The 121,896-nt window shown below is 41.7% G+C and overlaps 11 protein-coding genes across 11 annotated transcripts; 6 read left to right on the top strand and 5 right to left on the bottom strand.

Moving 5' to 3' along the window:
- Positions 1–904: 904 nt before the first annotated feature.
- elmod3 (ELMO/CED-12 domain containing 3) lies at positions 905–9,213 on the bottom strand. Its single transcript, XM_079160958.1, has 12 exons — positions 9,075–9,213; positions 8,242–8,313; positions 8,071–8,145; positions 7,914–7,983; positions 7,491–7,553; positions 7,279–7,367; positions 6,648–6,771; positions 6,389–6,511; positions 6,120–6,250; positions 5,716–5,792; positions 5,471–5,598; positions 905–4,835 (listed from the first exon to the last, which is right to left on the bottom strand). The coding sequence occupies exons 1-12, from the start codon at positions 9,108–9,110 to the stop codon at positions 4,594–4,596; spliced, it is 1,230 nt and encodes a 409-aa protein (XP_079017084.1). The 5' UTR covers positions 9,111–9,213; the 3' UTR covers positions 905–4,593.
- Positions 9,214–12,729: 3,516 nt separating this feature from the next.
- star (steroidogenic acute regulatory protein) lies at positions 12,730–14,540 on the bottom strand (the record flags this gene model as incomplete). Its single annotated transcript, XM_079161232.1, has 7 exons — positions 12,730–12,849; positions 12,987–13,080; positions 13,211–13,395; positions 13,537–13,695; positions 13,917–14,047; positions 14,157–14,264; positions 14,477–14,540. 7 exons carry the CDS (start codon positions 14,538–14,540, stop codon positions 12,730–12,732), a joined length of 861 nt encoding a protein of 286 aa, XP_079017358.1.
- Positions 14,541–19,888: 5,348 nt separating this feature from the next.
- grk5l (G protein-coupled receptor kinase 5 like) lies at positions 19,889–41,051 on the bottom strand. The gene is made up of 16 exons (XM_079160511.1): positions 40,662–41,051; positions 27,890–27,985; positions 27,672–27,784; positions 24,036–24,113; positions 23,582–23,679; positions 23,341–23,433; positions 22,333–22,396; positions 22,081–22,221; positions 21,781–21,971; positions 21,595–21,632; positions 21,375–21,464; positions 21,073–21,281; positions 20,848–20,985; positions 20,473–20,610; positions 20,193–20,324; positions 19,889–20,102 (listed from the first exon to the last, which is right to left on the bottom strand). The coding sequence occupies exons 1-16, from the start codon at positions 40,711–40,713 to the stop codon at positions 20,019–20,021; spliced, it is 1,755 nt and encodes a 584-aa protein (XP_079016637.1). The 5' UTR covers positions 40,714–41,051; the 3' UTR covers positions 19,889–20,018.
- Positions 41,052–42,769: 1,718 nt separating this feature from the next.
- lsm1 (LSM1, U6 small nuclear RNA associated) lies at positions 42,770–45,357 on the bottom strand. The gene is made up of 4 exons (XM_079161519.1): positions 45,225–45,357; positions 45,006–45,074; positions 44,676–44,791; positions 42,770–43,317 (listed from the first exon to the last, which is right to left on the bottom strand). Exons 1-4 carry the CDS (start codon positions 45,268–45,270, stop codon positions 43,147–43,149), a joined length of 402 nt encoding a protein of 133 aa, XP_079017645.1. The 5' UTR covers positions 45,271–45,357; the 3' UTR covers positions 42,770–43,146.
- A 567-nt stretch (positions 45,358–45,924) lies between these two features.
- bag4 (BCL2 associated athanogene 4) lies at positions 45,925–49,926 on the top strand. The gene is made up of 5 exons (XM_079160898.1): positions 45,925–46,155; positions 46,690–46,809; positions 47,005–47,229; positions 47,438–47,707; positions 48,152–49,926. The coding sequence occupies exons 1-5, from the start codon at positions 46,072–46,074 to the stop codon at positions 48,614–48,616; spliced, it is 1,164 nt and encodes a 387-aa protein (XP_079017024.1). The 5' UTR covers positions 45,925–46,071; the 3' UTR covers positions 48,617–49,926.
- Positions 49,927–50,562: 636 nt separating this feature from the next.
- Positions 50,563–52,234, top strand: LOC306697333 (dual specificity protein phosphatase 26-like; the record flags this gene model as incomplete). The annotated part of the gene is made up of 3 exons (XM_079161167.1): positions 50,563–50,914; positions 51,751–51,962; positions 52,041–52,234. The coding sequence occupies exons 1-3, from the start codon at positions 50,736–50,738 to the stop codon at positions 52,232–52,234; spliced, it is 585 nt and encodes a 194-aa protein (XP_079017293.1). The 5' UTR covers positions 50,563–50,735.
- Positions 52,235–52,811: 577 nt separating this feature from the next.
- LOC306696782 (hibernation-specific plasma protein HP-55-like) lies at positions 52,812–55,238 on the top strand (the record flags this gene model as incomplete). The annotated part of the gene is made up of 6 exons (XM_079160482.1): positions 52,812–52,830; positions 53,520–54,177; positions 54,282–54,352; positions 54,461–54,654; positions 54,802–54,949; positions 55,044–55,238. The coding sequence occupies exons 2-6, from the start codon at positions 53,526–53,528 to the stop codon at positions 55,236–55,238; spliced, it is 1,260 nt and encodes a 419-aa protein (XP_079016608.1). The 5' UTR covers positions 52,812–52,830; positions 53,520–53,525.
- Positions 55,239–55,872: 634 nt separating this feature from the next.
- Positions 55,873–59,667, top strand: carnmt1 (carnosine N-methyltransferase 1; the record flags this gene model as incomplete). Its single annotated transcript, XM_079160550.1, has 8 exons — positions 55,873–56,009; positions 56,480–56,675; positions 56,806–56,972; positions 57,185–57,325; positions 57,593–57,771; positions 58,065–58,178; positions 58,616–58,719; positions 58,819–59,667. The coding sequence occupies 8 exons, from the start codon at positions 55,873–55,875 to the stop codon at positions 59,038–59,040; spliced, it is 1,260 nt and encodes a 419-aa protein (XP_079016676.1). The 3' UTR covers positions 59,041–59,667.
- A 942-nt stretch (positions 59,668–60,609) lies between these two features.
- LOC306697382 (uncharacterized protein) lies at positions 60,610–61,888 on the top strand. Its single transcript, XM_079161245.1, has 2 exons — positions 60,610–61,101; positions 61,348–61,888. Exons 1-2 carry the CDS (start codon positions 60,712–60,714, stop codon positions 61,510–61,512), a joined length of 555 nt encoding a protein of 184 aa, XP_079017371.1. The 5' UTR covers positions 60,610–60,711; the 3' UTR covers positions 61,513–61,888.
- Positions 61,889–65,686: 3,798 nt separating this feature from the next.
- Positions 65,687–82,722, top strand: trpm6 (transient receptor potential cation channel, subfamily M, member 6). The gene is made up of 40 exons (XM_079160747.1): positions 65,687–65,735; positions 65,872–65,951; positions 66,181–66,219; positions 66,916–67,105; positions 67,359–67,572; positions 67,931–68,055; positions 68,161–68,332; positions 68,449–68,623; positions 68,756–68,879; positions 68,966–69,038; positions 69,354–69,454; positions 69,578–69,712; positions 70,383–70,436; positions 71,336–71,470; positions 71,616–71,741; positions 72,028–72,299; positions 72,484–72,712; positions 73,067–73,219; positions 73,352–73,507; positions 73,669–73,797; positions 74,007–74,258; positions 74,360–74,534; positions 75,014–75,128; positions 75,235–75,431; positions 75,527–75,659; positions 76,216–76,648; positions 76,823–77,402; positions 77,750–77,847; positions 77,986–78,085; positions 78,390–78,436; positions 78,558–78,622; positions 78,720–78,745; positions 78,845–78,895; positions 79,055–79,120; positions 79,218–79,516; positions 79,689–79,771; positions 79,853–80,058; positions 80,148–80,199; positions 80,301–80,407; positions 81,142–82,722. The coding sequence occupies exons 1-40, from the start codon at positions 65,718–65,720 to the stop codon at positions 81,234–81,236; spliced, it is 5,880 nt and encodes a 1,959-aa protein (XP_079016873.1). The 5' UTR covers positions 65,687–65,717; the 3' UTR covers positions 81,237–82,722.
- Positions 82,723–86,328: 3,606 nt separating this feature from the next.
- rorb (RAR-related orphan receptor B) lies at positions 86,329–90,290 on the bottom strand (the record flags this gene model as incomplete). Its single annotated transcript, XM_079161840.1, has 10 exons — positions 86,329–86,493; positions 86,687–86,799; positions 87,048–87,158; positions 87,381–87,488; positions 87,620–87,752; positions 88,004–88,125; positions 88,621–89,052; positions 89,283–89,424; positions 89,563–89,648; positions 90,272–90,290. 10 exons carry the CDS (start codon positions 90,288–90,290, stop codon positions 86,329–86,331), a joined length of 1,431 nt encoding a protein of 476 aa, XP_079017966.1.
- Between the last annotated feature and the right edge of the window lie 31,606 nt (positions 90,291–121,896).

Genomic DNA, 121,896 nt, shown 5'->3' with positions numbered 1-121,896 from the left:
GTGCTGTGATTCAGCAGGTCCACCACAGCCCAGTCATCTGGCACCGTGGGACTGGAGCCACAAGTCTGATTAAGCGCAGATGTAGAAGTGCGCAGCATCAATTCCTTTGGAAGCGTCCAACATTTTTTGACCCAGAACCAAAATCCCCTTTTTCTCAGATCATTGCAAATATTTCAACATTGTACTGCATTATGGCACAAGGAAGGCAAAGAACCAGAGGTTCACTTGAAACTAAACAACAAAAGGGAAAATAAATAAGGATTAGGTTTAAATTCCACAAGTTAGCTGACTCCGCTTTGAAAGCTAAAGCACTGACAAATATTTGGAGGTATGTTGTGATGTGTAAATCACACTTAAGCGTCTGCCACTGAACAGACTAGTGTTTATTTGTGTACATGAGGGTATTTTGTGGTACTACAATACAGAAAACACTGAATAATGTAGCACCTGTAGACTGTAAGATGTTCTCTTATAGCTTCAGTCCTTTAAGTTGCAGATCTATTAAAGTGTGCACTCTAGTGGCAGAATTACAGAAAAGATATAGATGCATGTTTTGTCTCAATTCAAAACTACATCATAATTATACAAAATGTTTCAATGTGCAAAATATGTTTTGCTCAAATAAAAGCTGCTCACTGCTGGAAAAAGAGTTAAGAGTTGAAACAGAAGTTGATTAATCGAAAGAAAATAAATCTGCAACAATTTTCTGAAACAATAAATCATATTTGTTTAATCTGGCCCGAAATGGAAATATTTGCCGGTTTCAGCTTTGCCAATGTGAAGATTTGCTTCCGTTTTGTTTCTCTCACAGACAAATACAGCGTAGAGTTGGAAGCCGGCAGTAAAAGTATTTATTAGAAGGCCACAAAGGGCTCAATGATGCCACAGAGAAAACACATTAGTTTTTAAACAGCATTTATTTAGCTTTCTCCATACAATACATTTAATGTACAACAGCACATACTGTATTCTGAAATAACTCTCAGTATAAAATAGGGCTTCTACAATCAAGGTACAGTCATAAAATGCTCTGAGGGACATGACGACGGCAACAGGAAAACACCTTCATATAAAGCACAGGATATTGAGAGAAGTGATTGTACTTGAAGCAGAACTTCACACCACACCTCTCAGAGCATCCGACATCCTGCAAGAACCCGTTTTTTTTTCTTCTTCTTCTTCTTCTCTTGGTTCTGGTATCACAACTGAAGAGATTCCAAACGATGATCAACGCATAAGAATATGATCTATTACAACTGCTGAAAATATGACTTTTGGTAATATGAGAGGATAAATTAGGTCTAGTTTGGATACTGAATATATACCAACTTCAAAGCATACGACGTATTGTGACTGCTTATCGAGTCTATATCTTCACAATCATATACTGAACTGTTTGTTTGTGACTGTAGCTGTAAAGACCGGATTGTTTCTGAGTGTTTTCCGGACATCAAACACTTAAAAACACAGCAAAAGTATACTGTACCATCACTGAAGCCACAAGAGAACCAGCTTATTTCAAACATGGTAAACATCAGCCAATTATAGATCGTCTTAAAAAGGATTTTATCATCTGCAGATGTGTTAGCAGAGCGTGTGTGGGCCTATATAGTCTATAAATGTGTCTTTAAATAGAATACACATAACATTGACCAGCTTTTGTGTTAGTTTGCTATTACGTAGTACTTCAGGTGTTGAATATACATTATATAACATGTCCAATTGGTATGAGAGAAGGCCTAGGTACAAGGAAACGATAAGAGAGAGTCTGACTGATATCAGGAGAGAGAAAGGAGAGATTTGTCTCAAGTCTTGAGGTAAGCAATGTGTTTCAGTATAATGCCCTACAGACAATCATACAGTTACAATCATTAATTCTCTATATACAAACTTCCTGATTTACATACACTGTACTGCTCCTCAGTTTAAAATTTAATAAAACTAAATGCGAGATCATATCCATGGTGCAATTTTTCTTAGAGGGAGGAGGGGAGTCGGACTTCACGAAGCCGGTTTCATGAGGTGGGCGATAATGAACATTATGGCTATTGAAGATGGCCTGTTTCCTCTTGCATACGTCACACATACTATCAAATATCTACAACAGTGCAAATTTTCCTGTTCGATCAAAACACTCGCAAACAATTGGCTAAACTACATCAGCTCATTTCTGAAGTTATATGGTTGAGGATGGAGATGACAAAGTACAACTATCCGAGTAGATGTTGACATGGAAAATGTACATGCGCGTGTATTTTTATGTATATATATCCATTAGGCCTGCATGTTTTAGGGGGTCACATCAACTCTTGTTTACTGCGTTACATGAATGGAGGAAGTCTACTGTGGCACGGTGGATCAAATGAAAGAAGGAAAGGAAAGAAAGGAAAGGAAACAAGGATAAACCAGCGCTCTACCCCACATGGCTCCACTGGATGTAGGCACCGTTTTAACTGTTACCTTCTTAGAAGACAAGGTTGAGCTCAATAACATGTCAAGCCTATCCCACATCTCTCCAAAACATACGCTGCGCCAAACTAAATGTGCGTCTACCGAAGGAGGCTTAATGCAAATACTAAATAAATGTGCTATAGTAGTAACAGTTTGCGCACCAATTGACACTACGGACCGTAACTGAGACATGACATCGACAAGCTTTACGAAGAGGAGGAGGCTATAAGATGCTACAGTACTAGTGCTACCTGAACATGCTACAGATTGAGACTACGACGATGGGAGACGGTTTCACATTAGCACAAAGCAGGAACCAGCTTTGCTGAGGAGCTCTATCCATCCCAGGCCACCGAGCCGCTGACTGCAGCTTGTGTCCAGAACCAACAATTTGTTTTTTGTTTTTGTTTTTTAAACCAAAGAATGTGTTCTTTGTTTGGGATAAATCTTGTCCTCACGAATGTTATGTACCATTTTTAAAATGACAAAAGTACCGTCTTTGCAGCTTGATGGATCAAGTACTTAGTAAAGCTGGCTTATTGTGTGCAGAGGAAAGCACCCCATCTGTAGTCAGTTCCTGTCATACAACAAACACACACACACACACACGCGCCCATACAAACACATTCGCTTGCACAAGCGCACAAACCCTGAAGTTAGGAACGATTTCTATCGTCACACAGCACTATCGTTTTGATTATCATTGAGTGAGAGCTGGGATTGCATACTATACTATACATCTCCTAGGAGAGGCACCCTTCATCAATATCAGCTCATTCATTTCATTTCACTCTCACACACACACACACACACACACACACACAAGCCTACACACACACACACTGGAATCAATTTTCAACTGGTCAAATAAAATTACAATCACATGCTTTATAACGGAATGTAGAGAAAGCTCATACCAGACCTTCCGATGCAGCCGGCACCGAGCCGAGCACACGGACTCTGTTATGAAATGTCTTCTTGGCTTTAACCGCGAAAAGTTAAGAATTCAGAGGATGTTCTTACATCCTGGTGGAATTTAACAGAGTTAAAAACCCTTCTCACGGTCACTCAGCCATCAGTTTAACAACAACGTTCTGAACTGCTTTCATGACAACTGTGAAGTTATGACAGCTGTCCCTGCAGAAAGGTCTAAAATAGTTTTTTTTTTTAATTATTATTTAAAATATATTCCCCCCATTAGTGGGAGCTCTGGACTAAGTCTATCGGACCCACGTGCAACAGCAACAACTGGCTATGCCTCCACACATCTGGACCTCTTTCACATGACCAACATTTCATTCACGCTCTAATAGAGAACGCAGAAGTCATCACACCTTCAAAGCAAGCCGCATTCAAAGTCTACAGTGTGAGATATATATCTACTGGCAATGTCGTCTCCCTGCTCAAAGAATTCGGTAACCTCCCCGGGTTTCCCCATCTGCCGCTCTCCACTCGCGCTGAGAGAAAACTTGCTCCTTGTTTGCTCTGTAGAAGGGCTTGAAAGTGGTTCAGTTCTCTCTTATCGCCATAAAGTTAACAGAGCGTTTAACAATATGCATTATGAGCCGTCAGGCTGCTCGTGTGATGGAGCCGTACGTTAGAGCGAGGGGGGACGTCACGCTCCCCCACTCGGCCATGTTAACAGACCCTGATTGAGAGATCCTCGGGACATACGTTTCTGCGTTTTGGACTTCTAGGAAGGTAGAGTTTAACCGAGAATTTGGCAGCTTTCTAATTTGGCTACTAAATCCACATAAAAGTGCAACAATCACTTTGTGTTTCTGACCTGCATCAGCTCTTTATATTTGACTGTTCTGTGTTCTCCGTTTACAAAAATAAATTAAAACATTAATAAAACAAAATCAAACCGAAATCTGAAAGACCCCCCCCCCCAGCTTTATCTGATCAAAGTGCAGCACCCCAGCGTCAATGGAAGGAGTGGAAGTGTTTGAATAGGTTCAGATAGCAGGTCCTAGATCAGTGACTGGGGGGGGTTTAGCTCTCTGAGAGTAAGCCACTCACACATACCGTGATAGATGTACTCACAAACAGGATTGTGCGCTCTCTCTCTCTCTTACACAGACACACAGACACACAGACACACACACACACACACTCTCTCACACACACACAGAGTCTAGCTTAGATGAGTCTGGCCTCTCCCTCCATGTCTGGCGGAAGTTCACACACTCCTGTGAAGTGCATCTCCTTTCCCTTGCTTCCATGTCCCGTCGCGGCTCTGGCCCCCAGGCTGGGAGAGGGCTGTTGGGCCTGAGGGTCTGGCGACGTCCCACGGGGGATTCCACCTGCCCGCCTCTCTTTCAGGAAGACCTCTAGTCGGCGCAGCATCTGCTTGGGGTTCTTTTTGGCAAACAACTCCACCTCTGAAGGGTTAGAAAAACACAGAAACTGTGGGACTCACACTGGTATGACAATCTGTGCCTCTGCAGTCGGATTTTGAGTTCACCGCAGAGACACGTGACTCGTGTTTTAAAGGACGAGTTCGACATTTCTGAGTATACATGAGAAGATTGATACCACTCACATAACTGCCCATTAAATACCAAGCCAAGCTGTTTTCCTGTTTCCTTTTTTGCACTAGCTGTGAGCTACGCATCATTACGAGCTGAATAGCTTCATGTTTAACTGACAGATATAAGAAAGCTATGGGGTTTCTCATTTTAACTTTCAGTCTGATTAAATGTGGTTGTTTGGTGAAAAGAGGAAGTAAGAATCAGGGCAAAAACATATAGTTAAAAGAATACTATTAACAATTTAGCGCTCTAATATTGCTGGACATTATTTGTCAAAACAATGCGACTAGAGGTTCAGGTGTGTTATGCTAGTTGTGTCTTATGTAGTCTCGATCTGATAGCCAAAGAAAATGAAGAGAAACTCCAATACATGCGACACTTTCACCGGAATAAAATGCATCTGCAACAGAACGACAGATCTTCTCATTACAAATGAACAGACATCCTTTAAAAAGTGCCTAGAAACCGTACTCCACTTTCTCTACCTTTTAGTACAAAGCCAGAGTCAACGATGGTCTTCTGTTGGGTCTTCCACAGTTGGTACAGGTGCAGATACGTGGCGACGTAGAACTCATTCAGCACACCAACCACTTGCTGACGCCGATTGCACTCCCTGGCGTGACCGAAGACAAAGTTGGTGAAGACGTGCGGTGTGACAAATAGGCAGCGAGCCACATACAAACTCGAGAGGATGCAGTGAAAACAAAAAAACTGAGGACCAGTGACCTACTTGGACATGGCTTCCTCTCGGAGTACTTGCAGAGCGATGCGGGTCATGTTGATTGACATCACACTGAATGGAAAGTTCTAAACCAGAGAAAAGACACAAGGAAACGTCTGTCCACACGTAGCGCTTAGAGGCTACAGGAGCAAGGCATGAAACCAGCTCGTTCTGTAGCTGACTTTATTGATCCCTGGGGGGGAATTCTCTTTTTCGCTGTAGTTCCCTTTGCAGGCAGGACAAAGGTCAGGGTCAGCTACAAAAGTAGCACGCCTGGAATGGGAGGTGTTTCAGTGTCTCTGAGGGATTAGTGAAATCTGATTCCAGAATAAAACACATGCATGCATGCACACATTAGCTGACTCTGCTGGCATGGGCAATTTAATTGCGAGCCGGTTGCGCCTCGGTGATACCTGTGTCGGGTGTTGTGATAGCTTGTAGATGTCTCGAGCCAACGGGAGAGTCTCTGGGTCCATCACAAAGTACAGCGTGTGCATCAGTCCTAGGAAACCAGTGCCACGTAGGTCGGTGGCTGGGTCTGTACCTGCAGCACGGAAAACAAAACAACACATTGAGTCACGATGTTTCCTTGTTATAAATAACATAACATAATAAATGTGAACATCCACAGACTTGGGCCGCTGTATCCACAGCGAAGGAGCGGACAGAGTACGCCGCTCACCCTGAAAACCGATGTTTTCCCAGTGCGCCCCAAAGCGAGGACAGTCCAGCCTGCTGCCAATCAGCCTCTTGTAAATGGTCTGGAGGACACGCATGTGGACCGCTTGGCTGTTGTCCACATGGCCTATAAAAAACACACACAAATATGCAGGAGTGAGAATGAGTGGTTTATTGGACACACTCGTAACTTTGACACATGGTGGGGATGTTTACACAAACAAGCCCAGAAAACACACACACACACACACACACACACTCACACTGTGCGATGGCAAAGACCAAATCCCTCTCCTCCAGGAGTTCCCTGTGCAGCCGCGGAGGTCCGAAGAGGAAATGTGTGATCGCTGCCAGACCTGTCCTGCGTACGGTTGGCTGGATGTTCTTCTACACATGAGGGTTAGAGCAGAAATACAAGAGCGCATAGTTAGCACTATCAGTACACTTCTTAAAGTAATCCACTTGATACTTATGTAAATATTAGCATCATAATGAAAGCTAGACAAGAGAATTGCAATTTAATTTTACTAAAATAATTTATAATTTTTTAATTATAGTTTTGGCTCGAGGTATGCATGTCACTGTCTTACCCACACACTGTACATTCTTCATTTCCCTTGCTGACAAGTGACGCATGTGAGACAGGTCAAAATTACATTGTTTCTAATTTGCTGTTGCTTTAACAAGCTTTAAGAAAATGATTCCCTTTCCATCCCTGGGAATCTTTTACTGTGATATCAAACTCAAAGTCTGCAAATAGCAAAACAATGTGGTGGAAATATACATTTTGTTGAATTCAGCCTTTATTTGTTCTAACAAAGTGCTGCTTCTGCTATTATTTGAGAGCGTTATTGAAATATCAGCTTCTATTTGGGGGCAAGTAGTGTCCCTTACCATCAAGTCCCCGAGGTCTGTGGTCTGGAAGTACTGCAGGGCTTCATTGAAGGAGATGAGCGGAGTTGGATTTGAGTCCTCAGTGATAGCTGGAGGATATCACACATAATGTTAATCTTTTGGAACAGCAACATAAAGACAAAACAAAATAAAATTCAACAAAGCAGTCAGTATCTTAACGCAAACAGGTGATACAGCAAGACGTATCTGACCTGGTTGGACGTTCTCCAGAGCCTCCCACTCTTCTCTGGCCTTTTCCAACTCCACATTGTCCTCTGCAGAGATAATAATAATAATAAAAAAAGATAAGACGTCAAACTAAGACACCCAACTGTGTCGCACACTCTCACACACCAGGAGCACAGATAGGTGATGAGTATCTCCTCAGCCAATGGTGCGATGGCCGACACCCGTCCAATTCATTCTCAGTCATAAATCCTTCCTCTCCAACAGACCTGCATCACTCAGAGTGTGCCACTGAGACCCTGTGCTTCCTCCAAAAGCAGGCAACCTGCACTCCCGAGGGAGGTTTTACCTGCAGCAGCTGCCTGGTATCTAGGATACACGGTCTCACATTCCGGTGGGAAGAGGATGCGAGACAAAGGGGAGGTTGTGTGACAGTATGTGTGCATTACCTGCAGGTTTAGGCTGGTCCCCTACGGCTGCCAGGGTCTGCAGGAGACCATTCTGCTTCAGTGCTGAAATCTGCACAATTACCAAATAATGGATTACCTTACATTCAAGGAGGCACATGCTGGGTGCAGTGCGATGCTGAGAATGACATTTAATTACCGGCAGGGATCTGAGTGATGCATTGCCGTTGGTGTGGTCTTTGACACTGTGACCAATTATCAGTCCGTTCATGACCTGTGAAGACAAAAGTTTGAATTGTCAGTTAATAAATAAAAGACTTGCAAAGAAAAACAAATGGATGGATCAACAAAAAAAGTTATTTTTGCTCACAGGCTTATGGTTGGAGTGTCCATTGGTGATATCCTCGAATGGTTTACATTCACGGGACAAACCATTCAGGCCCTAACAGGAGGCCAGAAACACAGAGCAGAAGCTTCAGACATGTATACAATGTACAAGTAGCACAGCTTTCACTGCTTTAAAGACAAGCAATTCATTATCATGGCATGCTTCTTTATTTTTGTTGTCGCTCTGACGTCCCTGTATTCTATGTTTAGTGAAAAACATTTAGTGCAACAAGCCAAATTAAATCTCAGAGCGATCTCAGACGTTGAACACTTGGAAACACCTCACTTATTCTGTCTTATTCGGATGTGTCTTGAGTTGGTAGATCCGGTAGTTTGAGGGTACACTTCCTCTGAGGAAAACTGTCCCTGGCCTGTTACGTTGCAACCAGCCAGGCCGGGGACATACTTATCCGACTGTTTACAAAAAAAGCAGTACACAAGGATAGAGACCAGGGAGCAATAAGTAATGTTACGGCTAGAAAACCAAGCTGGGGATAAGGGGAATGCCCTGTCTGCAAGCCAGACCACAGATTACACCTAAAGCAGAGGGACAACTTTCAACCGTAGGCCTTCATTTACACTGCTTAAACAAATGAGCTCTTAATTGTTTTTTAAACAGTGTGGTACAGGAGAGGAACATTTATCCCCGATGGTGACTAAATCAATATGGCAACAGGTAGCACCTTCTTCCATTCTGTCGACCAACACAGCAGGTGTTGCTTTATGTTTTAACGGTGTTAAGTTGCTGTAAACAAAAACACTGGAATGAGATTAATCGGTTGCAAATGTTGAGACCAAAAGGTGAAATAATATTACCTCAGTGTGGGATGTGACATCAATGTCTTCTTCCATTGCATATGAGTTATACGTGTTGGCTGGCGAGCGTGTTCCTGATCCTGGCCTCTAAAGGCTTCTGTAGTCATGGACTGAGATGGGCTGAGGAGCTGATGCAAGGACCACCATGGTTTCTGTAGTGCCTGCAAATATCTATGCTTTTCTCCTCATGTACAGAGAGAACTCAAATGTCCACAGTCACAAGTATGATTTACCAAAACTATCGCTTGCAGAAGAAATCCATACCGTGCACATCATATTGTTCTCCTTTTTCTGCGTTACAGCGATGATTGTGTGGTTGAGATGGCAGCTGGGTTTTATTAGCTACTATAAAGTCCAACCTTGAGTGTGTACACTGACAGGAATGCGCAGGTATCGGTCTGCAAGAGCTGACACGAGGAAATGGCTATCCATCAATGCACAGCGTTCCTGGAAACCTGCCTCGTTCCTCTTCTGCGCAGATGTGTTTGGCCAGCGGGTCCACTCCTCAGCCCCATCAGACGCGCACAGACGCTGGATAATGACATTGCTTTTCCGGGCTGGGCTCTCCCTGTCCGAGACACTTCATTTCTTTTTGCACTCAAGACAAATCTAGTACGCACCGAGAGGTTACGAGCACAGTTGCAGTTTAATTCACTTTGAAACAGAGCTGTGTTGCGTCTTCAGCCTCACGTGAAACAGCCGCACACGTCCAAAGTAGGAAGTGAAGGTGTCCAGTGAGGTGTGGGTCATGGGTAGGGTTCTGGTATGGTCAGAGTCCTGAGGAGGGGCGGTCATATGTACAGAATATCTGGAAAACTAGAACAAAGAGAACGATTAAACTACACAAACATTTACAATACTTAAATACAAATGTGAGGTAGTTGTTCTTCACTTCACATTTATTTTACAGGTATAACATATCAATACATGATATATTGCTAATTGCACATACATCATAATTAAATAATACAATAGCATACGACTCAGAAGGGTAGCAATTTTCTGCATTGAGTACTTTTATTTTTCATACTTTTTCACTCGAGTGTCATTTTTAATGCATGGCTTTTACTTGTAATGGAGTATCTTTACAGAATGGTATTACTATTTATATAAGTAATCTGAATACTTCCTCTAAAACACAGAAAGATAAATGTAAAAACTAAGGTGTCAAAATAAATCACTGCAGATTTAAATGCACTGTGTCATGGGCACACAAAAAGAAAATCACAAAACTGTCTCGAGTACGTTTTTGTGAGATGACAGTTTGCTTTGACAGCTAACGGTACAGTAGCAACGTAGCAACATTATCTGTAGCAACCATAAAGCTAGCAATATGTCAGCTAGCAACCCGCAGGCACACAGACGCAGCTACCAGCTTCTCCTCAAACCGACAATGCGCTACTTACTTGCACAGGTTGCATGCAAAGCCAGCCAGAAATTGCCGCAAACAGCGCAAACAGTTTGTGTCATGAATATGAAGTGCAACGAAGCGGTCGAGACCTGACAGCTATCGCAAGAAACAGCCAGCTGTCAGGCTAACTAACGGGCTAGCCGTAGCTCTAGTGAACTGTAACGGGGATGGACTCTGTGCACAAATCCGACAGCACCAAACGGATTAACCTGCTTTTGTTTCAAAGGTATATTTAAAAAAGCGATACAAAACATTGCGTGCTGTGACCTGTCCGACTATATTGTGCGATATGAAGCGTTTCAAAAGTACCTCAGTTTCTGACTGTTTCTCCCTCCAATCTCAGCTTCCCTTCCCCCGTCCAGTGGCCACGGTAATTTCAAGTGCATCTTGGGAATTGTGGTTCCCTGTCGGGCTATAGCTTCATTACGTCATTGCTCCCTCTCCCTCTCCCTCTCTCTCTCTCTCGCTTACCGATATGATGGGCTCAGAGACCTCCTTTTCTATCTATACCTCCCTTCAGCACAGATACTGTTCTTAAGTATGTTAATATCTTAATATCTAAAGGCCTATAAAACAAAGATTTTAAGCTGATGTTTGGAGTTGTTCTTCAGTCAAAGACACATAGATGAAAACTGGATGAAACAATAAGTATAGGTTTTATGAGGGCTGTCCTCAATAACAGGGATTCAATGTGACTTCTATATGTTTTGTATTCCTGTGCTTATTACACTGCACTGGATCATTTTCCCTCCCCTACCCCAGAATTTCTCTGCTACTCGCGTTACACAAATAATAGAACACGATCTCCAAGTGGCAACAACTCTGCTCACATCTGCTAATGATACATTTTTTAAGGATTTCAAGCAGATGTCAATTATTACCCTCTGGGACATTCTTCCTAGGAAAAGATGTTTGTTTTGCATTGCACAAGGCAGCCCTTGGAACTATGCTGCTGAAGTTTGTTTTATTTAGAGGAGAATGAAGGAAGGATCAACCGAAATGTGCATTTGTCGAGGGCCTAAATTCTCAAAATAATTATGAAATGGGCTAACACAGCTCACCCTCTATTTCACCTCAGAAGCTTCCTTCAGGCTTCAGTGTTGTCTTAGTATGTAGTTGAATAATTGTGCAGTAGGGATGGTGACTATCTTGCAGCCAACTTAATCATGTGAGACAGAAAGTGAGACCTCTACTCTCAAACTTAGTCCTGGCCCCCGTAGTCTGCACTACATCCCAAGAAAGTGAGTTGTTTTATCTTGATCGACACACAAAATAGGAAAAAATGTTACACAACCGGTACAAATGGGGGACAGATTTCCTGTTTGCGATGAAATTCACCGTTACTCAATTTTGTGGAATGCGCTGCCGGCTCACGCTGAACTGCACGCTACTGGGCTCCTCACACATCCGAATGGCCAAACACCTGCTCATTCTGGCAGACTGTCAGTCTGAAAAACCCATCAAGGAACAGGGAAACATTTTTTAATGAACTACGTTTCTCATGGCTTAAAAAAGAGCCTTTAAATCCATCCATCTCCTCCCTGTCAACGTGGAATGATTGTGCAATTGCTGTGTAAATTCCAAGAAGATTGTTTTTTTCTTCTTACGCTGGTAGAATCTCTGCTATTCAAAGTCTGTGTGGCCAGGTATATGTGTGGACTATGTTTTTATTCTTAAGCACGACCATTGAAATGTTTTATGAGCTTTTATTCAGGAAAGGGCAGAGTAATCATTCTCCAAATTGTTTTTCCAACAGCATAATAAAAGCATAAAAACATAAATAGCAATGACTTTGCAATCGTTTATTCACTTGGCAGTCATTGTAATGTAATGCATCTGCGCAGCATCAATAAATAAAACACTGAAATAAAAGTGCGGTTTCACAGCAGAGGGAGCAACAATAACTGGTGTTATCAGAAGGAAACAATGTGCAGTTTGGTACGCGTTTGACTCAATGTGTCTGCTAAGGCAGAGTGGAGGGATATGAAGGAATGTATCAGAAATCAAAATCTCATGACAGATTTTCTATTAAGAAAACACAAGAAAAACACACATTTGCCAATTGAAACCAACATCTGTGCTCAGATGTTTCTAAGATCTCAGACAAGCATCATCTTCATCTGATCTCCTTAATACACTCTGGATTTTCGTATTGTTTCAGCAGTTATAAGCTGACGTTTGATTTTTTTAATGAGCACAGTTTGCTCCTCTGCCACTGTTAAGCGCACTGTGCCAAAACTCAAGTCAGCAGGCATGAGCCATCTCCATAGAAACATTATTGGCCATCCTTTGCCGGAGGTGGTTGGCAAAGTCCACCTGAGTCTGAGAGAGCACTTTGTTTATGATCGTCTTTGGGATCCAGCCCTGCAGACAACAAAGAGAAAGACAATGTTAGATTGTATAACATGATGATTAGACACTTTACACCGTTTTACTTTTAGTTCTTGAATACATTTCAATACAGATCAGTGTGGTTACTGTGGGAAATAAAAGTCACGTACCTTTAGATCTATGCTTAGTAACCAGGTGAACTTGGTCTTATTTGGGTCTTCGGCACATGGCTTCATGACTATACAGGTAGGGCCGTTCTCCGCCCTGACAAATGAAAAGATCAATGAGATATTCTCATCCATCCATTGCACATAAAATAGTCTATTTACTCCTAAGATAAATGCTTGCACGTATCACAGCAAGTAAATGATTTGCCCCTCAGGTGAGAGCTCACCTCACCACACCCCTCTGCTCAGGCATTTTCGTGTGCTGAGTTGACATTCCTGCCAGGAAGCAGGTGGAGCCGCGGCGCTTGGCACAGCGGACGCTGACAAAGTCCCTCGGTCCCACCACGTTGCCGGGTGTCCCTGCAGAAACCTCATGGGTGACCATTGTGTCCTGGCCGATCTTTTGAAGGATCTGTGGGATGCCATTGTGAAAATCTATCCGTGTTCTTGGATTGATATGTCTCGTTGTGAATTGTGAAACTTAATTTTAGGTAGCAGAATCTAAAGGGGATCCCTGTTCATATTCCAACCCTTGGGGCGGCCTCTCTCTTACCTTGACCTGTTTGACGTTAGGGTTCCACTCCCCCATTTGCTCCATGTTTCCCACCAGCTCCTCGTAAAGATTGTCAGAGTGTTGCTCCAACATCACCTCCAGCTTGAACACCTTCCCAATGTCAGGCAACACCTTACTCAAGACTTTGTCTCCGTTTGCCTGAGGAGAGGTGTAAAGAAGTAACGGAAGGGCTCACATATTTTCAATCACATTTGAAAACATCTACAGTGGATAGTGCCACATTATCTATTCTCATCACCGGCACGTTCACTCTTAAGACCCACACCTTTAATCACAACATGACAACTGCTGTAATGTTTGAATTTATAAATACTTCGTGTAATATTCTTCTATTCTGTGTGCCTTGTCTCAGTACTCACGGCTACAGTTTCAATGGTCCAGCCGTCTTGTTCGCTGAGGATGCTGATTGCCTTCTGCAGTGCGTCCTCACCTTGCTTCAAGTAAGACATCTCCTCCTCGTTGTAGCCTTCCTCTTCTTCAATCCGAGAACCTTCGAGGTAAAATGTGTCAAACAACTTCCGCTATTATGTTATTGTATTTTTAAGTCTGATACTCAATGGCAGCATTATTTCTATCTGTCTCGACATTTAACAACTCACTAAGGAGGGAGCTTCGTCGGCGGACCTGGCTGATCCAGTTACTGGGGCCTGGTCCTGCCAGTCTGTTCAGCTCATGGTGAATGGCCTCAATGGCATTCTTCCTTAAACCTGTTGAGGCAGAGGGAAGAAATACACAGTTTGTATCATTTTAAATCAATTGATTGCAAATTCTGTATATGAAAAGGAAAACAATCACAAGAAAATAATTCTTCCTTCATGTTTGTCATTCAGCCACACTGACCCTCGGCTCTATGCATAACTTGTACATTTAAAAAAGCAAGATTGTTCAATGTCAGTTTAAACAGGACGGTCCCACTCACCTGTCATGTTCCTCGTATGCCGATATGAGATGCCAGCAAACAGTTTGAAGGTTGCAGGCAGCATTTTATTATAGGAGTTTGTTGCAGCTTTCAGAGAACTAGGAAAGTGTAAAAGCAAGTCGAGCACAAAGGTTCAATATTTGGCTGAGCTGTAAAACTTCTTGAAAGAAGTGAACCGACGGCTGAGAGTGCTGTAGAGAAGACTTGGATTTCTAACTGTGGAGGTTTGAAAGTGTCTGAATATATAAGAGCAGTACCCACAAGGTCGCCGGGCTATCACCACATAGATAAACACACACACATCCCCTCACTGGCCATGTCGCCAAGGTTGCGTGGTGGACATGACGAGCATGTCTCAGACTCTCACAAACACTGTGTCAGATAACGTCCGGTGCCCGGGCCCACTGCATTGCTCACACACACACACGCACACACACGCACGCACGCACGCACGCACGCACGCACGCACGCACACACACACATTCACAAACATTCTCATACCAGTGGGTGATACAGCCTCTCTTCAGTGATGAACGTACCTAAAAGAGAGGTCAGTGGGAGGGACCCTGAGTGACTCATCCATCCCTTGATGGTCCATTACAGCTTAAACACTCATTGGAATTTGAAGACAAAAAAGAAATTCGGTTTGGTTTGTTTCTTCTTCGTTATGATAGATATCTGAGCTAGAAGCATACGTATCTCTGGTATAATTTTCACTGAGTGGAAATGACCATTATCCTAATGTTCTGTCTTAAGGCTCTCTTCAACAGCTCAAAAAACGCACTCAACACTGTTTTATTACCTTCATACTTAAAGATATTTTCTTGATTTTATGAGAATTGCTTATAAACATGATTTTAAACTGATGACATGGTTAAGAAGCCCTATATACTAAACAGTATACATATCAGTAACTGGTGTTGACAGTACTGTCATTTTAGATTTCTGTTACTGGAGGTTTTATAACAGTTTGTTCATATAAAGTCGAACAGGAAGTCTAATTGACCCCAAACATAATAACTTTATAATAATAATAACTTTATTTATATAGCACCTTTAAAAACAGAAACTTTAAAGCTCTAAAATCTGACTGAAACTTCTCGAAGACGTTGACACATAAAAGCTAAAAGCTGGGTTGAAACCACTTTCTCTAAAACTTTTGATAAATACGGAAGTTTAGAAATGGTTTCTAAAATTGCTAAGAACAGAGGGATCAAGATTAGGTTTCTTCAAAAGAGGTCGGACCACAGCATGTTCAAGAGTCGATGGAACAGTTCCTGTTGCTGATGAGCTATTAATAATCAATAAAGTACTGGGACCAACTGTAATACCAACCTCTTTAAGAAATGTAGTTGGTATAAAATCAATACTGCATGTGGTTGATTTCATACGGGATATAAGACACATCACTATGTAACTAACTGACTGTACATCATTGTCAGGAATATATGCATATCCTGCATAGTACATATAATATATTAACATAAAATATTTTCATAATGCATCACCTCAAATGCTGGTGCAAGTCCACTATATATTATATATTAGTTCGTTGCACTTATTGTATTCTGCACTGTACGTTTTCTCTGGTTTATGCTCTTAGATACTTGTTTAACAAAGGAGATGTACTTATGACTTCTGGTGACTAGTAGTTCTCTTGAATACCTATGTTGAATACACTTATTGTAAATCGCTTTGGATAAAAGCGTCTGCTAAATGACTGTAATGTAATGTAATGTAATATATATATGAAAGGTAACAGATCATGTAGGCTACAATATGCTCAGTCAACCTTTAAAAGTGAAGGTTAGAGCAACCCTGTCAGTTTTTCCATGGCGGTTAGACTTGTCAAACACATCCCATTATATAATACCGACATCCAAACATCAGCCTCATTATTCTGCTTTCAGGCTTTGTGAGTGAGATTGAATCACTCTTTTGATGTTTTTTCCAAAAGGCTTGCTTAATCGTCCAATAGCGCAACCATGATCTATTAATAACATGTTTTATCAAGCTGCTCATATATTTTGACAACCTTGCTTACTCCGTCCAAGCACAATCCAAACTATCTAACATCAATATTGCCTCAGCGGGCTGCACGTCAAACATGCATTCAGAGTCAACAGTGCACATGACCACAGGAATGGAAACCTGTCAAGAGAGTAGCAGGCCATCTGATTAGTCAACAGAGAAAACAGGAACATATGACTAAATCCCAAAGAAAGACTGAAGTCACCTTAACCTGCAACCTCATGTCCCTCTGGCTAGATGGCATAATTATCCATCAGTTGCTCTGGCCTTCTGCAGGGTGAGTTCTCTCATTTAATATGGGAACACACAGGCCCCGTACTATCTGACCCATCACTCAGCCACCGTGGACAGACCACTCGCCCATGTCTCTTGTACAGTGGAGCTCTTTTTTTTTCTGAGACAAAGAATTAGGAGCTAAAGTGGGTCATATCCTTGTTTCTAATGACTCCCTGTTTGACAAGAGCAGCCTTATGCTTTAATGAGCCTCAGTCCTGCATGGGGCAAACTGCATTTTTTTAATGTGGATCTCACACTGGTGAGGGTTTAAGTATTTTAAAAGTGTCTCTGAGAAGTAAGTGCCTTTCTGTAATCACTTTAGCTTTTTTGATGTGCAGACAAAAACATGTAAATGAATGATGATGTGTGTTACAGTCTTTAAAACCCAAAGAGGCTTCTTGGATTTGATAATGACATTGGAACAATTTGTTTTACTCGCATGCATTGCATTTTTTTTTTTCCAGTAGTGAAAGTCAGGCTTTCATTTGCAGTATGATGGACTGGCATATAATGTTGATTTCTTTTTTTACATCCATATGGCATGACTTAATGCCAATTTAATCTTCTTGCACAATAGATAAATATAGTTCAGTTTATAAATGTACCAGGAGACAATAGGTCTTCATAGAGGAAAGGTCTGTCTTAAAACAAGACATGCCCCTAAGTACAATGAAACAGTTTTTCATTGCTGTGTTAGTCATAGCCTTTTATTAAGTATGAAATATCCTCTTTGCGCTTCCACAGAATTTTGGATATTATCCTCTCGATTTGTCAAACTCAAACTGCACAACCCTCATATCAGCTTTATATAGTTCTTTATTTCTTTTACTAGAAACTTGAAACAATTTACTATCCTTCAGGTAAAGTGAGGTATGGACTCTATCAGAAGTACTTTAAAACACTCACCTTATGATTCACCTGCACAATAACTTTATCATAGATCTGTGCTGTACGAGTGTGTGGCGATATATTGTATTCCTATAATGATGTTCTTAAAGTTTTGCAAATAATAATACCGTTAACTGTAGTATTGTGTCACCATGAAGATAAGAGCTTTGCTGTCTACTGTTCCATGTATGAAGAACTCTAAGAAAATGGTGAGTAAGAAAATAGTATCTTTATCATTTAGCTGTATTTTAAAATGAATATTCTGCGTCCACATAGACAAAGGAGACAGGGAAATAAAGAGGCCGTCAAACTGTGGAGTACTCAAACTATAGCACAGAGTTTATTGGGACTTGAAGGACACAGTGGGTTTGGCTTTCACATGCACTCAGCATCACATTAAGAATCCCTCATCGACCCTCTCCTCTCAATCCCTCCAAAAGTGTGTGTGTCTGTGTGTATTTGTGTTGACGCATTCCCCAGCAAAACAAACAGAGCATGACAGTCAGAGAATAAACAAAGTCCTGATGTCTGTGTGGGCATTGTCTGGGAGATCATGCTAACAAGGAGGCACTTCAGTCTAATTCAGATTCTCTTTTTTTCATATCAAGTATGCAGAAAAGAGAAGAAAAAAAAAACAGGCTGCTTGCTTGAGATCTGCAAGGGCGATTAAAATGACTGCTTGGACCAGCTCTCACTACCTCACAAAAGGAAAATATCACTTTCTTAAAACAAGCAGAAGAGAGTGAGCTCTTCCTCTCTTTCAATTGGTTGTGCTGCTGCGAGAAGGCCACTTCTTTTGTGTGGTGTCTGCGGGATCCTCTGGCGTCGTCCTCTGCTCTGACATGGATGAACTGGACCGATTAAAATAAAATTCTGATGAGATAAACCTTTTACTTAGTCGTTTATACCCTGATTGTTAGATTACGGTTGGGCACAAACAAGAGATAGGCCTTTTACATTTGTGAGTCTTTTTTTTTTTTAAGAGCATGTTAAGTGTAAAGGGGCCAAATATAAAAACCTGTACATGTGACAACAATGGCGATGCAGCTATATGTCTTAAATGGAAAAAAAAGGCATAGGGAGAGCAAGAACACTTTAGATTCAGACGCAGTAAACAAGCGGTGTGTTACAATATCAGTACAATAATGTGCCCCAATAATCAGAAGTAAAAACAAGTTCATTTGGAGAAGAAAGAGCATGGCAGTTTTAATTGTGCAACTTGTCAGGCTGAGTGCATGTGTTCCTCTCCACTCCATGGGGGACTGTGCAGAAAAATTGAGCAAAAAAAAAAGAAAGATTCAAGATTTCTGTTTCTGTACAGCATATATTCATTTGTTTCCACATAATGTCAAATATAAAGTGACACTGAACCGATGGAGACGTCTGCGTGTTGTACGGTGTACGATGGTAATGAGGTATGCAGAAGCGAAAAGGATCTGTCCATACTTACACTTGTCCATGCAATGAAAACACAACACGATTCTCACAATTCTGTCTTTGTATGTCTATCTGATTGTGTATGTATGTACTGTATGTATTAAGCGATATGATATGTCTGTAGGCTCATATTTAGAGAAAGTGTATAAAACGGATCGCGTGTTCTAATCCTCCCGTGGTTCTAAATGACGTCTGAAAACCTTGAAAAAACAATAAATCAAACAGGACAACAGTATCACAAAACTAAACTGTAATCTTTGGCCTGAGCGTACGCAAGGCAATGTACTTTATGTGTTGAGGTTGTTGAGGTGATGTGTTCTGAATGTTTAGGAGTGATATTTGAGGTACAGTATGGGAGGTGGAAATGCAGAGAAAGAAATAAGTTACAGTAAGAGTTGTATAGATGTGAAGCACAGAGGGGTGTAGATAGATGGAGAGATACAAGGTACAGGCCAGAAAGTAAAGGACTGGAAATGAGTGAAAAATAAATTCCTTTTCTAGAAAAACAAAAAAAATTCACCAAGACCCCATCGTCTATTCCCTGTGGTGGTCTTTATTATACAGTGGATCCCCTGAATATTAGCTTGTTTTCTATCCTTTTCTGTTTTCATCAACGTCAGTGGCTCTGTTCTATAGTCCAACAATCCTGAGGGTAAGTAATGTTTGTCCGAATATTTCCAAACGTCTTTGCAACATTGACCATCCCACTACAAATGCCTGGGGTCTCCGGGCCTGGTCACCCCCCCACCCCCACCCCCCCCTCCCCCCCCATGGCCTGACCATTTAGGCTTTTAGACAGGCTGTCTCCGGCTGCTGCTCAGGCCCCGGCTGTGGACCAATCAGCAGCGGGGAAGCCCCTCAGAGCTCCTTCCCTTTGTGTGTGTGGGGCTCCCACACTGTCACTGTGCCACTAGGGGGCAGAGTTGGACATGGAGTCCACAGAGTTTACGCTGGAAGACTGCACACGACTGTGGGAAATGGACACCTCCGGGTGCTGCTTGGAAAGAGAAAGACAGATTTGTGTCAGCTAGTTTGTAAGTATTTATCAATGTGTGTGTTTGTGTATGTGCGTGTGTTCACTTACATGCCTCCTGAAGATCCTGTCCAGCAGGCTGCGTCTGGGCGGCTCTGGTGGCTGATTCCAGTCCAGATCTGGAGGTCTCGTCCCTTGAGGCCCAAACACATTCAAATCTCTGAAACACTCAGTTTCAATCATCTGAATAAGAGGAGAGAAAGGGACAGGAAAGAGAATATGTGTTGAACTTTGTTAAGTGAGGTCTTCCAGCAGTTACACAAACTGCACCGAGCATTTAAGTCAATATATATAATATAATATTTAAGTCATATTAAGTACACACACTTACCTCATTCTGCCATGGGATGGACACACTGCCTGTAGTAAATTTGGAGTAGAAGTCATTGTCAGTTTGGTCCAAATTTACTCCCTTGACTGTGGAGAACTGCTCTATGTCCAAAACATCCTTACAGTACACTGCCCGAGGCTGGGAAAGGGCAATGACCATGAAAAAGATGAGGGTTGAGAGGAAAAACAGAAGACAAGTTTATCTAAAAAGATAATTTACAATCGTGGAATTTTACTTGCTTTTGTGGCCACTTTTGACCGTTTAAGGTCCTAACAAAATACAGAAAAAGTAAAGTTTCAGAATATGTTTTGTGGGCAAAATACAGTACATACTGCATGTAACCATGCAGTATGTACTGTATTATACATTACTCACATCAGGCACAAAGGGGGGCTCCACTATTCCTGCCTCCAGCCTCTTGAAGTTGATCTTTTTGAAGAACGAGTGGGCCTTCACGCCCGCTGCTCCGTCCGCCAGACACCCCAGCCTCTGCTTAGGGTCTTTGGTCAGCAGCTGAGTGAGTAGAAGCAAAGATGAATAATTAAATTAATCATCATTCATCCGTCTCTCCATACAAACATTTTTTCCATCAACGCTTACCATTCTACAGATGGCCTTTGTGTCCTCTGTAAACTTGTCGCTATACTCCTCCTCCTCTTCCTGCACCCTCCTCTCCACCTCCTCCCGTTTCACTCGCTCTTTGCGGGCGCGAAAGGGCGATCGCCCGGCGGTCATCTCGTAAACAAGACAGCCCAGCCCCCACCAATCAGGACTCATGCCGTACTTTTCATTGTTTATCACCTCCGGAGCTGCAGAGGAAGGGAAATAGATTGTTATGGTTTACAGTTGGTAATTACTCAGGTAAATGTACTCATGGAAATGTTGATTACAGTGTTTCTTACCCATGTAGCCCACAGTCCCCACCCTGCCTCTGATGAGTTCTCCGTCAGGCACTTTGATGGCCAGCCCCAGGTCAGAAATACGAATGTGTCCTGCAGCATAACAGTGGTGAGCATGATGCATTTCATTTATTCAAAGTTCAGTGGGTTATAAAGCCTGCATGTGGTTTGATATTGTCTAGCCTGCGCTATGCAGTAACTAGTAATCTAAACTGAAACTCACCATTGTCATCTAATAGGATATTCTCCGGTTTCAAATCCCTGCAAATAACACAGCATTTGTTAAAGAACAAAAGTATTGATTCACATGTTATAATCTATAGCATTTAAAAACTTGATGCAGGAAAAAGAATTGAGCTGAACTACATTTTAGAATGCATTTAAGACCGTGTAACATATAGAGTGCTACCTATAGACGATGTATTCCTTGTGCAAATGATTCAGTCCACAGCAGATTTGTGCGGCGTAAAACTGGACCCTGTCTTTCTCGAAGCCCGGCGTGCCCATGTTGTAGGTGTGAAACTTCAGGTCTCCACCGTTCATGATGGTCAGCACCAGACACAGAGCGTCTTTGGTCTCGTATGCATACGCTAAGCTCACCTAGAAGAAAAGTGTTTTCTTGTACGTGTTAAATGGTACGCAAAGTGCTTAGACAAAGCAACAGGCATGCAGATAACCTTCAAGCCCTTCTTTTACATTTTCTACTCACAACAAATCTACTGTTGACTTTCTCTAAAATCTGCTTCTCGTTGAGAGCCATGGACTCCCCTTTCCTCTTCTTTATCCTCTTCTTTTCCAGCTTCTTGCAGGCATACATCTTCCCTGTAGCTCTAACCTGGCAGGCACACACCTGAGGCGAAAAAACCAAAATCCTATCTCTCACATTGCTGTCATTCAAATCACAATACTTTAAGCATCATCATCCATATTCATTAGAATCATCATCATCATCGTTTCTTACCTCTCCGAATCCCCCCTTCCCCAGCACTCTGTACTGTCTGAATGTGTCTTTAGTGATTGGTTGCCTGACAGAACACAGACACAGCAAAATCCATTAATAGATGCTCATATAGTATCGATCAGGACAGAGATGTTATCAACAGAACTCAATACCATCCTGAGTCTGTTTCCTGTGCAGAGGGTGGGGCCTCTTGTACGCAATTTCACTTTCCAGACACGGATACAATCAAGGCTGCTCTAAAAGCCTGTTGTTTACTTCTAACTGCCTTTGATATGCACTCTGCATAAAATATTTTCCTGCCAAGAGTCTTCGTACTCCTCTCAAGAGTCTTTGAAGGGAAGCGTGACTTTATCCAAGTCAAGTTTCTTCACCTGCCATTTGCTTTGTTCTTCCAACTGATATGATGTTGTGGGAAATCACATCTGACAAAGTTATTTCATGTGTTTGAAACAAAGTTGCAATGCAACAAAGTAAACTTATTTAAAAAAAATAAAATTTATGTTTTTATACTTTTATACTTTCTTTACTCCACTAGATTTATTTGACAGCTAGAGTTACTATTTACTTTACTTATTAAGTATTATTAAGTAAGACACAAAACATATGATCATCTTAGAAGATATGATGCATTATAGATGTACAGTTTGAAATACGCTACAATGTATAGAGTAGGTAAATAGATCTAAGAAAGAACTGTGCCTAATATTCTGCCACCCTCATGTATGTAAATAGAGAGGACACCAAATTGGAAACGTCTCTCAACATAGTTCTGTTCTTCAGCAATAAACATTTTAATTCAATTTACATACATCCGACAATTCCAACAAAAACATAAAATATTTTGTAAAGCTAAAATATGTGGCAGCGCTGGTGTAAAGAACTGCATTCGATAGTAGGGGTGTACCCAATTAAGTGGCCACTGATTGTATATTCAGTTGTATAATAATAATAAAAAAGAACTAATTTACCTCTCCTAAGTAAACAACTTATATTGGATCATTTACGTACCTCTCCAGCATCTTCCACTGCAGGAATCGGTCAAAGTGCATGCTGTTCTGGTAGTCCAAGAACGGAGCTGCACTCAGGTAGTCATGGACGGTCCTGGTCCCACACAAAACAGATACAACTGAGAATACAATGCAAGCTATAAATCAGTCAGCAATATTTGTGCTGTTTGTTACAAACATTGCTGAACTGGTGAGAGTCCAACAAACAGGTGAGAGGGAATAACAACAGAGTGGCGACTCACTTGAGGCAGTTGTTGAAGATCTCCTTACATGGACTGAGCTCGAGGTTCTCTCTGCACTGTTCTGCAAAAACCTCTGCTATGTCTACCCGCTGAGGTGACTACATCAACACATGCACACACACACACACACAGTGACATAGATGCACACATACACAAATACATAACTTGTTATTACACACACACTACATCAGACTAAGGAGAAACACATGACTTTTGGTAGAGTATCAGCACATTATGCACATGCGCGCTGTGCAAACAGTTCATTGGTTTATTTTGTACATTTACTGTGTAAGTTGTCTACTACACCCTTGTGAGTGTCAGCTGTAACTCCACATTATTGTCTGTTTTTTTTTAACAGGATTTAAACAGCACTGTAAAATGCTACTGAATTCACTTTTACTACAAAATGTGAAAGAAAAAAAGATCGAAGAATGTATCAGATAAAGAAACGTACTTGTTTTGAGAGAAAAGTCTTGATGATCTGGTCCCCTCTGCATTTTCTTTTTTCGTCAGGTGTCACCTCATAGTCTTCCTAAATAATAAAATAAATCATATCATAAACATTCTACAGCATTATAAATACCAACAGATTACATGAAAGCACTGAATTTACTTCATCTTGTGATTGTCAAGACTCACATGTCTTACAGATGATGTAGTTGTGCATCCAAAATGGATTTGTTAACAATTACCTAACATTTCTAACTACATACTTGTTTCTAGTTAGAAACCAATTTAACTTGTGAGATTATACATTAATGACTTAAATAACGTTTGTAACTGAAACATTGATGATCTGATGACAAACTATCCCCATTCACCTTTATTTGTGATAAAGTGAAACATCAGCAAAAGGACTTTGTCACAACTTGGCAACCAAATTCTTTTTAATAATGGTTTATAACTAATCTATAAAGAATAGCAACATCATGTAAGCATTAGTTACAACTTTATAAAGGGTGACTTAACAGAAAGTGGTACCTATTTGTGCAATATACATAAAAGTGACAATGAAAAAGAAAGCCTTTGACGAAAGAAATTCAGCTCAATTGGTTGTGTAACTTGTCAGATAGAGTAGCTGCTGTTTAGTGGTGACGGGGACACACACCTCTCACTCCGTATCTCTGTGTGTCGCTGTCACTCTCACATAAACATATGCCGCTCTTGGCTTCGTGTTCAACATATGAAGCCGTTGACACAAACAGTTTTGGATGTTCCACGCTGGACATATTGGACTCTCTCGCAGAGGCGCTCTGACGCATTTCGTAGCCAGCACTTTTAACTTCTCAAAAAAAGGGGGGAAGCAACATGCCGCCTGTGCTGCACGCTGGCCTCGTTCTATCTGGGGCTTTTTTCCAACATGGTCCTGTGTCGCTTGGCAACCACACAGTAAACACGACGGGATTCCTTGAGGTCCTGGAGTGTCACAGTGTGTCACACCAGCATCACCAGCTTTCCACTACAAAACACACACACACACACACACACACACACACACACACACACACACACACACACACACACACACACACACACACACACTCGTATATATTCAGTACATATACAGATAAGCCTGGAGCTTTAGGAAAAACAGGCTTTAAAAAGCCACAGCGTCACTGACACTTCGGAACAAAGCCAAAAGAAGACCAGAAATAAATACATACTGCATATATACAAATGTAGGAAACGTATAGGAGTATGAGAGACATAGAGAGAGAGAGAGAGAGAGAGAGAGAGAGCGAGAGAGAGAGAGAGAGAGAGAGAGAGAGAGAGAGAGAGAGAGAGAGAGAGAGACGGGGGGGACTGTGATTGCTGCCAAATGTTGATTAACTGAGGCTTTGTTATCAGAGGCTCCAGAGAAATAACACACACACACACACACACACACACACACACACACACACACACACACACGTACACACACACATACAGAGTAAATGAGCTGTCTGACTCCCACCCTTTGCCAGCGGGGGGTCAGCCAAATGGAAAAGAAGACGCCCCTTTAGCCTTTTGGAAGCAGAGGGGATCCAACATACGCACACATAAAATGCACATCCACCTTCTCATGATGTAAGAGAAACCACTGGAACCCCCAAGCGCATTCCTTCCTCTGTTACACCCCCCCCCCCCCCCCCCCCCCGCCCGCCCGCCCATACACAATCCCACTTCCTCCTGAACACCCCTGTTCATGCTTTCTCATTGCTTACAAACTCCTGCTCTGTTTTTTATAATTCTTTGTGAGCATAGCTGGAATACACACAAAGAAGAAAAAAACAACACAAAAGGACACCGGACATCCCAGGTAATAACAATAACCACAGTCGTAATTAAATCAAAAACAGTCACAAATCATTTGTGAGTACAGGGTCCCTCTTCTACACTAGCAAGATTAACTTTTTTGCACTCACCATTCCAAACAAAACAGCCATTTCATTCTATGGCAAAAGATAAGGAGCTTGTAGTTTCAAAGATGGCCCAAAATCTGTCAAGTTTACTGCATGACCAGACAGAATGTGTTAAATTACTGATCATAGACGTGGACTACAAACAGGTGAAACATCAGTGAAAAGCTGATTGACTTTTCGCTGGAATAATGGAGACTGTGTAACAGTTATGTATACTCTTCAAACATTCGTCCAAGACCTTATTCTTTAGTTCTGCATGCAGCTCGTCCGCCTTAAGTCCTGATGTGTTCAGCAGAGCTCTGTTGTGTAGGATCTGATAGAAAAGGGAGACTGCCCTGCGAGTAACTGGATCTAATATATTTATTGCCTCCGGGGACTCGGAGTTAAGCATATGCTTCCTGACATAGTCTGGACTTTGTGAATATCTACAAAACTTGCAGGGATATTGTAAACAGCTCGTAACTTTGCAAATGAGGCAAAGTTCCCCTTAATATTTTATAGTCGCTTACTGCACACACACACACACACACACACACACACACACACACAGAAATGTTTCCGTACATCTGACTAATGAAAAACTAATATACTTTTTTATAGTTTCTGCAAATGCATGCACAGTTTCTAGGAAACGTCATAGCTGAAGAGGAATCACATGTTAATCACATCACTCACTTCCTTCAAATAGCACCTGCCTGGTTGTAATCACCCTCGGGCCTGATTTATAGCTAGTCTGTAGAGTGGTGAGTATAAAGCTCAACACTGAGTGTGGCCTCGTGGATTGCAGAATTAACGCCAGCATGTGTTTCGGATGAGTGCCTGTAAGTGGTTTCCCCCTCGCAGAGGGTGATGGTCATTTTTAGGGCTGCGTGGTTGAAGGGGGGGGCAGAGAAAGGGGGGGGGGGGTGGGGGGGGAAGGGGTGGTGTGGGAAACAATGCTGTCCTTTCTGTCCTGTCACATGCCCGCAAAGATATTCTGGGCATAGATAAAGGGTTAAATGTGTCATGTGGGAGCTATTCGTCTAGACGCAGAGAGAGAGAATGGTGTGGGGGGGGGGGGGGGGGACAACAAGCCGGAGGAGGGGTAATCCGGCTGGTTGAATAATCACTACTCAGTTTAATTGTCTCCTCTTGCTGCATGACCCAGCATTAAGATGCTTTCAGGCTAAACTGTAATGAAAGTGATTGCACTGAAAAAGTGGATGGGGCTGTTTTCCACACCTGCATCAATCCAGCTTTTCCCATTGCTCTAAATATTAGGTCACACCTCAGCACATTGGAGGAATTGACCATTCCTGTTTATCCCTTCCTTACACTTTTGCTCTTGTGTTTTTGGTTTGGGAAAGGATACCAAGTAACATATCTGTTATTAGAACCCTAACGCGTTCCTTAACTGGAGAAATCCAAAGTTTCAGAGGCCTGTTGTTCCTAGTTAAAGTTAGAGTTAGTGAACGGTCAATTAGTGGTTAAATGCTATGAATACACACACTTTGATGGTAATTATTAAAAGGAAAAAGAGAGTTGATTATTCACTTGCCCCATATTTTCCTGGGCATATTCCAGGATTCGTAATGGCCAACTTCTGGTGAAAAAGACCCACTCAAAGTGAGTGTGTGTGTGTGTGTGTGTGTGTGTGTGTGTGTGTGTGTGTGTGTGTGTGTGTGTGTGAGAGTGTGTGTGCGTACCAATGCGTCCAGTAGTTGGATGCATCGTTGCAGTTTAGGTCTGGTCTCACAGTAAAGACGAAACAGTAGCCGTCCGATAGGCTGTTTCTCACAGATGCTGACATAGTCCCTTTCTGCAGAAAAACAAAAAGTACACACACTTTGAAACTCCGCCTTTTGAAACACCAATAGGCACACACACACTCTCTTCCGATGAAGGTGAGCACACAAACACCTACCAATGTCGTTTCCCTGCTCAGTGCACTGGCTTATATGGGGGAAGCGAAGGATCTCCCTCCATTTTTTGCTTCTACCCTTCCGCTTTCCTCCTCCACCTGTGGCGAGAGAGAGAAAACCAGAGATGAAAAAATGATACTGAAAGAACTTAATAAAGTTTATTTTCATCAGCGAGGAGCAAATGAAGGCCTAACGGCTAAAGAGAGTAAGAGAAGGGTGGGAGGGGGCTCTCCCCTGAATGAAATCATAGTCTATGTGTATATATAATTCATAGATTACGTCTCACTTCCTCCGTAAATCACTCCTTACTCTCTGCTGACTTTCTTCCTGACTCAGTTTTTTTGTGGAACAGTGTGTGTGTGTGTGTTTATGTCCACACAGACAGAAAGCCTATTCTGACCAGCTCAGTTCCCATCAGAACCCGGTAATTTGCCAGACTGGATTCCACGGCTCTGAATAATCATGCATCAGCTTCCTGCAGCAACGTGTACAAAAATCCCTTACGTCCACCTCCTGAAGGGAAGCTTTCCGTGCAGTCATCCATTAATCCAATTCATCTTGCCTCTGACATTTGACTGCCTCAACATTTCCCATCCAAACCATGGTATAATCACCTCTGCCTTTTCCTCTTTGATACTGTTGAAACACAACTGTGAGAACTTATTTCACTGTTGTCCATCCATTCCAGCTGGCTGTGCCTTACGTCATGTTTGTCTCAGTTTTATTTTGTTCTTAATATGCAAAGACTGCTCTGATGAAGTGACAGTGATTTCCTTTAACCACTCTCTGCAGTGGAAATTGGCTGCGAGAGGCTGGCCTGATGTGAGAGGCAACATTGGGAGTATGAGAGCAGGAGAAGCAGTGACAAGCGGACATCTTTAGGTAATAACCCAGGAATGCGAGAGGCGCTATGTCATGCTGGAGCCTCTGAGGGAAAGCTTTCACAGGTTTTCTCATCAGTTCTTCTGCATTACTGCCTCATCTCTCCCTCCTCTGCTGTTTGAAATGTTTATGTTACTGTCAAATAAACTGCGTTGCCTTTCCAATACTATATGGTACACTCACTTGGACTAAAACTCAAGACATTTAAATTAAACTCAACAATGTAATAAATTAAAGACTCAAAATCTGCATCTTTTGCGATTATTTATTGTGGCCAACAGGTGGATAGTAACAATTTCAATTATAATGACTGTGCCACGACAGTCTCATGAACCTGAATTTCAGTTTACTTCTTCCTTCTATTTCCACTGAAGAAAAAGTTGAATTCCCACAAAATATCAGGAAAGAATCAACATTTTGGTCAACAGCAGCTTATGTTAGAGCAAACAAACACTTTTTAAATCATTCCTCACACTTTTGATCCACAAAATCCACAAAAAAAGGGGGTTTTGAAGCGTGTAGGAACCCTTATAATGACTTCAGGTAGGTTTTTAGATAAAGGACCCTGCGTCACCACAGCTGACACACAGAGTGCAGCCATATCACCACGGACAAACACAGAGCTTGAATTTATTAATAGCTCAAGTCAAAATATCCCCTAAGAGAATCATTAACTCCCAGCACCTGCTCCTCATCACCATTACTGTAGACCAAACAAGCTAAAAACAGGCACACTTCCTTATTTAAGCACCAGTTCTCTGAAAACTGTTAATATGTAAAGTAATGCACCACGGCTGAACCTCAGCCGCTGTGTTGCTGCGTGGTCCAATATGTTAATCTATTTTAATAAAAACAAAAACGGACTGCTGCCGAAAAGCATAACAGGAGAGTGAGCGGAGAGGGTCATTCCCGAGCCACCATGCTAAAAATGAATGCTACTGTAAGGCATTTGTGGATAAAACCGTCCACCAAATGGCAGAGATTTCCTCTTAAGGGTCAACGCTATGTCAAATAATTGTACCAAACATCTGCGCTCCACCCAGGCATTCAACTTCTACACAATGCTGAGACAACCACAAATAACGTAGTTCCTCCTTTTTCTTTCAGTGTCCGGCTCTCTTTCCTTCTCACTACTCTCCATATATATATTTTTCATTTTGTCCTCCTCCCCATCTTCCCCTTCCTCGAACCTCCAGTTCTTTTTTTCTGTTTCCTGTAATCCATCTTTTTGTTTTCCAGACTCTGTTGAGGATTTTCTGTCACCATAACTTCTACATCATCGCTGCCAGCCAATGGATGACCTCATATCAACCCCCTTTGTTTTAGAGTTCGATAAGGTCGCAAGTTTACAGCTTTATGGGCATATAAACAGCACATCGTTGTAGATCAGGTTGCCTTCCCCTTTGGCCTTTTGAACCCCGAAACAAAGGGATATTCTGATGGTCACACATATAGGGGTGATGAAATTATCCAGTAGTTTGCTGAAAAAAAGCAAAGATTAGAGCAAAAGTTGAAGTTGCAGGAACATAATTTTTTTTCTGCACTCATAGTGAAGATGTTTAATTAAGGAGCCAAATATAGCGTATTCAAATAAAGGCAAATAAAACCTTGAATGTCATTCTTCACCTTTTGTGAAAAAAAGTGAGTTCGGGTGTGGGAAAGTTTTAGTGGAGATAAAAACATCGAATCTGCTTGTCAATCTCGTGCCAGCTACCCTGTCAGCATGTTAATTTTGTCGAGCTGCAACAAACTCTTTTACTCCAGGAAGGAACATGAGTAACAGCAGAGGCTTGTTTGATGCAAAGACCTGAACGTCTGTACGCAAACACAACCAACCGCTCCCAGAAACATGCAAATATTACGCATAAATTATTCATCTCCACATAAGAGACTCATCCATCTGGATGTAACAAGCAATTTCCTGTCTGGCCTCAGTGGCTTTTGACATCTCTGATGTACAACCCTGATCGGTTCACACAAGTTCAAATTCTGTGTTGCGTTGTTGGTGGCCGTCAGCTGCTGTATATCTGCCTACTAAAAGGGAGATATTTTGGCAAGATGTAACAAACTAAGTCGGGGCGGGCGGGGTGGGGTCAAGTTTACAAAAAGAATTGTGAATATCAACGTAAAAGAAAGCACAGGGATTTTAAAACCAGGGTATGAAGCTGCAGGAAAAACAAAGCCTCACCTATAAGTGTTAGTTATCACTAACTGTGGGTTCATGTTTAACAAAACTGGGCTGTTAAAAGTATGAATCTGCTCCTAAATGTCGTCCATAAACCCTTTGTACTTGCTCCCTCATTTCTTGCTTTCTCTATTAGACAGTTCTCACCGTTTCATCGTGTGTCGCTTACACATGAGTAGAAGTATGCACTGCGCCCTGGGTACCCTGCACACAGGAACTTGCCGGTCTAATTTGTTCCATGAGGGCAGTGTGGTCGCCTTTTATTTATGTTTCTGCTTAACAGTTCTGACATCATGAAGGCATGTCAAGTGAAGCAAAAATAAGGTCAGAGAGGGAACGACATCCGTCTGGCTCGACACCAGGGGGTTACCGGCATCCCAAACATCTGTGTTTGTGTGTGCGCTCACATTGTTTCTACTGTGACCTCTCTCTAGTAATGTCCTCATGCTCCATTTAACACTATCGAGCAGTTCTGCAGGCCCCCATCCATCCACACATTAAAAAACTTCCCCGCTTAACTGTGAGGTTATATTGATAAAGTGTTGAAACGCAAAAGAAACTAGGACATCAACCAGTGTGTAGCTCTCTCTCTATCTTTCACACACACACACACACACACACGGTCTCTGTGTTCAAACACCTCCACTTACACTGTCACTCCAGACATGCAGTCAGATCTGTTGTGGACAACCAGTCGAAACCACATCCTGAAGCTCACGCTGTGCATCTGGCATGTATGTAACAACAACATCTGCAACAGAGTGAGCTGGCAGGAGCACAGTGAATATGTGCTGTTCTCTACACCTACACTCTTCAAAAAGGGAGATTTTGGTAGATTTCTGTGACTCCACACATGCATCTCCTGCCTGCGGCGACTTAATATGTAATTCGTGTTCACAAACAACTGATTATCTCTTTCTGATTATCATTTATTCTCACCTCACCTCCTTTGTCTGATCTGTTAAATGTCGGCCTCGCGGTTGAGTCACACCGTGGTGGTCAGCGAGGTACCAACACAGTGAAACCAACCAGTACCAGACGATAACACAAACGCCTTTGTTCTCTCAAAGTCTCCCTTTTCTTTCTCTCCCACAACGTTCAACTGTTCAATACACGGACATTATTTGCATTCGAGATGCAGGTAAGGGCGCGCGTGATAGTGTGCATGCAAAACATAAATGGTAAATACACAACAAGCAGATTGTCAAGCAACTCAAGAGAAGTTTGCATTGGCACTCGCTGTTCAACATTTTCTTCCTGCTTCTCAGAGCTCGGAAGAGCAATTCTTAACAACATACGCTTTTGATTTATCGCAAGAAACATCTAGATGACACTGTTTTAGATGTCCATCTCTTGCAAAAAAAGACAGAGATGGAGTTGCTTGAAAAAAACACCACACCCTTCCAGATTGTGCTTTTTGTTAGTTATGCAGTAAGTCCCGTGTTTGAATGTTATTATGTATACAATATGAGCAGGGATGTAGAGATAAATAAAGATGGAAGATAATCAACTAAACTCTAATATACATCTGTACAAGCTAACAACATCACGACAATAAATCAATTGTAAAAACCTGTACAAGTTCAGGTTTTTCATTGATTCAACCCTATCGTACATAATGAGGCCTTATCATTTAGTACCTTGATCTCTAAATGTGAAAAACCTGTTGTTAAACACTTTAGAGTTAGCTCTCAGGTGTAGTTTAACAGTTTAACAAGTGTGTGTTTGTGTGTGTGGTCTGTGTGCCACAGGAAGCTGAGGGAAACGCTGGCCAGACCTGAGCAGGAGGGGAGGACTATAGCAGGAAGAAGCTCTTTGTTGCCCTGCTCACCATGATGTCATGCCGGTCCCTCTCTGTTCAGCCGCCTTATTATCCCCCTGAACGAGCCTCTCTGTCCACATATTCCTCATTATCGCAATAATAACAGCATAATCCTGGCTGTGACATCTGCTAGCACTCTCAAAACAAACATCTGTGACGTACACCTTTTACCTGGCAACACTCGACTATTCTTTTGGCTGCAGCGGGGGGGGGGGGTCACATGTTAAACCACTTAATGAAGGGTCATAAACTCAAAATTAGTCACAGACAATAAAGACAGATTTTATCAGCAGTATCTGTGCAGGCGCACAGCTGTATCCCGATGCGCCATTTGTGCTGTGTTGGCAATAACATTTGAATCTAACTTGACCTAACAACGTAGCTGTATATAGCAGGAAAGCTACATGTTTTTAAGATTGATTTAGACATAAATTCAGTATGTGACATGATGTTCACAGCTACATTTACACAAAGCTTTAAGAAAAATACACAACTGTGACTATATCCCTGTCTTTATGTCCTTGTAAATATTACTGCTATAAATAGCAACCAGACCAAGGACAGGAGCAATGTGTTAATACAAAACCGAGGTGGTCAAACCGGTCCATGACCTCAGAGCTTGTGAGCTGTGACAGTTGTCGCTAGAGTAACTGTGTCTGATTGTGAGGCGTGTTCATATGTGAACAAGCATGTGCGGGAAGGTAACCAGTGTCAAAACCTGCATGCAAGGGCAGAAAAGGCAGCAGAAGGCAGGGTACATATCCTGTCTGGGATAGAGTCATGTGCCACAAGTTTCCTGTTCTATAAATATATTAAATATGGAATGTGAAGGGGGGGAAAAAACATTCAATAGACTGAAATTATATAACCCACCAGGCTGTCCGATCAAAGCACCACACACAGCCCAGGGCACGCTGGGTAATACATGCTGTTTGCTCATCCATAAAGATCCAGGAGGACAGAGCATAGTCCACATGAGGCTAGCCATAATGGGGTGCTCCTACGCTCTGACACAGTGTTTGTTCACCTCTATAAATGTTTTGATAGGGCGAAAACATTATGGCAAAGTTATCCGAAATCTCTATGAGGGATGATTTTATTTCCTCTCGCTCGGAGTGAACCTCTGCAGTCACATCACAAGTGAGCAAACATCGAGGACAGTGCTTCCAATGAAAAGAAGAGGTCCAACTTATCAAAGTGATGGAACACACGGCGCACTGTACTGCATGTGGATGGATCGCAGTGAACATGTGTGTTTGTACGCGCACACAAATCCATCATGGAAATAGGGTTAAAGTGATTACATTGCTCTTCTCGAGCTGTCCTCTCTAGCTGTTCTCCATTTCCTTTTTGTCCTCAAACACATTAACACACACACACTCTCTTTATGAAGATGTTTGTTCCACGTCTTGCTCCCGTGTTGACATTCCATGTTCTTTTGTCCCTGTTATGGCAACATCCCTCAAAAGAAAAAGAAAAAAGAAAAATGGACTTGAGTGTGTGTTGTGGCCTTGACTGAGCTGAACTGCTGAGAGAAAGCAGCTGATTCAGCTCATTTACCTGGTTTTCTGGGGCATTTTCTTTTTTTCACTATCATGTTGGAAAACTCACTCATTATCTTCAAATATGTAGCCTCGTGTAATTTCAAAATGTCTGACCATATTGTGTACGAGTACATGACTTTCTATGGATATGTTGAAAAAGTGCATAGTCTAGCATTTAGCTCCTCATACAGACGGAGACATTAGGGGAAAAGCTTCATAAGCTACAGTATTGATTATCCCACGATTAATGCACATCAAATATTTATTGGATGTTCCATTAAAGAGATGAGGCAGCAATGCAGAGCACAGGAAGCAGGTTTCAAGGCTGCATATGCATCAAGACACGATAAAATGCTGCATGAGTAATCACCTGTATGTCTAACATGGTGAAAAAAGATATCATCAGTTTGGCTGCTCGGTGCATTCCTGGAGTATGCTGATAAAATTCTAATTTTTTCTGCATCCACTTTCCCTCAGCCCAGCTTGTCTACTTCTACTTTAAATAATTATCTCCTATATTTCCCAGAATTCCACTCGACAACCCCCGGAGAACAGGCGTGAACTTGTTGCATCCAGCGGAGTTATGTATACTGTATGTGTGGGAAGAGGCAGCAATAACAATAGAGATAGTAAGAGCCAGAGAGCAGAATTTTTCCACTCAAGAAAAAATGAGTCACACTCCTACTCAAAACACGGCGAGCCTTGTGGTGCGTTGACGATGGAGAAATGGGTATATCTGCTACCTTTTTGTTTATTTCTCCATGTAACAACTGGTAGAAAATGGGAAGCCAATAAAAAGCCCTTGTGCTTTAATACTGAAGAATTCACACAAAAAAAAAAGAATTTCACTTTTGATGCAGAAATGTTTCTTTCAATTTCAACTGAAACTGTGTTGAAAATATCTGAGCAAGAAATAATGACTTTATACCGTAACCTGCATGAATAAGACACAAAATCCAAATTGGTTCAAAAACAATTAGGTTTAAGAAAATCTGAAACTAGAATTCCAAATAATATGGAAGCCTGTGTTTACGCATGTCCTGATGTTGGGAAGGAGGTGCAGCCAAGATGGATTTATAATACTGAAAAACATTTAAACAAGACTAAGAGTGTACGGTTATGCTGTTAGTTAGGCTGTACTTTGTCACAGTAGTGCTTTGAATAAATCTGAATGTCAGCTTGCTAACATGCTGTAGTTCCGCAGTTAAAATGCTCATGCTAACATTTGATAATCAGCCCAAAATACAGCTGAAGGTTGACCAAATTTCAAAGCAATCCATCCAACATAAAACACAAATGTCAACATGCTGGTGGTGCTAGACTGTAAAATATTCCAAATTAGAATATTTCAGTCCGGACCAAAGAAACCGACGCCGCTAGCATAGCATTTTTTGATGTCACAAACTCAATATTACCAGTTAACAGTAGGCTAACCCCGACTGCCAGTAAATTCTGTGGGGTCTAATGTTGCAGGCTAAGTGCCCCTGAAGCATGCATGCATGCCGGGAAGTGAAAACATAAAAAAAACTATCGCTTCAATAATCAAACATGAATCATCTCTAAGAGAGCTGATAGATATGAGAGTGGGTCACTAACAGCCCTGCAGCTATTTGTAACTACATTTCTTCACAGGTTTTCTTTTCCTATGCTTTGCTTTTTTCCCGTCAGAAGAACCAAGTGAGGAAAGGACAAGCTGGTTTTCCCCCTCGTGTATTTTACTCTCCCCTCCATTAAGGCTCTCTACCAAATAAAAGTTGACGCCATTATGTCATGGCTCCGTCCTTTCAGGAAGATCCTGAGGGAGGAGCACTCCAGGCAAGTGTTTTTGTTTGTGTGGAAGTGGGAGAGAAGTGTGTGAGAGTCTACAGGATATTATTCATACTGGCGTTACCATTAGCTGACAGGTGAAGGATCGTACCTGTGTTGTGTGTGCGACAGTCATGGCTGCAGATTCAAGCAGGCTCATTTCACTAGAATTCTGTCAGTACCAACAACAGCAGCTTCCCCCAGTTGCGTCGACTTGCTCTGGCATTGCATGATGGAGCAACACCACCCCAACTCCCACCCCCCACCCGCCTGCAGCAGGAGCTCAAAGACACTGTGCACTGTGACCCAAATCGCTTGTAGAGACAAATACCTCATGCCTTTTATCTCATGTTATCTTGTATCATTCGTAGCTACTGATCAGTTGACAACCCCCGGCTAATCTAAACATCCTCTTGAGAATGCAATGGGGCCACACAAAAGAAAGAAGAAAAGAAAAATCATGATAACATTGTTTTCAAACACAACAGATTACATCAGGACTCTTTGCAATCTGAATCTGGGACTCTTTACAGTCCCATTGCACTTTGGGAGATCCCAAATGATTGGATACCACTATATTTAGGTACAAATCACGTACAGCTTTTCTCTATGGATTACCCCATTTACACTTTAGCACTGAAATTAGTCCAACATTCATTAAAAAACACTAAATTCTGGAACGATGTCAGATAATTGCAAGGTATTACCTATTACGTTTGATCTTCTTGATAAGCAACAGTCCTATTAAATTACTATTTTTGAGACATGTAATTATACTAAAGCTGCAAATAACCTTAACTTTCATTATAAGTCGACTAATTGATCGTTTTGGTCCTAGTCAACTAAAATTACTTTAGACAATGTATGCTTTTTTCATGCTGAATGACTTATTTCCAAGAAACTTGTGAGCACATAGTAAACACAAGATTTGAAGTGATGCTTTTGTGTGATTCTTTGTGGAGAAACTCAGTTTTACAGATCTATCGATAAATTACACCCATTGTGCTGATTATGTTCTCAATTAATCGCTGAGTCTATCAGATGTCAAAAAACAGCAAAAAAACATCTATCCTGGTTTCACAGAGTCCAAGGTGACATCTTCGGTTGTCTCGTTTTTTCCGACAGGAAGTCCAAAACTGAAATAATATATTCAGTTTACAATCATATAAAACAGAAAATCAGCTGATTGCCTCATCTGAAGCTGCAACCAACACATTTTGGGCATTTTGCATGAAAAACTATGGAAACGATTAAACAATTATCCATGCAGATGCAGATTCATTCACTTTTGATCAAATAATTCTTTCAAAACCAACTAGTCTGGTTGTTGGTCTGATGACATTATCTAAATCTGTTTGAGTAAGGGGAAAAAAGTCAAACAAATGGGGAGAAGAGCTGCCATGTTGCCATCATCATCATCATCATCATCATCATCATCATCATCATAGTCATCATCATCATCATCCTCCTCATCACGTCTCACCTTAGGTACCTGCAAATAAACTAATCCTTCACTACTAACGTGATTTTACCACAGAGGTATCCTGACCATACTGGTTGCACTGTACGAAGCTTTTTCCTGTACTGAGCTACACACCAAATGTGACAGAAGTGATTTTTAATCTCGCAACCACAACCTCCAAAAACACGACAGCACTGAAAGCAAAAGCCAGCAGGCATCGGAGTGGAATTCAGTCTCGTAGCCCAAACTAAATAACCCGCCTCTGCTACAGCAATTCAAGAAAGGCATCTGCACGCAGCAATGCAGTTTTCCCCCCTTACTCTCATTCACTTCGACAGCCGATGACGTTTGTTCGCCTGGCTTGGATTCTGTGACTGCTGCCAGCAAGAGTTGTGAATGGGGAGGCAGACACACACACACACGCACATTTTAAGTCCAGGGTCTACTGCACTGATGTTGCTCTTGTAAAGGCAGCTGGATTCAGGTTACATTTGAAACAAAGGAATTCACCCCCACAACTCTCATCTGCTAACACACACATAAATCTACAGCGTACCCTGGTATTGAACCGGCAGCTCTCATTGAAAAGGCATATATCTCACTGAAACAGACAGCCATGAATAACTTCACAGAACTTCCTTTTTGATCTACTGCGACCCCCAGTTTCCTCAGTTGACAAAGATCACGCAGACAGCAGAGCTTTTATGATTTGGTAACAGTATTGCAGCCGTCAGATGATACTCAGATGACCGGGCAGGAGATCGGGGTGTTTCATTTCACTGCATACTCACTCATCATCCATAAAGTATCTTCCGCAGAGACCGGAGAGCAGCTCCACAGGAAGATGGAGCTCGGATGGCAGTAGCCCACTCAGTTTGTTATGTAACAATCAATTTGATTAAATAGCTTATGGGCTGCATCTAACTGATAGTGTATAATACCATTTGGCTTTATGTAAGAGAGCGGTCACTTAACGAGATGGTTCAATATGATGAGAGCTGCTTCTTTTTTCTATGGAAATCCATATGAGTTATATTTTCCACTCTGGGATTAATGTGAAGGAGCATATTGGTTGTAAATCCTCTTTGATCTTAAAGTTTTAAACGAGTACCAGCTGGTTTTAATCTCCCATCTCTAGGTTCTCTAATCAATGAGAGGTGTCCACAAGGCAAAATCCAGATCTGTACCATCAGATCTGTCCGACACAGAAGGGCCAAAGAATGATGGAAGTTGGCACAGGGCCTGTTTTGCAGCTCCTGGCCTGGGGATATCAAATCACTTTTTTATTTCTAGGCTTCCCTGCAACTCACACTGATTTACTGGTATGGAAGGTGTGAGGACGCTGGCATAAAACACGGCAAAGATCGCAGTGGAAATTCGGCCTTGCTGTGCATCCCTGGGAGCGTTTGAAAAGAGGATGCATGCCTCTCGCTTTAGCTCTGGCTTAAGACGCACTCGCATAAACAAACAGGAATAAACACTCTTTCTTCGCTCCATTTACATCCCCTCACTGTTGCTAGAATGTGAACCTAAAGTGAGCCTCTGTGTAGCACGAGAGTTAGCAGCAGCACATCGGGATCTCTTTGGCACTGGGCCCTGTAAGATAAAACCTCTAATGAGTCACACAGTTAAAGGACACTCACAACAACCTGTGACACGTTTTAATGTGTGCAGTGCAACACATTTTGACTCAACTGTTGATCTGCATTTGTAGGGCCATTGAACAAGCTGCAGAGAAAGTCGTGCTTCAGCTTTAACTCAAAGAACCTTCTCAGCCCTTAATGTGAATTTGTAAAAGGCCCTTTCTCTCCCACACACAGGCAAGGCACGGACTGGATGAGCACCGATGGAGCAGCTGGGACAAGCAAGATCTGTCATGGGTCATTAACTGCTCTTATTAATTCATGAAGCTGAATTCACAAGCCCGGTCGTGCTCTGCCCCCATAAAACAAAATGTCCAGATCGACCCGCAGGTGAACGCATCCTTCGTTAAGGGGTTTGACAGCATGGCGGCTTCCTGTTTCACTTCATCACTCCGTTAATTCCCATGACTGTCTCTCTGCCCTCTTTGCAGACCGGCCCCCTTTTTCTCCCGAGTATGTCATCATGTGGGATAAATAGAAGGAGCTGCCAGAGGTGCACAGACTTCTCCTGCATCACCTCGCAATAGCACAGAGACTGTTGCCACATGGAACCACGTGCTGCCTGAAACCAAACTTGTGGGTGCACTCGTAAATATGTGTGCCACAAAACTGAGTTAGGCCTATTTAGAAGAATTTTTAGAAGTATTTCTCATAAAAAAAATGTCATAATATATTCTGAAAAGACATATGACACACTTATACTTGCTTAAGGAAGTATAATGCTGGTGGATTTAGGTTTAGGGACCCCCAGAAGACCCCAAGGGAAACAATCATGGCGTCAGACTGCATGATGTTTACCTGCAGGCCTGTCTTCCTAGAAAAGAGCTAGTAATAACACTATATACCTTTATATTCCAGACTATAGTCAGACTATCTGGCCTTCTCAGACATTGGACCGTTTCTGACTCTCTCAGTGCAGGCCCCATACATCGATTTCAACACCAGACACATCATCAGATCACCGTTCAAATGCCAGCCTCCCGACACGCATTTATTCTCTGTGTGCAAAGAGTTATTCCCTGCTTCACTCTGTGCCTCAGCGTGTATAATGTTGCGAAAAAGCGCATTCATTTGCAGAAAGAGAAAGCGGATGTGGGAGGCAGATTCCCCCCCACACCCCTTGCCTATGTGGAGAAAACGCATAGAATCTGTCAAAATCAGTGAGGATAAAAAATGATCCATGAGATTGATTTAAGGTTAGATTTGATCACCAGACAAATTATTTTAAATGAGATGTGTCTTATTGCGTAAGACGCTTTTTCTGTGGCATCTGTAGGATATACCTGCTGCTGTACTGAGCCCTACAGTCCGCAGACAAGGTACCTACTGCCGTCATTACGATAATTCCCACCTTTTTCTGCATATTAAGCGCAAACTGTCACACAGTCAGGTCTACTTACTAATTTCAGCTCTTTTATGTGCCAACTTACCCTCTCTCGCTTTTAGCAGTACAGTGTTGGCTACTATGTTCTCCAGCTCCATCAAAAAAAAGAAATCCTAAATGCAGAGGTTTTTCGGTTCACAAGCTTCTGCAGCGAAAACAACGTCCTTCAGCTTGTATGCAGTGTATATTTTCTTCACTCCTCGTCAGTATCCAAGCAAATTTCACTCATATCAAAGTCATAACGGATAAAACAGGATGTCATAGATTTGCTTGCAATGTATGCTGGACATGGTTCTTGTTGTGGGCTGGAAGTGCGGCGTTGCATTTCTACTCCAATCCCCCCAAAACCATTCCATGCGTAATTTGGCTGCGGAATCTCTCCGATGCAGAGAATATTCAAGTCGGAGGCACCAGTGTATGCGAACCGGGTCCTTAACAGCGCTACACCAGGACACTGCTAGCTTTACATTACAACAGCAGGGGTTGGTTGAGCGCTTCAGAAATGACATCAAGCGCGCCCCCCCTCCCCTGTTGCTGCGTGATCAAAATGGGTTGGGCTTCTCTGTGGCAGCTGCGTAAAGCCAGCGAGAGAATCAACTCCACCAGAAGTGAAGCAAAATTGTCAGTAAATTAAGAGCATATATCAGTATGTTTTCCTGGTAGTGCACCGCGTTGCATTATAGCCAGAACAAGAAGCTGAAGGCTGTAAAAACCTGAATAGATGTCTAACCAGCCACACCTCATGTGCAGAAGTTCTTCGTCACACATTATATAACTGGACATAGCTGCATGCCTGTGAAGTCCTTATTATAAAGCCACACTCATGCTCGTTCTCTTCTTCATCTCGGTTTTAACTACACGTTGTCTCTATTGTGAAATCCGCAAATTACTGTAGTAGTGAAGATTGAGTGGGAATAAGGGCACCCTCTGGTGGTAGAACTTCTACATCATATGATGGATACATTGCATTATGCAGCAATGCCCCTTGTTGTTTTGGGGCCCCTGTCAAAGAATGTTATCCTGTTACTTGTGCAGTGGCTCTGCACACTGCTGAGATCAACGGATGATGCCATGAGCCATGATTGAATTGGTTCGTACAGCTGAAAGTTTCTATTTCAACAACACTTGTTTGTCATACTCAGGTCAGTAAGTCTGTGTGTCTTCATGTCTTGTTGGTAGCACTTGAGAGAGTAGGATCCAAATGTTTCTATATGCAACCTGTATTATAGTATATATTGTATGACAATTTCATATTTTAGTTGGGAGGCTCATATCTTCCATCATCTCCACAGCACCTAAAAGCAGAATATGTATGCCTATATGATGTAACCTATGGGCTATTACCATAGACTGTAGAATATTACTCAATAAAACCAGAAATGGGTGAGAAATGATGTTGAATAAAACATCTTGAACATTGAGGGCAGTTCGCTCAGTACTGTTTAGACAATTCTTAATCCTTATAAGTCCTAAAGACTACTCAGTGGCAAGGCAATAAAGACACGCTGTGTCCCTCGCATGTTTACACTGTTCAATATTTGCCCTCCTGATTAATGTATGCCCCTGTAATGCCTCCTGTACTTTTAAGGACTTTTACTTTGAAGGTTGACCGGTATTCATGTTTTAACTGCACACAGCTTGACGTTTTTCTGGAAACGTTTTATTTTTTTGTGCATGCAGGCTGCTGTAGTGTTCCCTGTAAAATATAACAAATAAAATAAAGAATAAAAAAGACTTAAAGAGTTCATAACACCCAGTAGCGCCTATCTGCCCGTAGCTTCAGCCACTGCAAAGGGGCGATCTTAACTCGCCGTGTCCTTCCAAACGACTAACAGACTAGTTATTGACTGATGATGGCAGATAGGATCGACTTCTCCGGACGCGCTATTATCTTTATAAACAGAACATACGCGGTAGTCTGATGCACTGATATGACGCATGTCTACATTGAATTACTCAAATTAATTATGCCCTTTCGCACGTTTGATTCATAGACTGTATGGGTTGGATGTCCCATTGCAGCGTGCGACATTGTGGCGCCATCACACAGGACCAATAGGGCACTGGCTGCAATCGTCCCCAAATACTGTATTTCAGCATGTAATGCATTACATTCAACAAAAGAGAATGGGCAACATGGTCAGATGACACAAAATGTTCCAAGCTCGCCTTCCATAATGAAAAACTAAACTCTTTATTGGAGCATAGCATAGTTTTTGTCAATAGCAGGCCCACATATCTCCAAATAAAAAGGCTTGACATATCACTGACAAAATAGAAAGTGCTGCTGTAAAATAATTGCTAAATTGCAGACAGAGTGATCTTACACAAACACATGATTCTTTCATTTTGCTGTAAGGATCTGCACAAATGAGCATCACATTTTTTTCTCCAAATGAAATCCATAGAGTACACTACAGTATACAGGCCCAGCATGATGCAGCCTTGAAAAAAAGAAAAGAAAGAAATCAAACTCAACGTAAAACTTATCAGTCTGATACAAACTGAGAAAGAGGCTCATGGAATCAAGGTTAGTATTCATCCAAGTTATCAGCTTTGGGGATGGCAAGGCCTCTGTCCTTCAGGGCCTGCAGTTTGACTTTGTCCGTCTCCTGTTTGGCTTGCTGCTGCAACCGTTGCTCCTCCAGAATCTCTTCAATGGAGACCTGCTGCAGGACTGTGTCGCAGGGCTTATCCACATCCTACAGAGACAGGGACAGCATTTCATCGGTCACCAGAACTCACACATTTTGTACATCAGCAAACTGTTCACTCTTTCCTCCCATAACAACTTCAGATTAAAGATTATTCAGTGTGTAAATATGTTGCTGCTGATTTGGAGTTGCCACTGTTAACCAAACGTAATCATCCAGATAGACCTACTTCTGAAAAGACACTATATTAAAAAGACACTATATCTGAAAATGCATCTGTACTCAACCATAAAGCCAGCCTGCATGCGGACTCAATCTCCACTCACAACTCCCCCATTTCCAGCAATTAAAACGTAATTTAATTAACAGTGAGTGATAAAATGAATAACAAAATGAAACTGAAAAAGCAAATCAGTGTAATTATCTGGCTACCGCAAACCTCTCCTACCACTGACCATAGAGTATGGATCCTTGTGTCTGATAAAAATTGAAATGTGATTACAAATTGATGCGCTATGATGCCCATAACTTCTTGTTTGTTGATTACATGAACTGCTATACTCGCTTCATGCTGTACATCCTCTGCTGCTGTAGAGGCTGTGCTGCTGTCAAAACGCAGATTTGTGACTGAATGTATGACACATATTTATGGAGGGAGCTACAGAATCTGGGTTCATGAGTCATGTTTGAGCTGTGTGCAGGCTGGTCCTATACAGTCACTGCAACGTGTTTAACGTGTCATTGCACAAATTCACATATATGCATGCTGATGATTAAAATATAATATTATAGATGTTTCAGTCTCTTAAACTCTTCTTTAATGTTCTGAATAAGACGTTTAAGTGACTAAGTACGAGTTACATTTTTTTCTGTAGGTTTCAGATATCTTAAGGTGCTTTTTGTTTTGGTTATTTTACAGTACATCAACATGGTAGATGGATTAATATGTTTTCAAAGTTTTGACTGGCCATGTAGGAGGCTGCATAATCCACATCTCACCATCCCTTTTTCTATGCACCAACACAGCTTAATCTGCATCCTTGTTTGCAAAACAAGCTGCGTTATAATTAATGAGGCGTATCTTGTCACACTAAAAAAGAAAAAAGGGCAGATTAAAACATCCAAGCTGTTGTATTCACTTAGTTTGTAACCTAGTGACTAAACGCCCAGAAAGATGAAAATATAAACGTTAGCTTGGGTTAATAAGCTAGGTTCATAAACATTATGTTCACTTGTTTCCATACAAACCTGTCTGGATTCTTGGCCACATGGTTATGTGAATCTTCACTCCAACACATTTCTACATTTAAGGTTATGTGTGAATGAATGTTGTTGAATCCCACTTCATATCATTTCAGCTACATACCAAACACACAGAGAAATAAAAAGAGGATATTCCCACTTACTATCTCTCCAAGCAGCACCACATTCTCTCCTCTCACAATGAATATTCCTCTGGGGATGTCACCAAATTTCTTCCCCACATGGATGCGCTCAACTGTTTGATGAAAAACTAAATTGGCTGGGGGGGACACACACAAAAGAAACAGGTTAAGGAAATAAAGTGCAGGATAATAAAGAAAGAATAACATTTTACATTTTAAATAAAAACACCAGATAGTGGGAATCGCATGGACATTTAAATTGAGCCTCTATGAAGTTAGCTGAAATGCTTCGGCTTGTGTTTTGCACCCTATGAGTAAAAAACAAGTGTGAGATGATTAAATGAGATATACCAAACTGATCAATGCTTCTGAGGTAACCGATCAGTGTTCTGCCATCTCGGAGCAACACCAGGTGCTTCTCTGCAAGACACAACCAACATAAGCATGTTTAATTACAACATTGAACGGTCACGAACGGGATCAGTTGGTATCAGACACGATGCCACATATTTAAACGATTGTTTTCAGCAAACCATCTCTCTCTGCGAAGGAGCGGATCCTCAGACTTACTGTCGATGTCGTCTATGAGACTTGCTGTCCCTGGTACGTAGTTCATCTTGGGCTGTTTCTTTTTTTTTTTACTTGCTTCGTGTAGCTTAATGCAACGTCAAGCCATGAATGTTTCAAAATATGTGTCTTTCAAGTGGAGTACAGGAAGCGTCTTTATACACGCCCGGGATAAACTTCCTGTCGTCGCTTAACCCTTTGGTCGCTGCAACCCAAATTAATGTCGATTCATTATCTTTTTAGGACCGGTGCTTAAATAAAACACATTTAAATAAATTCAACACCAAAGACAGATCGTTTTAGAAAATTAAAATAGTAGTTCTTATTAAAAACAATAGGATATTTAATGACGTGTTTCCTATTGGCTAATAGCGTCAACTGACGCACGGGTTACACCAAAGATCGTATACGATGAACAGTGACAGATTCGGAACAATGCAACACTTTCGCTTATGTAGCCATACAATTATTACAATTAAATTTAATCTTTCATCATAACACAGGTAGACGGTCGACCTTCTGCCTGATATCACATCTGTATGCAGCATGAGTAAAATGTTCCTCTCTCCGTAAAGAGGTCCACGGTGTCGTAAAACAGCGGCAGAGTGAGAGCTCTTCACTTTTACGCGTGCCCTTCGTTAAAGCTACAGGACAGGATCGCACGAGCTTTGGTGCCATTCCATCATTTCCTGATTCCATTCAGACACACTCTGCACTTCTAGGGGAAACGACAGTATTGTTGTTTACAGTTTGGACTAACCGACGGCTCGGATACGTTAACGTTAGTTTTAAGGTTTGTCTTTTGCGATGGCAGTTAACAGGACGGCTACTGCGGAACGCGCTTAGCTTGATGCACCCTCATCAAATGCAGAAATCCGGCTGGCCCTCGACTGGCAACTCGGAAAATACTAACGGAAACTGGAATAACACCATGGTAAGTGGTGGACAGCACTGGGACAAATCCACAGCCGTTGTCCGCTGCCACTCTGCCACTGTTTGAGCGTGCCTCAGTTATTTTAAAACGACCTGGCTTTGCACGGAATACATTGTTACCCAGGTATCTCGCGTTACACGGTACTAGCCCATGCTAGCTGGACGGCTAACGGAGCTAGCTGGCATTATGTAATAGTTACTGCTTACACTACTTGTTCAGCTGTCGCCCGACTTTGTCGCGTTTATCTGGACGTGACGACACTGCTGATAGTAACGTTAGAGGTGACTGCAGTCGTGTCACATCGCGCATGATTGAGAAATATATTCCTTAAAATATTCAACCGTGGCCTGTTTTCGTATAGCTCTACAGTATTTATCTGTTTTGTGCTAAACTGGTTCAGCAGGCAGGGAATTCATTGTTGTCACCGTTTAGTCGGTTGCTGCATGTGGTTTACAGATTCCTGTTGGCTTGTTTAAACAGTACTCCTGCAACTCAAGGACAGATTCTCTTAAAAATCATCTTCTGTGTTCACAGGACGCTCCTCAGTATCCAGGCTACCCCTCACACTACTGGTATCCCCAGTCTCATTCCACAGGACACTATGCAAACACCTACCCCTCGGGATCAGAGGTCCAACCTCAGTACAATCAACAGGTACAGCTCGATGCACCATACCCTGGTCCTCTAGATCTACTCATTGTCCTTAAGTCTCTTAAGTGCTTTCACCTCTCCATCATCTCGTCCCAACGGTCGGCTGTTATGCCAGAACAGTAACATCAGCATGATACATTTACACCCAGACAATGATATATGTCTGATAATTCAGACCCGCTTGTGCTTTCCATGTAGGTAATGCCTGCAGGTTATCCAAATGGCCATGGTGTCTACAGCCCAGCGCAGAGTCAATATCCAACAGGTGGTTTCCACCCATCCAACCCGTTCTACTGTGCTGACAGTCAGAGACCGGCTCCGGGTCCTTATCCTAACCAGGGCTGTCCTGCGGAGCAGAGCAGCGGGCCGTCTGGACAGCCACACTCTCAACATCATCACTATCCTGGTCCACACTGTCAAGGGGTGAGTTCATTTAAACACACACTTATGTCACATGTTGGATTTGCCAAATATAACACGACTGTGGATTGTCTTTGACCTTGACTTACACATAAATACAAAGTGATAGAAGTAATAAAACACTTTCTCTGAACCGAAATTACTTTCTGACACAAAAGAAACAAAGTACTTTTGGAAATACTACATATATCTGTCTTGCCTCTTCTCCCAGGGTCCTGGATATCCTCCTGGGGCGTACCCTCACTACAGTGAAGGTGGTCATGCAATGCCTTCAAACCCCCCATACCCCACCGGCCAGGCTCTTCACCCAAACCCTCAGGCCGATGGTTGGGCGCACTCTGGTGCGTATGCCCCCCCACAGCAGCAATGGCCGACAGGCCAGCAGCCTCCACAAAACCACTACGGAAATCCTGTCCGTCCAGCGCATCCTCCAGCATGGCCCGGGACTGGAAGTGGTGCTCCTCCACCGTACCAACCCAAGGTATGAGTCGGCATCCACTGTATTTCTAATGTGGTTTTTATGATTTTTTTTTTAATGATGCAAATGGAAAGAGAGGCAGATATAAGACATAAATAAAACACTCAAATTATTCACTTTAAAACTAAGAGAACTGGATCGTCACACATGTCTTGATCTGAATTGTATTATCTTACAGATATTAGGAAAATGAATTATATCTGGGAATTACATTTTGAATGCTCAGACGTTTAGTAGAACAGCAATGTGACTCAGCAATGTACACTGATGTGACTCAATGAAACTACATTTAGAGAATTGGATCTCAGAAACCAAAATGTCAAGTTTCGCCACAGTATAGTCATAGATTACTTAATTATGTCAATGCAATACAATGGTGTGTTTGTATGGTACTGAGCTTGAGGATTATGAAATATCTTAACAATCTTTTGTTTTATGTTGCTGTAGGAGCAACAGCACCAACGTGCTCCACAAGTGGGACCTAAACCCCGGCCAACCCCATCCCTAAATCCCCCCAATGGAAAGCCTGCTGAAATAAGTTCACCTCCCCAAATGTACAACAAAACCGGGAGAGGCGAGCCTAATCCTTCGCAAGGTGAGCCCCCGCCCTCGGCCCCCGCCCGGGCTCCAGCTCCAGGCCATGCTGGACCTCATCCCCTGAGCGATAGCCACGGCCTAGCTAAGGTCCAACAGGTCATGGCCAGAATGCTACTGCTCCAGGAGGATGTTGATGAGTTTGTTGGCAAAAAGTCAGACAAGAGTTATCGGTGTCTGGAGGAACTGCTGACCAAAGAGCTGCTGGTGCTGGACTCTGTGGAGACTCAGGGACAGGAGAATGTCCGGCAAGCCCGAAAGGAGGCTGTACAGAGGATCCAGGCCATTCTGGACCAGCTGGAGAAGAAAGCCTTCTGAACTGGACTTATTTACTGGTTTGTGGGTCATTACGTCTTGCTGTTTTCTTCTTCCAGATCTTCCATGGACACAATGAGGGCCAAGTCTTCTCTCTCTCTTTCTCTCTCTCTCTCTCTCTCTCTCTGAGCTGTGTTATCTTAAGGTTTTTTCCACCACCATGATATACAATGCCATACATCAGTGGCATGGACCCGAGCCCAAGGCAGAGCAATCATTGCTACCTGGAATCAACCTTTTTAAGGCCCAATTATGCTGGTCGAAGTGATATGATGGTGTTAGAAGTGTAAAGTGAGTGACTGTGCAGGCTACACAACCTGACACTCTTGCTCCGCTTCTCTTTAATGTCATGCCTTCGCCAGCATAATGCAGGGCAGAGTCACAGGATGATAAATGTAGTGCCACGTTGCAACTGTTCGTGGTCTCTCAACCTGTGATTCAGATTCATGCTGTCCCTCAGGATTGTGGGGTTGGTTTCAGTCTGATCCTACATCTTTTTTTCATCTCATAGTCTGTTTGCACGATACTGTCCTCCCCTCCGATAGAGGCCATACACTTCGTTGTCACTTACTTCTCCATTTCTCTGCAGGAATAGGTGCAAAGCTTTCCTTTTCGATCGTGCTCCCAGCCCTGCATGCACTGTAATGTCAGACGAGCACTCAATACAGTCCTAACATCTCAAAGCTCCTAATTGGGCCTAAAGCGTAGCTGATTAGTTAAAAAAAAAAGAAAAGAAAAAAACTAAAAGATTGCTTTCCCAGTTATTCCATCTTTTGGATGAAGTTTCTTCCTGAGTGCGGATCTAGAATCAGACCTACATATGAATGCCATGTATTTTACTCTAGGAACTACTGTTATAACAGATACATAGGACATACGGAAGTTTAAGAATTACTTGAAAATATGTTAAATTATGTTCTTTTTATCCCTTTTTGAACGCTTGGGGTATATATACATATATATGTATATATATACACATGACAAGCAAGTGAATTGTATTTTCAGAATTAAGTGTTCCATCAGTTGCTGTATGTACTTCAACATTTTCAGTAATGTTTTGTGTTTAATGACAACGTTGTTCACAGCACTTGGATCAAGTGTTTAATTTGGACCTTGTTTCTGTTTTCTGCCACACTGATACCCGTGTTATACAAATCCAGATTTGCACCATAATCTATTTTCATGTTTTTTTTTTTTTTTTTTTTTTCTTCTTCTTTTCAATCATTCATAAAAAAATAAAAAAAAGTGCCATATTTCAGGGGATGGTTTTATATAGTTGAAAATAAAAAATATGATCACAAGCTTTGCATGAAAAAAACAGATCACCTGTCAATGTGTTCATTTCCCTGTGCTGTTGACTTTCTGTTTAGATGGAGCATAACTGCACAGTTCAAGATGTAATGCATGTTTCCAACACAAGATGGGAATCTTTGCCAGATACGTTTTTCAATTATTATTAAGTGAGAAAATAGCAGAGAAATAATTAAATGTCAGTATATTTTTTAAACTGTGATCAAATGAATTTTATTTTTCTCTCACTTGTTTTATATTGTGTACAAAGACGGGTTAGAAAGCAAATTTATCCAAGAAATATTCAGCTCTATATGGATGGTGGGGGCAGAGAAATGAGCGTATTTCATTCCTAAAAAGAAAATCCTGTTATATAATTGAAGAATGAGAAATTGCTTTTTCTTTTTGTCAAGTGGCAATTGCTGCATGGGTCCACACGTCCTACATCTGCAGGCAGCATACAGGTCTTTAAATAGACAGCTATTTTGATGCAAAAGCATAACACGGGCCCCTGAGGGCTTGAGGCACATGGGCTGGATTCAATGTGAGGGTCAGATGGCCTGACGAACCTTAGGAAACCCTGTGGTGAGGACATTTGAGGCATAGAAGCCTGCGACTAAAATCACCTGTGCCATTCGTTCTGCCTAGTTCCCTACAGCTTGTTGGATTACTTTTTAACTTCACTCTGGAAGTCATTTCGGTAAACTAGGTGGCTACAAACTGCTGCAATCTTTTTTTGTTTTTGACTTTTTGTACCGACTACTTCTAAAGGACTCGAAGTTGCCTCTTGGAAAACGCCGGTGTCACCTAAGAGCACACCACAGAAACAGCAATGTCCTATAGATCCAAGCTTCCTGCGTCCTGGAATGATAACCCTCCTCCTCGCAAAGTGGAAATTGACCTGAGTTCACCTGGCATAGCAGTGTTTGAGTTGGAAAGACTCTTGTTTACTGGCAAAGCTATCATCAGCCACGCAGATGAAGTGTGGCCAAGGCTTTACGTTGGTGACCAGTAAGTAACTCACTTTTTTTATTTTTAAAAACTCTCAGGCCCAATCCCAACGTCTCCCCCTGAGGCTTTAAACCCTGAACCCTCAAGGACTGACTGACGTCACCTGGTAAATGGTTGAGTGCGAGAGACTGTGAGGGCTTTAAAAAGGTGTAAATGGGAATGGAACAGCACTTTGCTTACAACATATCAAGTTGCCACGTCAGCAATATTATGTACAGTTGTGGGTATTTATTTTATACTCCCTAATTTGGTTCATAAAGGGCTCAAAATGTCTGCGAGAGAGCCCTCAAACACTCGGTTATTGACAGTGGGACAGCCCTGAACCCTCACAGACTTTGCAGGAGTGCGCCTCAAAACCTGTGTGTTTGGGCCTCAGACTGGCTGCCAATAATGAAGCATGGCCTTGCAACTCTGTGCTGTGTATGTTACTTTCCAAATATGATTGCGTTGTGACAGAGACAGTGGACTGAGACCTTTTTACAAATATTGCCCAAGTCTAGACTTTGATTTAGTCCACGTGTGAGAGAGGAACTGATCATAAATCAGATTCAATTGCAGAATGAGTAACCCACAAGTTGCATTCCACATTGGGAACGTGTAAAAACTACAGCTATGCGTGAAAGTTCCAACTGATACCTCGCCATGAAAGCACATCTCGGATCTCTTGATACATTCAGCTCACATGTCTGGAAGCAACTTAAAAATACCAATCAATCGCTATGCAACATGCAACAACACTTGCAAATGGTTCATCAAGAAACACCTGCAACATTTGACTGTATATTGTACCCGTTGTCAGACACTTGTCAGTGAATACAGAGCGTTGTGCTTTTCAGACACAGTGCAGAGAACCGGGCTGATCTATCCAAGCATCGAGTCACTCACATCCTCAATGCAGCTCACAGTAAACGCGGAGTACAGCCAGACATCTACGAGGGCATGGAGATCACCTACATGGGCGTAGAGGCTCATGACTCCTGTGGCTTTGACATGAGCGTCAACTTCCAGGCAGCAGCAGACTTTATCCACAGGGCTCTCAGCAGAGGAGGTGAGAGGAGGGTTAGCAGATGTATTTAAAGGCGGTCTGTTTTCAAATTGATGTTGCAATCTTTCTCTGAATTCTCAGGTAAAGTGTTGGTGCACTGTCATGTAGGAGTGAGCCGCTCCGCCACCCTGGTCCTGGCTTACCTGATGCTGAAGCAGAACCTGACCCTCGTGGAGGCTATTTGTGCTGTGAAAGATAACCGGGGTGTCATCCCTAATCGAGGTTTCCTCCGACAGCTCATCAAACTGGATGGTCGTCTCTTTCGCACACACTGAACGCTGTCTGGTAGCATCGGATTTCATGGGTCCAGCACATAAGAAAAAAATATCACAAAAGATAGCTCAATCAATAACAGGATACATGGATTTCATAATACTTGTACTGTATTTTGTTTTTAAAAAGGGACTTGCAACATCTGATCATTTCCTGCATCATGTTTTAATTGCCTTTAACTTAACTAATATTTATATTCTGTCAATTTGTACATGGATTTAAGTTTTACATAAAAAAATGTGAATCTGATGCAGCTTTTGGTGAATGTGTGGCATTCAATTTACACATCAGTGCTGCTTACATACAATATCATTCATTTGCTTTCTTTTGTATGGCACAGCATACAGAGTCTGACCGAGAGACAATAATCGTCACTAACATGTTTTCGTTCATGTTGCTGAAGAAAACATTGGCAGCTGGTAGAGTTTGATGGTTCGACAGTAATCATTACACAGAACAAATGCAGGGGCAGTGCAAATAAGAGGTTGGGATAAAGAATAAACAAAGCCAAAGTTCAGTTGCTCTGATCAATCGTATAAAAGGGACATTTCACTCTGTCCAGAATGTGCTTTGCTGTCTGTGCTTCCACCAGGAGAAGGTATGTGGTTAAAAGAATTAAGAGCACTCAGATGTATTGTTTTAGCAGTATGTGTTTCACATACAGGTTTAACTACTCTTCTAAGTACAACTATGTTTGATGTCTTGAGTTTGAGATACAACTATGCACATTGGAATTGGAAAATCCTTTAACGTCGAGAGTTGCGACTTTAAATGTAAATTCTTTAGAAATGACTAGATTTACTCTTCTTTGCCTCTCTTTGGAGGTTCACTGCATATGATGTAATTTCAGGAATTTAAAATTAAATCCCCTACAAACCTTTAAGTATTTCTCAATAACATGACTTTTAGTGAATCCAAAAAAACATCTTTAAGTATGATTTATTCTGAGTTTAACACTTAATACTTCTGCTGATTTGCTTCATAAGGACTGTGTGGGTGGAGTTTGGGCAGATTTGACTGACAGTAAGCAAACAGCCCTACTCATCAGAATCTGATTCAAGGCACAGAGAAAAATAAATGTATCTAAAACAACCAAAACTGCACTAAAGTGGTGTGTTTATGCAGGAGCCCAACATTCATATCAAGAGAGCTAAGAAAATCGTTTTTCAGGGCCTTTCAATCGTCATGTTTATGGTGCTTCTAGGAAAATCAGTGAATGAGTACTTCTAATAGCAAACATTGTGTAACCTAAATTAACAATGTTGCCCTTTTGAACTTTTGTCTTAGTTCACAATGATGCGTGGAGCTGTGGGTATCTGGATCTTATCAGCAGTGATCTGCATGGGGAGAGGCCACCCTGATCACCATGCTCACAATAGTCATGGCAATGATCACGCAGATCAAGACACTGCATCCGATGGCAGTGCCAACAGCCTCTCACTGGTGACTTCAGCAAACAAAGAATTTGGCTACCGTCTGTACACGAAATTAGCAGCTCATGCTGACTCGGAAGGCAAGAATATCTTCTTCTCCCCGTTTAGTGTTTCTGTCGCCTTGGCTGCCTTGTCCACAGGAGCACGGGAGGAGACCCAGCATCAGCTCTTCAGTGGTCTAGGTTTCAACAACACCTTACTGACGCAGGCAGATGTAGATCAGGCCTTCCAGATTCTCCTCAAAACGACAAACAACACATCTCAGGAAGACACCAGTGAAGGGACCGCTGTATTCGTGGACAACAACTTCAAGGCACAGCCCGACTTCCTGGAGGCCTTGAAGCAGTACTACTTAGCAGATGGGTTCAACGTCGACTTCACCCAAACCACAGATAGTGCCAATACCATCAATAAGTACGTGGAGGAGAAGACCAACGGGAAGATAGACAAGCTGGTCGAAAGCCTGGATCCAGCGACAGTTATGTATCTCATCAGCTACATCTACTACAAAGGTAAAAGGTGATGTGAGATGAGATGTGTTTGGTTTTGAGGTCACACCTTTACATTTTATGTCTCAACCAAAAGTTGTGTTTTATTTTTGCTCATCGTCAAACAGGAAAGTGGGCGACTCCATTTGATCCCAAACTCACCAAGGAGGACATCTTCATGGTGGATGAGAACACCAAGGTTCAAAGTTGCACCATTTATTCAGAATGGTTTTGAGTAACAGTAATAATGCATCATCATGTATCTTTTCCATTTAAGGGACCTCACGATTAAGCTGTCATTTTTCAGGTTCCAGTCCAGATGATGAATATGGAGGAGGAATTTAATACCTATTACGACAGGGCGATTAACACATCAGTCCTCCAGCTGCCCTTCAACAGCTCTTACTCCATGCTGCTGTTGTTACCTGACGACATGTCAACACTGGAGAATGCCATTTGCCCAGGCCACGTCACCAAATGGTTAAAGTGGATGGCGTCCAGGTCGGGATAATCTAAAATCTTCCTTACAGTTTTGGTTTCTAATATGGAAGATTTGACACTGTATAAACAACTCAGCTGTGTCCTCTCAGGTCAGTTATTACTGTCAGATTAATTACTAGATGTTTGTCTTTTTCCCATTTTTTTTAGGACACACAACGTATATATTCCAAAGTTCTCCATCAAGACTTCCTACACACTGAATGATGTGCTGATTGAAATGGGAATGACACACATGTTTGGTGATCGTGCAAATTTCAGTGGCATTTCAGATGCGCACAAACTGGCAGTCTCCGATGTAAGGACAGGGAGCCTATTTTATTTCACACATATTTTCTCCTTGTCTATATTCCATCCATCTCTAATCTTGCTTATCCTCCATCGCGCCGTAGGTTGTTCACCAAGCTACCCTGGATGTTGATGAAGCCGGAGCCACTGCTGCAGCTGTCACAGGCATTGGCATCACACTTCTGTCCTACCGCAAAATCCCTGTCTTGAAGTTCAATCGTCCATTTATGGTTGTCATCATTGAACGCAACACAGAAAAAGTTATCTTCATGGGCAAGATTATTAACCCAAACATCTGATGGAATATGCATTTTGTGTTTGCTCAAGCACAGCTCTTGAGTCACAAATAAAATACTCAGAAAAACCTCTTTCTTTGGCTTCCTTCTTTATGAATGAGTGTGGAGCAACTATGAGTGATTGTTCTATACTAGAGGGTAAAATAATTAAATGATAAAATATTTATTTTCTAAATATATATTTATCATGACAGAGATATTTTTTATAACAAATATAATAAAACCAGGGACTATGTCGAGCATTTATTAAATGTATCGTGTGGGTGTGTTTAATATAATTTGAAAAGTTGAACAAGATGGGACTTGACTGCTGCTGGACTAAAGCACATGGGACACAAAGATGGGACACCAAAAGGGACATATGTAGCAATAATACGTTTTCTTAACCAATGAGAGGAGGGAGAGAGACGCCACTTATGTACATTATAGAGCAGGGTTGTATTATTGCATTTATTTATTAAAAAAATGTTCCTTCATCCGGGTGACACTGTATCAGAGCAACCAACTGCAGTCTCCTCATCCGACTGTGGGTGGCAGCAACACGCCTCGTGGAGCCTGTTCTGCTGGAATTAACAATTTCCGAGAAGAAGAAGTTTTCTTTGCGTTTTGATTGGACGGCTGCAAGTTTGTCTCAGTCATGGCCGAAACAACGGGAGAGGGACCGCAAGGAAGACCGTATTTTAACAAAGAGAGAATGAAACACAGCCCCGAGGAGGAGAACAAGCTGGAAAGGCAACATTTCTGGAGAATAATCGATGCTTTTAGATTTTACAGGTATATTGACAAAGTAAAAATACAGTACAAGCCAGGTAACGACAGTTTGTGTCAATAAACGATGTCGTTAGCAAGTGACAATAGCCAAGGACAGATCACTAGGTTTGGAGGGAAAGCTGCTAACCGAGATGGTTCACATGTATTCAAACATTGATTAGAGCTTCCCACAGTCGAGTCAACTGGTATTTGATCAGCTTCCGGTAGCATTTATGTCTTATGATTTTAGCTCCATTCGTGTCACAGCACCTCAAGTTAAAACAAACATAAGTGAAGAATATTATGATGTAGCAATCGCACGTAAACTATAACGATGAGAATGAATAATATATGAACCATTTGGACCCACACTGCATCATTAAATAGTCTAATACCCGATTGCTCCTCAGATGAATGTGTTATCCCTGTGGGGTCACCTTAAAAAAACCACCCTGTGAGCCCTTTCTCCGCCTTGTGTCTTGTCTTCACCTCAGGGTCCATGTCCAGGAGCAGGTCAAGCGTGCCGAGCGTCAGTTTTTGAGCCTCCCGCAGCGCCACCAGGATTTGCTGCCAGAAGTTTTGTCCAATCTGGCCCAGATCAGCCAGTGTGCGGACCACAACCAGGAGATCCTGCAGGGCATCATTCACAACAGCCTCCACATGTTTGAGAACATTGAATACGGCGAGAGGGTAAGGCTTGGCTTACACCAGGTAGTCTACTGTACATAAACAGCCTGCATACATAAGCAGTTTGTGGTGTTGTATCTTAGGTTTTTGTTGTTATTTAGGTAGAGGTTTTGTGTTTTCATTCAACTTGCAGGAGGATCCGCGGAAGGTGGGCCCATCTACTACGTTTGACATGGACAAGCTGAAGTCCACCATAAAGCAGTTTGTCAGAGACTGGAGCGAGACGGGCCGGGCAGAGAGAGACACCTGCTACCAGCCCATCATCGAAGAGATCCAAAGACTGTTCCCAAATGACCAATAGTAGGAAGCACATGTGCTCATTCACATACTCACACACACACACACACAGACACCTGCATGCTAAGACAGTGAGATATGTGGATACTCAACGACACAAGGAAACACTTTTTCCATGTGCTGTGGTTTCAGAACATCTTGTAATAATTCTGATGATGTGACTTATTCCATGTTTTTTATGTGATATGTGCATTTTGAATATTTTATTATGTCAGTGATGTGTCTAGGGTGAGCGTGCTGATTCCGGGTGCTGGGCTTGGCCGTCTAGCCTGGGAGATAGCACGGCTGGGCTATATTTGCCAGGGCAACGAATGGAGCTTCTTCATGCTCTTCTCTTCAAACTTTGTTCTCAACAGGTACAGCATATTAACACATATGTCTTACACAACCATTAGGGACGATCACCTTTCTATGCACACATTCTATGCAAGTTGTCTCAGCTTGCATGAGGTGTAACAATCACACTTAATTATACTTCATAAACTATGTTTCAAGGATCACAAATAAAACCAGAACACATCATTCATATTTAGTTCTTTGGCAATCAATTCTGAGCTTCTCCTCTGCTGAATACCACTTCCATCCATCCACCTGTGCTCATACATTTTGACTGCTTCGTCCAGGTGTGAAACGGTGAACTCTCTGACCCTGTACCCCTGGATCCACCAGTTTAGCAACAACAAGAAATCCTCCGACCAAACGCGACCAATCATATTCCCCGATGTCAACCCTCAGAGCTTACCTTTAGATGCAGACTTCTCCATGGTAGCAGGGGACTTTGTGGAAGTCTACAGTGAATCAGGTCAGTTGAAGCTTTGTGGATCTTTCACAATTGAAAGAAGTAACTTTTGTCTTCTATTAAATGTCCTTTCAGGCCGAGCTTACTCCCATATTGCATAATGCCCTCAGCAAGCTCCACAAAACAATTGTAACGATACAACCTTGCATTTTACATACGCCAAAGACTCCAAATAAATCGGACCATTCTGATGTGAATATACTGTTAATGATGAATAATTGATCACTGGTGAATTTTGCTCCTTAGCATGATGGTCATGAATGATCGTGTAATAATATATCGTCTGTTTGGGTCAGATTCCTGGGACTGTGTGGCTACCTGCTTCTTTATTGACACGGCTCATAATGTCATCGAGTATGTGGAGACGATCTGGAAGATTCTTAAACCCGGAGGAGTGTGGATCAACCTGGGTGAGTCTGCTTTTGTTAAAAATAAAGTGTAAACATATTTTTTAAAGAGAAATATAGCAAAATGTGCTCTTTGTTACAGCAAGAAATAAAAGAAATAGTTGCAATCAACTGTCATTTCTTTCCAAGGTGTTCAGCTCACTTTGTTAATGCTTCAATTCACTATTCTTTAGGTTAAATCTGCAATAAGATCTGCTATCAGACTACATTTTATTCACAAAGTAATCACATCTATGTTTGAACTGTTCTCAGCACATAAAACAAAATAACTCAACAACCGGCTGTCCCATGAATAAGATGCTCATCAATGTTACCGTTTGTTTTGAAGTGTTGTCGGGTGAATTTTTCGTATTCATTAGAAAGTACTATGGTTTGAAAAAGGGCTTACGATTTTGGTCTCAGTAAACTTATCTCAATGTTTAAATGTAATGTTCCTTCAGGTCCACTGCTGTACCACTTTGAGAACATGGCCAATGAGCTGTCAGTTGAACTTAGCTATGAAGACATTAGGACAGCGATTGTTAACGTTGGCTTCCATATAGAGGTAAGCCAAGGACTTTAATCCATATTCATGGCATACAATCATTCTTGTCTTCAGAAATCTTGTTCCAGTAGTAAAACAGTATTTGTATTTCTCCTGCAGGTGGAGAAACCGTCAGTTCAGACCACCTACACAGAGAACGACCGCTCTATGTTGAGGTACGTTTACGACTGTGTCTTCTTTGTGGCACGAAAACCTGCAGACCTGTACTTTAACGGTCAAGAAGAAGAAGAAGAAGAAGGAGAAGGAGAAGATGACCAACAACAGAGTTCTCCACCGGCCGCAAAGTCACCACGGCGAGAAGGTGCCGACAGCCTGACGTGACAGGAAATCCTTTGACAAAAACAGTGAACTTAGAGGCGACGATTAGACTAACAAAACGAAACAAAGAAAATGGACACGGACAGAAAAAAAAACAGTGCACATACATTTTGTATTTTGTCATCTATATTTTTAATGATGCGTATCATGGAGAACTGTGCTAAACTCCGCCCTGTGTAATGTGTAACACCAGGAAACACATCTCTAGATACTCTACAGCTCTAGATACTCTGAGATGAGTCAGTTACCCTCGGTTGCTATTTTGTTTCAGTGGTTTGTGTCGGTTACAAGCCATGAAGTGTATATTTCTTTTTACTGCGGTCCCGCCTGCTGGACTGCCCGTGGTCTTACAAATTCTCATCTCCATTGACTTTCACTGCCTGAGAGAGAGAGAGAGTGAGTGTGTGTGTGTGTGTGTGTGTTATAGGACAGCGTGATGTGAACATTAGCTTTTGAAATCTATTTATTTTTTAAAAATATGCTGCCAATAACTATGTCTACTCATTTGCATTGATCATTAGTCATCACTGACAATTTAATCAAAACATGTTTAAGCTTTTCAAGAATAAATTGTTTTAAAGTTGCAGATGACTTTCATCGACTTCTGGTTTCTAATCACACTTTGTAATAAAGCCAAACATTAAAAAAAATGTGCATCTCCAGAGTTTTATTCATAACATCGCTTTAACGCAGCTCAAGGACAAATTTAAACGTGTTTTCATTTCTTAAAATGTTTTGTGTGAGCTACACGCTTGCGCATCAATTTGAAGGTAGATTACAGGCGTAAAAAAAAGATGTAGCAGTGAAGAGTCACAAAACTTAATAGTTATTTATGTTATTTGATATTTATTCCCTTCTTGTGAATTGTCAAACATTTTTGGAGTGGAAAAGTACTTTTGAGAGTTAAAAAAAGAAATTAGATGTTCGTCAAGTGAAGCCAGTGGAACTATCAAACTAAGACAAAGTTTGGCTTTGTAAAAAGCTATTTGACATTTTAATAACTGACGGGGCACATAACCTACCTTAGATGGTGCCTGTCTGATAAGTATGACAGTTACAGTGTGAGAAAATAACGACATGAGCATTCGGTCAGGGTGCAGTGCAGCAGAACTTGATGATAAAGGGTCATGTCAGGTGGTGGTCAAAAGCAGCCTGGGCAGAGTAGTTTCATCTTGAAACACAATGAAGAGCAAATGCATGGTGGGTATTTTATAGGCTAATTCCAGTATTCTTTTAGACTCACAATATGTACAGTTCGTTTGACTAATTGTCAGCTAACAAAATTAATAAATAAAGCCTCAATATTCCCCCTCCACAATTGTATTCGTATGTAGAGAGACGTTCATGTTGGGGGATTTGAAAAAGACAGTTAATCCTCCCTTAAATTATATATTGTTGTGACTAGATATTTTTCCTTACAGGATGGAACCGATGAAATGAGAGCATGGATCAGCATGGATGTACTGCCACAGGAAGAGAGGCGGCTGTGGGCGGGGACAGACAGCGGTGCTCTCTGATTGGTTGTCCGGACCGCCCCGCAATAATTGTACTACCGGTGCCGAAACTATTGAACACATCCTCGCACAACGTCGTCAGTGAAAAGCAGCTATAGTGACAGTATCAGAGCCCCCACGTGTTTTTGACTGACCGCTGTTTACTAGTCCACTGACTCTCATGGCGAAGAGACGTGCAGAGGACACTCTGCTGCACGGCGCTCCCTCCAAAAGATGTCACCTCTCTCTGAGCAGCGTCGACCTGCCGCCGGAGAGCATGGCTCCGACCGGGGGTGTGAGCCCCCCGTCCCTCCTGGCTTTGATGGGCAGCCGCTGCAGAAAGAGGCCGCACTACTTTGAAGACCCAGAGAAACAACAAGAAGAAGCAGCGGCCCTTCGTCGCAAGTCCGCATGCTGCGACACAATGAAGCATGCAGCTACTCTTTTGACCCTGCAGGCTTCTGGAGGTTTCCAGGACCGTCGCAGCTCCAGCACACTCACGAGCTCCAAGAAACGACCTCGAGATGACTGCACGGGTTTGGAGACTGTTGCTCCGAAAGCTAATGATAAAGTAAGTTAATGACAACATATCGGGACACCGTGTGCAGCTCTGTTCAGAGAAAGTGAGTCGGTGCAATTGCAGAAAGTGTCCAATAGGTGTCACCCGTTACCCATCATATAGCGTCAACAACACTCTTATTGGGTAAAATATGCCACAGGTTGATGTCACCGGTGACCACCAGTCTAAAATGTTACTGTAGGCCTCTTTGTACATTTCTCCTGAGCTCAATCCTCCTCTCTTTCTGATCACTCTCAGGCTGGTGAGGACAACGACTCTGAAGACTGCACATACAACACCTTTCAGTACTGGAGGGCCCCCTTACCGGAACTGAACCTCTCCCTGCTGGAAGATGCTAACCATTCCCAAAGTAAAGACCAGCCTAAAGTCAAAGACTCCTCTGCTGATGCCATGGAGACCTGAAGATTACAGGTGCAAGCGACGTCTCAAACGTGATGGTGAAAATGTGATACTTTTCAGCCGATAGAGACATTAAAAAGCACATCAAGGTTGCTTGAAATGTATCCAGGAGAGATGCAACAACCTGATGTCGACTGCCGTAGTAGCCCTGTCAGCGAGCCTTCGTGTGACTTCGGTGAAGCGACACTGAGATCTGCAGTGCAGCAAACTGCTCTTACATCGGTGACCAAAACTGTGGTGACATTTTAGTAAACCTCAAGTCAGTCTGGTGTACAATTGTGACTTAATACATTTTTCTTTTGTGCTAAATCTTTACCTTGCAAACCTAGTATTTTATTAATCTATAATGTTATGAAAAGCAGGGTACAGTTCATATCATAATCACTATAATATCTTAATGTGTTTTGTGTTACTGGTTTAGACATTGTTCGTAGATTTATGACTTTTATAGATGTTAGAACATTAGATAAAACACTTTATTAAAGGATTAGTGTATGCTGTATTAACACTTTTATTACATGTTACTGATACACCTTTTTGCTAATCAGAGCTGATTGTAACAACCCTTTTTTTTGTATTGACAATAGATCAGTTTTCTCTACTCGTGTGTGTGTGTGATTTTATTATTTTTTACTTAAATTTGTTTTCCCCATGTATTTGTCAAGTTTTACCTTTTGATCAAACCCTAACATACCAGAGGGTCAAATTTTGAAAGGCACCCTTAAAATATATGCATTATGTAAGAAGCCACCACATCAAAAGTTGCAGAGATATATTGTAGCACATTACACTATACAGTAAATACACATTTAACAGACAACACACAGGTAAAACCATGGAAAAGTAAGGCACTTACCTGCCGCAGTCCAGGCGAGAAATGCTCATTAACAGTCATGTTTGTTTGCTGAACCGTTGATTGCGTTCTGAAAATGAAAATAAGAGGATTTACAGATGTGATCCAGCTGTTGCCCAGCTCAATGGCATCCAAGCCCTGCTGTTTCCAGCTAGGTGCCAATGAACTACATACAGTGGATTCAGAAATGATTCAGACCTCTTGGCAAACTTTGTAATGTAGAAATCATTTTAGATTGATAGAATTTGCATTTTTGTCCATCAATCTTCTCTCAATAACCTATAATGTTTTAAACATGTTTTATTTAGGTTCAAGGTTTATTTATTGTCTTTGTACAACACATGGTTGCACAACAACATGCAGAGGGAGTCCCTTTATGTCAAACAAGAACACAAACAAAATGGCCAGTGCATTCCTCTAGTGTATGTTTTAAATTTGCATCAGGAGGAATGTAAACAGATTAAAAACCAAAAACTGGAAATCTCTCATTTACATAAGTATACAGTACCCTTAATTTAGTACTTTGTAGAAGCCTCTTTGGCAGCAATAATAGCGTTGAGTCTTCTTGGGTAAGTCTCTGCAAGCCTTGCCACCTGGATCTGGGAAGTTTATGTCGTTCTTTCTGGCAGATCCTCTAGAATTGCCGTCTTCAGGTCTCTCCACAGATGTTCTATAGTCCTGGCTTTGGCAGGGCCACTAAAGGCCGCTCCAGTGTGGTCTTGGCTGGATGATCCGGCTCATTGTCGCGCTGAAAGTTGAGACGTCGCCCTGGCCTGAGGTCACGTGCACTCTGGAGCAGGTTTTCTTCAAGGACCTCTCTGTACCTTGCTGCATTCATCCTTCCCTCAATTCTGACCGGTCTGTCTGTCTGTCCCTGCCTCTGAGAACCACCATGCTTCACCGGAGGGACGGTACAAGCCAGGTGATGAGCAGTCCCCGATGTTCTCGTCACACCGGGGAATCTTTTTCCTCACGCTCTGTGTCTTTGAAATGCAAACTCCAAGCGTGCTGCCTGTCATGCCTTTTACTTAAGATTGCCTTCCATCCAGCAACTATACCACGAAGGCCTGATTGAAGGAGGACTGCTAAAATTGCAGGTTCTGCCATCTGCAGAGGACGCTTGAAGCTCTCCTATAGAGTGACTGTTGGGTTCTTCGTCACCTCCGTGACTAAGGCTCTTTTTGCCCACTAGCTCAGTTTTGCCAGACAGCAAACTCTAGGAAGCGTCCTGGTGGTTCAAACCTTCTTCCATTTCACAATTATTGAGCACCGAAAGCTTTGGAAATGTTTATATACCCTTGCCCTGATCCAAGGCTCGAAAGTAAGGTTTGCAAGTTTCCTATCGGCTGCCAATTCATGGCCTTTGATTGCCATCAGGGGCAAGCACTTTTAACAGATAAAAAGTAAGCACAACAATCAGCCAAATGTGCACCACAAAATGCATACATTTATCACATTAGTTGCATTAGATGAATAATAAATAAATAAATCTACAACAATGAAATGTGCAAAAAGTGAAGGGGTCTGTATATGTGCAGGTGCAGTGACCCTCCGGCTGGCTTTGTGCGTGTGTGTGTGTGTGTGTGTGTGTGTGTTTGTGTGTGTGTGTGTGTGTGTGTGTGTTTGTGTGTGTGTGTGTGTGTGTATGTGTGTGTGTGTGTGTGTGTGTGTGTGTGTGTGTGTGTGTGTGTGTACCTGAGAAAGAGCAGACAATAAGACAAATCTTTTAAATATATATATTGCCTGCTTTCACTAGTGACCACATCTCCCTGTCTGTCCCGTCTGCAGACTAGGACCATGATGGGGAACACAACACTTCCTCCTGCATGAGTTGGCAGCTCTGGAGGTCAAAGAGTCCTGCATGCATGTGGAGGAGGAGGAGGAGGAGGTCATGGACTCCTCGAGGCTCCTGGCTCTCCCTGCTCTTTGGACCTGCGGCTAATAAAAGGGCAGTCAATCCGTGTGAGGGGACTAACTGAAGAGGTGGGATTACACTCGAGACACATGTGGACTCATACAAGATACACGTTTGTAACTGCAGTGTGCAGCCATGGTAAGTTATGACTAAATCTAATGTCCATTAATGAGTCCAGCTTGTTTGCAGCAGGTGTACAAATAAATCAGCTATTTATGATGGTTATAAAACTATTTATTAAACGCTACGTATGAGCTGTCGTTTGCTAATAGCTAATGTTAGCAACGTGTTGATGTGGTTTCGATGTTGGCTGAAGTAAACATGGTACCTAGTTATCTATTTAAGTTTTCGTCTCCAGCATACACTTTGGATAAAATAATGTTATTTCTACAGCGTGCTTTAGAAACTTTAATTGGCGTTAATCAACTAACGTTTAGAGTACATAAAGTCAATAATTCAGTAAAAGTTTAGCTAAAAATACTGTTGCTTGTACCTCGAATTTGTATTTACATTTCGTGAAACTATACTCCAAAGCATTTTAGACTCAAAATATATTGTACGTTTTATGTTCAACTCTTCATCTGATGGCAGTCACCATGTTACTACCAGATAATGATAACGTTTTGTTAAATATAAGTTAGTGCCAGGTTAAGTCATCAAAAAACAACGACTGTGAAGCAAACAAGTTGAAATCTTACATTGTTTCTTAAGAAAATCGTGATAGAAATGCAGATAAAACAATGCAATACTTTGTCTAAATAAATGTCAAGGCTGCTAATAATGTGTCTCATGCAGAACTGCCTCACGTTTGACCACCTGGAATAAAACTACCACCCACTAGATGGCCGACCATTTTCAGAACTAATTATATAAATATATATTCCAATATAGTACAGGATCTTTAAAGTATAGCACTTTTAGGTGATTCATGTTTTGTTAGTTTATTGGCAATTCTGAAATTGCAGCTGCAGCACATGGACAATTAGTGAGGTTAATTGTCATTAAACTGAAATATATATATATATATATAACTTTGCTATATATATATATATGTATAATGTACACAAACACAGTGAACACAAACATCAGCTACCCTTCAGCACCGTGTTTTATGTTAACACAGTCTGACCCAAGGAGGCAGCACACCAGCTCCCTCCCAGCCATGTGTACTAATCTCAGGAAGGGGATGTGTGTATGTTTCCTACCAACAATTCTCTACTCAGTAAGGCCATTGTTAAATTGTTCTGTGAAACGGACCGCAGGAGCAGGACAGACCTTGAAAGATCAGGCGAAGCATGAAGAAAAGACTTCTGGGATAATCAATTAGAAGTTTACTGTTATACCTCTGGTTAACCAGAGTGCAGTTGATGTTTTTATGACGAGGGACCTACAGTTTGTTCACTGTGGGTCCAGCATGTGTAGGTTGCTGCCGGCACTGTAATGAGCTTCACTGAAAAGGTCACTGACTACACTTTTTCAGCAATAGTGGGGTTTTCTTGCTGGAGGTTGAGTTTGACAATGCAGTTGAGAAGATGGTGCTTAGCTGCTCCAGGATCTGTGTACTGTAAGTAAATATTTTCTCTTCTTATTCCAGTCACGAAAGTCTTGGATTGAGGAATCCTTCTCCAAAAGAGAGTGTGTGAAGTTTATCCCTTCATCTCGGGACCTACATAGGTAAACTGGAATCTGATTGCATTGATGAGCTTCCAGAAAAGTACAGGTTTTTATGATTCTCGGAAGAAAAACAGGATGATTTGTTTAGTTAGTACATAGTTGGATATTATCAGCAGTGGTTGGAAATAACATTTTTCTGAGAGCAAAACTATTTGGCACTCAGCCCTTCCTTCCAGGAATAGAGACTGTGTGGATTCTTTGATAATTTGTTATTTCCTGTTTCTTACAGATGTATTCCCGTATGTCAAGTATGCCAAAACTTGATCAGGTATAATCTATGAATTGTGTGTTTATGTGCGTATTTACACCATCCTCAAACCCACTACATTACCCTCCTACACCCCACCACCTATTCCAATGAAGATCTTGTGTTACTTTTCCCCCCCACACACTTTATTTCATCATTTCCCCTTTTTGCTCTTTTGTTATTTCCCTTGTGTCTTGCCAGATTTAATATTATTGCAAATTTAGTAAAGAACCACTTGTTTAATTTGTCACAAACTGCCTGAAGGAAAGTGAAAAGGCCAATGTCTTTTTATTTTGTTGCTATCCTATATAAAGAAAATAAACGTAATGTATGGAAGTTAGTGTTATCAGCAGTGTAGGAGGTTATGAATGGATGAGAGATGTGTGGGAATTTTGTGGGCTGTAAAATGATAAACACAACCAAACATAGACCCAAGGACAAAGGGAGGTGAAGAGGAAGGGAGTGAGACGGGAAGGGGGACAAACTGCAGCAGCTTAGCTTAAATAGGCCAGGTGGAGGCCTGTTAGGTATCTGTGAATGTTACCCAACAATACCGTGATTTTGGGGTGCTTCACAAGCAAACACCTGCTTTTGATAGCTCAACAGAGTGATAAAATGTAAGTGAATGATGTGCAGGCACAACAATAGAAGTTACACTGAATTTCTGCCACCTCTCACCACCTGCTATACTCAATCACATAATCTTTCAAATGATAGATGTAGTTGTGGCCGCCTGATTGGGGAGCACTCTTGGCAAGAGTCCCTTCCCCCCACATCCCTCTATCCTGGTCCTGGACAGGACCTGGAAGAGGACTGGTCCATAGAGCTCCACACCAAAGCCAGTCCCACGAACGCCTATGGGACCATAGACTTTCAGGACACTGCCACACGTGTATGCCGGGCCAAGGTCTGTGAGACTAGTTTTTTACCACATTTTTATAACTGAACTCCCATTTTCTATAAAATATTTCTCCCAAACTGAAGGTACATGCTTGTCCAGGATTGAATAAGACAGGGATTTGTCTTGTGATTGCTGTGTAAACAAGCTTTGGCATGCTATGATCTAAGATAGCATCTACTCCACTGAACAGTCACACAGTACCTGAGAACAGCAGAAATAGCTTCTCTGTCCCTAAAAGTTCCTTGTTTTTCCTCTCCAGTATGTTCGTGTGGCTGTGGACTCCAAGCCAGAGGTGCTGCTCCAGCTGATGTTGAGGGAGTGGCAGATGGAGAGACCCAAGCTGCTACTGACTGTCCAGGGGGGCTCAGAAAACTTCCCCCTGCCCCTTAAAGTCAAGCAGGCCTTCAGCAAAGGGCTGATCACTGCCGCCCTCAGCACAGGAGCATGGATACTCACTGACGGCATCAATACAGGTAGGTTGATGTACGTTGTTGTAAGATCTGCCTGTGTGGGTCAGAATCACTTATTACTCCTGAACAACACTGGATGCTGTTGTCTAATATGCATCATTATTGTGAAACGGTTAAAGAAACCCTTGTTCCGTCATGCTTGTATGATGTTCAGTTAATTTTAAGTTACATGTACATTTCTGTATGCGATGCTGTTATAATAATAATAATTCCTGATCATTTTCTTGGGCTGTGTGAACTCAAGTAGGTCTGTTCATTGGTAAGGATTTCGGTCCATTCACTCTCAGTGTCCCTGGGTCTACGAGTTATACTCTTGAATTGTTTATTTGCTGTGCATTAAGCTGCTCTTTACATACTCTAGGTGTGTCTAAGTATGTGGGCGAGGCAGTGAAAACATTTGGGGGCCACAACCTGAGGAAGAGAAGCACAGTCGGCATCACACCATGGGGAGTCATTGACAACAACATGGACCTCATAGGCAGAGATGTAAGCTATGACAGCTTATGTCTTGTTGATTTCATCACTTTGACACTGAATATGTGTAAGTATGGTTCTTGACTCTTGATGTGACTTTCACTCACCATGGCTCAGGTGTTCAGGCCCTACCAGCCACTGGGGAACCCTTTGAGCAGGAGGGCCTGTCTTAATGGTTTCCACTCCCACTTTCTGTTGGTGGATGATGGAACGCTGGGAAAACATGGCTGCCAACAAGGCCTCAGGAGGAAGCTGGAGAAACACATCCGTCTACAGAAGATACACCCTCGTGAGTCAGTGTGTGTGTGTGTGTGTGTATTTTTGTGCAATACTTACAGGCAGAGAGAAAAGCTCAGGGGCTCGATGTGACCGACGTTATGTCACCCTCTCCTCCCTTCTTCGTAGGACTGAACCATGGAGTGCCTGTGGTGTGTGTGGTGTTGGAGGGAGGCCCTGCCATTGTGTCCACAGTGTTGGACTATGTTAGCAATGTGCCCCCTGTGCCAGTGTTTGTGTTCGAGGGATCGGGCAGGGCGGCCGACCTGCTCGCCTTCTTACACAAGCAGACTTCTATTGACAGGTATGCATGTCCCTAACTGAATCTACAGAGGTAAGTCTAATGGAGCTACCGTATTGTGTCAACTCAATGTTTGCTTTGATAACGTTGTGACATGTCACAAATATGACTTACACCTTTACTGCATTTCTTTAGGCAGTTGGATGCTGACATTAAAGAGGACTTCCTTGTCAGGATTGGAGATGTGTTTGGAGTAGAGACAGCAGAAGCGTCTCAGCTCTGCACTCTCCTTCTGCAGTGTATGGATCACAGAGAGTCTGTAAGTGAAACACCATTTGGGAATGTTTTATGTTGTGATTCAAAACATGTACTACTCACTACTTCCAATATGTCTTTGAATAACAGATAACCATCTTTGACTCCGAGTCAGAGGACCAAACGGCACCTGATGCAGCCATTTTGACAACTAGTCTCAAGGGTATTCATATTTCTCCTCTTGGTTGTGACAATAGACATCTTTCACTGCAGACATGTCATAGCAGGAAAACTACATCATAATAATAATTGGTAACAGTAATAACTGCTGCATTCTTTGTAGGTTTACAAGTTCCAGGCTTGTTATTGTGCAGGCAGAATTACTGGTGCACTTAAATGGAACAATGGAACAATAATGAATGATAGAAATGGGCTTTTCCTGCTAAAATGTCAGCTGGGAGAAAGGTTTGCTATTGTCTAGGAATGCAGAGGTATATATAGGTTCTGATGTATGTTTTTTGTTCTGCATGATGAACAGGCACCAAGGCCAGTCCTGCAGAGCAGCTGAGTATGGCCCTCGCCTGGGACAGGGCGGACATAGCACAGAAAGATGTCCTGGTGTACGGACAGCATTGGAAGGTAAGACGGACTCAGTGACTCACTATATGTTGTAATTAAACGTTGTTATTGCACATTATATTGTTCATTCTAACGATCCGTAACAGTTGCTGTCTAATCCTAATAATTGTATGCTGTATGCAGGTGGGTTCCTTGGAGCAGGCCATGCTGGATGCTCTGGTGATGGGCCGAGTCAGTTTTGTCAAACTGCTGATTGACCACGGCATGACGATGAGCCACTTCCTTACTGTGGATCGCCTGGAGGAGCTCTATAACACGGTTATTATAATATGTTGAAGTATCTACTGCTTATGTTTGCGACTCTCCATCTCCTTCAGAATGTATTATTTACTCTTCTTCTTGGTCATGAATAGAAGTACAGCATTGACATAAAAAACAACAACATATTACATATATATATTTTTTTATACTTACACTTCACAGTACTTGTGTTTGTCTTGCTGTACCGTTTACTGTTGTGTTTCCCCTTGGCTCGCACTTTAGTATACAAACAGAAGAAATTCAGTTCTTTTGTTTGTGACTCTTGAAGCACAAACTCCAAAACTGTGGCTTTGATTGAAATCACAATAATGCGCTGTAAGTGTTTTGCACCAATAATGTTTTTGTTTCCTGGTCACTTGCATTCAGGGTATTTTCCCAGTTGTTGTTTTAGGATGTTTTGAGATCATAAGACTCTTTGTCATCAGTACATTCACACTTGGCTTTCTCCACAGTGCCTTTATCTTTTGTGTATTAATGCCTGTTTATTTATTCATAACTCTGGGATAATAAGTCCCCCTAAGAAACGAGCTAAGGGTCCCAGGGCTGCTACTGTGTACACAATATGCAACTTTGTTATAAAGTAACCAGTAGATCTTTTATTTTGCTCTGATTTGGCAGCTGTCCCGTTTACTACTCTGTAGGTAATATTTCAAGTTTCTTTCCACAGTCACAGGGGCAGACGGACAGCTTCCTGCACCACCTCGTTGAAGATGCAAAACAGGTGACAAGTGAGAATGAGAACGCCTATGATCATATGGATATTAAATTACACTCTTTACTCAGACATTATTGGCTTTAACTAGTGTTACTATTTTTTTTTTATTTCGTCTTAGTCCTGTGTCAAATCTCCTTGTTAGTGTTAAGCCTATTTAGTCAACTTCATCCTGTTCTTTTTAGTCACGTTTTAAATGACTAAAAGTCTGGACATTTTGGTCTTATCTTAGTCAGAGAAAATGGTAACTTTTTTCAACTATGGTTTTAGTCAAGGAAAACTGTTGACTTTTTAGTCATCAGATTTTACGAAACATTTCAGTCTCGTCGAGCCAAAATATCACCTTGTTTTTTTTCTCCTAAACCCTGTTGTTGTAATTGTTAACTTAAACTTAAAGGAGCAGTTTGTAGGATTTAGTGGAATCTAGCCATGAGGTTGCACATTTGCATGCCTGTCAGACAACTACGGTAGCCTTCAGGTAACCTAAAAACGCCTAAAAACTCTCTTGAGCCAGTGTTTGTCTGGTCTGTGCCACTGTAAAAACACGGCAGTGCATCAACGCAGACTCTGTAAAGAGGACCTGCTATGTAGATATAAAGGACTCTTACTAAGCTAATGAAAACACAACAAAGGTAAGAGAGGTTTTGGTATGTTAGTCACAGTTGGTGTTTAATGACGTCGGTTCCGTCTCGTCACTGTCTCTCATCTTAGTCATGGAAAAAAAAGGTAGTCGACGAAGATATTTAATCATCGTTTTTGGAATTAATACTAGCTCTTCGCTGGATATTGAGTTGAGCTGCATTTATGTACACTATAGGTATAACTGTAGAAGCCATTTAAACAATTATATAATATATGTGTATTTACTGTATCTGTGTGTGTGTGTGTGTGTGTGTGTGTGAGAGTAGACTTCTCTTCCCATAGGTTACCGTCTCTCTATAATTGACATTGGCCTGGTGATAGAGTACCTCATAGGAGGAGCGTACCGCAGCACCTACACACGGAAACACTTCAGAGCTGCCTACATCAGCCTGCAGGACAAAGTAGCTAGAACTCTTTCTTTCTTTGTCCACTGTGTTTTGATGTCCTTGATGAATGTTGTTTGACTTGTGTTTATTAATTGTAATTATGCTTAACCTTTCTTTCAAATACTGCACTCTCCTCATTGTTGTTTCGGTGTGAGTATAGGAGGGTAGATGGGACAGTTCCACCTCCTTGTCTAAACAGAGATGGGGATTAATACCAATCTCTACCAGGGGCAGGACTCCCCAGGACCTGCAATTCTTTAGAACAGCTCAGCCCTACAAACCCAAGGTGGTGGGGATTTTTGTCAGTATTTTCAGTCATTCAAATACTTCACTCATAATTGAAACTATTCAAATTTAATTAAATTGTTCTGAGAAAGTCTCTAGTCCTGTATAGCCACGCTTTTGTCTCTAGTAGGCACCTTTTGGATCTCTAAGGCAGAGAGAGCTTTGTACAAACATATATTTTTACAATATAATCCCCTTCATAACTTTTTTTCCTTATGGGATCCCTCCTTCTTCATCTCCATTCCTTTGTGGTTTGTTTTGTCCATACCTCTAACTTCCCCATCTAGGAGCAGGATGTGTCACCCGGGAGCAGTCGAGAGATCACGCCGAGCCCTGGCCTTGGTGATGCTCCACTGCTGGTTCCCTTCAACTTCAACGACCTGTTCGTGTGGGCCATTCTTCATCAGCGTCAGCAGATGGCACTGTTCCTGTGGCAGCACGGCGAGGACGCGCTGGCACGTGCGACAGTGGCTTGTAAGCTTTACCGCTCCATGGCCTTTGAGGCACGGCAGAGCAGTATGGACGACCACATTTCAGAGCGATTCAAGACACATTCACTGTGAGTGTGTGGTAGTGTGTGTGTGAGTGTTGTCTGTACTCAACCTACTAGGACAATTGCAACATAATAAAGTTTGTAGTAGCATGATTAAAGACCCAGTCGGTAATCATTTAAATTACGAGTTTGTGTATTAAAAGATCCTTAAATGGCGCATAACGCAGGATATCCCGTCTTTGTGTCTTAGTGAGTTTGGTCAGCTGGCGGTGGACTTGTTAGACTGTGCATTTCGCCAGAATGGGCAGATGGCCATGAAGCTGTTGACTTCAGAGATGGAGGTATGGAGTCACTTCACCTGTCTGCAGATGGCTGTCTCCTCATGTCACCGACCGTTCGTCTCACACTCCTGCACTCAGACCCTCCTCACAGATCTCTGGACCGGTCCGCTCAACATGAGAAAAAACTCCTTCGTGAAGGTAAACATTGTGAACATCGCAAGAGTCAGATTAACCAGAGAAAATTCATATTATGTTTAAAATCATACACCTCTTAAGTCTCTGATTGTAAATGTCATAACAAAGATGTTCTTGTCTTAGTGTAGGAGGTATTTTCATCACTATAAAGAGTAATTCATATAAATACAAATGCATGAACATACATCTCAGTGGGACATCACTCCTAGCGGTCCTTTGACATTACAATGACTAATTTCATTAATTGTTAATTAAAAAACTATTGCTTCACTAAGCTTAATTTGGAGGCATTGTTTCCTGATGTTCCTGGATAGTTGTACAAGCGTACATGATACACTTGTTATCTCTATGTTTCAGATCATTTTGAGCCTTCTTCTGCCCCCTGCCATCTTGCTACTGGAGTTTAAAAGCAAAGCTGAAATGTGTCATGTACCACAGTCCCATGAGGCAATGCTGTTTGGACTTGAGTCTGTGAAGTCTCCACCGGCTGACGAGGTAACTGATCACACGGTAAGATACCAGTAGTGTACTTATCCAGCACTGTTTTCAAACTGTAACCCACATCCTAATAGCTTATTGTACCTCTTGTCTTCCATTCTCTTCTCCTACTCTACTCTGCTCTACTCTGCTCTACTCTCACAGGGCAGTCAGGACGCAGAGCGAGGCCTGTCGTTCCATGACAGATGTTTTGGTCACTTGTCAGAAACTGTGTCCTCCACCACGGTGACGTGTCTTTCCTGGATCACAAGACTTTATGACTTCTACACAGCTCCTGTTGTCAAGTTTTGGTTTCACACAGTAGGTGGTGTCCATGTTGTAATACTTGTGGAAACAATTTAAATATTTCTCTTTTTTGTTAACAGAGGATTTCCTTCTTGTTTGATGCAGCATGTATAACATTTAATGTACATTTTTCTATGTTTCCACGTTTTTTTTAACTGTCCCTGTTTCCATTTTAGATGTCCTACTTGGCCTTTCTGATGTTATTCTCCTACGTCATCCTGGTGGAGATGCAGGATCAACCCAGTGTTCAGGAGTGGCTGGTCATAGCGTACATCTTGTCCACTGCAGTGGAGAAAACCAGAGAGGTGAGAGAGCCAGCAGAGAGACATGTTCTCTACTTTATTTCCATTCTCTCCGTTATAATTCTGTAACTATTTAGATGCATTGGTGATACATTTTCTACTGAGGGTATTCCTAAAAAAGTGTCATATTGAAGACTAAATAAAAGTAGATAGATCAACACAGCTCAATACTACTTCACAAAAGAATATCCAAATATGTAACTCTTAATTAGGTACTCATGTCTGAGCCGAGGAAGCTGAGCCAGAAGCTGAAGATTTGGTTCTCAGAGTACTGGAACGTATCAGATGTCATTGCCATCCTCCTCTTCCTGGCTGGATTGACGCTGCGTTGGCATGCTGACCCCTACCGGACGGCAGGACGGATCAGTTACTGTCTGGACATCATCTTCTGGTTCATCAGGGTGCTGGATCTGCTGGCTGTCAACCAGCATGCTGGCCCTTACCTCACCATGATCACTAAGATGGTGGGTAGAGACTGTAACCTACTTGTTGGAGAGGAAGAAAGTGGAAATGAGTTTTTAAAAATGTTTTAGTCACCCCCTCTTGTCTCTCTCTGTCTGCTCAGACCAGTAACATGTTCTTCATAGTGGTGATGATGGCAATAGTGCTGCTGAGCTTCGGGGTGTCCAGGAAGGCCATCCTGTCGCCAGATGAGGACCCATCCTGGAGCCTAGCTCGAGACATAGTCTTCCAGCCCTACTGGATGATCTACGGAGAGGTCTACGCAACCGAGATAGACCGTGAGCGGTTCAAGAGCAACACAAGATACTTATTTACCAGTTTTGATTTAAAGCAGTCGATGACTTTGGTGTAGCCTTGAGTTTCTTAGTTGAGGTGCTTAATGTCAGATTAACTTGCCACTTGTCCTTTGCAACATGATGACACGCGCATACAGATCAGGTGATGTTTAACTTAAAAGCAAAGTGAATCATGGAACTTAACGAAATTCTGCTTATTCAGTCATTCTCACCCATTTTCAAGTGATGAAGATGCCAAAGGCTGTGAAGCAATTCCAAATTAATAATTTTTCTGTTTTTAGATGAGGTTTTTTCTCCATGCCATTTATCAGTTCTGGGTATTATATGCCTTAAGCGTCTGTGACATTGGTAACAGCATATGAAATACCCGTGACAGTTTGCATTGTATTCCCACTGTTAATGTTGGTATTGATTGTTGCTAGTGTAAAGTGTGTTGTGTGTGTGTTTGGGTGTCTTAACAGCATGTGACGACGGTCATCCGTGTCCTCCCGCTTCCTTTCTGACGCCATTCCTCCAGGCTGTCTATATGTTCTTCCAGTATATCATCATGGTCAACATTCTCATCGCATTTTTTAAGTGAGCATGTTTATAAAGCAAATTCCAAATTACACTTTTACAGTGTAGGACCCTAAAATAAAAAAAAGTACTTTTATTTAAATGAATGTTGTCCTCTCAATAACAGCAACATCTACTTTGACATGGCATCAACCTCCAATAAGCTGTGGAAGTACAACCGCTATCGCTACATAATGACCTACCAGGAGAGGCCGTGGCTGCCTCCGCCGCTTATCCTCCTCAGTCACATGACCTTAGGTTTGAGAGCCATCTACAGGAGATTTATTGGGGATGCTGAGCGGGAGGAGAGAGGCTCTGGACTTAGTGAGTACCGCAGTGTGTATGTGTGTGGAAATAGTCATTCCACAGCATGTGTCTTTGTATTCAGTCTCTTCTCCTGTCGTACCTGTCTTTACCAGAGCTCTACCTGGGCCACGAGGATCTTAAGAGGCTCCATGAGTTTGAGGAGAAATGTGTACAGGCCTACTTCCATGAGAAGAGTGAAGTTCTCCACAGCAGTCAAATTAACAGGATCAGAGCCACATCTGAGAGGTCTGATTGATATTATAAATTATTGTTTTTTAGCAGGAGTGTACGATGTGGAGTTAAAGGGACTCTGCTTAATTTACGTTATGTGAGAGGATGACCTTCCGGCTCTTGTGTTCCCTATCAGGGCAAAATTACAATTGACAGCTACTTTACTGGCCTTTTGGATTTGTTTCCCTTGGGCCCTTGCAGAAGATGATGCTAGTGCTTTGGATATTTTTGTATATGAATAGTGATGTGGTATTGGAAATGATATCTTTTCTCATATTTTTTGGAGATTGGATTTACATTGTCGCGCAATCCCGCGAGTGTGTATTTCTGTCCTGCTAACACAGGCTTCACTCATATGTCTATATATACATGTGACCCACAATATATTATGTCGTCACTGTGTAAAGTGTCCTGTCAGTGGCTTCGTGTTGTGACAATGGGATGAGTTCACTTTGTTGTCAGCTGTGGGATCTGGTATACGGCAAGAACGTCAAACATGGGCCGCTGTTAATAAAAAGGTGAAAAAACGTGTTTGAAGAGTGTGATTTTTTTATTTTTTTTGTTCTACTAGAGCCGAGGAGATGTGCCTGATGGTGGGGGAGGTCTCAGAGAAGGTCATCTTCATTCAGGATAGCCTGTCGGAGCTGGACTGTCAGCTGGGTCAACTCCAGGACCTGTCGGCTCTGGCCGTGGACACCCTCACTCTGCTCTCTGCTTCTGACAGCCTGCAACAGGAGGAGGCCCGCCTGGCTCAATGTCGACTCATCACAGCATCCCGGCACATCCTCCCTCACAGCTGGACCCTCCCGCACAGAAGTGGAGCCGACTGTGACGTACTTAATATGCGGCGAGTGATGCCCAGGTCGTGTAAAAGTAACCCGCCCTCTGTGCTGGAGGGCTGTAATCTGGTGGCGAGTCGACTGGCATCTCAGGAGGGCAATGTCAGAGCTAAGGGGAGCAGAGGAAGAAGACACAATGAGGATGGAGAGGAAGGAGCAAAGGAGGTACTTACTGTTGTCATTTCATAATCATAACTGTTGTAGTAAGTGAAAGAGAATGAGGATTTAATACCTATCACCATCTTCTCAGCTTCTTCTTCTCGGTAACAATAACGCTAGCACATAATGAATGACTTCTACAGTTTATATTTTACACATTTCTTTCCTTACGATTCACAGTCTGCTACTGTTGATCAGACACCCTGTCAGTCCTGTGGACCGTCCCGCTGTGTGTCTCCTCTTTCTCCCAGAAGCTTGGAGTCACCACATCATAAACTCTTGGCAGGTGAGCCATACTTGTATCCCAGTCAGGAGGGAACTTCTGTGGAAGAGGAGGAAGAAGGAGAAGAAGAAGAAGAAGAGCAAGAGGAGGAAAGGACACATGAACAGCTGTCTAATGTAGAATTATCCAGAGCCTCTTCCAATGCCGTCCTTCTGTCTGAGCCTCGAGACTTCTCTGAGGGTTTGGTAAATCCTGCCTTTTCTCAGGATGATAGCCGACCAAGTTCTCGGTCCAAACCTAACAGCCAATGTGGAAGGTCTGTGAAATCCCCCAGGTGGGCATGTCTGTCCAGCGACCGTCCCTATGGCCACTGCAGATCCCTGTCATCCAGCGTGGAGAATATAACTTTCTCTGGGGCACCCCTCACTCCGATGAGGGGTTCATGTCCTCTGCTTAACGAACCGATGGACAAAGAGAGTTCGTCTGATGAGAGGAGTTTTAGGGACGACACATCGCTTCTGTGCAGCAGGAGCAAAGGTAACGTAGTAGTTTGTAATGCAGGGGTTAGAAAAACTAATTATTTAATACAAACAAACGGTTTAAAACAAAAAAAATAAGCCTTTGGTCATAAATATTTGCGTTAAGCATGCAATTATTGTCAATCTTGATCTCAATTCTGTGTACTATAACTTTTATAAACATTTATAAAAGAGACATGGATTATTTAGATGTACAGAAGCCTTTTTCTCCACGTCTGTCCCTGCATATAATAGAAAAACAAACTATTAACAAATTTAAAAAATCTAGGAGTACTTTATGTCGTATATTTGTATTATCATGCATCCCCATTTTCTAACATATCGTGTGTGTTTTTGTTTCCACAGAGTGGTCCAAGTCCTCTGACTTCACTCAAATCTTAAACAGCAGAGGAAAAAGCCATAACAGGAAGACAGTGAAGATACACGAGAGCAGTCCAGATACTGTAAGATGTTCAGATGTTGAGATTTACTTTATTCATGACATTTCAAATTGTTCTCTATGATGGCTCAGAAATGCACTGCCTATTGCATGGATCATCAAACCCTGCTTATTGTTTTGTTTTATATTCTGTGGAAAAAAGGCAACGCAGTCCAATCTGTCTGATGCCTGCTGGAGACGGTACCGGAGATTGAGAGGAGAGCCTACATGTTGGTCGGCTTCAACCAGTCTCAGTCAGCTCAGTAAGGACTTTAAGATTATTTAAATGAAGCACTTATTAGTTATATTAGTAACACTGTAAACATAGGCCACCCCACGGAACCAGAATGCACAGTGGAACAATGAGGGAAATGACAAGGTGGAGGATGAGCGGATGATAAAGAGCCTGCTGGTTTATCAAAACAAATCCTCTCTGATTTTATCATGTAATCAATCCTGCATATGAATAGATGAACAGTGACATGATCAAATGTGCAATGTATAAGTTACTGACAGTGTACATTTTCTTTAAAGATCTGAATATTGAAAATAACAATTTTGTTTCAGATTTTGAACCAATGGATTTGTTGAAAAAGCCAGTGGTTTCCCATCAGGTAAATCTGTGACAAGATGTGGCAACACACTGTTGTAATTGTGGAAACTTTATAAATATTGATGAAATATAAGATACGTTGAGTGTATAATTTGTCTGAGTGTCTTTGCATTGGCCTTCAGGATGTGTGGAGCCCCACTAACTCAGCATGGAACAGCTGGGCCAGATCAATGAGCCGCAGGTCTTCGTAAGTCTGCCTTTCTTTTGGCCTCCCATAACACGTTCAAAACACTTAAAGATGGTAACAATCAGCTCACATATTTTTCTTTATGACTTTGATACAGTTTACAGAGCGGGATTGCCTCTGAAGGTATTTCTGAACATTGATGCATTTCATATAGAATATGTTTATATAATTAATGAATTTGTTATTGTGAGTTTTCTTTGTCTTTTGTTTTGCTTGCTTCAGCGAAGAGTGCCTCGTTCCAGTCCTCTGAAAATTTGTATCCGCACTATTCAGGTATTGAGATATTATGCAGGAAATTATGATTGATTAATTCTGGCTAACATTTAGTTTTACTCGATTTTAAAAGCTTTTTTATACCTGGATTCATCTATTGTGCATCTGATTTTGTGTTATTACACTTGTATTTTAGCTCTTTCGCTTGTGTGTTAACAGCTATGGAGAGAAACAATCTGATGAGACTGGCTCACACCATTCCCTTCACTCCCGTCTCCATTCTGGGTAACATTTTTGTTTGTTGTCACAGTCAACTTATTTCTTGTGAATTATCATTCCTCCTTCCATTCACTTAAGCTACCGTTTTCCTCATTCTCTGCAGGAGGTGAAGAGGTGAGCATCTACTCTCTGGAGGAAGTGTCCTCTGACGCTGACCCAGAATGTGGCACAGTCTCCTCCTGGTCGTCACGAGGCCTGTCTGCCCTGCTGCAGCCCCTCTCCAGTGAAGAGGGCTCTATGGATGGGGGTCTCCGGCAGGGCTGCAGGGTGCTGTGTACCTGGGCGGAACGGGACGTGCTCAGACCTGGTCTGGTGTACGTGGTCAAAGCCTTCAGGCCGGAGGTGGTCCGTGCCTGGCAGAGGTACTTCCATGGTAGCACGGCACTGCAGCTTTGTTTAAGGGTAAGTGTACCTAAATAGGAACGTGCACATCGGCAGGGAATAGTTGACATTTCTCACCAATTAGCAAAATTTCTCCTATTTTTGCTACATTTTCACAATTTTAAACCTCCTGGACCTTTAGCTTCCTATCGCTTTTAACTTTATGGTCAACCTGTGTTGGATACCCCTGAAGGAGATCCAGCAGCAGAGAGCAGCCCAGAAGATGATGCAAGTGTTCAACGAGGTCAAACCTGATGATATGCATCACTCACCAAGGTGTGTGTTTTCTCTTGTGCATGCATCTGTGTGTGTCTGTGCATGGAATAATGTCTCCCCCCCCCCCCCCCCCCCCACCAGGTTTCTAGATGTAGCGCTGGTCCTCTGGCATTCCAATGGCCAGTGGCTGACTATTGAGAGGTACATGGTCGGAGACTTCAGGAAGTACAACAACAACACTGGAGAAGAGATCACCCCCTGCTGTTCACTGGAAGAAACGCTGCAAGCGTTCTCCCACTGGACATACGAGTACTCATGCAGAGAGCTTCTGGTGCTCGATATACAAGGTAGAGTCCTTTGTGTGTGTTTGCAGCATGCCTGTGTATCTACTTATCTGTTTTTTTATTTCAGTATTTATGTGTTCTTTTCTTGACAGGTGTAGGAGAGGAGCTGACGGATCCAACAGTCATTATGGCAGACGATCAAAGGTAAGTTTCAGAAACCTTTCCCCTCTGATTTTAGAACTTCAAATGATCTCAAATATTGGTAAAACAGATAAACCCCGTTTCTGACCCCGTTGCACTGGTAGTAGGGGTGAGATGCTTTTTGGTCCAGATAACCTCGGAGAAGCTGCCATCAGCGGTTTCCTGCAGAAACATTCTTGCGGTGCCTGCTGCCACAGACTGGGCCTAGCAGGTCAGACATGTTCAGTGTTAACGTGTATGTGCGTGAGAAAGAGAGAGAGAATGTGTGCACATTGTTAAAATATATGAAGAATACAGTTTTTTTTATTTAATTTGTACCCCATAGCGTATACATCGGATTTCTTTTTTTTTTGCGCACGTGTGTATACGCATTTAATTGTATGTCACCTCTGTGTCGTCACTCTGGAGACCAACGTTGGCTCTGAGATAAATCCCCAACAACTTCAAATGAAGACAACACACACCAACAGCCAGCTAATTAAGCTGCGAGTGTTCGTTTATTCCTATAACAACAGTAGTGTTTGAGGCATGGGGGTGGGCCCTGCTTTGTGCGTTGTGCTCCACGGCCTTTGATTACATATTAATCATGTCTTTGTGCTGGCGATGTGCTGCTGAGACATTAGCTTTGATTAGCTATTAATTAACGTCTCTGGGTAGGCACGATACCGGCATCTAGAGGATAACCGCTCGGAAAGAAACTGTGCTCAAAAACAAACAAGCACACAAACACAAACATTCAGACACAGTTGTTTTGATATTTCAAAGGTGCGTTGTGTTTGCTCTTCTTCTTCTTGTGTCCTCTCCAAGATTTCTCCCAACAAATCAAACCAAATTATTAATGTTGGATGCGTGGACTTCCTCCCAAGCCTGTCAGTATTCTCTTTCTTGTGGTAATGACGGTGTTATTGGAGCGACGTGTCGCTTACTGATGTTTCTGTTGTTCAGATTTAAGAAAGAGTCCGGACAGCTGCGAGAACAGTAACGAGGCAGAGCCGACATGGAGGAAAGAAGAACAAGAGGGCGATGAAACCAGCGTGTAACCGTTGACCCAGGAAGTAGGGAAGGACACCGCACATGCACTTTTACCGACACATGTACAGAGACTTGTCTGCTTGAACACACATACATACACATGGTCTCCTAAAATGTGGTCTTTGGTGTCCTGCGTCAGCCCTGATTCCTTTGCAGGGGAAACGGGAAGATAGAAGAGTGAAGTCTTATCACAAGCAGTCTGTGACTGGACACTAGAGATGTTATCACTGTAATTTAAACAAAGGCTTCAATGTATTAAGTAAATACTGTCGGGAGGAAATTCTTTTTTCCCAGATTATTCTTAAAAAATCACTAAACTGTGTTGTATGAATCATAATAGGAAATACAGTAATACAATATTGTTTTTTCAAGACTTTACAAAAGTCTAAATTTCCATTTTCTGTATTATTATTCTGTATATTTTGATATTGAGGCAATGGCAATCACTGTTATGATTAACATGCACCTATACATTATGGATTCATTTAATAAGGATGATATTGTTCCATCTTTGGCTAAAATAAAAAAAGGTAAAATCTAACAATGTATGTGTGAGACAGAAAAACAAGACAGAAATGCACCCATAAAATTTCCTTTATTTTTTTTTCTTCCCACAACAAAATGTCTACAAAAGCGATAAAATATAGAATTTAACAAAAATCACTTCAGACCTTCACATTGTATATACATCTCAAAGGAGGACTCAGTAAGGGCCCTGCATGACTCTGAACTTCAACCCATGCTGATCCATCAAATGGGGGTGTTTGTGGCTCTCCTTAATGCAAATGCACACACAAACACTATTTCATTCTCATGTGAAAATAAAAAAAATCTACAGTAGAGCTGATGGTTTTATAGTCGAGTCAGAGTTCAGAGTCCAGCAGAGTCCCGCTTCTCCAAATGAAAAAAGCATAAAATGTAAAAGCTGTTTGTCAGTGTAATCAAATACACATTTTCCTCGGAGTTCTCCTTTTTTGATTGGTTTCTCAAGTAAATTCACACAGTAAAGCCTCGACGCCCCACTCTGCCAATCCTTCCTCTCCTCACTAGCTATGGCACTTTGAAAACAACAAAAAAAAAGGTCTCATTTTATTGTATTTTTAGATTTGTTTATGTTAGTCCTGTGTAAAAGAGGTTCTGCAGCCCAAGAACCTTTTAGGTTTCGGTTACAGATTGCTACATTTTGTTTTATTTGCTCTTGCTGGGACGCAAAAAGACATTCTAAACAATAAATTAACAATTTTTCAACACTACTCCAATTGCACGCACGTGTAATGCATTAAGAAAGTATACAAAGCATTGGTAGAGCAAACATTTCATTCTCTCTCTCTCTCTCTCTCTCTCTCTCACAGACACTCACACAGGTTTTCTCAGGAAAGGGAGGAGGTTTGGGTTGGAGTGTATTTTACTAAGTGTAGGAAATGCATTTTAAACCAAGTGTATTAAAAATGTTTGCACAAATTGTCTGAGTCGTCACGTATGATGACGTCTAGTTTTGTTGTGCACTTTGCGATGTCATTCTGTGTTGATGGAGCGGTAAAGGCGCATGATGTGTTCAGCCCCTCACACTGAGCAGGCTACTCCATAACATTCAGAATAGATAACCCCCCCCCCCCCCCTCCCCACATCATTCCCTCCCACTGCAGGTATGGGGTCTCTGATCCGGTTCAATAAGGCCAGTTCAGAAAGGGCCGTTCACTAACTGGTCATACGATCTCACACATTCAAAGGTTGAGAAAACAAATAATTTCAAATCGAACAACAACATTTAAATTGGTTGTGTATAAATAAGAGCATTGTATTTAAAAAATCTTCCAGCTCGTGAAAGGAATTTACTTTGAACTGACACAAAATTTGCCCTGAACCCACCGCCCACCTTGCAGATAACCCCTCCCTCCCACGAAACTCACAATATCATGAGAAGAAAAAAACACAAATAAGCCCCAAATGTTTCATTGCAATGAAACGTCATGCAAATAGAACAGAACAACAATAGGCTAATAGTAATAGAAGAATAGTAGTCATAATAAGAACAATAATAATAGTAAATAGTAATAAAATAAAAAATAATCTTACAATGCAAACATGACAGTAGTAAATGCTTCCAGTTCTTATTGCTACAGTATCTTACTTACAGTGTTGCGTTGCCACTCGTTCTTGCCAGCACATCCCCTCTCATAACCCCATCCCATCCCTCTGATTCACAGTCTAACAAGGGAAAATAATAGCGTCACACATAAAAACTTCATATTCAGAGTTGGAATTCACTGTCCCAGGGATGTTGTGTTGGCGCTTGATTCATAGCGTACCAGTGGACTTCCCTCGCTGTCCCAAAAGCAGCAAAATAAGCAGTAAACACGATTGTACAGTGGTGACAAGAGCACACTGACATACACTAAATATATTTTTTGTTTTTCTTCATGTGCTACGTAACAATGCTTGTCATATAGTCTGGGCTCTAAAGAGATTTGGACAGTGAATTCATGCTCTATACACACATACACACACTTATCAAAGCCTTGTCTGGGCAGATTCCTTTGCCAGCATACCTTGCGGGCGTATGACATTTTTATCCTAAAAAGTCATTCTTTTATAATTACATTTTTTTCTTGTAAATTTGCAAAAATATTAAACCCTCTTTTAATGCAAAGTCAGAAAAAGAGCTTTTCCCTGAGAGATGCTGTGTAGTGCATCGAGCCTTAATGAGCAAGTGATTGTCTTAAGAGTCACTGGCCTCTGATCTGGGGTCGGGTCAGGGGTCAAGGGAAGGATCCTGTGAATGGATCAGATGGATGTGAGCACATCACTAATGTTTAACATAGACACTTGTTTCCCAATGCTGCCGACGTTGTTTTGTTCACTATATGGAAAAAACATGTAAGGATGCAAATGGTAATGTTCAAGTGTTTTAATGTCAATGAATGCGTAACGAGTCTGATTGTGTCTGTGCTCTGTGAGCTAGTTGAAGATTTGGCCACTGTGCGATGATCATTTGCAAACAACAGATAACTTAAAGCAGATCTTCACTTTTAGTGCTTAAATAACTCTAGATCAGAGTCCACTAATCATAGTAATTAAATTAAAGGTAAGTGCTGTCTTAGATCAGCTAGAAGTTCCACTAACAGGTATTTAGGGAACAAACTGTAACAAGCTGATCAATGTGCTGTAGTCATTGTGTAGTGGGTCACTTATTTTGGTAAATAGCTCACTTTAAAGGAAGCTTTTTAGTAGACTGAATGCAGAATTGCAAATAGACTGTGATGAGAACATCCTTAGAAGGTATAACTGCCTAGTAGAATGAGTGTGACTTTACACAGTGGCCAAATACTAATCAACACAACATTAAGAAAAAGAAAAAGCAACTAAAATGTCAATCTGTAAGTGCTAATGATTATGGAGTGACGAACAAAAAAAGCAAAAAAGTGATTGTCTATCACAGCTTACTGTGTGAATTGTCAATGTAATATTGCAGCTTTAAGTGTTAAAGATCATTGTAGGCTAATCTGTATTTCTTCACATCTGTCAGTCAGTGCTCTGTGCTATTTCCTAACCCCAGATCATATTGTGTCACATTGAAAACAATGCAGAGTCTGTGGTTGAATGAGATGATTGTTCGACATAATTAATGATCAGGAGTCAAATGTAGTGCATTCTAGTTCAAACTGCTACCCTGTTCTGAACAGCTGGAAATAGGAAGAGGAGGAAAGGAGAGAAGTAAGATCAGAAAGGCAGTGTGAAAGTTATTGCTCTTTAGAGAAAAGGGTCCTTCATATTCACAGCCTGGAGGGATTGACGTCCATAGACTGAATTGTGCAAATAGTAATGGGAGGGATGAGGGCATACAGCACTCATACAGGTTTATGAAGATTGGAACGTTATCAGCTAATGAACTCTAGTTTGATTTTGTCTTCTTTTGTTTGGTGGAATTTTTATCCTCCACTTCTTCATTGTGATTTCTATCCACTTTTGTCTGCGGAAATCTCATGTCAAGGCCCTAATACATCGGCAATAAAGGGCAGGATGAGGGGAATTTGGGAAGAGGTGGGGTTTAATATGAGGTCCTAGTTTCTGATTGGTTATTTCTGGTTGATTGTTCGAAAGCAGTCCAGCATTTAATTGGACGTAATTATTGCAGCGAGAGGAAAATGATTGATAAGATGGCAAATCTGCCAGATTCTTTTTTTTTTTGGAAAATAGAATATTTATGTATATATCTTCACCTTGAAAAGTAGTAGCCATTATTTTCTTTTTAAATCCTTCATATGCTCTCTTTACATTTCTATAAGTTCTCATTAGAAGGATGCAGTACCTTCTTTACATATGAACAAAATCCAGACAAGGCTTCTATATATCAACAAAACCCGAATCGATTCCCGGTTTTACCCAATATTCTTTTACAAGTCTGAACTTTACAAATTCTGTACACAAAAATCTATCAAATAAAACAAAAACACATAGACAAGGTATAGTCAGCCACAGTGGACTGCTGTATATTTAAATTAGGACTAACTTATTTTAACAGAACAAGAAGTAATACTGGAATCCGCTCTGCACTAGAAGAATATCTACAATAGCTTTTCTAAATCCACAGTTCCCTTCCCCATTCAGCTTCTTCAACTTCACAACTTATTCATGTGAAAAAACAAAAAAAATTAAACAAACCAAAAAGATTTTTTTTTCAAAGTTAAAACAAATTAACTTACCCATTTCTTTTAAAGATTGACAGCTTAAAATTGTTCCTAGATGTTTTAAAGTCTGTACATTTTCTGGTCAGTCAGTTCAGTTCAGAAGACGGGAGGAAGCCTCACTTGCGTTGCGGCTTGGGGTGAGTTTCATTTATATATACATTCTTCAGACTGTATCGGTGAACAGGATGGGATAAGTGCTTGACATTCCTAGTATTGTTGGCGGTAACTGTAAGTTTCTGGCAGATGATTCCTCACCCCCCAGCCCGAAATGAGGCTCGGGGAGCGCAGGAATATGTGTTTGCCACGATGATGACATAGTTGACACTGCTGCTGTCGTCTCGTCAGACGTGGCTGTCTTCTTATTTTCTTGGTCCTCCGCTGATGCTGTTTGTTGCATTGGGACCACAGGCAGTCACTTGGGCATGGCCATGGCAGAGTTGGGGTCGGGGTTGAAGAGTTCTTTGTAGAGCGGAGGGAAGAGGACGTTGACTGTTTCTGGGTGTAACTGCTGGAAGGCCTGAAGTTCCTCGGTGTGGAGCGTGCACAGGGCTGACAACGTCGGGATTCGGCTGATCAGCTATCGACGAGAAAGAACAAGGAAATTTAGACGGATAAACTACAGACAGGGACAAGGTTAGAAGCGAGTTTATGTTTTGTTTTTTCACATTGCTCCACCTCTCCTTCAAGCTAGAGGAGCTGTTGTCTGTGCAAGGACAGTGCCTCTGGGGCTACCTTGATATGATTTATTACACTAAAAAGGCTTGGCCTACCTTAGCCAATGCGTCTTCATCCATGTGGTTCTTCTGCATAATGTGCTGCAGAGCAAAGTAGATCTTCTCCTGGAGCTTCTGGACTTTCCGAGGTTCCATCAGCCACGGTCGATCTAAGTAGGAAAAAGGAAGTGTTTATTTTTTCTTTAATGCTAACAATTTGGAGTTGACGTGATGATTGGACAGATGTTCATGGAGTTGATATGGCTCAGAGGTAGAACTACATATTTTTAATTACTTAAACTGTGCTGCTTGGTACTGACATATGGAAACAGAATGACTATTTTGTTTTGCATTCTGCTTAGTGCTTTGCTTTTGTGCATGCACGGTATTATAATAATATTAAGGGATGTGCACTGACCTGTGGAAATTAGTACGGCTGCTGAGAACAGAGCGATCTCCTCCTCTGTCAGCTGCAGTGCACACAAACTCTTGGCAAAGTCAAACACCGCACTCACTAAGTCATCACAACCTTGGAGGCAAACACGGAGAAGAGGGCAGAGAAGGGCAGAGAAAAAAAGAGATTTTCATTACATTTATTCCGGTCATGTATGCGATGATGAGCAAAAATACCTCACAGGGTAGAGGATTCTTTTTTCATTTCATTTTTTGCCATTTCCCCTTTTTTATTTTTATTTTGACCGGCCTTTTCCCTCATTCATACCATTGAAATGCACAGGTAATAATGTCTTACCTAGAGCTTTGAACATCTGCATGCCTCCGTACTTCCCTTCAAATAGCACAGTGTTGTTGAGAGGGTTGAACGCCCTGCACATCCGCACCAAGACTACCTCCAAACAACCTGGATGAACCATGGAGACAGATTGTGATGATTTTCAAGCTGATCTAACAAGCAGATTGAACTACATTTTCTGACCTTTAACATGACAAAGAGATATCCCCGACCAGTCATTGTTAGTCCAATCAACTCACCTGACTTGAGCAGGAGGATCTGGTCGTTCTGGCACAGTTCCATGAACCCTGAGATGCGCTTGGCGAACTCCACCACGTACTGGATTGCATGGGTGATCTGGATGGCACACTGCTGCCACAACGCGTCCCGAGGCTAGAACCAAACACACCCAGTTTAGAGGTTTGTGTTCCGTACTGATGTGGTTACAGGATGTTCATGTCAGTAAATTAACTTGCCATCCTTCTTGAGGACTTTTTACAATTTTGTGTGCTTTGCCAGATATGCAGTATGTCTGTCTTTGGACACTACAACTTTAGATGTGAAGCTGAGCTCAAAATAAAAGGCCTAGTTTGAAGGTGGGTGTGGTCTGTTGAACTGTATTTGGATTCAAAATAAGATCTCACCTTGCTCTGGTACATCTTGACCTCTTCATAGGAGTGTGTCTGCCAGGCTAACTGCTGCAGCTCCTCTGTTGTGTACTGACATGTCTCCAAGTGGGACTTGATGATATTCTGAGCAATACGGTCTGGAAGAGAAGATTGTTTTGTTTATTCATTTATTTATTCCCGAACAGTATGGTCATTCATTTATACATTTGATACAGCGGTATGTGACTTGTGTTTGGGTGGGGCAAGCAGGGCTGTAATGTACTAAACAAATGTGTATTGTGCACTTTATACTGTACTGTGATCTCTATATAACGAAAGTTTAGAGGAAAATTAATAAGGCATATTTCATCGCTACCCATTTACTGCTTAATTTAACATTCCCTTGGATTTGTGTTAAATCCTTAATTTTAACTTAATCTTAACTTATGCTACATACAGTAATGTGACACCTTGTCAGCTCGCTGTGTAAGTCTGTCTGATCTCCTGTTCGGCCCTTAGATTAGCACTCTGACTCTCTACTAGAACTACTCTTTGGGTTCTTTTCCACGTGGATAATTTAAGTAGATTTTAAATGATGACCCATTTGACGGCGTCTGTCTTGAAAACAGAGCAAAATATAATGCAGTCTTTACCCAGCTCTCCCATGCTGACGTTATTGGGTCCCAGCTGACTGTCCTGGTAGCCTCCGTAGCTGAACAGGTTGGGCACTGGCGTCAGGTCATACACCGGCTCCTGCTTAATGTGCTTCATGCCCGACATGTCCAAACCTGACTGGTCTGGAGACGGCTGGGTGGAATCTATCCCATAGTATCCCCCTGGGACAACGCCTCCGTTACCGTGGCCAGCCTTGGGCAGCTCAATGACGTGGCCATTCGCATAGGTGCCCCCAATCTCATGGTTAAGGGTGGACAGTCCGTTGGTCAGGCTGGACGAGTAAACACGTGCTAGAGCTTCCGCTTCGCCTGTCTGCTGCTGCTGCTGCTCCAGCAGTCGCGCCTGGTGCTTCTGGACCTCTGCATATAGGCTGTCCCGTTGCTTCTTGGACATGCGGCCAAACTTTACAGCTGTTCGGGAGGAAAAACAAGGAGAGGAAACGAAATGTTTAAAACAAACTCTCACAACCTTTTAGATTCTTCAGGTGGTATAAATCCGTAAGAAACAAACTAGTTTAAAGCTAATTTTGCAGAACAGCATATTAAGTGTGCATGTATCTGTGTGTACCACACGTATGACAATTCAATGATGATTTCTTCTGTATAAACACAGATAGAGATACTGCTATACTGGGCCTCACCATCTCTGGACATTCCTAGGGCGAGACATTTCTGCAGGCGGCAGTGTTGGCAGCGGTTGCGGTTTGTTCTGTCGATGAGGCAGTTCCTCTGGCGGGGGCAGGAGTAGGCTGCATTGTTCTGCTGACTTCGTCTGAAGAAACCCTGGTCACATGTCAACAAAGAGCATGAATAAAGACGTACAGGTACCCGAAGAGCAGAGAATGTGCTTGATTGAGTGCACAATTTCTGAGCACAAACAAAACAAAACGGGCTTTGATGAAGCAGTGCATTAAGTCTCACCTTACATCCCTCACACGTAATCACTCCGTAGTGGATACCTGATGATTTGTCCCCGCATATTTTGCAAGGTATGACTTCGATTTGAGCTGCAAGTGAAAAAGAAAGCAGAAAAGACATGCATTACAAAAGAAAGTTTGAAACGCAACATTTGTTTCACAATATTAAGAGCGACACCTGATTCAGTAGCCTCACAGATTTTTAGAGCTCAGCTGGTCTTCTAATTTAAGGCACATAACCTGGTTGGCTGTAGGACCTGATTGAGGTCTCAGTGTGTGTACGCGCATGCGTACAGTATGTGTGCCACTTCGACTTCACAAGGGCGCAGTGACATCTGGACAGTCTGTATGTCCTCTGTATGAGTTTTTTAATGACTGGGACATTGAGGACTGCATACACACACGCATAAATGACGGTATTAATTGTGTATGTGGATTCTTTTGAAGGAGAAGACCCCTGCATGCTTGAAGGAGAGACCCCTGCAGATTAGAAAGGTTGCCCATAATGAGAAAACGGGTTACACCACTGAAGGACCACGCTTGCTCTTCAACTCTCCTTTTTGTCTCACACACACACACACACACGCACACACACACACACACACACACATAGTTCTCCAACCTTTTAAGTAATGCATTTAGTGTTTAGCTTTGTCTTGATCTACAAATGTTCACATTTACTGTAATTACTTTTCATTTGCGTTGTTACTCACTGTGTATTGGCAGCTCCATGTACAGTCACAGCCCAAAGGCACAGAATATGAACAAAAAGTGTCTCAACGTAACATGCAGAGGCACCTATTACTGGTGTCTTTGGGCTCATCCATAATATGTGGAAAGAGAGAGCCACAGTTTCTTAAGAGATATGAGGTGGATGTAGAGGTAGGCAGGTATGTCTGCTGAGATGGCACACCGTCTATAAAGAGATTAGACAGCCTATCTAATCCTAAATTATTTCCCGACGAGCTGGCTCCCTCCTCTGATGAGCATAAGCTTAGCCACAGCTGAAATAGCCATTCACATGTAATCTCTCTGCATAGTCTCATCTGTAGGAAATTCTGTACGTTTTATGAACGTTCTGAAAAGTTCAGAAATAGACAAAGTCACCAAGCAGAAGTGAACATACACGTTTTGCAGTTTTATATTACGCGTTTAAAGTGTAGCTTGAGTTGGTGCTTCAGAGGTGTGTATTTGCAGAGAAGAAGTGTGTTTGTTTCCCTGTATGTCTGAGTGTGTCTCTTGAGTGTATGTGCGTGCATACTGAAGTGTAATTGTAGAAGTTGTATCCGTTTCTTTTTGTGCATTTGAGCAAGTGTAATTGTTCCGGTTTGAAAGTATGAAGTGTGTGTACTACACAGGTATACAGTATGTGGAGGAATGTGTGTGCAGTATACAGTATATAATTGGATAATCCCATATGAGGATCAATGAAGACAGTTCTGTTTGTCTAAGCGAGTGAACAGGAATAGACAGTCACTGCTATCAGTACACTCTACCTGCACTTCAAGATTGACTGCTTCAAATTTAAAGTATCATTAAATCCCTGACACTGTTGGACAACACGGGTTAAGAAAAGTCAATAATGAGATAATGATGGAACAGTTATAGAAACAAGTAACCTAACAGATCCACAAGGTAACATGCTCATGTAGTCATTCATTTGTTTGTCCTCTCTGTATTCATTCACTTGCTTAATGGCCTCCTTGTGGCCATCATGAGACATAAACATGTCTACAAACTACAAACTGACCTCCAGTCTGACGTGATCCTGGACTATGCACCGTCCTTCAGGCCTATTGCATTATGCTTTGTTATAGTTATCTTTATAGTGTCATTTAAGATGTGAATGGGCCTTCCCCCTCTTTATTTGTCTCTTGTGAAATTATAATTTACGTGTAGTACCTCAACAATAGACTATTGTGTCCCTTCACAGTAGACTGTCTGTGGATAAATGACCTATGGACGGAACAACGCGCTGTTTTACTGTGTGCTTGAGGTGGCGTAGCTTATGCAGTGAGTTCTGGTGCGGCACAAAACGTGACCCATTTCCACCAATTCTTGGCCAACTGGCTCCAAACTGGGTCAGAGTGGCGCACTGGACTGGGACGCCACACAGACTACACATATACAGAGCTGTCAATGACTGCGGCCTGAAAAAACGCTATTTATAGTCTGAAAAACAGGTCAGTTGCGCCCAGGACACGGCTGTTATCAACAGACCACATATGAGCTATGAACAGACAACGATGCATCACTGTACGCTTTAGAGTTGTGACTGTTTATCACATACTTTAGGACAAACTTTTTGATTAAATTGTCAATCATGAAACAAGTGAATCTCTTTGGGTTTAGATAAAGCTGAATGTGTTTAGCCCACACCTGCTGCTGCTTTGGTGTGGATATACATACTTATTGTTTCTGTTGATTTTTTTTTTTTAGAAAAAGCTCTTTATGTTTTTAGAGGAGTGTGTGTTTACTGTTTCTCTCCAGTGATTACATTATATCGTCACTGTATTTCTTTTTCACCCCATGGGCGATTGTACTCGTCTTTGTCATATAATTATGCCCAAAGGAGCAAGTGCGTGTGGGCATGTGCATTGTTTTAATGTGTGTTTCCGAGAGGGTCTGAGTGAGCGTTTCACTGGTAAAAAAAGACGCAGAGAAAGATAAAGTATGCGTACATGTCTATGTGTGTTTGACAAAAAGTGTTTGTGAATATGTGTGTGTGGGTGTGTGCTAGCATTGTTGAGCGTACGTTGTGCTCATTGCCAGCAGGGACTGTCAGGTAGGATATCGGGAGACGGTCATGACAGCATTGCTGTTGCCAGGGTGACCACCCACTCGCTGCAGTCGTCTGGCTGTCACAGCGATAATGTGCTAAGCTGTCACACTCTTAAAGGAAGTGATGTCATCGGTGTGTGTGGAGCCAACTCATTCTATCGTCAGTGTTCATCCTGTCGCCCTCTCTCAGCGGCGGAGGCTTTGTGAATTGTTTACCAAAGGACTCCCACTTCCATATCCAGTCAACAATACATGCTTGCTGCCTTGTTACACTTCAGCTGTGGATTACGGCAGCATTAAGACGTGTTATCTGTCGGGTGTTTCGAAGAGGCTGTGTTGTCATTGTTTTCAAAGTTAGGATGCGTGATAATGGTTTTTTCGGGGGGTATTTGTTTTCATGGTTTTACATTACAGAAGCAATCTTACAGCTTCAAAGCTTTAGAAAAAGTGAACTTCTAAAATAGAGTAGCACTTGCAGAGAAAGGTCTCTAATGCAGCTATTCCCCTAACCTCTCTTGACGGGCATCCGTTTCCAAACAAAACCATAGTGGAAAAAAAAAAACCCACTTCTTTTTTTCCCCAACATCATTTTGCTCTTAGCTACATGTCTTTCACAGGGGTGGGAGGGCCTTCTTTCCAACCTGAGTTGACTCAGTCTGAGCTGAGTGAATGACAGCGTCCTCTGCTAACGGGAGCACGAGTGTTATCCCGAGGTTATTATGTAAGAGCGGGACTACAACACTGGCGATTCCTCAGCTAAGAGGAGGATCAGGCCCGCACAATCTCTTGAGGGAGAAAAAAGATGGAGAGAACTAACAAGAGATGAATTTCACAAAGAACTGAGGTAGTCGTAGTGTGCGCTACATGTATTGCACTACAGTGAGAGTTTGCAGACGTGCGTGTGTGTGTGTGTAGCGGATTGTGGCCATGAGGGCTGTATTGCGCTGGCACGTGTGTTATGATAATTGATTTTTAATGAAGTGAGGATCTCATGTGTATTTCCTGAGCTGGCCCTGTCTCTAAATATAGTCCTAATTATCTACATTGCACTGCAGAAAAAAAAAGCAGCAGCCTAGCACCAATATTTTAATGATAATTCATCTAAAGACGCATAAGGGTTACACACAAATGACCGTTTTAAAGGGCAGTTCTCCCCATTTATGATGACAATGTAACAGCAAATCATTGCCACTAGGTGCTGCTATACATGTTGAGCTTACATGTGTGTTTGTGTGCATGTGTGTGTGTTTCAAGATGGACAGACTGGCAATGCATGTTTCATTTATTCAGCCTGCGGGGTGGGTCTATAACAGAAACATACCCAGAGCAACCCACACAATATCGTGCAGTAACACAGAAGGTTGGTGCTGTAGTATTACAGCTTATGGAACAGTTGAAATCACTTTCTACCATAACTTTTTTCAATGTAAGGCACTTAAGAAAGGCAAGAACAACTCCTACTGTACTCCCTGGGGTTGATTTGTTGGGGATGAATGTGGGTGGTATCTCCACTTCATTAAATATATGCATAGCTTCTCGCCTGTTAACTAGATATCTTCTGGGAAAATAAAGGAGATCAGCACTTTACCCCCCACCACTCCTTGTTAAATCTGAACAACTCCGGCGCTGGTCTTAGATGTCTATATACTGTGAAATATGCAATCACTGTTCACCATCCATTCCACTTTTTGCATTTGTCTCTGAGTGTTCCTCCTCGCTGTAAGTGGCTGTGTGACTGGGAAATCATTTCAGTTTCTGTATTTCATGATCTATTTCCATCTCTCAGCGTAGCTCTGTCTTCCTTGTCACATAGAGCTTAGAGAGGAACAAGCGTTTTTTTCCCCTCCGCCGATGATGAAAACCACCGAGAAAACTTTTGTTGGCGTGATCGCTGAGTGGATTAACACACACAGCTGGGAATAGCGTATCGCAGTGCTGCTTGGGTTATCTCCCTTGTGTCTTCTGTCATGTTTTCACATCATACTGTCCCATTAAAATCAATGAAACACTGCCACTGCATATGGTTTCAAACAGACTTGCAGTATGTGCTGTCACACTTTTCTTTTTCCCCGTCAGTTTTTACTATCTGAAACATCAAAGAAATTATTGAAGAGTGGTGGACTATCTGCTCTCCTTAGAAAAATTAATAAAATAAAGTGCATTTTGCTCACTTTCATCTGTCTTCCATACTGTATGTGCTCTCTCCTTTTGCGACAGTGTACAGTATATATCATAAATGTCATTGTTTGTGAGCCTTGGTGGCCACTGCAACTGAATATATGCAATTCTTATTTGTACCAATATTTATAAACAAAAACAATACTTTTTTGGAAACTCAAACATGAGAGATATAAATATGTTCTCCTGAAAAAAACAAAAACGTTATACATTTAACAAAAGAAGCCAAGCTTCTCAAATGTTGATTGGCAACTAAACATAAGCAGCTATAACAGGACTTTACGGAATGAAATACAATCTAAAATAGGCTGAAAATATTATTTAATTTAGCAAAAATCTGGTCGTAATTTCTATGGTTGAAATAAAACAGTAATGATCTCTGAAAAGAAACATTGCTTTGAGTTTTTCAAAAGTATTTTTTTGCCAAATAGTGAAATTATACTCGAGAGCCCCGGATATAATGAATTGATTAGTTGATCAGCGGAATTTCAATTGCTAGTAATTTAGGCAAAACTGCCAATCATTCTCTGGTTCGGTCTTTTTTGTAATTTTTCTGCTTTTCTCTGGATTATATCATTGAGAATTAAGTTTCTGTGATATTTGGACTGTTGATCAGACAAAATGAGTCAACTGAAGAGGACACCTTGCACATTGGGGAAAATTGAATGTAAATTCACTATTTTCAGACATTTTATAGCGCGTTTAATGAATCCATTGAGACAATAATTCGTTGCAACTCTAAACAGCAACAGTGAGCTCAATGGCAGCGATTATCATCCCTCACTCAAACATCTAGATCTGATTGATAAATGTAACGCTGACATGCTAACATGAACCATCCTCATTAATACAAGATGACACAGTCCTGCACCGTTTTTTCTTTGTTTGTCCAGTCTGCTGTTCAGTGTGTTATAGTAATAATGATAATGCCAAGCAGCGTGCCCATCTCCCCTCCCCCATCACCATCCCTCACCGCCAAGCATGTCTTTGTCCACTGAGTAATATAGACAGTCACACTGTTGCTGCATGAGCATACATGCTACCACCCCCAACCTCCGCTTTTCCCATCAGTCTATCGTAACCCCCCCCCACACACACACACACACATAAACACACACGTACAAACAGTCAGTAAAACAGTCTCTCTCGCCCTCCCCCCTTGCTGTATGTCAGAGGGCATGAGCTTGTCCAGCCTGCCATGTGGCACCAAAGCACTCTGGGTAATTGCTCAGATAGCAGGTCTGGGATCAGCTGCGGTTTGCTCATAGAATGCTTTGCAGCGGCGTGATTGGACGCCACTGAGAGGGAACAGAAGGGGGCCACTGGCTGTCATCCAGTGCATCGATTCACATGCACACACACACACACACACACTCGCAGAGACACGTTCAGACAGACAGAGGCACATTCAGACATGCTTGAATGCATACATTACTGCAAACTGCTTTTGAAAAAGCAGACTTTACTGTATGATTTCTATGCTGGCCCCTTCTTCCCCCCTACACACACACACACGCAGTCTCCCACCCAGTGCATGTGTCCTCAGATGGATAAGAGATGAGGCGTGGGAAAAAATCCACAGGGTAAACCCAACCCCTGCCTGAACACATATATATACACACACACACAAACACACACACACACAGTCTGTCCATCTGCCTTCTCAGATCTGCCTCTCATGGTCACTGTATACACACACACACACAGGCGTACACTCACACTCCAACCCCCTGGATGACCTGTAGGACCCTGGCAGCCTTTGACCTTTCCTTAAGGACTGAGAGAGTGCATCAGGGTGGAAGGAACGAGTCCAAGTGTGAGAGGTCTGCATCTGGTCATTACCGTCCTGAAATCAACCATGAGAATACACACACACTGAGGCACTCTTACTGATATGCACACACACACACACACACAAAAACACACACAAAGAGTGCTTTAAGCTCTCTTATATATGTATATATTTTTTTTCTCTCTCACGCCTTCACCCTCACGATGGCGGACATGTGTGCACACTGAGCTGTTAAAGCACAGAGCGTGGCTGTGGTGTTTATGTTTTGTGCGGATGCAGAGAAGAATATGTTTTCACACACACTGACTGAGATCCTGTCGTGAGGTGAGAAAATAATGTTTGGTTGGCCATGTCTTCATCCTTCCGTAACCTCACGCTCCTCCTCCTGTGTTGTTTCTCTTGAGCCTAATTGTAGATGACAGTGTGTGTGTGCGTCTGTGTGTGTGTGTGTCTTTGAGGGGGAAGGGAGAGGAAAGGTGGCCATTCCAGTGTAGAAAGAGATAGAAAGAGAGGGGAATCCATGGAGAGACAGACAGAAAATTGCTTTCAGTTCTTAGATAATGTGTAGAGAAATGTGTCCTTGGTGTCGCATCCTATTGTGATAGTGTGCTGGTCAGTCAGATAAAACAGGAGCATCAACATGAGTGAGGTCGAATGGATTTCAAAGCTTTAATGAATAGAGCAGCACTTAATATGAATAGTTGACTGAATAAAATCACTGAGAGAAAAATAGAAAATATTTCCTGATGATGTTGATAATGTTTGTGAGAAAGTATATTTACATAATGTATAAACATTTGTGTGTGCACGTAAGGAAAGTGCACTTGCGTGCAGTGATAGAAAGTAATGAAGTCATTGTGCTGCTTAATTCTTCTACTCTAGTACATTTTAGAGGAAATATTGTATAACCACACTACATTTGTCTGAAAGTCACTAGTTACTTAGCTTAGATAGACATATGATCCACAGATAAAATATCATGTATTGTTATAGATTAAACTACCCAACTGTTTATAAAGCACACCACAACACACTGTTTATATTTATTGCGCTTATGGCTATACGTTAATGAAGCAATAATAATTGTCAGATTACATAAATATAATATTAAAGGGCCAGCTATGAGCACTCTTACTTTTGATACTTTCAAACATACCGGTTATGCAAGCGCATAACCGGTATGCGAATTCGCCACATTTTTTCTAATTAAAAGTCATGGTTGTGAACCCAACTTTTACATTGTGGTATTACTACTAAAGTAAAGATTCTTGCCCCCAGTGGTTGTGGATTTATGTATTCCTTTTAGAGTGAAACTGTCAGTTTGAACGCGAACATATGAATGAGTTTCTGTTTGAGTTCAGTTGGAATGTGTGCGTTTCAGTGTGTCTGTTTAAGCAACTGTGTGAGCACGCATGTGTGTGAGTCTATGTGTGTGTCCTCTCTCAGGGATGGCCGCTAATAGCTCGCCTCGGGCAACAATTTAACTCAGCCTAACAAGGTTCTCCCCAAAGTGGCCCCAGGGGCATCTCTCATAGAGGCAAATTGATCACAAAGACTATCACACAGCTCGGCTCTGCTTTCCCCGGCCAACTCTGCTCTTCACCTGCTCTCTCTCTCTCTCACTCTCTCTCTCTCTCACTCTCTCACTCTCTAGTGGGATGATTTAACAGAATGCGTTATGAACGTTAAATCTGAGTCGAGAGAGCGAGCGAAAGCAGCAGTCTTGGTTTCATAATCACGCTCTCTTTGTGAACGACAGGAGACCTCACATCAACAGCCACAGGACACACAATAGAACACACACACACAAACTCACGGTTACTCAGGATTTGGACAGAGAGAGAGAGAGAAAGAAAGATAGACCTAATAAGAGTCTCTTCAATGAGATTACAAGCACTAAAACAGGCTAATCTTTGTCATTAAGAAAAGATGCCGTAGTAGGTTAAGTCATATTATAGGCTTATTGTTGCTAGTGCGTGTTATGCACCTGCCAACACTGAACACCTTCACAGAGTATAGACATTCAGCAACATGGTCTTGACATCTCAAATAGATAATTTGGAGTGTCTTTTTGCATCCTCCTCTTTGAATCTTTTTGGAGACAAATGCTGCTTTTTCATGCGCAAGTAGTCTCAGTTAAAAGCAATACAGTATCTGCAAGTAATCCCTGTTGTTCATATTATTTTTGGAATGAAAACCATGTCTCTTTTTAATTAAGTAAAGAAATAAGAAAAACAGCTTTGTTTTAAGCTTCAAGACTGCGTTTTCAAAATATAAACCAATGTTTTTTAACCTTAAGAAATATGAATATAACACTGAGACAAACCTACAGTATATGGACTAATCTGCTTTGAGTGTTAGCAAAAGTCTAGTAGGTAGTTTGCAAGTGTGGACTTTGGACGCCACTATTACGGGTGCTGGCGTTATTCATTGCTAAGGGCTGGTTTGCAAGTGTATTGTGAGGACAGGGCAGTCTGTACCTTTGTTTGTGTGTGTGTGTGTGTGTCAATGTGCATGCAAGTAAACACATTCTACTGTTTTATCCACCCTCTACCCTGTTATCCCTTACATTTGCACATATACACACACTCTTGCTGAAGCACACACATGAACGATTACTCTATTATATAAGTCTTGAGTCTGTCTCTGACTTGCTCTCTCTTTTCTTATCTCACTCATTCACTCACTCACATGCTCCCTTCTCTACTTTCTCTCTATCTCCTGCATTTTAAGACTTTCTTAAAACATTTATTCAATTCATAGATTCTCAAATAATTTAATTTTTGAAGAGCAGTCCATAAAAAGGAAATACTTTCATTCCCAAAGAGACTGAAATGGAAGAGAAAAAAAGCCATGTCCATTACAAATTTCCCGCTTCCAAAATGCTCTTTACTCCTGCATTAATCCAATAGTAGATGTTATAGTTCTTGAAAACAGAAGTGCAGGTGAACCTGCTCTCTGACTTTGGACTATCAAACATTGCACTCTATATCTCTGACTGATTGTGAGAAAGCACAACTCAATTCCTGCTCAAGTGATCTCGATATGAGCATTTACATATTTATTTTAATAAAAGCTACCCATCCAATAATATCTATGGTCCCTCTGTTCATACATTACTCGGTTTCTGCTCTTAACAAGCGCAGTCACCCTCTTCCCCCGTTTGTTTTACTTCAATGCAAATCGAAGGAAAATGTGAATATTGAATATTATTGTGCCTCCATTGAGACATGCTGGCTTCATGGATGAGTAAAACTGACAAAACAGAAGGAGCTGTCAGAGGACTCTATGACTTCAAGGCAGATTTAGAGTTTAGGAGTGGTTCAGGCTGAAATCCCTCCTGGCTAAGATAAAGTGGAGACACAAACCGAAGCGTGCCGTATAGCCCACGCTTTGTGTGTATAAAGATTAAAAATAAGAGAGAGAGAATTGACTGAGGAGAAAAACTGTTCGCCTAGACTCCACCAGACAGCCGCAAAGGGATAAAACCAACATGGAGCGCACGCTGAGCACATGCTAAACAAACACGAGCTATGATAGCGGCTCAGTGGGACCACAGAAGTGCTATTCAGGCCACACACACACACAGCATGGTGCGATGGTTTTGGTTGACGGCTTGAAAAAAGGTCAGGCAGACACACTAGGTGAGGAGTAGACTGTGGGTTTATCAAGACAAGTGAAAAGACAGAGGGAAGTGAGTCCTGAATGTAAGCTTGCGTGTATTGCAACAGTACTCTGGCGGTTCCTCGGTCAGTCAGTGGGGCTGTGTTGAGGGATTAACAGTGTGGCCTGCATGGGTTTGGGGTAATCTCTCCTCTCTTCTTACATAACACTGGGCCATTAGTCAGCACAAACGCACAATAAACAACACAATCAACAACTCCGAGCTCGACAACAGACCACACAGAACCCTGATAACACTGCAAATCGGAGATTCGCTCAGGCCAGGTGCTGACTATGTGCACAATAAGTGATTTCATGGCAACAATGGAAAACAGTGATTTGGTGACACAAGCTGTGTGCCAACCTGCTGTTTCTGACTGAGGATGGTGCTGCTGGTTTCCAAATAGCCCCCCCCCCCCCCCCCCCCATCAATCAGTACAAAGTATGCCAGTTTCTATTTGTCACAGTTGTTCATTGTTGCTATTTGTGCCAACTTCTGGTATCACAGGTGTTTAATATAGACTCACTGTTAATGATTTTAGTAATCTTTTGAGACACTTTATATGTTTCTCTCATTGTTATCTTAACCCCCCCCCATGTAGCATTTTTAAGCACTATAGAAACATTTAAGGTTTTATAACGTACTGCAATGTAGTTGTAAGCAGATATAAGGTATTTTAAGTGTTTATTAATGTCTAGTATTTGTAAACAATTATAACTTCTCCTATGTAGACATATTTTATTTTATTGCAACTGTGTTTTACTATATTGTCATTCGTTATCTGTTTATGGGTGTCCGCAGGAGGAGTTATGGTTGTTGACAAAAACATGAATAAATACTTTTATGGTGTGTTATAAAGCACTTGTTTATGTTTGCTTTTTAATGCTAAATAAGGGTGTTACAGTACCAATATGTTATTAACACATTGACCGATTTCATACATATTATAACAAATAATAGGAACAAACATTACAACAACAAAAACATACTGAATATTTTTTTAATTTTTGCTTGTGGATCTAAATCTAAAAGTTATATACATTTATCCATGCCAAATACGAGCCATAGATTTATCTAAACTTCCGTTGGCTTCGACTAAAAATTGATCCCGGCATGCTTTAGAATCGGACAAATCAATGCTAACACAAGCCTCCGAAGCAAAGCAGGATTGGACTAATTCTATTGGCATGAGGCCGTCATGCGTAGTATTGCAGCTGTTTGTGTGTCCGTGCATCTATTTTCAGTGCTTTCTGTGTTTGTATGAGAGCAACATACCATCGTGCGAGGTAATAGGAATGACGTTGAAATTGAAATAACACTAATGTTGTCATCATGTTGTCTGTAGATTGTAGCCTAACACTTTTTTCTGTGCTCTTTTTTTGACACTGCTTGTCATCACCTTACTGGTTTCTTGCTTTATCACACTCTCCTATTTTCTGTCGTCCTATCTTTTCCCATGTTGAAGGAGCATGGGAGATTGTGATTGATTGACACATATCGCTAACAGAGGAGATGAAATGACGCTGTCATCACCTCCTCCCTTGTTGCTCCCTCCATCGCTGAACTCTTTGACCTGTCTGACCGGGTCCATCTAAGTGGTGTATAAGCTCTTAGGCTACCAGTAACACAAAGGTTAAAGAGGACAAATGTAAGGAAACTAAACGATGGACATGCAGGATACATGTCTACAAAGCCAATTTATGTTTGTGATGTTGTGTACATTTCTGTATATGTTTATATCCCTCTAAGTGTGTACATTTGGTTGTCTTAGAACAGAAGAAGCACTGTGCTTATATTAAATGTAACTAAATGAAACTTTTTGTTGGAGGAAGTTGAAGATGTTGTGTTTTATTTCTGGAAATATATGACTTTTAACATTTAAATGCAATGATGACAGACATTATTATCCATTAAAATCAAATCAAAATGGAAAAGAATCATTTTTATTTCTTGTCCATTTTTTATTTTTTATATAGGCCCATTTCTAGAAAATAAAACTTTACTATCACAGAAACTTTTTGCAATATAAAAATCCAATGCCACTGTTACTGATGTAAGTTCATAACGCAACTTCTTTTTTTTTTGAGGAAAACTGTTAACAGCATCATCATGTTGCCGTTAAAAGTACAGAAATAATGACCTTGTTAACAAAATGTGACACTTAGTCAAATTGAAAAAATCAACAACACAATAGGCCATTTTCTGAGATTCTGAAAGGCCCTGACGATATTAATCTGTGTTATTTGTCTATTTCCTGGTCAGGCGATGGGGTGACATCATCTTCGGTCAGGGCTTCAGGAGTTGTGGCTATTGTTAAATTACCACGGCTCATGAGGGGCCTCTATTTTTTATAACCTTGTGGTTGTGAGCACATTTCTGTGTAAGGGCAGCCGAGACTCCACACACACACACACACACACACACACACACACACAGGTTGAGAGTGGGGGCCGCACGGCCCACACTGATTTAATTCTATCTGACAAAACCCTTTGGGGCGTGCAGAGGGAGAGAGGAAGATGGAGAGAGAGAGGGAGAAAGAGAGAGAGACATGGAGAAAGAGGGGTGAGAGAGAAGCTTCAGGGGCCTCTTCTACCAACCACTGCTATAAAGTGAAAGCAGGAGCTTTCGGTATACCCCCCAAAGCCTCCCATGCACGAGAGTGGTCGCGAGGCCCATTAAAATGTGGTAAAAATACAAGGTGCATGACAGAGGAGTTTGCCATGGGATAAGAGAGAGAAGGACAGAGGGAGAGATGGGAGGTGTTTGGCCTTCTCATGTTTTTGTTGCCCGAGGTTTGATGGCCTGAAGCTGTGGTGGCAGGAAGCTTTATATGACATTCAAACACAAAAAGCATCAGTAAACAGATGGATAGACGGATGGATAGTTTAAGCTATGTTTGAACATTCATTTTTTATAAAAACTGGATTCAAATTAAGTTGAACCCATAAAATTTTATTTTTAGTTGAATTACTCCTGTTTATCATTACAATTAATGATCATGTAATTAATAATGTGAACAAGAATCAGTTAAATAATAATACTGGCTCATCATTTATCATCTGTCAAAACATCTGATTTCAATGGGGCCAAAATCCAATGTAAAAAGTCAGTATAAGTATGTGTTTTATTTTTAAGAAGATGCAAACTGTATATTAATTTGACACCCTATGTTTGTCTTAATTATAGTAAAGCCTTTTACGTTTTTTATGTGAAATTTAAATGAAAAATGTATCTCGCCAACTTGATGTTGCAACACTCTTAGTTTAAATGAGTTTAATTGTTTCTACCGCCAGAGAGCCACACAAGGAGGTGCTCCCAATTAAAAACAGATTTATAAATCAGAGTTCAAGATCAGTTGAACGAGAGTTGCCACTCTGCGTCAGCGATAATTCCACTAGACCAGTAAATAAAAACAAATCCAAACACACTCAGCTGATAATAATCAGGTGAAATATGTAAGCATTCATAAAACGACCGATAAACTGCACATACTGATTGAGGAGAAACGAATGAACGCATTTTCCTGATTTAAAGGGAATTTAATAATAACTGCAAGGAAAGGCTTAGTGAGAGTGGAACGAGTTGTTAACCTGTGTGTGTGCGTGTGTGTGTGTGTGTTGATAAAGAGAGAGAGAAAGAGTGTGTGTGTTGTGTGTGTGTGTGTGCGCGCAGGACGACATTGACGTTGAATTTCAACATCCCGGCGTGGTGCAGAACGTCACGGAAATGGGTTAGTGGAGCGCGAGAAAAGTCTCCAATAAAGTTTATCCCCAGAAGATAACGAAATAAAGTTGTCTTTTTTGCACAGCACCTGATCTGACCTGGTAGCAACCTATCTGCAGCTTCCGTTGGTGTGGAAGGTAGCTCGAGAGCTACAATTATTAAAGCTTTAATCAAACATCATGCGCCACTTTTAATTTACAATCGCAGACTCCAATGGCTTTAGGCATGAATTGTTAGGCCTTTTCCACACACATTACACTCAGACACAAAACACGCACGCAGAGAACCCAAATACATGTTTATAGGCTACATTTATAGTGTAAGGTGCTGAGACATGCAGCCACACACACTCCGCTCGGATGCGAAAGAGTGACAAACCCGCTTTGCTGCTTAAAAACTCCCAGAATAAACTTTTATGACCAAAAGTGGGATAAAGCCTGCCGTGAAATGTGTGTGTGTGTGCATGTGTGTGTTTCGCGGAATGAAGCGTTTGGGGAAAATGCGGCGGTGTTTGGAGCGGTGGGATGGTCTTACCTCGCATTGTGTTGCCTTTGCTGGAGCTGGTGGTGAGGCTCGCTTCCCAAAGCATCAGTCATGGAGAAACTAACATAAACACTTGAAAAGGGATGGATGGGTGGATGCGGGGGGAAAGATCCTCGGTTAAAAATAACAACAACAACGAAAAGAGTGTTGATGATCTGCGTCGACGTCCACGGACTGCCCTGAGTGGAGGCGTCTCTGCGCTAAAAGCATCCCAGACCAGGTCGCAGGGAGTCGGGCTGAGTTCGCACGGTACGTCGGTTGTTGCGCTGTGGTAGTGCGGTCGCTTTTCTCATGACATATACGCTCTCACCTCTATGGGAGGGTTTCACAGTTTTCTGCGGGCTGAGGGAGGAAAGAGCGCATGAGAGGCTTTACCCGGCGGCCGTGATTGGACTGGAGCACTATCCGCTCCTCCCACTCTCTCCTTCTCAGCCTTCAGCCCGGAGCCTGCACACACACACACACACACACACACACACACACACACACACACACACACACACACCCACCCACACACACACACACACACACACCACACACACGCACGCACACACGTACACGTACACGCACACGCACAGCCTGAGCGCACTCTGCTGCTACAGTAGGGAACACAGACACAGTCACAGCAAAGTTTTAATGTCACCCTTCACATTTAGTCAACTCCATGCATTTTACGCTATTTCTATGCATGCACATAAAAAAGTCTATCTTTAATCTGGTCTCATATCCAGGGGGCTACTGAGATCTTACATTCTGCATAGTGGGAAGAGATTATTTATTCCCCTTGGTCCCCTTCCAGTTTTATTTGTTTGAAATTTTTCATAGAAACACGTGGCAGTAAAATAAATGAATAAATCATTTCCTTGTAAAAAAAATAATAATTTACAATGAACAGAAGTCAAATAGTTTCAAAGACATGCTGTCATATGAACTTGATTGATTGCTTGTGCTTGTCAGTTATTAGCGTGATTCAAAAACATTGCTGCTAAGTGACAACAAATATGAAAAAATGCTGATAAAGATACTAAATAGGTTGTTATTTGATACAGAAAACAATTATATTGACATATTATCATAGCATTGCAGATGCAGATAGATATGATTGGGAAGGTTTAACGTAACTATTGAGCACTGCATCTCTCAATTCTTCCTCCGAGAAACTCTGAAATGCTGACCTGGAAAATGAAAGAGGTCCATGTTAGACCACTACTGTACAATGACTGACCCAGTGCAGGCTGCAGGTTATACAGTTTTTTGTATCCAAACTTCTACCTGCTTCACTTATTAAACCTATGAGGATGGGTGTTCTCTTTAATATATTTTACAGGCTTATTTTAAAATAACTCAAAATTGTTCCTAGTTTGGTATTGATGTAAAGTGCGTTAACTGGTTCAGTGTATTTTATAGACTACTGTAAGACTGCTGTAAATTGTATGACCTTCTGATGGGAACTACAGTAGAGAATGGAACAATATGTACACCAAAACATCAGATAACATTTTTTATTACTCACTTATCTTTTTTTAAGGTTAAACAGTGTTCTCGTCTTATGACTACATTGTAGATTTATAACCAGCATACTCTGGCGTAGTAGACCCTGACTGACCGAGCCAAAAGGAAACCAAGTCTCCTTTGACCCCAGGCCGACAACTGGTGACCTCTGGTGCTCTGCTCAGTGAAATATTAAGAAAATCTAAAAACTCATGTCATCGTGTCATGAATGAGCAGAAGTGACTGTCTGTCCTGTCGGTGCTGAAAAGAGCCACTCTTGTCGCACACGGTTATCGTCACGCCCGACATTCAGCGTCTGTCAATAGAGCGTTTTTCTAAGAAATAACACTGCCGGAGCTTCTGCACATCTGTACGAGGTAGGAGAGAGGCAGGTGTGGGTGAGAGGCACTTTCACCCCCAATCTCTTTTAGCCTCTTTAGCTGTGGCCCAGGGAGAGAGAGAAACAGAGAGAAACAGAGAGAGAAACTGCCCCGAGCACATCTCCACTGACCTACATTTCATCTGTCGCTTTTTTCCACTCTACCTTTTTTTTTTTCATCTCTTATTTCTCCTGAACCAACAACTCCATAATTGTGATGTAATGACCAAAGCAGGCGGGGTAAAAATCCCAGACTGGTCAGGATGAAACACTCTTGAAGACAGGCAGACAGAAGAAAAAGATAAAGAAAAGAAGAGACAGTGAAAGACAGACGGGGGGGGGGGAGGATGGGTAGTTAGCTCTACAAAATACAATAACGGTTTCATCCCTTTTTTGTCAAAGCAATAAAACGTGTCCTTATGTGATCTGTGTGCTGTGTGGACTTCAATCCCTCTGAGGGCTGGGGACTCCATTAAGAAGGATTACCACTCATTGCCAACTATTCACTGCTCTCCCTAAGCCTCAGAGATAGCAGAGAAATTACTTTAAACATGACCAAATATGTACATCGTCTTGTTGAGCGAGTATGGGAAGCAAAGGAACATAGAGGTTGTGTTTGATGAGATATACTGGAGTGAGATAGGCGACTCCGTCCATATGGTGGTTAGGAGGGAGGAAGGGAGCAGGAGAAGCAGACCGGGCCATGCCTAAGGGCTGAACTCGGAGAAGGAGAAAGCAGCACTCTGCGCCGAGATATCTTAGGTCCTTCTGCCTTTATGTTTCACTGTCTGTTTCTATTGGCTGCCTGGTTGCCCATCTATGTCTGTCTGTCTACCTGTGTGACGGACAGTCCTCCTTCCTTAAAGGTCTTCAAATCTATACTGATTGACCTTGAATTTGTTGTGTGTCCATCACGTTTGTCTTTATTTTTTTATGCTCGCATGCTTTTTTTTCTGTTTGTTTCAGTACGTCTTCTCCTTGTCTTCCCTCCCTTTTTTTTAGCCATGCTGGCGGCGTGGCTGTAGGCTTGTGTCGATCTGTCGGACTGTAAACCACTTTGGTCCAGTCTAAATTCTAATCTATTTTTATTATTAGACGTATTGCTTTGACATTCTGTACAGACGGTCTTGGTGCCAAAAAGAGATCCCGATCTGAGTCCTTTAGTGTTGAATACCGAGTCCGATCCAATATATTGTTGACTTAATATGTATCTGACACCATATTTTTCTTGACCTACGTGATCCAAATACTGGAGTTCTTGGTTAAAATAACTATTACTTGAATTTGTTGTACACTGCATTTTGCCAAGCTCAGTCACTCACCAGTGTGTCCAAATAGCTTTTTCACATTTATGAATTCTCATTTTCACTCACATATGCAGCAAAATGCTCGTAGTGTAGAGCCCTGTGCTGCATCACTGGCATTAGAATATGCCCAGATCGGCCCTGATACCAACCCTCAGGATCAGCTCGGGACGCCTCTAATAGTTACGCAATTGAAGTAAAATGGAAGAAAATAAAGTTAATGCGTATTTGTTCTGTCAGACACATGTGAGACTGAAAATGCATCCTGTTTAAGCCTTGTTTAAGTCCTGTTGGAACCCATAACTTTCCGTCTTAGTCGACAATTTTACCATTATTTTCCATATAGCTTTTGTTATAACATTGAATACTGGCCTTTTCCCTTGCAAAGCTTTTACCATCCCATCTAATGCTGTACCTGCTACTCAGAGATGTTGTTTTGAAGGAAGAGTAGACAGGAAGTGTGTTGCAAACATATTTATTGATATGTCAAAGTTTAGTGGTGCCAGACATTGCAAATATGTGTTTTTTTCATCCCACAGCCTGCTGCGAAATGGAATTACAGTGGCAGACACTTCATACTTTCACTACAGTTACCCCCTATAGGGTAGATCTGATTAGAGTTTAAAGCACCTTGCTGAATTAATCTGCATCATAAGGCGATTTCTTTTAAATGAGACATGATAATCTATGTCTGTTGAGTTTTAATAAATGCATACAAGCAAGACAATATAGATTTTTTCATCTTTGAGTTTGAGTTTAATGCAATGTAAACACAATATGAATGCAACTCAAACAGTGCAAAAAAGACTCAACCAGAAGTAACTTCCCTGTTTATTGGAAGTTGCTAGTATCTCAACAACAGAACTAAATTATGATCAAGCTACTGTGTGGGAAGAGCACGCCAGGAGATATATGATTGTGTGTTGAAAGAGAAAAAACAACAACGAGGAGAGCAGGATGTGATAGCCTTGTTTCTCTTAAGGTTGTTAATTCAGTCAGTTCTGCCCTTGAATCGACCACTAGGAAGTTAACTTATATATAATTAGATAAGTTTCCTCTTGAAAATATGAAATTAGGCCACAGGTCTCTGAGGAATCTCCCTCTCCAATCTGACGACATGTTTCACACTGCCTCTTATTTTCCCCTGAAACAAGCAGGTGATTTTTCACTGTGAGACTGTGTGCGGGTATGAGCACGTGTGTCTGTAACTTTGTGAGTGCATTTGTGTGTCTGTGCACGTGTCTGTATGTATGAGAGCATGGCCGTATACCTCAAAGACAGGTTTTGCTGGTGTGAAATAAAGAGGTAGCTCGTTTTTCTGTCATGCACCAAATTGGTTCACGTATATTGCCTCTGTGTAATGTGACATTGACACATTGACATGTCAAGTGAGAACTCAGGGAAAGAAAGAGAAAGCCAAAAGAGGGGGAGATGAGAGATGGAGAGAGCAGGACAGAGAGAGAGGGAGGGATTGAAAATACACTTGAGAAATGTGCCGAGAGATACCACAAGTGACATAGGCAATTTCTGTAGAAAAATTACTTCATCATAATTTCAATCCCAAAAAGAATTGAAAGGAAAGCCCTGAAGGAGGAAGGCCAAGTCACCTTGAGAAGCATTAGGGGAAACACTTACGCACACACACACACACACACACACACACACACACTCACATGCTCTCTGAATATGGCTCAGTACGATTTTTTGTGTTCATGCAAATCAAAAAAATCTTTCCTTGTAATGAGTTACTCCTTTATTTGTATTCAGTCACTTTGTCAGAGCCCTGTTTGATGCTTCAGTGTTGTACATCCGTGTTAAGTGCTTAGAGCCTGTGGTATATCAGAGTTAAAAATATACAACCTATTAGTCTGGCTGGTACTATTACTAGCATCATCTAATCAAAGCTTTATATAGAGCCAGTGGTTCAGACAAACAGTTTCATGTCTCTACCTCACAGTGCCAATCATCAGATTTTAATTGGATTTCTCTATTATCTGTTTTTTTTTTCACACAAAGCCATTAAGATATTAAATCTAGTTTTACTTTGAGTCAGTCATTTCCCCCTTCTCTCTTCTCTCCTTGTTCCTCTTAATATATATATATATATATAAATATATATATATATATATATAATTTTTTTTGGTCGGCATATTGAATATGCCCTGTAGCCCGAGGCTCTCTCTCAAAATAATTTAGTCGTCGTTGATTTCTTTGGGAGAGCTTAATAAACGTTGACGTGGAAATGGGGAGGAAATTGCAAACTGGGACTGTTTGAGGCTTTCATGTTCAGGGCTACTTGATAGTTATGTTGATTTTCTGAAGTGGTTCGTAATGATATAAACCAACAGAGGATACGGCAACAGCTTTGCAAATCAGCATCTTCATTTAATATTCACTGATGGTTTGCAAAAGATGGGTCGGTCGGAAGAGAGACACTTCCTGATAACAGTCTTTACTGAAGAGGACCACTGAAACCGTCTGATTTGAAATGTGTGGGACATAGAAATAGAATATCATTGTATGTCACACCCTGGACTGTTGTTTTGTAGAATGTGTAGTCATAATCACATGTCAGTCTCCTAAAACATTACGCTTTAGTGATTTTTAAGCTTTTTTCTTCCTTACTCTCTTGAGGCATCACTGGCTTGATTTACAGTAATCCCTTTGATCAAAACAGACAGATGTATCCTTCATAACCAACTCATCTCATACCCTTCCTACCCCTAACCCTTGACCTCTGACTCCCACCCATATATCTGTAGGTGTCCAGTCAAGGGGGGCTTTTCTAGAAGACCAATAACGGAGCCTTGGGGGACGCCACCAAGAGATCCTCTTACTGTCTGTCGCACAGGGCCAGCACTAAGCACTATAATCTGGCAGGAGGGGGAGTGATTGTGTGTGTGTGTATGTGTATGTGTGATGATGATGGGTTGGGGATGGGTCTGAACGGAATGTTTTTTAACCCCTCCCTCGCCCACATCCCCATCCCTTCTCGTTAATCTGGAGTCTAGCATGTGGATTAGTGGACACTCTGCAGCACCACTGTTCGACAAAATGCTGTGTTTCCTACAGTGCATATAAGATTACGTCTTTAAGCAGTTTATACTCACAGCTCTGTGAGAATATTGGAGTTAGCACATTGGCTAATGACATCCTATGCAATCAAAATGCTGGCGCATGCTTTAATGCTGTGGTTTGATGTGTGTGTATATATATATATATATAGTTTGCATATATATATATATATATATATACAGATTTAAAATTAAGGAAAGAGTGTGTATGTCCAAGCGACATTATGCGTTTTCCAACAGGTGTTATGAATTTCAACCTTTTGCTTTTTTTACCATGCTGTGGGTACCAGATAACTCCCCACCAACACACCACACCCGACCCCCCACAAACACACTCACATACATTTACACGCACAAACAAGTACAGCTTCATCAAGTTAATACGATCATCACCTTTAGCATTGGGTGGATGATTTGACATCTCTCTTTGTTTGGGCTGAGGTAAAATGAGTCTGTTAGTCTGTTAATCCACCAGGATTAAGAAATAACAACAATCCCCCATGGAGCGTGTGTGAGTGTGTGTGTGTGTGTGTGCGTGCGTTTGTGTGTGAGAGAGAGAGAGAGTGCAGTATAGTATGTGTCTGATTGCATGTCTGAATGTACATCTCTACATTTTTGATTTTGACACTATACCTTTGCTTCAAATTTTGCCAGATGAAGAATGAGTGATTTATGGTTTACTGTATCAACATAGTAGGATGATGATGATGCTGATGACGATGATGAGTAGGAGGAGGAGAATAATATATGTTGAAGGAGGGGTATAGGGTGGAAGAGTGTAGGGATTAGTTGATATTTCCCTGGAATTACGTACGCTTTGGTGAACATCTACTTAAGTCCTGCCTTATGCGCCACTGTCTGGAACACACACACAAAAAGCCCTCTGTCCCATTCACACACACAAAGACTATTAGTACAGTCCAGCTCATCCTCTCAAAGCGCAGAAGAAAAGAGAAAAAAACATGTTAAGTCTTTGTCCTCTTCTGTCTGGGCCTATTCATTCTCTCATACATGGGAAGAAGAGTAATGGGAAAAGAGAAAGAAAAATTGGAAAGACATAGATGATGATTTGTCCATTGAGGTTTATGGTTGAGATGGTAAACACTAAGTTACTTCGGAGCGGCCATAGTGATTTTGGATGTGTACAAACCTTAACAAAAGGAGGAAGGCTGCCAAAGATAATAGGATTGTGTGTTTACAATATCACAGATCATGTATTCACCATAGTACGATGCTACTGGAAACAGTACAACTTTAGAAAGTTGTTCAGAAACCTCACTTCTATCAGCACTGATGCATTGTGGTATTATTATATTATTGTGTTTTTCTGACAAAATGACATGCAAGAAAACTGCAAGAAATTCTTAGTTATACAGAATTGCATAGTTTGTGTCACGTACTGTATACAATTCAAAGCCAACCTGTCAAAGGTCACGACTGGATCTGCAGCATAATAAATGTTCTGTATAAACAAATTATAAGATTATTTGTACACAGTTTAATGATGGCTAAACAATGGAAGGTATAGGTTATACATCCACGCTGCTGACTTAAAGAAAATCATAAATGGTTCATTGATGACTGCCCTTCTTACCAGCTGCTGAAATCAACCTGAAAATTGAATCAGAAATACCAAACAAAATTGTTATTTACAAAAAGACTGCTAGAAATATCTTACAATAATGACACTCATATTAAAGACGGTTTAGAAAGTAATATGCAAGTTTTGATGCTGTTCTATGATGTTATGCGGGTAATTCAATGTGTCTGTCGTTCTTCCTTCTGGGATTGTTTTCTGTGCTCTCTCTTCTTTTGCTTTACATACTGTACTTAGCCACCGCTATCTCTTTGCTTTAGTGGCTGCCACTTCCAATCTCTCCTCTCCTCCTATGCCTTCCCCCTTTTAACTCATTCTGAATTATCCATAGCTGCATCTCTCTCTCTCACTTTCCCTCTTTCGCCCTCTCCATCCCCCTCTTTCCTGTCTGCATGTTCGCTCGCTCTCTGTCTCTCGTTCCCGTCTCTTCCCCCTTTCTCTCAATTTGCTCTCTTACTTTATGGCAGCCTTTCACTTTCTGCATCCCCTCTTCATGTCCCCCCCCCCCCCATCCCACTCTCTATTCCCTTGCTCTTCCCCTCTCTCTCTCTGTTTCTCTATGTCTCTCTCGTAGTGTAACTGTAGGATATAGGTCAGCAGGGCGGCTTGGCTGACTCGTGTCTAGACTCTGCCTCAGTCTTGGGGGCATGCAGTCGCACAGCGGAGCACATTGACCAGCACAATCACCGCACAACACTGGAGCTCCATTGACTGCCTGACTGTGCCTATGTGTGCGTTCGTGTCAGTGAAAAACACAGGCAAACACACCCACGGAGGAAAAAAGCTGTGGGGCAAAGTTCTTAGGAGGAGGCTTTGCAGCACGCTGGGCATTACCAAAAACATTAACGCCATCTGGAGAAAAACAGAGTGGTAGAAATGTCAGAGTAAATGCCATTAGCTGGGAGTTGATATTTACAACAGGGCAAACATGACCACAGGGCGCTCTTTTAAATTGATCTGAAATTTTCAAGCGTGGATAAATGCAAATTCATAGCCGATGAAAGGAGTATTAATGGGGCATTCTATAAAGTTTCCTTTGTTCAGCTGGATGGATTGTAAAATTATGAAATTGAAATTAAATTGGATACAACATGCATGTGGTTGTCTGAGCTTCTACAGTGTGTGAGCTGAATGCACTGTAACTACGCCTGTGTTAGACTCTTTTAAAAGGGCGGTCGGCAGCTGTATGGCAGTGGGTGCTGCAGGGTGCAACATGCTGTGGGGAAGGGTAGATAGGGTTATGGTGTGTGTGTGTGTGTTTGTATGGTAGGGCAATGATTCATTCAACTGAGTGTATGTTCCACCCATCCTCCTCCTGCTCTTCCTCTTACTCAGTCTGTGGTCCAGATGTGATCCCCCCTCTTTCTCCCTGGATACTGATTCAGTCCCTCCACCCAGCCTGCCAGCTCGCCGTCTCTTCAGCCAGACCAATGAGGTGATGGGTGCAGGAGGGGAACATGCAGTGGGTACACATTAGTCCGATGTGGCGTTCAGAGCCTCTAATAAACACAGTACTAAATATTGCAATACTAGCAATGACCTGCGTTTAGTCTACATGGTGTTTCACTAAGTGCTCAAAGCTCCCTGCAAGACGTGAAACAATGTTACCTCGGAATTATCTATCTATCTATCTATCTATCTATCTATCTATCTATCTATCTATCTATCTATCTATCTATCTATCTCTCTCTCTATCTATCTATCTATCTATCTATCTAGCTTTCATTACTTTGCAGATTCAGAATATTAATACTAAACATAATACATTATGATGTATTATTGTGGATAAAGATACAACTTTATTGATCCCTTGGGGGGAAATCCAGCTGTATATATAGCCTATATATCTGTCATGACTCTATCATGAATCGTGACTTTCTTTCATGTAATGGTTTAGTCATTTGTTAATCATGATAATGATTTGTAAATAATTGTTTCTTAATCTGCCTGGTAACAGTGGCGCCCCCACTCTGCCACGCTAAAATATTGATAGATGAATGGGATTAGAGGTGTGTTACTGTACAAGTGTATGAGTGTTTCAGAGTCTTCACATGGCTTGATGTATCTTCATGTTACCTTACTCCCAGCCCATAAATAATGTTATGTCTGCTGTCGACCCCCTTCTCCCTGGACCTCACCAGTTTTGTTTCTTATTTTTTCCCTCAGCTTTCACTGTAGTTTTGCTTTTTTCTAATTGTATTCTCATTTAAAAACATATTAAGACCCTCTGCAAGTCGATCATAGTCTCTTTCTCGATAATCCCCCTCCCAGCCTCTGTCTGTCATCCAGTCTTTCTCCCTTTATCTTCAGAGTCTCGTTGGTTAAAAGCATGAAAGAGCTTTCTTTTTCACTAATGAGAAAACCTGCTGGCAGCTCTCACCTAACATGACAAATACAGGGAGACACACATGTATACAGGTACGCTCTCACACACACACACAAATACTAAAAAAGGGTAATGTACATAAGATCACGTACAAATTGGTTTCAATCCCGAGTGCCATCTTGATAATGATTCATTGTATTCGCAGGTCTTTAGATCACGTAGACTAACATCCCCTCTCAAAGAATCAGAAATCATTCAGCTACACTCATTTTGTCACATAATGTAAACACATGCATGCATGCGCAGGCATATACATGCATGGGTGGCTGTGCATTTACCCTCCATGCATATGCAGATGTTAAACATGGTTTTGCAAACACAAACACACAAACATTTCTCGTTGCACAGCTCACACAGATGTTGTTGTATCATCCCACAGTGATTCTTCATCTCACTGAAGCTAAAAAACATCAGAGAAAATGTTTTTAGAACAACAGTCGAGCTTCTTTGCTTTCCCTCTCTTGGTGCCAGAACCAATTTCTGCCTCTTTCTGTTTGAAGAGGGTGCAGAAAGGCTGAAATCAATGGATGTGTGGCTGAAAATCTCATTAAGGGGCATTGTGAGGAAGAGATGTTATGATTACCTTGCAATGTTAACTTTGCCCGCACATGTGATAATGATGGAGCTGAAGGACACCATGTTAGATCCTTCTCAGCACGATGTAACCAATCACACACATCCTCTTGATACGAGAACAAACAACTTGACTTTCAGAGTATAATACGGTGACTTCTGACTATTTTGTACGCTTCCGTGACCTTTTTTTGGATGCCTCAGTCTACTCATTACAAATTGAGTGTTTTACATTAAATCAATTCATTACCTAGTCAATTGATATACAATAAATTCACAAACATTTTTATAATCAATTAATTGTTTTAGTCATTTATCAAGCAGACATGTCAAATGTTTGCTAGTTCTATAGCCTCTCTGATTTTCTTTTTCTTTTTTTTCAACCAATTTGAAAGTGTCACCTCGGGCTCTGAGACTTGTGATGGGCATTTTTCACTCTATCTGACATTTTTTGGACCACATGATTGCTTGAACAGATTAGGTGATGATTAGAAATAATTGCAGCCCTATTTTACGATGCTGCTGTCAATTATCCAAAGGACACCTTTTCAGTTCATGCCAATATGGCACTAAAATCAGGTTGGAGAGACTTGAAACTGGTAATCAATCACACATTACTTCATTATTACTTTATCATTATGATGTGTAGGTGCACTTAGGAAAAAGTCATCCTATGTGGTGTATTTGAGAAAGTTCTGAAATCTAAAATGTAAGAGCCGTCTGACAAACAGCAATGCTTTCATAAACAGTGTTGTCAGGAAATCAAACACAAGTGACAAACTAAGCAAACTAAGGCACGGTAAAAAAAACGTGTAGCCATTATTAAATTATAATTGTTGCTCTTAGGCAGGTAATCCTTAATGCTTCAATGTCCCGACAAGGAAAAGTTAGAAATCACAACACAAGATTAATTTAACTTTGACAAAAGAAAAAAAATAAAGCTCAATACATATTCACTGTGAAGCATCACTTATATCAGGCACGTTTTAAGTCTCTACTAGTTAGTTTTCATACAGTGTTGAATTAAACAGAAACTGTTGACAATTTAAAGGAATACTTTGACTTTTTGGAAATGATCTTATTTTCTTTATTGCCAAGTTTTAGACAAGAATATCAATACCACTCACATGTCTTTTGGGTATACTTGGAGGAAGCAGCCTGTTAGCTTAGCCCAAACATTGGAAAGGGGGTGAGAGCGAATGTTGGCCGCTCTGTAAGAAAACTAAATTCCCTATCAGCACCTCTAAAGATCACTAATTATAGGTTGTATCTGGTGTTCCTAAATGTTTCTCTAACTCAGAACATATCAGGAGAGAAGATCCAGCGGGCTAACCCTCTGACCTTTTAACCTCATTTAGTGCTGTAGGATGATTTGTATGTGTGTGCATCGTTATATAGACTGATATATCTGTACAGCTCACCACATCCTCCGCTTCCCATCCCCTTTTTCTATCTCTGTCTCCTCTCTTTGATGCATCTTGCCCCGGGCACCACTGTCACCTCCCATCATGCTTTGCTGTAGCCGTAAAAGTGATGGCTGTGTGGTGCGTCGCTATATACGTTTCCTTCCTTCCCGGACAACACTGCATAATCTCGTATTATCATAGTTGAATTCTATAATGCACTTTACTGGGAAGTGAAAGTGAAAAGGCGTTTCTGGTAGAGTGCATTATTATAATTTTACTATACATTACCCCCATTCTCTTGTTTTTTTGTTTTTTTAAGTGATCTGCGTCATAAAGGATGCAAACTGCTGTTGCATGTGAACTGGTCTGTGTGTAATTCACATTACAGTGGCAGCTTCATGGTTTATCTTTTACCAAAGCTCATTGATCCCCTCATGTTCTGGCCTCACGGGAAAACCACAGCTGCAGACAATCAATTATGGTCAATTTACAAGCCTACCATACATCCCAGCTGTTCATCCATAAAGTGGAGTAGATATGGGAATAACTTTCAAATGTTATGGTAACAGATAAGGTTGTGAGGTTACTGAGATATTCCAACTTGGGCATGGATAAAATACGGCTGCTGGAGTGAGGGATGTAATCACATTTAGGTAGTGTTATTAGAATACAAAATACATCCATTAAAACTATCACAGATTTATGTGTATCCTATTGTCTCCATTAATACTACTTTTATGGTGGTAACATTCTGTTTCATGGAGTCTTGAACTTTGACCCATGGACACCAGCTCATAAAGATATAACATCATTTAGATATTATTATATCTATTTAGATAGATATTATTATATCTAAATGATAGGGTCAGAAGTCTTTCTTCTGTGATACGGTATGTAAGGGTAATGGCAGGTGATTCAACACCGGCGTTCATGTCACAATAATTACCCGCTCGCTGTACATTATCACATTTATTACATGGTACTTACTAAAGTAATAAAACATTTTACACAAAAAATATTCATTTTTAAATTATTTCATCATCAAGTATGACAATATGGAAGTTATAGACACATTCCAATTTGAATAGTTTGGTACGAGCTGCTTGCTCGTACCAAGTTGCTTGCAATAGACGCAGTTATTGTGGAATATAGCCTACACTAGCAGCTAGCATATTTACTTTTTTTATCACAGGCTAGCGTTATATTGATTTCATTATTTGCCTATTTATTTACATTGTTTGGATGTTGCCATATATTGTGCAACCACTGAAAAACTGTCCAGCGTCAGTAGGATGACTTTGATAACTGCTTGAAGGCTACCAGGCTTGCCTTTATTTGTTCGGTGGATGTGTTGCTTGGCGTCCTGAGGATGTTGCTTGCATAGTTTTATATCTGTGGTTGCCATCATCTCTCTCAAGTCAAGACCCTTGTCAGTTAGTTTCTGATTCATGGTGCTCTGGAGGCAGTAGTTAGTGTATTTCTGCTGCCTTCCTGCTTGCTTGCATATTCTGGTCAACATTGTCGAACCTTCTCTTTACGTAGCGCCGCATGTTGTTTAGCAGGAGGATATTTTTCTGGAGATGGGCACTGCTCAATCCACTTCTATATAGAAGTTACCCATTTTCCATACGTTCTAAAAGCTAACTTATATGTAACCAGTTCACTGTTGGCGGAGTGATAGCCCCGTGACCCTTTAGTTCAGGGGTGTCAAACATACGGATCCGGCCCGCCACGTCATTTTATGTGGCCCGCGAATCCGCCAGCAAAAAAAAAAAATGTAAAAGTCGGACAATTTACAAATATCCGTTGTATCGCGCACGGCGGAGCTCCTCCCCGATCCGCACGCGCCGCGCACACCTCCACCAGCGTATGTGGCAGCTGCTGCTGCCACATACGCCCCCCCCCCACCCCCCCACCGAAGACGAAGGAGCCCCCCCCCCCCCCCCGCCGACAACCGGCCCTTTGGGGGCATGATGCTGATGTGGCCCCAGAGCGACAATGAGTTTGACACCCCTGCTTTAGTTGAACACATTAGTTGAACGTTTTAATTTTTTAAACAAAAATGCATTTAAAAGTTTAGTCAAATCGTCCAGCCAGTCGTATTTTTTATTTTGTTTGCAGGCATCAAACCTACAGCACATGCAACTGCTAGGACGCATCCCTCTGCCACAGCTCAGCGAGGAAAGACGGACTCGGGAACCCGAAAGAGGAAATTTCGTACTAAAAAAGACCAGAACTTTGTAAAATACATACCAGTTAATGCACAGAATGAGTAATGTGGATTGTGTCATGGTTAGTATGGAGAAGAAGAAGGACTACAACAATTATAAAAGGCATGTTAGATAATCTTCGAAATATCCAAATCTATTCATTGACTTCAATTGTTTGTCGTATTGTTTCCATTATTTGATCCAGCCCCGGTCCAGTACATTCTACAAAATTGACATTAAATATATAATCCCCTTAGCTAATCATTTGTCTGCCCCTACACACACACACACTATGAATATATTCAACTAGATACACTTATAGTAAACATATAAAGTACATCATGCTAAAATAAACATGTGACTAACCTCCTAGTCATCTTTTGCTTCTTCACAACCATCAGGTGTGATTATACTGAGCGTCTGTACTGAGTGTGAGGCCATGTTTCCCAGCCTTCCTGCTCCTACAGTCGTGGTCGTATGAAACATTAAAGCCAAACTCAGACCATCTATATTTCATACAGCATTTTGCAAACAACAGATGAATAAATTATACCATGAAAGTGGGCATAACCTCTGCATCAGCATATCACCGTGGCCTATTTCTCTGCTTTTCTGAATGATGAGTAGGGCTGATGTGTGTGTGAACCGAGTGTAGGGGGGGTAACCATATGTGGGCATGTAAGTGTATCTGTGTCCTGTATGTGTCACTTTTCCCCTTGTAGTTAGCTGCACACGTGTGTGTCCAGTGTCAGCAGGGTTAGGTGTGTACTCTTCAAGGACTAATGAAAGCTCAGCCGTGCCCCTTCTGTAAAAACGAGCAACACTGATACACTTGCCAGCTCGCCATCTCCTCTGTCCCCAACACCATTATTACTCCCAAAAAGATGCTCTTATATAATATGTCCAACCATTAATGGGAAATAACACTAGGCTCCAACAAAGGACAGAAATGTAATTACCGGTCTGAATAGCACTGCTGCTCCTTATTCTTACCCAGAGAGAGGAGGCAGAGAGACAGAGAGGGACGGAACAACAAGGGTTGAGAGACCTGACAAGCATTTAGTGAAATAGAAAATCATGAAGGGGTGGAGGGAGTGAGGGTAAAAAGAACAAAGGCAGGAGGGAAGGTTATGATTATTTATTTTCTTGCCCCTCTCTTCACGCTTACTTTTAGTTTTCTCTTTATATTTCACCTTTTTCCGATCTGCACTCCCTACGTTTAAGCTTTGTTTAGGTTCAGGCTTTGAGAAAGAAAATCTGACCTCAAGTATAACCTTTTTCTAGAGCTTTTAGCCGCTATCTCCCACTCTTCCATATAGAAGGTGGACATGGTCAAGAATGACTTTAATGCTGTATTTTGTTAAAGACGATCGATTATTCAGCGTTCGGTTGTACTTAGCTCGACCCTCTCATGTCACTTCCGGTTGCAAGATGGCGCCTGAATGCTGACCTCGAGGCTTCAAAACGACAGTCCACAAACCAATGGGTGACGTCATGGTGACTACGTCCACATCTTATATACTGTTTGGTGGCAATAGCTGGTTCCATTTTGGATCTGGCCCCTGCAGGCAAAATATCTGGGATTCGTTAAGCTGTGATGCCTCCAAATCTCTTATCAAACCTTTTATCTAAAAATAAAAAAAATAACATTTAGGTTGCTGCCGTCTCATTTTAGGCCAACAGAATATATCAGCGGTAGATCAACGTTGATTCTAGACTAAAATGAACATTTCCGCTCAAATCATCCCTGCAAGCCAATGTTTCATCAAAGGTAATTTTCAAAGGAAACAAAACCATCATTCTATACAGTTGACTACCGTGAGTGGACCGAGTCCTTTTGTAGGCAAACAAGACCAGCAGACTGGTGACTGTTGAATTTGCAGATTAATTGAATAGTTCTGCATCCAGGCCTCCAGTATTTAGAAAAAGTAGATGATAAAAACAAGATGCAAGTGAGTTAGCAACACCTGTGAATTTGTCTGATAAATTAAATCAAATTTGTTTTATTTATTTTATATTTTGGATGTATCAGGTCATTTCAGGTTGTGGCTACAAGTTGTGAACATTAATTAGGCTGACATGCAAAACTGCAGGGTTTCTGCCCCGATCGGCAAACATAGTGTTACTTGCAAATGTTGAAAGCTAAACCTAATTAATATTCCATAATGAATTTGAAAAATCCAAATCAAAACCCGACAATATTCTTCAGCACCACACACTTTGTTTGCAGTTGGTAGAAAATGGGTGTCAATTTAAACACATTTTGCTGTAACATTGTCACTCTTTTTGCCGTTGCTTATTATTTAAGAAAGTTTAAATTAGAAAACAGACTCATGTATTTATGTTTGAACATAGTAACATGTATGTTTGATGAAACACAATTCATTCGGTGAATGTTCTTGTGAATCTCTCAACGTTAATTCAGACACATCACCCAGTGTTTATCTTTTCATATCAACAAAACAGACATTGCCTTCCTATTGTGCCTAATATTTTATATATTTTTCAGGACAAACCTGTTTGTTTGAGATGTTTTGTTATTGGGGATAACATTTTGTGTCTTGTGATAGGTTTCATGTCAGGCACCATTTTACTTACTCCTGTATGAAACATGCCAAACTTGCTGCGGGCAAAGACACACAGGAGCTGTACGAGTGCGCCTGTGACATTTCTGCGCACATTTGTGTCTGAGCTTTTTGTTGAGTGTGTATGTGTGAGTAAACATGCCTGTGGCAAAGACAAAGGCATTAGAAAAACACACAGTTAACATCTGGAAGAAAGATGGACTGACAAAACATTGTCACTGCGAGGGGGCAAGTGTGTTTCTATTCATGTGTGTGCGCATGTACATAGAAACTTACACGAGTTTACATCTCTGTGTGTCCTATTGACCTCCTGCCATGTGTTTATTTTGTGCATCTGAATGCTTACTACGTTGAACAACAACAGTTTGCATGGGCGCATTCTGAATCATTTGTGTGTTACAGATCACCTCCTGAACACATCTAACCTTCATGGTTTAACTTCAGGATGAGTTCATGTGTTAGTCAACGCGCAGATGTGGGTTACTGACTCGGACTGACCACCACATGTGAGTTTGTAAATGGGAGGTCTTTTGCAATGGCCTATTTGTGAGGAGTAAAATGAGTTGCAACGGTTGCTCTGTCTGTATATTCACAGTGCTGATTTTCTGCAACATTGGGAAAAGCTTCAGAGGGTGAGAGAGAAACATAA

Source organism: Pholis gunnellus (assembly GCF_910591455.1).
Source record: "Pholis gunnellus genome assembly, chromosome: 6".
Taxonomy (NCBI): domain Eukaryota; kingdom Metazoa; phylum Chordata; class Actinopteri; order Perciformes; family Pholidae; genus Pholis; species Pholis gunnellus.
The sequence above is the reverse complement of the archived record's forward strand: the minus strand, read 5'-3'. Positions and strand labels throughout refer to the sequence as shown.

Excerpts from the sequence above, each read along its gene's own strand:
- elmod3 (XM_079160958.1), bottom strand. The coding sequence starts at position 9,110 with ATGGAAGAAGACATTGATGTCACATCCCACACTGAG. Across the intron at positions 6,512-6,647 it reads GGTCTTTGCCATCGCACAGT|GCCATGTGGACAACAGCCAA; the intron begins GTGAGTGTGTGT and ends TGTTTTTTATAG. Across the intron at positions 6,251-6,388 it reads GGAAAACATCGGTTTTCAGG|GTACAGACCCAGCCACCGAC; the intron begins GTGAGCGGCGTA and ends TCCGTGCTGCAG.
- grk5l (XM_079160511.1), bottom strand. The coding sequence starts at position 40,713 with ATGGAGCTGGAGAACATAGTAGCCAACACTGTACTGCTAAAAGCGAGA. Across the intron at positions 27,986-40,661 it reads ACTGCTAAAAGCGAGAGAGG|GTGGAGGAGGAAAGCGGAAG; the intron begins GTAAGTTGGCAC and ends CTCTCGCCACAG. Across the intron at positions 27,785-27,889 it reads TGAGCAGGGAAACGACATTG|AAAGGGACTATGTCAGCATC; the intron begins GTAGGTGTTTGT and ends GTTTTTCTGCAG.
- lsm1 (XM_079161519.1), bottom strand. The coding sequence starts at position 45,270 with ATGAACTACGTACCAGGGACAGCAAGTCTCATAGACGACATCGACA. Across the intron at positions 45,075-45,224 it reads TCTCATAGACGACATCGACA|AGAAGCACCTGGTGTTGCTC; the intron begins GTAAGTCTGAGG and ends TGTGTCTTGCAG. Across the intron at positions 43,318-44,675 it reads TGGTGCTGCTTGGAGAGATA|GATGTGGATAAGCCCTGCGA; the intron begins GTAAGTGGGAAT and ends CTGTCTCTGTAG.
- bag4 (XM_079160898.1), top strand. The coding sequence starts at position 46,072 with ATGCACCCTCATCAAATGCAGAAATCCGGCTGGCCCTCGACTGGCAAC. Across the intron at positions 46,156-46,689 it reads GAAACTGGAATAACACCATG|GACGCTCCTCAGTATCCAGG; the intron begins GTAAGTGGTGGA and ends CTGTGTTCACAG. Across the intron at positions 47,230-47,437 it reads CTGGTCCACACTGTCAAGGG|GGTCCTGGATATCCTCCTGG; the intron begins GTGAGTTCATTT and ends CTCTTCTCCCAG.
- LOC306697382 (XM_079161245.1), top strand. The coding sequence starts at position 60,712 with ATGGCGAAGAGACGTGCAGAGGACACTCTGCTGCACGGCGCTCCCTCC. Across the intron at positions 61,102-61,347 it reads CTCCGAAAGCTAATGATAAA|GCTGGTGAGGACAACGACTC; the intron begins GTAAGTTAATGA and ends GATCACTCTCAG.
- trpm6 (XM_079160747.1), top strand. Across the intron at positions 77,403-77,749 it reads TCTGTGCAGCAGGAGCAAAG|AGTGGTCCAAGTCCTCTGAC; the intron begins GTAACGTAGTAG and ends TTGTTTCCACAG. Across the intron at positions 78,086-78,389 it reads AACCAGTCTCAGTCAGCTCA|ATTTTGAACCAATGGATTTG; the intron begins GTAAGGACTTTA and ends ATTTTGTTTCAG.